The following is a 144,179-nucleotide window of genomic DNA, read 5'->3' as shown; positions in this document are numbered from 1 at the left end:
TCTTGGGAATTTTCTGATTACACATTCAATTTCTTTACTAGTAATTGGTCTGTTTAGATTTTCTATTTCTTCCTGAGTCAGTCTTGGAAAACTACGTTTCTAGGAATTTAGCTATTTCTTCTAGGTTGTCCAATTTGTTGGTGTATAATTGTTCATACTAGTCTCTTGTGGTAGTGTCTGTGGTATTGGTTGTAACTTCTCTTTTATTTGAGTCCTTTCTCTTTTTTTCTTAATGAGTCCGGCTAACGGTTTATCAATTTTGTTTATCTCTTCAAAGAATTAGCACTTAGTTTCATTGATCTTTTTTATTGTTTTTAAGTATTTATTTCTACTCTGATCTTTATTATTTCCTTCCTTCCTGGGAATTGGTATTTTCTCAAAAATAAACAAAGTGAGCCAGTCACTTTAAGGAAAACAACTAACAGCATTTGTACCGATGATAAAATTTGAGATTTCAAGCAAAACTTTTAATTTTGGTGAGCTTGACAGCTTCCCAATGCTTAAAGATTTGCTGATGGGATTGGTTGTGATTCTTAATAAATGTGTTTTAAAATTTATTCCTTACTTTCCCTCTCTGTCTCTTTCTTTCTTTCTTTTTTTTAAAGATTTTATTTATTTATTTGACAGAGAGAGAAAGATCACAAGTAGGCAGAGAAGCAGGGGGAAGCAGGCCGCCTCCTGAGCAGAGAGCCCATTGCAGGGGGTCAATCCCAGGACCCTGGGATCATGACCTGAGCTGAAGGCAGAGGCTTAACCCACTGAGCCACCCAGGCTCCCCCCTCTTTCTCTCTTTCTTTCACCCAGCATGGGGCTTGAACTCACCACCTTGAGATAAAGAGGTGTGTGCTCCTCGGAGGGAGCCAGCCTAGTGCCCCTTAATCAATTTTTTTAAATTGGGTAATGAAATGTGTCAACATTTGGAATATCCACATAATTGAATGAACCAGTATTTTCCAAATGACCTAATACATGATGTTTTAAAGTCATGCTTGGATAAAAGATTCATTCAAATTGCAAGATACGGGGTGCCTGGGTGGCTCGTGGGTTAAGCCTCTAGTTCAGGTCATGATCTCAGGGTCCTGGGATCGAGCCCTGCATTGGGCTCCCTGCTCAGTGGGGAGACTGCTTCTCCCTCTTCCTCTGTCCCTCTACCCCACTCATTCCCTCTCTCTCTTTCTCTTGAATAAATAAATAAAGTCTTTTTTAAAAATTGCAAGATACACCAATGGGTTTTAATTAATAGAATACAGAAAGTTCACTGATATGGTTTCAAATACCACATTACAATTCACCTTGAAGTAACTACTATTTGTCATGTTTTGGTGTACAATCAAAGAAGAATACCCAAAATTATCTGAAAAGATATTAAAATTTCTGTTGCTTTTTCCAATTACTTATCTATATGAGGACAGATTTTCTCTAAATACTTCAGTCAAAACATATCAAAACTAGAAACAGATAAGAAAACCAAACTTTTAAAAAAATATTTATTTATTTATTTATCAGAGAGAGAGAGAGAGAGAGAGCATGATAGTGCACAAGTAGGCAGAGAGGCAGGCAGAGGAGGAGAGAGAAGCAGGCTCCCTGCTGGGCAAGGAGCCCGATTCGGGACTCTATCCCAGGACCCCGGGATCATGAGCTGAGCCGAAGGCAGTGGCCTAACCAACTGAGCCACTAAGGCGTCCCGAAAACCAAACTTTTAAAAAAAGATTTTATTTATTTATTTGACAGAGAGAGAGAGATCAAGAGAGGGAACATAAGCAGGGGGAGTGGGAGAGGGAGAAACAGGCTTCCTGCTGAGCAGGGAGCCCTGATGTGGGGCCCCATCCCAGGACCCTGGGATCATGACCTGAGCAGAAGGCAGAGGCTTAACGACTGAACCTCCCAGGTGTCCCTAAATCATAGCTGTTAATATGCAGTGGGAAGGAGCACAGGGAAGTGGCAGGTGCCAGATTGACCGCGAAATGCCATTGATAGCTTTCCAAGCAGGGAATGACAGGACTGAATAATCTGAGAGCCATAGGCAAGACCTGGGAGAGGTTAGTTCCTGGAAATCTAGCTAGGAGGTTATCATTATTGTCTGGGATAGATTTGACAAGGATTTGAATGAATGTATCTAGAACAGGAAAAGAGGAAGAGACCTAGGTTTGAGAAACATTTCTCAAGGTAGAAGTAGCAGGATCTGATCTGCGATTGGATGTGACGTGAGAGAAAGGAAAGAACTGGGATAACTGTTAAGATTTTTATAATGGGAGACTGGGTAACTAGTAAGCTTTTAACAAGATAAAGGTATATATTTGGAAAACAAGATTTCTTGGGGAAGACGACATGTATTGAACCTGAAGTGCCAGTGAGAATCGTAGGTTGGGCATCTAAGAGGCTGGCAGAATGTAGAGTTGAGGCTCCAGAAATTGTCAAGGCTACAGATATTGTTTCAGGAGTTATTAAGAGATAGATGACAGTGTAAAAGGGAGAAAAATAACATTTATTGTCTGCTGGATGCTGTAACTCTAGTAGATGTGCGTGGGTAGGGCACTTGTAATTGATGGCCCCAGTTTTCTCTGAAAGGGAAACCATATGTGAGCGCATGAAGGCGTGGGCAGCCACTGGACTTCATGAGAAGATGTTGGGACTGTACTTTGGGACTTTAACCACTTAAAAATTCACACAGACAGGGACGCCTGGGTGGCTCAGTTGGTTGGACGACTGCCTTCGGCTCAGGTCATGATCCTGGAGTCCTGGGATCGAGTCCCGCATCGGGCTCCCAGCTCCATGGGGAGTCTGCTTCTCTCTCTGACCTTCTCCTCGCTCGTGCTCTCTCTCACTGTCTCTCTCTCTCAAGTAAATAAATAAAAATCTTAAAAAAAAAAAAAAAAAAAATTCACACAGACAACATGCCTGTCTTGGCTGAGGTTCTTTCCTTCTGATGAAATGGAAAATTCATTGGAAAGGATAGAAATTCCTTTCTACTTTACCTTAAAATTTAGCTATCTTCACAGAGCATAGGCTTTGATACCAGAGAGACTGAATTTAATTTGCTTCTGTCCCTTAGTAGTTGAGTGATTCTGGTCAAGTAATTTAACCTTCTGGTCTGTTTCTGTTATCTATAAGATGAGTAAAATAGCTACCTTGCTGGGTTATTATGAAGATTAAGTGAATAAAGAAGGTAAAACAATTATTATCCCAGTCCTTTACACATAATAAGTACTGAACAAATGGTACCGTCATCAGCATCATCTTCCTCCCAACAACTCTGTGAGATAAATATTAATTATCCCCATTTTTACAGAAGAAGAAAATTAAACATAGATTCAGAAACTTATCTACAGTCAACTTTTATTATTATTTTTATTTTTTTAAGATTTTATTTAGGGGCGCCTGGGTGGCTCAGTGGGTTGAGCCGCTGCCTTCGGCTCAGGTCATGATCTCAGGGTCCTGGGATGGAGTCCCGCATCGGGCTCTCTGCTCAGCAGGGAGCCTGCTTCCTCCTCTCTCTCTGCCTGCCTCTCTGCCTACTTGTGATCTCTCTCTGTCAAATAAATAAAATCTTAAAAAAAAAAAAAGATTTTATTTAATTAATTTATTTTGTAAGATTTTATTTATTTGACAGAGAGAGAGCGAGAGAGGGAACACAAGCAGGGGTAGTGGTAGGGGAAGATGCAGGCCTCCTGCTGAGCAGGGAGCCTGATGCGGGGCTCCATCCCAGGACCCCAGGACCCCAGGACCATGGCATAAGCGGAAGTCAGACACCTAACAACTGAGCCACCTAGGTGCCCCAAGATTTTTTTTTTTTTTAAGTAATCTCTACAACCAGTGTGGGGCTTGAACTCACAACCCTGAGATCAAGTATGACATGCTCCTCTGACTGAGCCAGCCCGGCGCTCCTAGAGTCACCTTTTTTTTTTTTTTTTTTTTAAGATTTCTTTATTTATTTGAGAGAGCTCTTGCAAGCAAGTGTGCACAAGTGGGGCAGGGGGCAAGGGAGGAGAGAGAGAATCCTCACCCAGACTCCCTGCTGAGCACAAAGCCCTTCTTGGAGTTCAACCCCAGGATTCTTAGATCATGATCCAAGTGGTAACCAAGAGTCAGACACTCCCCTGAGCGTGCCACTCAGGTGTCCCTCTACAGTCAACTTTTAAGTGGTGGTTAGCATCTGAATGCAGAACTGATTTTAGGGCACCTGTGTGTGTCAGATCCTGATTCCAGGGTCCTGGGGGTAAGCCCCATGTCAGGATCTCTGCTGGGTGGGAAGCCTGCTTCTCCCTCTCCCCCTATTTGTGTTCCCTTTCTCACTCTGTTTCTCTGTGTCAAATAAATAAATAAAATCTTAAAAAAAAAAGAAAAGAACGAATTTTAGAGCCCTTTCCCCTGCATAGAAACTATATAGAGAGAGAGGAGAACCGCACAGAACTCTGAGGAATACCAAAACTTAAGAGGTGGACAGGAAAAGAGATCACATCAAAGAAGAATCAGAGATAATAGTTTTTTAGGGCTGCCATAATATAAAGTGCTCTGGGCTTAATCAACCGAAGTTCATCTTCTCATAGTTCTGGACGTTAGGAGTCTGAGATCAAGGTATCGTCAGCGCTGTTATTTCTGAGGTGTCAGTCCTTGTCACATGTAGCTGTTTTCTGTCTTCACATGCTCTTTACTCTGTGCACACCTGTGTCCCGACTCCCTTGGTAAGGACACCAGTTACATTGGATGAAAGCCCCCCCCCACCTCATTTAACCTTAATTACCTCTGTAAAGAGCCTATTTCCAAATGTAGTCAAATTCTGAGCTACTGGGGATTAGGACTTCAATACATGCATTTGGGGAAAACAATTTACTTTATTATATATTATAGCATTCTTAATTTTTCCTTCACAGCATCTAGAATAATTTTGTTTTAATAATTCTAAATTATTTTAATTATTATGTTAAATTTCTAGATTTTTAAAAAAGATTTTATTTATTTGTTTGACAGAGGGAGAGAGATCACAAGTAGACAGAGAGGCAGGCGGGGGTGTGGGGAAGCAGGCTCCCCACTGAGCAGAGAGCCCGATGCAGGGCTCGATCCCAGGACCCTGAGATCATGACCTGAGCTGAAGGCAGAGACTTAACCCACTGAGCCACCCAGGCGTCCAAAATCTCTAGATCTTAATTATACCTTTTAAAATCTCTTCTCATTTTTATAGTCTTTTATCCTTCAGTCATACTTACATTTCCTTTAAATTTATTAAACATACTTATTTATATGATGTATTATGATTCCGGTAACCAAAGTCTCTGTGGGCTTAGTTCTGCTATTTATAACTTCTGCTCATTCTCATCCTCGGTGCCTTATTTCCTGTTGCCTTGTGTTTTGGGATTTGTATTTGTGAACTCATATTTGAAGAAGTTTTAGGGAATTTTTGAGGTCTGGATTGAAGGTGCCTTTCTTCAGAGAGGATTTGTGTTTCTTTTCTTTTCTTTCCTTCTTTTAAGTAGGCTCCACACCCAGCATGGACCCCATAGGGCCCAGTGTAGAGCTTGTCCTCATGACCCTGAGATCAAAACCTGAGCTGAGGGACGCCTGGGTGACTCATTTGGTTAAGGGTCTGCTTGGGCTCAGGTCATGATCTCAGGGTCCTGGGATCAAGCCCCACATCAGGCTTTCTGTTTGGTGGGAAGCCTGCTTCTCCCTCTCCCATTTCCCCTACTTGTGTTCCCTTTCTCACTGTGTCTCTGTCAAATAAATAAATAAAATCTTAAAAGAAAAAAGACCTGAGCGGAGATCAAGAGTTGGACACTTAACTGACTAAGCCATCCAGGCATCCCTCTTTATTTCTTTCAGGAGCCTAGAGATACTACCAACTTGTGAATGAGTTTAAAATAAAATCTGCGTTTAATTATTTTTGCTTATTCAGGTAATATGAATCTAGGTTATAAACCCATGAGAGGACCAACTTGTGAATTCTAAGGGGAGATCTTTTTCTTCTCATTTTGAGCCAAGACTGAGATAAGGACATTTATTTTCCATCTCTTATCTCAGGGTGGATACTTTCTAGTTTGCCCGTCCACTGAGAGTGGAGTCTGCAGGAGGCCTAGCCTTGTTTGGGGGCATTCCAATCCAGTTGCTCTTTTTGCACAAGCCCTAGACTTTGTCTGCTATCCCTTGAGAAACCATTAAGATGGAAGTTCTGTCTCTGGGGGTTAGCAGATGTCTCTAGAATATTCACCAATTTCAGCCTTATGTTTTCGGACTCATGCTTTTGCTTTTTATATTTGAGCTGGTGTTTTGAGGTGTTTTGTTGTGGAATAGTTGTCAGGTTAACTGGTGTGTTATACTGCTAGATTCTTCGTTGAATGTTGATGCCTTCACACCCTCCTGCCTCCCTCACTACAAAGTTCCATGAGGGCAGAGGGCAGATCCATCTTACCACTGCTATTTTCTGGCACACAGAAAGTGATCGATAAATATTTATTGACTGTATGAAAGTAGAAAGAAAGGAGTTCCCTGAAAAGAGAGGAAAAAATTCAGGTAAGGACTGAAAATAGTCCACTGTACTTAGCAATTAAGTAATTTTGAGAATAGATTTTGTACATTAATGAGGGCAAGAGCTGAATTTCACTGGATTAAAGAGTAAATAGTAATTGAAAATTTCTTTATCAAGAAATTTTAGAGTGATGAGAAAGCAGAGGGTGTTTGGGTTGAAGAAAGAATGGGGGTTTCAAACCTTTGTAGGTTAGAGAGAAGGATCTTCTGGCATGAAAGAAATTAGAAAGAATAAAGAAGGGGGGCACCTGGGTGGCTTAGTCAGTTAAGTGTCTGACTCTTGATGTTGGCTCAGGTCATGATCTCAGGGTTATAAAATCGAACCCTGTGCTGAGCCCCGAGTGGGGCTCTGTGCTCAGAGGGGAGTCTGCTTGAGATTCTCTCCCTTGTCCTCTGCCCCTCCCCCCACTCACACACACTGTCTCTCAAATAAATAAATCTTTAAAAAAATTATTTATTTGAGAATGAAAGAGAGAGAGAGAGAGACAGAGCACAGGCAGAGAGAGGGGAAGAGGGAGAAGCTGATACTCTGCTGAGCAGGGAGCCCAATATAGTACCTGATCCTGGGACTCCCAGGAGCCAAAGGCAGACACTTAACTGAGCCACCCAGGTGTCCCCATAAATAAATCATAAAAAAAAAAAGGGCGGGGGGAGAGAAGGGGCAATTGATAGAGCATGGTATTCCAGAAGAGACAGATGGGAGGGCAGAATTAAAGCCTCTATAAGGAGATTCTGTTATTTAACTAAGTAAGATGGGGTGCCCACTCCTTTTCAGGTGGAATGCAAGGTGGTCTGCAAAAGCCAGAGGCTTGAACTATAGTGAGGTGCTTGAGGAGAACAGCTCTGGGAAATTCACAAGAAATCTAGCTTCCATGCAGACTGCCACATTAAGGCTGGATATCACACGAGTACTAGTTCTGACTCCCATCAGTGGTATCCATAAAGCAGCAGCCTAGAACTGGTAGTAGAGAAAACACACCTCTATCCCCAATACCTAGAACAACTCTTGGCACTTCAGTAGGCAGTTGATAAGTATTTCTTAATAAACAAACAAAGATTAGCATTAGAAGTGGGGAATAGTGAGGCAGTTGGGACCAAAGAACAAAAGACAAAGGTAATTGAGGGTGTGGCAAGTGTCTTGAGGTAGATCATTGTCCATGGAGCCTCAGGTGGACCAGGTAAAAAGTGAGGCCACAAAGGATCTGTTAGGCTGGAACTGTGGTTGGCCATAAGTGAACAAAACTGAAGAATGACTGAAATTTTGTTTTTAAGATTTTGTTTATTTGACAGAGAGATCACAAGTAGGCAGAGAGGCAGGCATAGAGAGAGGGAGGAGGAAGCAGGCTCCCCACTGAGCAGAGAGCCCAATGAGGGGCTCGATCCCAGGACTCTAAGATCATAACCTGAGTGGAAGGCAGAGGCTTAACCCACTGAGCCACCCAGGCGCCCCTCAGTGTTTTTCCTTTTGGCCTGTGACATGGAACTCAGATTGACTTCTCTTCTATAAAGTCTGACAATGGGACCTGCAGCTGCAGGTTCCAACTGAACCAGGCTCCTGATTGTTATAAGCTGAAAAGGCAATGTGAGCACTATCCAGAATCCCATTAACTAATAATAGATTAATACCAAATTAGAGGTCTCTAGTACATTCTACCAGGCTTTGACCTGGGAGCTGTCATGTTCAACGTTTGTACAGATGGTTTTGTTTAGAACTGATGGCAGTCGCACCTGGCTGTGTGTGGTGGTCTACAGTTGGTAGAACATTGATGCTTGATCTTGAGGTCATGAGTTTGAGTCCCATGTTGGGTGTAGAGATTACTTTAAAAATCAGTTAATTAATTTTAGAATAAAGAACATTGATGACAGATGGTTACATTTGTTGATAGGAAGAATATGGGAGGGGTAATGAATATATTGTTGGAGAACAGAATCAGAATGCAAAGAGAATGCAGGCTAGACCAAAGCTAACAAGATTTAGTTTAAATGGGCTAAATGTAAAGTGTAGCACAAAGAAGGTTATGTGTGTGTGTATGTGTGTATGATATGGGAGATATGGCATAATATGATTTGAAAATTACTTAGGAAACTGAATAGTAATATGGGCAAAGTAGAGGGGCCTAGGTGGCCCAGTTGGTTAAGCCTCCAACTCTTGGTTTTGGCTCAGATGGTGATCTCAGGGTGGTGGGATCAAGCTCCATGTTGGGCTGTGTTTAGTGCAAAGTCTGCTTAAGACTCTCTCTCCTGGGGCACCTGGGTGGCTCATTGGTTAAAGCCTCTGCCTTCAGCTCAGGTCATGATCCCAGGGTCCTGGGATTGAGCCCCACATTGGGCTCTCTCTCAGTGGAGAGCTTGCTTCCCCCCCTCCTCTCTCTCTCTCTGCCTCTCCGCCTACTTGTGACCTCTGTCAAGTAAATAAATAAAATCTTAAAAAAAAAACCCTCTCTCTCCCTCTTCCTCTGCTCCCCCCATCCCCCGCATGCTCACACACACTCACTCTCTCAAATAAAATCTTTTTTTTTTTTTAACATTTTATTTATATATTTGAGATAGAGTGTGCACGAGAGAGAGAAGGAACAGGGGCAGAGGCAGAGGGAAAGGGAGAAGTAGACTCCCCACTGAGGAGGGAGCCCAACGCTGGGATCATGACCTGAGCTGAAGGCATACGCTTAACTGACTGAGTCACCCACATGCCCCTCAAATAAAATCTTAAATAAATAAATAAATAAACACGGGCAAAATAGGCAAATAAACTAGAGGACATACAAATGGCATATACATACATACACACTCATATATATACATACGTATACATGTATGTGTGTGTTCTTATAGGAGATAACTTTTATTCATCTTTCTTATTGGCAAAAATTTAAGACTGCTAATACCAAGTGTTAGCAAAAGTATGGAGAATTGTCCAAGGTATTCACACAAGTTGGTGGGAATATAAATCATTTTAGTGCAATTTTAAGTATATATTAAAATTTTAAAAGTACATATCCTAAAACCTAGCAATTCACTCTTTGAATGTTTATTGAAGAGTCTCAGTTGGTTAAGCATCTGACTCTTGATCTTAGCATCTCAGCTCAGGTCTCAATCTCTTGAGTGATGCCTACTTAAATTTTTTTTTTTTTTTTTTTACCCCAAAGAGATACTCCTGTGTAGCACTAAGAGTCATAAAGAATCTTCAATGAAACATTGTAATAACAACAACAACAACAAAATGGAAACACTGTGTATGCAACAAGAGACTGGTTAAACCATTACCTCCATACTATAGGCTACTGTTTGGCAGTTATAAAAGGGAGATGGCTTTATTCGTACTGATGTGAGAAGTTCTCTGTAATGTGTTAATGTGAAAAAAGATGTAGAATAGTACAAATCATTTGATACATTTATGTTTTAAAAATCTCTTACAACTACATATTTCCACATGAAATATATATCCATGTAAAATACACGGGAAAAAAGTCTGGAAGAATATATAACCAAAGTGAAACAGTATGTATCCCTGGAAGGAAAGGACTGGGATTTGGGATATTGGTCAAAGGAAACTTTGGATTTGTCTGTTGTTTTTTTAAATGAAGATTTTGATCTCTATTATTTACATGTTTTATAAAGTAAATGCATTCATGTTATTTATGAAGTCAAAACAAATGAAAACAACCCCACCTCACCCCGTAATTACACTTGTAGGTTTTATGTAGTATCGGTTTTATTTCATTTTTTTAAAAAGCTTTTTATTTTTTTTAAAGCTTTTTATTTTTATTTAAAAAGCTTTATTATTTTTATTTTATTTATTTTTATTTTTTAAAAAGATTTTATTTATTTATTTGATAGAGAGCACAAGCAGTGGGGGAGCAGTAGGCAGAGGGAGAGGGAGAAGCAGGCTTCCTGCTGAGTGGGGAGCCCAATGTGGGGCAGAGCCCAGGATCCTGAGATTATGATCTGAGCAGAGGCTTAATCCACTGAGCCATGCAGGCGTCCCTGTAGTGTCAGTTTTAATGAGTCAACAGTGTGCAGCACTTGGGTGGCTCAGTTGGTTAGGTGTCTGCCTTCAGCTCGAATGGTGGTCTCAGGGTCCTGGGATCACAGTCTTCCTGCTCAGAGGCAAGTCTGATTGTCCCTCTGCCCCTCTCCCTTCTGTGCTTTCTTTCCCTCTCTCTTTCTCTCTCTTTCAAATAAATAAAATCTTTAAAAAATGAGTCAGAGGTGTGATAGGGTAGGCAGTGAATCTAAGGATGCCTAAGGCTCTCCTACAGTCCAAGTCTACAACCAACCAAGTGGTGGTTTAGTTCTCCTTGGCTCAGTCAGGCCACATCTGGACAAAACTTAGGCACACTGACATATTTGAGCTCTTCTAGAGAGCAGCCAGAGTCATGCCAGGAATGCATATCATGTCAAGGAGAAATAACTGAAGGAAGGGAGATTGTTTAGGCTAATGAAAAGAGATGTAGAGATATGTAGAGCATTTGATACATGAATGGTTCTAAAGATTTATTTGAGAGAGAGGGAGGGAGAGAGTGCCAGTACACATGCACATGAGCTGGTAGAGGGGCAGAGGGAGAGAATCTTCTAGCAGAGTCCTGGCTGATTGTGGAGCCCCACATGGGGCTTGATGTCACAACCCATAAGATCATGGCCTGAGATATTACCTTTCCAATGGCAATGTCAGCTTTCCTGACATTGAGATGATGCATTGAGATGATGACATTGAGATATTTCTATGGCCACCACATCCCCTCTCATTCTTTTGTTTTCCAGAGGTCCATTCTATGCAGAACCCTTTGCAAAGAATCCCACTATGCTTCCACAAAGTTATTTTGAGGATTTAAACTGGCTCCATACTTCCAGGATTAATATATATTTGACATTTTGTCAGAAAGGAGTGCACTTTGGTGATCCCAGGCTTTGTTGCTAGCCAAACTTTGCCTTGAATTCTCTCTGCCATGAGTTATACTCAGTCTAATGAACATCCTCTACCCAGAGACAAATATTAAATGCTTCAGTGGTCCCTCAAGGCCTCTCTTTCTAGGCTTGAGGAGAAGAGAGAGGTGCCTCTGACTGCTTCTCCTTGGGGTTTGGTGCAGCTCACAACAGGGCAGTAGCTGTCTCCAAAGAAATCTATTATATCTTGGTACCCCGCCTAAAACATCCAATTTAATTTTTTTTTTTTTAAAGATTGATTTGAGAGAGGGGTGCCTGGGTGGCTCAGTCAGTTAAGCATCTGCTTTTGGCTCAGGTCATGATCCCAGGGTCCTGGGATGGAGTCCTGTGCAGGGCTCCCTGCTCAGTGGGGAGCCTGCTTCTCCCTCTGCCTCTGCAGCTCCCCACCCTCTACTCGTGCTTGCACTCTTTCTCTCAAATAAATAAAATCTTTATTTTTTTAAAAAAGACTTTATTTATCTGACAGAGAAAGAGAGAGAGAGATCACAGGTAGGTAGAGAGGCAGACAGAGAGAGAGGGGGAAGCAGGCTTCCCACCGAGCAGAGAGCCTGATATGGGGCTCGATCGCAGGATCCTGAGATCATGACCTGAGCCGAAGGTAGAGACTTAACCCATGGAGCCACCCAGGTGCCCCTAAAATCTTTATTTTAAAAAGATTTTAGTTGTTTATTTGAGAGAGAGAGATAGAGAATCTGAGCAGGGGGAGTAGCAGGCAGAGGGAGAGGGAGAAGCAGACTCCCCACAGAACTGAGAGCTGGACTCGGGGCTCAATCCTAGGACTCCAGGATCACAACTGGAGCTGAAGGCAGATTCTTAACCAACTGAGCCACCCCAATGCCCCTAAATAAATCTTAAAAAAAAAAAAAAAAAATTGAGAGCCAAAGTGTGCAAGCAGGAGTGGGGGGAAAGTGAGAGAACTTTAAGCAGACTCCCCCCTGAGAGTGCAGCCCAATGTGGGATTCGATATCATGACCCATGAGATTATGACCTGAGCCAAAACCATGAGTCAGGTTCCTAACCAACGAAGTCACCCAGGCATCCCTCAATTTAAAATCTTACCAAGGGGCACCTGGATGGCTCAGTCTGTAGAGCATGTGACACAATTTTTTTTTTTTAAAGAGTTATTTATTTATATGGGGTAGAGGGGCAGAGGGAGAGGGAGAGAGAGGCTCCAGCAGAGACTCCCAGGTGAGTGAGGAGCCCGAAGCTGGGCTGGATCCCATGACCCTGAGATTGTGACCTGAGCCAAAATCAAGAGTTGCATGCTTAACTGACTGAGCAACCAGGCACCCTGAGCACATGACTCTTGATCTTAGGGGCATGAGTTCAAGTACTATACTGGGTGTGGAAAAGATAAGAAAAAAAGAAAAGGAAAGGAAGAAAAGAAAAGAGAAGAAAGAAAAGAAAAGAGGCACCTGGGTAGCTCAATCTGTTAAGTGGTTGCCTTTGGCTCAGGTCATGTTCTCAGGGTCCTGGGGTCAAGCCCCACATTGGGCTTCCTGCTCAGTGGGAATCAGCTTCTACCTCTCCCTCTGCCTCTCCCCTCAGCTTGTTTGCACCCTCTCTCTCAAATAAATAAAACCTTTTAAAAAATTAAAAAAAGAAAAAAGGCACTCTAAGTGCTTTGTCAATAAATAAATAAAATCTTATTAAATATAGGGCCCCCTGGCTGGCTCAGTTGGTGGTGTGTGTGACTCTTGATCTCGTGGTTTGATCTCGTGGTTGTGAGTTTGAGAGCCACACTGGGTGTGGAGATTACATAAAAATAAAATCTTTTAAAAAAAATATTTTATTTATTAATTTGACAGATCACAAGTAGGGGGTGGGGTGGGGGTGGGGAGGGAGCATTTTCCCTGCTGAGCAAAGAGCTCGAGCGGGACGCGATCCCAGGACCCTGAGATCATGACCTGAGCCCAAGGCAGAGGCTTAACCCACTGAGCCACCCAGGTGCCCCCCAAATAAAATCTTATTAAATATAAAACACAACTTGGTTTGTCAATTCTGCTTTACAGCCTTCCCTGTTTCCTCCCTGGGGTCCATGTGATTCAGTCATACTTCACAGGCCGACTCATATGGTAGTCAGCAAGTTGTTCTGACATGGTCTGGGCATGTTCCCCTTTAGCAATTTAAAAAAAAAAAAAAAAAAAAAAGTCTACCCAAGGCCTAGGGCTATACAGCAATTCCACTGGCCATGAGATGGAAAGTTCAGGACTCTCTCCTGGCTCTAAACCTAGTTCTCCATGAAGGTTGAACACAGGGCACTGTGGTTTGGTAGAATAGCCATGGACTTTGGAGTCTGTCAATTACCAAGTGACCTTAGATAAATTACCTTTTCTGAGCTTCATTAAAGTTTTGTAAAATATAAAATAGTCTTTTAATTCAAAATTTAATTTTTAATTACACAATTAATAAATAAATATTCTCCTTGGAAAAAACAAAACATGACAGATGAGACTAAATTTCCTGGGATCACCACCTTCAAGCCCACTCCTTAACCCTCTCTCCCCAGTGGCCTCCCCCAAGGTCACCACAATTCTCAGTTTACTATTTATCTTTCCAGGCTTTCTTCTTCTTCTTCTTCTTTTTTTAAGATTTTACTCATTTATTTGACAGACAGAGAGAGAGATCACAAGTAGGCAGAGAGGCAGGCAGAGAGAGAGGAGGAATCAGGCTCCCTGCCAAGCAGAGAGCCTAATGCGGGGCCCAATCCCAGGACCCTGGGACCATGACCTGAGCTGAAGGTAGAGGCCCCAACCCTCTGAGCCACCCAGGCGCCCCCAGGCTTTCTTCAGTTAAACTTTTTTCTTTCTCTTTCCGGGGGTGTGTAGTGGGAGGGCCAGAGAAGTGGGGAGAGAGAATCTTAAGCAGGCTCCACAACCAGTGTGAGCCTGACATGGGGCAGGGCTGGATCTCACAGTCCTGAGATCATGACCTGAGCAAAAACCAAGAGTCAAAGCTTAACCAACTGAGACACCCAGGTGCCCCTCAATCAAATCAGTTTTACCTATAAGAATAGGATAGTAATATCTATTCTATGAGCTAGAACAGTGGATAAAATGCAAGTCCGTGTTTTCTTCTTTTTCCTCAGTGTGTTGGATGAAGCTAAAACCTCCTGCAGGAAGAGAAATTTTACCTATTTCTTGGGGGGGAACTGCCTGCCCTCTATGTGGTATTAGAAAATACCAATTTTTGTCTGTCTCCCCTCCCCCCCAAAATTCAACAGACATCATGCACAGAATCTACAGTAGGAACAAGCCTTGGCCTGTTACACTGACAGAGTCAGCCTCCTCTTGGATAGAGGTCTGCTGGAGGAGTGTAGCCAGAGCCAAAGGTCAGAGAGCATTTTGCCTCTTTTTTATTCTTCCATTTTAGCCAGGCAAGGATAAGTTATTATCTTGTGTCTTCTCTTCCCTGTGGCTTTCATTTTAAATTGCAGAAAGGAAGAGATCATACGCCCAGAGTTTTTCTTCCAGAATAGCTTTCTGAGTACAGCAAAGACAAAAAACAAAGCAACCCCTGCCCCACACCCCCATTCTGCTCTTCTATCACTCCACAGGACAACGGGTACTCCCACAATCGCTTTTTCCTACTATCAGGAAGCACAAGCCAAGATTTCCAAAGGCATGAGTGGTTTGTTCCCAGGTGCCCCAGAGCAGGATTTTATTTTAGTGTAAGAACAAATTCCATTTATTGAGCATCTTTTTTTTGCCAGCCATGATACAAGTTTCTTTACATATATCTAATTAATTCTAACAAAAGCCATATAAGTTTTGTATTATAGTTATCTTATTACAGATGAAGGGATTGATGCTCAGAAAGGTTAAGTACTCTTTTTTGGGGGAGGAGGGACAAAGGAGAAGGAGAGGGATAGAGAATCTTTTTTGTTTTTCTTTTTTTTAATTTATGACAGAGATGTGAGAGAGGGAACACAAGCAGGGGGACCTGGAGAGGGAGAAGCACGATGTGGGGCTTGATCCCAGGATACTGGGATTGTTAACCTGAGCCGAAGGCAGATGCTTAATGACTGAGCCACCCAGGTGCCCCGCCCCAGGGATAGAGAATCTTAAGTAGGCTCTGTGCTCAGTGTGGAGCCCAATGCGGGGCTCGATCTCATAACCCTGACATCATGGCCTGAGCCAAAATCAAGAGCCGGACGCTTAACCCATGGAGTCAGCCAGGTGCCTCCCCCCCCCCCAAGTTATTCTGTTCTGAAACTGTGACTTCCTGAAGCAAAGGAGATATTTAAGAACAGTACTCGTCAGTAAGAAGTGGCATCTGGAAGCAGGAATGAGAAGCATGGAAATCTTCTCAGAGAAGAGGTAGGGTAATAACAAATTAAGAAAAATGCATGCCCCGGCAAGAACTGCCACTCACCCCTACCACTAAGCCTTGGCCATGCTTTCGGGGTGTGTGTAAACAAATCTCTATAGTAACCATCTGGTTTCTGTCTTTCTACGATAACACAGGCTTGCATGTGTCTAAATATGGGCACTGGTGAGGATGAGTGTGGCTGGGGAGGGGAAGTCGACGGCTGAGTCAAGAGAAAATTGTGCAAAAAAGGCAGATTCCTTTGGTATGCCCTCATCTACCTCTCCCAGCCCAGCCCCAAGGTAGGAAAAGGGCTTAATGCCCTGATCTCTCCTTGATTCACAGTAGTCACAGTTAAGAGCTAAGGTCTGCATAAATTTTGTCTTATTTTAACCAAGTATGTAAATTCTCCTGCAGTCAGGGGGATCCCCTTGGTGAAAGAAGAGGAGCATAGAAACTCTTGCTTCCCATTTCACCCCAGGTGCCACTTTCGGGGCCACTGAGGGTAGAAGTTGGAGGATCTCATCTGTTGAAGGGATGGTAGCCCTAGAGGGAAAGGTGAAGGAGAAAAGCCAGGCACAGGGCTACGGGAGTACGGATAGGCACTGGTGAGAGGATTAAATGGGACCAGGACTGAGTTACAAGAGCCCCTCAAGTCAGCACAGTGGATCTCAACCATAGGACCCTAGGGGACATTTGGTAATTTGGGGGGACTTTTTTGTTGTTCTGAATGAGCATCTAGTGGGCACAGGACAGAGCTGTTAGCATCTTAAAATACACAGGACATCCCCCATAGCAAAGATGCGTCTGGTCCAAAACGGGAAACTCTGGGTTAGAAGAGCCCTCTCGCTGGTCCACAGCAGGACCCCAGCATGCATCACTAGGATGGGATACATGCACGGCAGCTTGTCCGCCTGGACCCTGAGTTCCTCTCAGACTTCCAACCCAAGTATTTAGTTTGTTTACTTCTAATTAAAGTAAATGAAAACCAGAGTCCCAAATTTGCTGTGAAACCATCTTCTATTTTTTCTAATATTTATTAGAGAGAGAGAGAGAGAACGTGCACAAGCAAGGGGAGCAGCAGGCAGAGGGAGAGGGAGAAGCAGGCTCCCAGCTGAGCAGGGAGCCCAATGCCAGGACCCCAGGATCATGACTTGAGCCAAAGGCAGCCGCTTAACCAACTGAGCCACCCAGATCCCCCTGAAATCAGCTTCTAGAGAAGAGAGCTTTGGGTATAGGAAAAGCTGCCTGACAGAGGCTGTGCAACTGGGCAAAAGGTACCAGCTCTTGCCCTCAGTTTTACCTTTGGTGAAATGAGCACCCTGAACACAACTTGTTCCAGAACTTGTCCTTCTATTTCCCATAGTTGTACCAGTTCAGGTCATTGGAAAAGGAAATGACTCAGAAATTTGAGGAGGGAAGTCTGAGGGTGACTCGGACTTTCCTACACATAAAAGGCGGTCCAGACTGGACCTTAATGCTGAGCCAGGACTCCCGATCACTCAATGATGCCAGGACTTCCCTTTCTATATTTGAGTAGGTAGTCTCATTTTAGGTAATTTTAACAACAGTAAGTTGCTTCTGCCAACCGACCCCCCACCTCTGCCCTCTGCCAACAGGTCTGCTAATGCATGAGCACTTTCTCTCTAGTTGAAAATATAAATATTCTAGCGTAAGAAAATATAAATATTCTAGTTTAAGTATCAGTTTGGTGTTACTAACTGGGTTTGAGGCTGTAAGGGAGATAGCTGGCAGTAGGTCAAGAATGGTGCTTGTTCGTTGGCATGGAGCCCTAGCAGTTAATTTGAATACTTTGAGAAAAGTTCATATACTGTGTCAATTCTATTTAGTTCGAGCTTTACAACTAAATATTATAATAAAGATTTAATAGCCAAGAGTTCATATTTTGTATTAATCTCTTATATCTACCTATGATAAATATGTCAAAACAAGGTTCAAAAAAAGCCCATCTAAATACACTAAGTGCCTCTGTCACTAAACTTCCATTTATATCAAAACCTTTTTTTTTTTTTTTTAACCTGAAGGGGCCACTTTACCACAGTGTGGTTATCAGTATTGAGCGTTCTCTTCCTGTCATGAGGAGACGATTTTAATGTCAAGAAAAGCTATCCTTGGTTGGTAAGAGTATTTGGCTCTTATTTGTTCTTAGTCGTGTGGTTCATCTAAAAGTTTTCCAAAAGAGAGGCCCAGTTCTGTCTGGGGAGTAACCTTCCCATGTTATTCTCTCAGTGGTTTCCTCTCTCTGCTTATCCATTATTGCTGAAAGAGGTCAACTCTTCGTAATTTTTTCTGAGTATTGATTCTCTCACAATGAGCAATTCCTTCAACAGATACTTACTGAGCACATATTATGTGCCATTCTTGAAGGTGGGGATATGCCAATAAATAAGACAAAGTCCTGGTAGTTCAATATGTACTTGTGAAATGAGTGAAGGACCCTCTTCCAGTTGTCTGCTTTAGTCTAGCCTACTTGGTCCTCTTTGTCTCCCATGCAAGTACTAACCAGGCCCGACCCTGCTTAGCTTCCGAGATCTGACGAGATCTGGCGTGTTCAGGGTGGTATGGCTGTAGACTACTTGTTCCTCTTTGTAATCAGTTTAAAACTACTGCTCCATTCTCTTTTTTCCCCTAGAATGCCTTCTCAGAGCTGGCACGTTTAATTTACCACTCAGCACCTGTCACTCAGGCAGGCCTGAGACTGGGCTTTATAACCCACTGGGGCCTTCAGTCAACACGGATACCAAACAACTTTTAAAGCAAAGCTGGGAACCTTAAGGTTAATTCATTGCAAAAGGGGTTTGGATTCTGCCCCAGATGTAGAACTCTCCCACTCACTTATAACGTTCACCTCTGGTCTACGCATTTCTCTGATGCCTCACACAGAAACTCTTTAGAAAATTTCCCTCAACCCACTCATTCAAATTACATTTCGGTTTCCCCTACGACACTGCTTTGTTTGCAGCCCTAGAGGTTTTTTATCCCTCTTCCAATATCAGGAAGTGGGGAAACTGAAGTACTTCTAGCTCCCTAAGGTCATTTTCAGGTCATTATTCTTCCAAGGTATTTACATGCCATTCCTCTTGCTTTGGAGTTCATTCCATCAGGCTCAACTCTCCTTTATGATCTTTGCTGATCCTGGTCACTTCTATACCAGGATGGTACTAGGCCTGATCTTCTCCCTAATCCTGCATAATTCTGGATTCATTCCAACAACCTGATTTACTGATCCAACATTCCACACCCATAATTCTTCTTTGTTATTATTTTCTAAGCTAAATGCTTTAATCTTTTATAAAAAAAAAATACAGTTGGGTTTAACAAAAGGTAACAACAAAACCACAAATACATGAGCCACCTACCTTTGCAACTGGATGTGGGAACTCCCTTGTTCTTTAAACATTCTAATGACCTTTATTTTTACTCCACTTCAGACCCCCGTTCCTATTACCCATGTCATTACATAGAAGAGTTCCAACTCTAAAATCTTCAATTCTTAACGTCATACCAGGTCCCAAGCTTCCAGCTTAATCACTTCTTTGACTTCTAAATCATCAGCTCTTTGACCTTATCACGACTCTTCTTGACCAGAGTTGATCATACTTCTTTAGCCTGCCTTCTTAGCCGGTCTGAATCAGGTAGATTTCTTGAATTCTCCTCCAGCACCTTTCATCCCCTTTTTCCCTTGTGAGTCCACTCCCTGTGTCTACAAATCATGATCCAGGAGCTAAACGATAATGTATCTTCTCTGATTTTGTACCCAGGCAGCTGGGTGTTGCTAGAGAAAGTAGCAGAAATATATAGAATGGTGACCATTCCAGTAGATTACACATTCCAAGTGTTATACAGTCATGGTTTCCAATCTGTTAGGCCCTCAACACTGTTCCCTAAACCTTTTACTTAGTAGTATTGTCAGCTGTCTTCCATTCCTTTCCCTTTCATCCTCTCTTCTAAACTATGGATACTCTTCTTAAACCCCCTAACTCCCACCTCCCTGTCAACTAGGAACTTTACATCTCCACCAAGAACAGTGAAGCTGTCAGACAAGGACTCCCATCGATCAGCGACCCCCAGTCAGAAACGCTGTGAGTTTACCCATTGTTATATTTTCACCTTGAGTCTCAAGCAGGCTGCAGTATACATCTTCCTACTTGAGACCAATTTCCTACTTAGCTGGCTTTCCGCTAGACTAACCCCAGCACCTCCCCTTGCATAGTGGTTGGTGCATAATAACTGCTTAATAAGTGTTTAATTGACCACATCCACCTGAACTCATTTTCATCCATTCCTTTCTCTTCAGAACCAAAGTTATCATCTTCTTCTGAGCTTTGCCTTTTATTTGTTCCTTTCACTCAGTCAGTAAATGTGCTTAAATCATGCCCATCCTAAAACAACATCAGTCTTCCCACACTACTCAGTTCGATAGACAAGATTCTATCTCTACTGATCCATTGACACTGGTGGGTCAAAATGGTTACTAACTGCCAAATTAAATGGACATCCTTTAGTCCATTTCTTAAAAAATTTTTTGAGATTTTTATTATTTTTAGAGTTAAAGTGACCTCTATCAAATATATGCTCATTGCCAAAATCTTGGAAAGTACAGGAAGTAGACCTACATGTGGCACATTTCTTTGACATTTTGGGGCATTTTTTATTACATAGGTGAGATAGTCTAATTTTTTGCTTCATCAACCTCCAGTAGCATTTTACATTATTGACTGACTGACCCAGTTCTTCCAATAAACTCTGCCACTGCGCATATCTTCCTGCTTCTTCTATTTTGTTGGGCCCTTTTCTTTATTCCCTTCACATGTTAGCTTTCATCAGGGTCAGGCCTCCAGTCTTTCTGCTCTTATATGCTTTCACTTCCATGGTTTTACTAAATATATCTTGAAATCCAAAGAATCTACATTTCCTATTTTGACTTCTCCAACCTTTAGTCTCATAAATCCAGTAACTTTCCTGTCATCTACTCTTGGATGTCCTAGAGGCACCTCGTATCATCCCTTCTGCAACACTGAACTCATTATCTTCCTTGATAAACTTGCCCTTCCAGTAGTGGTGTCTCTAAAGGTTATGGTAGCATCCTTTACCCAGTAACCCAGGAATTTGTTATTAGAGTCCTGTCTCTTCTCAAGTCACATGCCCCCATCAAGTTCTGTTGATTGTACTTTCCATGTATTATCTGTTGAATTTGTCCACTTTTCTTCATCCCCACTGTCTTTACCTTTTGTAATTCCTAATCATACCTAACCTATAACACTGTAGCAACACAATAGTCTGTCTTACTCATAACTAGCCCATGGAAACAGATAACTAAGTGGAGTGTCTGCACTTGAGTTTCATTGCTGCTTCGAATTTATTCTGACACCAATTGAATCAGTGTCTTTCTCTTCACAACCATATCCCTTAACTTTAACCTCTTAACAGCACCTCTAAATACATCAATTTTACCCTCTCCAGTCTCTTGCCCACACTGTCGTCAGATTTTCCTCAAGAGCCAATCTGATTATGCCATTCCCTTGCTCAAAATCTCAGCAGTTTCTCATCACCTCCAGGATCAAGCCCAAAGGGCCCTTTGTGATTGGACTCTTGCTTCCCTCCACCCATTTCTCTGCACCCCTTCTGCTGTTTGGTATGCTACAGCTACTCCCAATTATTATTCTTTTTTAAAGATTTATTTATTTTAGGGAAAGAGAGTACACAAGCGGGGGAGGGACAGAGGGGGGGGGGAGAGAGAGAGAGAGAGAGAGAGAGAGAGAGAAAATATCCAGCAGATTCCCTGCTGAGTGGGCCCAGACTCTTGACCCTGAGAACATAACCCAAGGTGAAACCAGGAGTCTGGACACTCAACTGAGTCACCCACATGCCCCTCAGTTATTTTGAGGTCCCAGAATGCAATACCTCTAAATCTTTTCACATGCTGTCCTTCCATTTGGAAGACCCCTCCCTTTCCCAGTCTAACCCCTTTACATGACTATGTCCTACTACTCCATCAGATTTCAGCTTATAAACTACTCTCTGTGAAACGATTTTCCTGACTATTCTTCCACCTCCAAATTAGGTGTGTGCTTTCAGAGCATTTTGTGCTTATCCCCTCTTTCCCATTTGTATTCTAATTATCTGGCTACCAGGCTTACAGTCTGTGAGCTCCATGAGCACAGAAACCACATCTCATGTGCTTTTACAATCCCTGAAGGGTTTTACATGCCTTATTTTGTTTAATCAGCACAAACACCCTTTATGTAGGTACCATATCATTCCTATTTTACAAATGAACTGAAGCAAAGAGTTTAGAAAACTTGTCCTGAGTTACCAAAATAGATCAAAATGAGAATTTAAAAACCAGACAACTTGGGGTGCCTGGGTGGCTCAGTGGGTTAAAGCTTCTGCCTTCAGCTCAGGTCATGATCCCAGGGTCCTGGGATCGAGCCCCGCATCGGGCTCTCTGCTCAGGAGGGAGCCTGCTTCCTCCTCTCTCTCTGCCTGCCTCTCAGCCTACTTGTAATCTCTGCCTGTCAAATAAATAAATAAAATCTTTAAAAAAATAAAATAAAAACCAGACAACTTAACACTAGAACCAGTGATTGCTAAATCCTTCACCTTTAATTTAAATCCCTTCTCCACACAATTTGGCAGTAACCTCCCTAAAACACAGATCTGACCAGGTGTTTTCTCTGCCATCCCCTCAGTGGTCCCGAGGCCTGCTTGCCTGCCTGCCATATCCTCTGTCATCTGGCTCCTGTCTACCTTCTTGGCTGTGGACCAGCCCCTCCCTAGGACTCAATCCTGTTGCTGAAGCACCACCCATTCCACACTGTCTCATTCTTCTCTGACTGTTGGTCTATCAAAATGCCCCTTATCGGGGCGCCTGGGTGGCTCAGTGGATTAAGCCTCTGCCTTTAGCTCAGGTCATGATCTCAGGGTCCTGGGATGGAGCCCCACATCAGGCTCTCTGCTCAGCGGGGAGCCTGCTTCCTCCTCTCTCTCTGCCTACTTGTGATCTCACTCTCTGTCAAATAAATAAAATCTTAAAAAAAAAAAATGGCCCTTATCTCCTTATCTTTCTGGAGAAGCCCTGTTCCTCTCTCAGAACTTACTTCATGAAAGTCTTCCTGATCACTCTTTCCCTAGCCCTTTGCAGCTATTGGAGTGACTCGTGCCTCCACTCTCAGAAGCTATGGGACTTGGGCAAGTTATTGTTTTAGTTTCCTCATTTGTGTAATGGCAGCAGGATGACCGCCTACTCAGAGAACTGCTGTGAGGAATAAATGAGAGGATGTAAATTAAGCACGTAGCATGGGGCTTGACACATCCTAAGTACTCAAAACATTTAGCAATTACTTACTCATCCCTGTATCTCTATGTAGCTAGGCCTCTACAACCCAAGTGTAACACTATAGTGTGGATTCTTCAGGTGGAAAAAGAAAGCACTCACATATCACTTTTATTTTAGCACAGTGTCTGGCATATTTTGGACTTTTATTACGTAATTGAACTGGACTATTTATTATTTTTTAAAGATTTATTTTTAGAGAGTGGGGGCAGAGGGATAGGGAGCACAGAGCCTGACCTAGGGTTAGATCTCCCGACCTGAGCCAAAACCAGGAGTCAGAGGCTTAACCACCCAGGTGCCCCTTGAACTGGACTATTTAAGTACCATCCGTCTTTCAAGGCCCAGTTCAATTTCCATTTCCACCAGTAATATTTACCTAATGATACCTAATGAAAATCTTTGGATTTTCCCTTCTGAGAATCTGTTTTTATTTTTTAAGATTTTATTTACTTATTTGACAGAGAGAGAAAGAGTGAGAGGGCCCAAGCATGGGGAGAAAAAGGCAGGAGAGGGAGAAGCACACTCCCTGCTAAGCAGAGAGCCCATCCCAGGACCCTGGGATCGCGACCTGAGCCGAAGTCAGACACTGAACCAACTGAACCACCCAGGTGCCCCTGCAATTAAAAAAAAAAAAAAAATTTATTTGAGAGAGAGAGAACCCAAGCGGACTCTGCCCTGAGCGTGGAGCCTGATGCAGGGCTCAACCTCATGACCCTAACTAAGATCACCACCTGAGCGGAAACCAAGAGAATTCTTTTACCACAGCTTGACTGCATCCTGCTATGCAGTCTTGCATCATATGTTGAAGTGCTGTCTCAATGAAGCTCCAAGTTCCTCCAGGGCAAACACCATCTCTTATATTGTCTATCTGCCCAACAATAGCTGATGTTTCTAATTGCAAAGTGAGTGTTCAACAGTTAGATGTGAATGAGCAGACTGGCCCAAGCATGGGATGCCTCTACCTTATCATTAGTGAGCCCCCAATCTCTAAGAAATTTCAGCTAACAACTTACCTCCAGATTCTCCTTCCCTTGGCTCTTGGCATCCTGCTTAGAATGACATGAATTTGCATTTATTTTTATGCTTCCTTCCTGGCTTAACTTCCCTTTCCTTGGTAACCTCCCTCAAGGCCCAGTAGAGGGCACTACGCACCCCAGGGCTGCTTGTGTGGGTGCTGCTTGCTCACTGCAGATCTTCTGAAAGGCAGCTCTCCCAAGTTATTTGTCTTTTACCCAAGGTTTTCCATGCCCAGGCCACATCAGCTTAAAATAAATGCTGCTGGACAATAATCATGGTGACTTCAGCCCTGCCACCCTGTGTACCAGATGGCTGAGAGGCTTGTCAGCAGAATCATCTCTCAGCCATGTTGGAGTTTCTTCATTTGTGTAATGGCAGCAGAATGAAGAATGAAGAATGAAGAACTCTTGACTCCATTCTTTGGAATATGGGCAGGAATTGCGCTTTGAAGCAGTGCAGAGCAGTCCTAGTTGCGTGGCGGTACAGTGTGAGAGTGAGGGAGAAGGGATGGCAAGGTTTTATACTGTAACAGAGACTGCCACAATCCTTTCTTGGCACCCCAGGATTCCTAAGACTACAGCTTAAAACCAAGGACCAGGGAAGCCACGAATAATGGAAAAGTCATATAAAAGCCTAGATATAAGGCGCCTGGATGGCTCACTTGGTTGAGCATCTCAGCTCAGGTCTTGATCTCAGAGTCCTGAGTTCAAGCCCAGCATTGGGATCCATGCCCAGCATGGAGCCTATTTAAAAAAAAAAAAAAAAAAAGCCTAGATACTATCTTAAGCTCTTCAGTGAACTAACTTTGCCACCTTATAAGTAATTTATCTTTATACTTCCACTTCTTTATCTGTATTAAAAATGAAACTGCACTGAATGATCCCACATTCAGCCTCACTGATCTCACTCCCCAGCTATATCCATCTGGCAAACATACACTAGAGAAGGCATGCTCAAAAAGAAGTCATGGGACTGGTTTAAGGGGAATAGGGATGAGAAGACTCACTAAGCCCACCACAGTAAACATTCTACAGTGTGTGTGTGTGTGTGTGTGTGTGTGTGTGTGTAGCTCCTAGCTTTGAGTTTATAACTTCTGTAGTATGTGAACTTCCGCATAACTTTTTCTTCCACAAAGACAATAAACCCCACAAAGGCAGGGAATGTTTTTAATGCATCTCCATACCACTAGCTTACTCAGAAAGGCCAATGGTTGGGAGGCATCACAATCCCCTGGGTAAATTAGGAGAGAACAAGTCAGTAACATCCTGAGTAGCTGAACATATTTGGAAACCTTCTGATTAAGGAGAAAGAATGAGGGGCGCCTGGGTGGCTCAGTGGGTTAAGCCGCTGCCTTCGGCTCAGGTCATGATCTCAGGGTCCTGGGATCGAGTCCCACATCGGGCTCTCTGCTCAGCGGGGAGCCTGCTTCCTCCTCTCTCTCTGCCTGCCTCTCTGCCTACTTGTGATCTCTGTCTGTCAAATAAAATAAATAAAATCTTTAAAAAAAAAAAAAAAAAAGGAGAAAGAATGAGTTAGATGCTGAGAACAACATTCCTAGTCCGGTTTGGAAGTATCCTTCCCCCTCAGTGAGCTCGAGAGTTGTCTGGAATATCTAGGCCGACTGGACCTTGTTTTATCTTCCTTGGTGCATACTCATTTGAGAAGCCAATCACATTTGGGAAAATATAATATACTCTCCTACTCAAAGCTGGATAAAAATGGGCAAGTAGACTACCACATGTGAATGTTGTGTGTGTCAGGGAGACAGAGGTGAGTTTTTGGTATCTTTCTTTTCTACAATACATTCATAAGCAGTTTTAAAATTCTTAAGTAGCAGGATTCTGGCCATGCTTCGGAAGTGGTGAGGAAAGGAGTCACTCTGCCCCCTGCTGGCCACAACCAGAACTTATGAAAGAATGGAAGACTGAAAAGGGAAGAGGGAGAGTGGGCTTTTCTTTTTTGCTTAGCCTGAACTAAGCTGTAGGTGTTATAAACTATTTAGGTCAAATTCTTCATTTTGTGAGCCAAAACCTGAGGCTGACACGTCTTCTACATTAGCTACAGAAACAAAAGGACAGATAGGAGTCAGGAGAAGTCCAGATCTATATGCTAACATCCCTAATTCCCTCTCCCGGAGTGATGGAAGCAGGGAGCCCAATTCATATCCCATATTAAGGGCCCCTATTCCTTAGAACTCAAGGCCCCACCCCAGCTTCTCCCCTGAATGGTGTCTTTAGTTTCATTTTCTTCCCTTTCCCCAAACCCCAATAAAACACACCAAGTGCTTCAGAATATTTCTGGGTTGTGTTTTTCTGTGGGTCGTCGTCTTTTTTTTTCTTTTTTCTTTTTTTTTTTTTTATTTCAAATACTGAAAAAATCTCCTGGGCTCTGTGGGTCTCCCCACGCTCATGGCCCCCTTTCCCCACACTCACTGCCCTTCTCCCCACAGCAAATCTATTTCAAGGACAGCACTTTTTTTCAGTGAACAATTAACATTAACTGTGTTCTCAGCTTGCTCTGCAGAACCAGAGGAGCGGTTTCCATCTGTCATATATAGATGGACAGTTTTTTTTTTTTTAAACCTGACACCAGATCCCCAGCCACATCCAAGCAAACAAGGCATTTTTCTACAGAGCTGAATTAGAACTCCTCATCTGGAGTCTATGCCATTCCTCCCCCTCACACCCATCCCACACCAGCCACATGGTTAGGAAGGATAGTCAGGAATGTTTTTATCAACTCCAAGCCCTATTTCATATCCCCCACAAATTTCCCACCCCACCCTCTTAAACACCACACCCATAACCCCCCCCCCATTCCCTCCAGGATTTCACTGAGATTTCTCCCAACAGTTATTTGGAAAAAGGTAAAACAAAAAAGGTTCAGGGTCTTGGTGCTCAGCCCAAGGGGCTCCATGCGCTGGGACACCGACGGGCAGGGGCTTCTGCCTCTCCAGCCCGCACCCGAGCCACCTCCTGACCCCTGGCTGCAAAAGCAGGGAGGGGCAGGAGCCAGCACAGGACCCAGGAGGGCAGCGTCTCAGGATCTGGCGGAGCCCCGAGCAACATCATTCAACTTGGCCACTGCGGACGAACACAGAAGAAGAAAAAGAAAACACTGTCAAGTAATAGGGGAAAAAACCCGATGTTCCATCCCCGTCCCTACCCCCAGGACTCTTCCATACTTAACAGTCATTAGGCTACCTGGCACAAGCCTGAATCCAATCCACTGAGAGTTGAAGAGAAGAGAGAGACAGAGGAGAAGGGAGAGGGAGAAAGAGGGCGGAAGAGAGGGAGAGAGACAGAGAGGAGGGAGGAAGAAAAGGGGAGGGGAGAGAGAATTTCAGTTTTTTTCTATCCACAAAACAAAGTGTTCTCCATCTTTCTGGAAATACCCATGAAAGCAATACAGAAAATTCTTTAGACAAGATCAAAATAACTCAAGGTGTGCAGGAGATTAAGCTGTCTGGCTTAGGGCAGGCTTGGTTTCACAGGCATGGCACAGCCAGCTGCAGCAGCATAGGCTAATGGGGACACACACACAGTGATGAGGAGGGGACAGCATGGAAGCTGGGGCCTGGCAATACACATGTTGTTCTGAGTGGATTTAATAATCTAGGTTTAATCGAGGTGATTTGGATTTGGATTTGGGAATGACCCTTCTTTGCCACGAAGTGATGTATTTCATACTGTGCAAACAGGTGGCAAATACACAATGTGGCTCGTTTCTTTGTTTTCTTAGCCTTGAAGACGACCAGGTACAGAGAGCAAGCAAGACCAACAGTTTCTGATTTCCCTATTTCCTCTGTTCCTTCCTAAAAAAACAGATTCAAGACCTCAGCCTTGAGGATTCAAATGACCAATAGAGAAGGCAGAAAAGAAAAAAGTACAAAATTCGAGAGGATCGGAGATGAAGAAAACGTACAAAATTATATATATATTTATATATATAATAACATGACATATCTATATGTACAACATGGCTGCGACAGTTGAGGAAACTATACAAGGATGTTCGGCAATTTCCCCGTCCCACACAGACTTTAGACTAAGGAAGACAGCATGAGGAATGGAGCAAGAAACACAAAAATTATATACAATTACAAGTGACAGTCAAAGGAGTCTGGGGGCCAGGGAATCCAGGGATCCTGCTCTCTCCATTCCTTCCTCACCAACTCCCTCCTATCCAATCTGAGCGACAGCCTGAAAAGTGAATGGCCAGTCAGGAAAGAAGTATACACACCTGCCATCACCCCACATGTGCATCATCAGGCCAAATATTTGGCATATCAGAATTTATGAGGTAAGAGGGCAAGAGAGGATTACAGAATCTTGCTCTCTTGAACAGTTGGCTCTTTCCCTGGCCGTGTCTGTGTAGGATTCAGGTCAAGTTAAGTAGGCTGAAGGTGCTGGCCACCAGCACCACTCTCCCCCACCTGCTCATGAGTCCGATTGCTGCTACTCATCCCACAGGGGCTGAGTTACCTGCATCTAGGATGGCAGAGCTTTCTCTCCCTTATCACCTTCCCCCACCAGCTTCCTCCCAGGTAAATCATCTTCCTAAGAACCTGCTGCTCTAGCCTTGCCACAGTTCCAAGGCCTGGAGGCTGGCTTCAGCTTGTCCCTTTTCTTCTGTTCTCCCTAAGAACACACCTGGCATCTGACTACATCTGAAACGTGGGAATCCACCAAATATGTGTGACTGAGCATGTGTCCTCAGGCCCACAGCTGGGCTGCCACAGCAGGTTTTTGTAGCAAAGGTTCAGACTGGAGGCCAGGAGAGTGGGTGGGGCCAGAGACAAGAAGCTTCCATAGAAGCTAGCTTCTTAGAACTTTTTCTTTGACCCTTAAGACCATGATACTTCTGAGGCCTCCTTGACTGAACCTGTACCTCCCAAATCTCAATGTCCTCTCTCCTCATGCCGTCCTCAAATGGTTCCCCTCTGTGGGCTCAGCCACAGGTCTTCCTCATTTAGTTTTACAAAAATAGCAAAGACTTTTTTTTCAGCTGGCAGTTAAATGAATTTTAAATTTGAATCAATCCTATCTATATTCACTTCTGTTACAGATGAGGAAATAGAAATCCATAGAGGTTAAATGACTTGACCAAGTTTACACACCAGTTCTGCTCAGAGGGCAACTAGAACCCACATATCTTAACTCCAAACCCAGTGCTCTTTCCACTACCCCATACTTGCAAAAGCAACATGCTGGAAGAGAGAGAGAAGGTACCCACTTCATGTAAATGATGTGCTCCAATCTTTACATTATGTAAGAGCCAGGGCCAACTGTCAGAGACGCTCTGAGTAAGGGAGGTTAAGTGGGCACTGCAGTTTTAGGCAAGCAAACCACTTTTTCTTTTTGAGGATTCTCTAAACCTGCCATAATGGAAACACGAAGCCATAGCAGCCTAAGGGAAAAGAACACTTAGAAGCACAGAAAACAGATCTCATTCACTCTACCTTTCCCAGCTATGTCAGGTTAGCCTCTGGATGTAAACCTACCAAATTATTCCCAAGACTTAGCCCAGCCAGTTTTGGGATAGTCTCTTCAAAAAGGAAAAATCGCATCTCCACAGTTTCTCATACAAAAGAAAAAAGAGCATTTGCAGCAAGATCTAATCCTAGTCTCTCACTCTTGGGACCCTACCTGGGCTACAATGAGGGTGTGGAAATCTCAATTTAATCAAAGAAATGAACTCAGAACCCCTTTCCAACCCACATCACCTTCTTAGCAGCCCCCAGCAGAATCACAGTCATTTCTGGCTAGCAAGCTGAGAAGAGCTAACTAGCGCTCATTCCATCCCTGCTTATTATATACAAAAGTCCAGTGGGTGAGGAAGGGGACAGAGGGGGGGCCCAGGTTACCCCGCAAGCTTGCTGGTGACGAGTGAGGACTTTCTCTGGGGAAGATCCTGTGGGGTGGGGATGTGGTCACCAGTCACGAGGTTCTTGTCTGGTCCTGCACTTGGCAGCTGCTTATTCTTCATCTTGGCTTTGGCCATGTTGTAGTCTCCTGAGTCAAAGTACTTTTGCTAAGAGACAAGAGGGATATTTTAACTGAGTGAGGAACTCTGGCCTACCTCAAAAGCAAGGAGACTCACATCCATTATAAACCCTCATCATCTTAGATCTTTCCAGTCTTCCTTGATTAACCTCATGCACACAGAGTTTAGCATTAAGTACCTGTACTATGTCTTCTCCCCTTTGTGTTCTGACCTTTTCAGGTATGTAAGTAGTTTCCTTGCTACAATATAGATTTTAGGAGTTAAGAGATAGCCCCCACATCCTTTATACACCCATCTGTACTGTACGGTTCAACCAAATTACTGACTATTCATAAAGGCTTACTGAGGACCGGTCAGTGTCCCAGTGATCTGGTGCCAAGGAAATAAATAATAAGATATAAAGAAGCATCAATCTGGCAACCTCAAGTCAACAATCTCAAAATTAGAAATGATTCCCTCAGACCATGAATAGAAACTGGGTTTGTTCATGAGGATAATGTTCTTTTCCTCTGACTCCCACTGCTCCCACACATGTTCCATGGCTGTGACGGCCTGCCCACGCCTGCCTTGCCTACGGCAAGGTAAACTGCAAATCAGCATCACATCATCATCTGTGACTAAGACTCAATAACTAGGGTTCTCCACAGGGAATCTGTTTTACTGTCCATTTCATCCATACCTAGGAACACACTCCAGTCTAATGACATAATCCCTCAGTTAGTTTTAGGTACTTCTGGGGACAGAGAAACCTGATCAGGAGCTACACAGCTATGAAGGCGCACCCTCCCTTGGTGAGGAGGGCTACCCTGGATGAAAAAATATCTCTTGAGGGAGTACAGTTACTGACTGGTACTAATTTCAAGGGTCTGAAGAAATCTATTCATTTCAAGTTAAAGAAGTCTAGAGGACAGATGGTTTGATCTTTTTTTGAAATCATGCACCCCAAAATGTAGCTCTCACCTTAAAAAGTATAGTCCTAAAACTCCCATCATCTAAACACACATATGCCTGGGGAAGTCAGCATTTCAGTTTCTAATGTCCTTCTTTCCCTCAATCCCCTAATGCCCCATACCCAAATGTTTCAACATTAAGCCTTAATATCCTGTATGGTACCATTATCAGGGATTTATAATCATTTGCCTTGCTCTTTACAAGTTTCTAATTGCTCTCTACTACTGCCCAACAACAAAACCTCCAGATAAGCATTTAGGAGAAGCTCTACAGTTCTCATCCCAAAAGCCCCCTTTGGCTCCAAAGTAAGAGAATAAGAGATTGTGTCCCATACCCCTTTCTGGAGTCTCTTCATGAGGAAGTCTGAGCCTCCAGGCTTTTGTCCTAGGCTTGGATATTTGGCCTTTAGCTTTGCCTCCTCGGCTCTCTCAGGGAGAATACCTTCTTTCTCCTGTGTGTCCTGGAGGAAACAAATGGGCCAATTATACCGAGAAGCAACTGCTTCTATTATCTAATAACTTTTATACTATTAATTTTTCCTAGTGATCCACCTCTTGTAAACATTGTTTCTATTCTGCTCCCAAATAAAGCTAGAACTTTGTTCAATCGATGAAGTTCAAGATGACTGTATTGTGAAGAAACCCAGCGCCCCCCCCAAACCAGCTGCTTCTCACACTACACCTAAGGAACCACTCCGACCTGGGAATATTGGATTAAAGATAACAGCTAAAACAAAATACTTTGATCAAGAGCACACTATAGCTCATTCAGCATAGAAGCTAGGGAAGACAAAGAGAGAAAAAAGCTAACCAGGGCTTCTGGTAACCCAAGATGAATAGGAAAGTTCCCTGGCTGTCCCTAACATGCAGTACAGGTCAAACATAAAATTAAATGGGATAATTCTACTGAGATGTTCTCTTTTCCAGAGTCTAAGGTAATCATCTGATGAGTCTCTCTATGGAGGAGACTAGCGCTATGTGGCCTCCAAAAATCTCCATCTTAGTAATGGAACAACATTGCTTCAGCATTTCCATAAACAGGAAGGTGACAGGTAAACAGAGATGAAAATGACACTATTTTTAAGCTCAGGAAAATTAAGATATAGGAAGTTCACTAGTATTTACTCACAGTTGTTGCCAAAAAGTCAACACCTTCCCAAGTGGGCCAAGTGATGGAAGTTTGAGGAACATGTCAAGAGCATTCAATTGGTTTGCAGGAGGGTCACACTGTTGTTATTACTCTTTTGCTTTTTGTGAGCCCCGATGCTCTTTTCTTTCGTGGCTTTTTTAAAAAAAGGACCTAAAGCCAAATTTGTGGCTCTTTTAATGCAATTATATTCCCTTCCCTTGACAATCCGGCAGTTATAACCAGCTGCCTTTCACGAACCTCTGAGCCCCGTACTAAATGTTGTAAGTCAGATACAAGCCCCAATAAGAGATTTACTTGGGGTATTTTCATCAGAGAATTGTGGGTGAACTAAGTTCCACCACCCTGGAAGTCGGGGTGGTGGTGGAAAGAGGGTGGCGTTTTTCTTGTCACGACTCTTTTGCTGTCTTTTCTAGGTTTAACCTCCATTATTCTTTATGGAACTCGAGTCCTCTTCAAGCCTATTCGTTCCTGACTTGAGGGTGGGGAACCGACCATCCCTAACCGTCAAAATAGGTCTCTCGAGAAAGTTGCCGCATTAAACTAGCCATAGTAATTACTACTTCTCTCTTTTCGGTGCCGATCTTTTAAACGTCTTTACCTCCACCTCTAGCTTTCTGAAGCGAGGCCCTGGCCTGGGTTGTTGGGTCATTTACCCCCATCGACCAATAACACACCCCGCTTCCCAGTACCACCGGCCCCCTTTCATTCACCCAGTGTTTCCAAACACCCGCCCCGTGCCCAAGCTTGGCCAATGACAGCACAGCTTCAATAAGTAGAGCGGTAGGCCTATTGGCTAATCAGGAAGAGCAAGGCACTGACTGATAATGGGCCCAACCAATCAGCGCCAGAGCTGCAAGCTGTGTTGAAGCTCACCCGGCGTGATGCAAGTAGTGGCCAACCCCTGTAGAGCTTGAGACCATGGCGACCAATCCGCACTAGTGGGAGACCGTCTCCCGCCCCTCACAGTCGCCCCCGACTCGCCCGCCCGCACCCCCTCCATTTCACCTGCTTCTCCTCGCCGGTCTCCTCCGCAGGGTTCTCCTCTTCTTGTTTCTGGGACATGGCGGGACCAGGACTGTGGAGTGTAGGGGGCCCGGGAAGTCAACCGGAGAAGGGAAGGGGGAGGGGAAACGGGGACAACCTGCGCTGCTGCTTCAGCTCCTGTCACTAGGGTTGCTCAGTCAAAATGGCGGCCCCTGCCTGTGACGTTGTGTCCGCCCCTTCCAATGGGAGCCAATGAGAGTGGGGTAGCTGGGACAATGACGTAACGATCTACCAATAGTTACTGGCTAAAGGTGGATTCTTTGGAGGCGACAGGCAAGCTGGAACACCAATCTGGAATGAGAGTGAGCCCCAAGGACCAATTGGAAGCCCGTGGGGGATCCTAGGGGCGGTGCTGCTAGCCTTGTCATTTTTGCTCCTTTGGTGGGACCAGATTTCCATCGGCTCTAGCACTCGGTTTCCGGAAGGCTTTGCTGGGCTTCGAACTGGAGAGCGGAAAGGATGGCGACCTTTTACTTTCAGATGGAGAGGATTAAGCTTTGCGCAGTGTTAGCAGAAAATTATCAATCTCCAGAAAATAATTTGGAGGTCAGAGTGCACCCTAAGTTGGTACTGATCACTATTGCAGATGTACTTGGCGTGTGGAACGGAGAGACTGGGACCCCCAAACCAAGTTGTCTTGCACAGATGACTTTACGTTCCATGATTTAACTCATCTGTACAGTTTTATACTTGTTCAAGGTCAGCCCATGGAGAATAAGTTCTTGAAACGGAAAGCACAGTTCTAGGTACATGGTAAACATTTAGTAAATACAGTTAACATTAGTTAACGTATCCTGAGTCACAGTTCAACAGTATTTGAGTGTTTGTGTGTAGATGGTAATGTATTAGTTTTACAGCGGTACATACAGAGTAAGACAGTCTCTGCCCTTAGAAAGCTTAGTTTAGTGGGCACGAGGGGAGGGTTTTCACAGTGTGCCAGGTGTAGCCTAAATCCCTAAGACGAGATTTTAGACATATCTTACTGGAGCCTTAGTCCACAGTTTTATATTAAAAACAAACATTAGTTTAAGGGACGCCTGGGTGGCTCAGTTGGTTAAGCAGCTGCCTTCGGCTCAGGTCATGATCCCAGCATCCTGGGATCGAGTCCCACATGGGGCTCCTTGCTTGGCAGGGAGCCTGCTTCTCCTTCTCCCTCTGCCTCTGCCTGCCACTCTGTCTGCCTGTGCTTGCTCTCGCTTCTCTCTCTATGACAAATAAATAAATAAAATCTTAAAAAAAAAAACACATTAGTTTAAGACTGATAACACTGCAAAAATTCATACTAAAATTTAATTTTCCAGGCAGCTTCTTGTGACAGTCTTGGGGCTATCTCCTCAATTTTCTGTATAATTAGGTGTACTTCTGGAAAAGTCTGGAAGCACTGTAAATCACAGATTATTATAGAAGGCAAAATCTGGTAAGCATTGAAATAAAAGTGTTAAAGTGCTTATAGGGGTTCAAAGGAAGACTAATTCAGTTTAGATTCCACACCCCCAGCCCCCAAAAAGACTTCATGAAAGAGGTGGTATTTGAAATAAGTTTTTTTTGTTTTGTTTTGTATTCAAAGAAAGAATGTACTGCATGGGGGAAGAGGCAGAGATAGAATCTTAAGCCGGCTCCATATCAGTGCAGAGCCTGAAGTGTGTTGGGTGGGGAGGCTCCATCCCATAACTCCAAGATCATGATTGGAGCCAAAATCAAAAGCTGGACCCTTAGCCAACTGAGCCACCCATGCACCCCAGAAATAAGTTTTGAAGAACTTAACAGTTTGCTGGGTAAAGATGAAGGCAAGAAGGGTATTCTAGGTACAGGGCTCAAAATGAAGGCCAGAAAAACAGAATTGAATGCAGATATGTAGGGCTTTAAATGCCAGGATAAGGAACTTGTGAATAATTTAGTAAGCCATCTGAGACATTTAATATTTTTAGGCCAGAGAGTGGCAGATCAGAACTGCCCTTTAGGAAGATTAATGTGGAGGTAATGAATAAAAATAATTCAGAATTCCAGACAGAAAGACACCAGAGACCTGGCCCTCTAGCCAGGAGTGTACTGCAATATTCTAGGTGGGAGATAATTGGGATTTAAACTAGAGAGTGCAGTGCTTGCTTCGGCAGCACATATACTAAACTAGAGAGTGTAGAAAACTGAATCTAACTGAGAAAGTCTTTGGCAATGGAGTATTTGGGATTAACAGCTGAATGCATATAGGGAATTTGGACCCCAGGTGCTTCAGGATTACTACAGAAACAATAAATTCAAGAAGAAGGGTGCCCGGGTGGTTCAGTCACTAAGCATCATCTGCCTTTGGCTCAGGTCATGATCCCAGGGTCCTGGGATCGAGCCCCGCATCAGGCTTCTTGCTTGGTGGGAAGCCTGCTTCTTCCTCTCCCACTCCCCCTAATTGTGTTGCCTCTCTCGCAGTGTCTCTCTTGTCAAATAAATAAAATCTTAAAAAAAAAAATTCAAGAAGAGGAGTCAATGTGGGAATGGAATTGGAAATAGACATAAAATAAGGTATTTCATTTTGACTTTTTAAAACCAGTGGGCCATTTTGTGGAGATATCCAGGCAATGAAGCCTTAGATAAAGACCTCTGAGATCTCCTCCAGAGCTAAATATTTAGAGGTCTAGGAAATGTAGACCTAGAGTTTGGGAGAAAAGTAGAAGGTAATTATGAATAAAACTTCTTAATATAAATGTAAATAAAGTTGTGGAAGCAGATGATATCACCAAAGGAGAAAGAGATAAAGAGCCCCAAAATGGAAACCTGGGCAAAATGTGGCGAGGGACACAGACACACAAGATCAAAGGGGTAAGGAGAAGAACGAGGAAAAAAGTGACAGAGAAATTAAAGATGGAGAGGACAGGGGCACCTGGGTGGCTCAGCTGGTTAAGCATCCAAGTCTTGATTTCACTTGGGTTAGATCTCGGGGTCCTGGGATCAGGCCCTGTGTCACCCCCAACTTCCGTTGAGCTCTGTGCTTGGCAGGAGCTCTGCTTGAGGATTCTTTCTCTACCTCTCCCTCTGCCCCTCTCCACAACTTGTGTGTGTGTGTGTGTGTGTGTGTGTGTGAGCGTGTGGGTGTACATGCTCTCCCTTTCTCTCTAGAGTGAATAAATAAATCTTAAAAAAAAAAAAAGATGGTGGGGACAAAACTACTTGCATATGGTTAAAGAGTGAGGAAGTGGTAACAGTATTGAACAGTAAGGCAAAGAAGGGAATCATAGCAATGAATTGAAGAGGGAGCAGTAGAGGATTTTCTTTTTTGGAAAACAGTAAAGATTCAAGCATGTTTTCAGAAAAGGCAAGGGTCTAATTGAGAGAAACTAAAAATGTAATTATCCATTTTAAAGAGGAGATAGTGAAAGAATCAAAGTCTCAGAGGAGACCATTAGATCAAGAGGGAAAGAGGCAGACAGGCTGGAAGGGAAATGTACAGAGAGATCTTGAAGTAGCTAAACATTTAGGGAGGTTACATTGAATGGCCTTGCTCTCTGAGATCAATCTTTGGAGAATAAAAGGGATAGAAGGGTGGGATAGAGAATCTAGGGAAAATGGGGGTAGAAACAGCACTAGAGAAAATAGCAATGGTTCAAAACGGCAAGAAAGATCTGAGATTGGATGGGTATGCTTTTGTAATAGTCCTAATCACCGGGGCTTTGGTCAGTAACTCCTGACTGCTTTGGAATGGAGAAAACAGACATCCTGTTAACAAGGGCAAAGGACTGCAAAAGAAGGAGCAGTGGAGGAAGGACAATGAGGAAGTTTAGATTGCTATGCTGGTTTGTTGGTCATCTAGGCTTCTCAGGAAAGACAGAATAGAAAGGAGATGAAGAACTGGCCATGACACAGATGAAGCTCAGATTTGGTGGGAATGACAGGAGGCGGCAGAAGAGTAGGAGGTTGCAGTGAGAGGGAAATTTCACTGTGTATCTAAGAAGGTGGAGAAATTATAGGTTATGATGAGCTCTAGTCTATAATTATAATTGATGGCAGATATGGCATGGCTATAAAGTCATGACTTTGAAGTGATCAGGTAAATGTGAGGTCACAAATGTGGAAGTCTCAGAGCATAATCATAGGGAAGGAGGTTAGGATGGGGTAACTGTGACCTCTATGTTGAGAATGAGCTATAGGTCTCCAACACATATGTTATTTAAATACATAAGGCACCACACTGTAATACCTACAATATTAGGTAAATATCTATGACACTTACCAAATAAGTTGTATTTGTGTTTATTTTTTATTTTATTTTTAAATGTTTTATTTATTTATTTGACACAGAGAGAGAGATCATAAGTAGGCAGAGAGGCAGGCAGAGAGAGAGGGGGAAGCAGGCTCCCCGCGGAGCAGAGAGCCTGATGTAGGGCTCGATCCCAGGACCCCGAGATCATGACCTGAGCCGAAGGCAGAGGCTTTAACCCACTGAGCCACCCAGGAACCCTGGTATTTTTAAGTGTTTAAAAGAACATCTCTGGCTGAGCTGGTTAAGGAATGTTTCAGACAAGGTAGAACCTAAACTGAGACCATAAGGATGAACAGGAAGGTCGGAGATTGGTAGGCAGCAGAAGGGAGGAAAGGAAGACAATTTGGAGGGCCTCCTTATCTTATAAAAGATTAGAGGGTAAATGAGGACAATGGGAAAGGGAGAAAGAAACTATAGCAAGAGTAACAACTTCCTCGGGGAAGAGAGATCCTACTAGCCCAATCTGTATTTTTGAAAAACTCCCCAAAGAGAGTCTACAGATAAGGCTGATCTGGGAACCTGTGTAGAAACAGCAAAACATGAAGCTGTTTAGGTCGCTGGGGTCCTGAGGAGATTAGTAAGTCATGCCAAAGTTTTGGTGTTTCATGAAGACAAAGGGGAACCCAATTTCAAGCAGGAAAATGGAACTGTTATTATTATTTTTTTTGGAACTGTTATGTTTTTTAAAGGTGGTATTATGAACTTAATATTTTATTTATTTATTAAGATTTTATTTATTTAAATGTTTAAAAAGATTTTATTTTATTTATGAGAGGCACAAGAGAGTGAGAGGCAGAGGCAGAGGGAGAAGGCTTCCCCAGGAGCAGGGAGCCCGATGTGGGACTTGATCCCAGGACCCTGGGATCATGACCTGAGCTGAAGGCAGATGCTTAACCATCTGAGCTCAGGCACCCTATTTATTTAACGGACAGAGAGAGAGAGAGAGAGGGAATACAAGCAGGGGGAGTGGGAGAGGGAGAAGCAAGCTTCCCGGTGAGTAGGGAGCCTGATGTGGGGCTTGATCCGAGGACCCCGGGGTCATACCTGAGCCAAAGGCAGAAGCCTAACAACTGAGCTACCCTGGTACCCCAAGAAAATGGTATTGTTAGACTTGGGATTTGGAAAGATTTAACTGTGGTAGCTGCGTGGAGAGTGGTCTGGAGGGAGGCGGGAGACCAGCTTGACCTCTGACTATGGTAGTCCAGACAAGACTTGAGAGGCCTGATCAAAGACAGAGGCCATGTGAACAGAGAGGAGCTAAAGAGACAAAGGATATTGGATGTGGGGAATAAAGATGAGGAGAGAACCAAGGATGAATCCCAGGTTCCTAAGTGAAGTGCCATTTACAGAAAAGCAAGAAGAGCAAATTGGAGGAAAGGAGTAGGGAGAGAAGGGAACTTGAACTTATCTTACAGGTTTTTTTTTTTTTTTTTTCTTGTCTATGTCTGAATTTTTTCAAGTCAGGACCTAAATCTGTTCACAGAGTATGAGATGGGATATCTGGGAATAACACTAAAATTTGTCAGTGCTTTAGCTACATGCTACAGAAGAATGGCCAATAAAAAGAAGTGAGACTGCGGACCGATCTTAGTTTGAGACCTATGCTGTTTGCGCCCTCTGATGGGCCAAACTGGGAATAACAGGAAATTAACCAAGCTATATCCTCTTCTTGCCTCCTTTACAAACTTAAATACTGAGAATGGGCCTGAAGTGTAGCCTAAGGAAAAGTAGTGATCAGAATAGTAGAGAGTTAAAGAAAAAAAAATTTTTTTTAAAGATTTTATTATCTGACAGAGAGAATGAGAGAGCACAAGCAGGGGGAGCAGCAGGCAGAGGGAGAGGGAGAAGCAGGCTCCCACTGAGCAGGAAGCCCAATGTGGGGCTCAATCCCAGGATCATGACCTGAGTTGAAGGCAGACGCTTAAGGGACTGAGCCACCCAGGCATTCCCTTTGCTCATTTCAAAGTCTTTTATAATTTTTTCCCTGAAAACAAACAAGCCCCTCTTTTCATAAATACCTCATCTTGGCCTTCCATTCCATTGAAGTTCCATTGAAGTTGCATTAAAGTGCCAACATGTTACCCAGAAGATACCAAATCAGTTATCAGTTGCCATTTTAAATTTGGATTATCACATAAACTTTAACTAACAGCTACAATGTGAAATATTGGCCCAGGGAAGGCCCTAGAGAAAATCACAGAAAAGGAAGAAAATGTACCTGGTGTCATCTACTGGTAGTAGCTTTCTCTTTGTTGTAGTTTTTGTATTTAAAAGAGTCTTCAGCTGAAAGGGGACAATTATAACCCCAAAGAATGGATCACAAATAAAACTTAAGGTGCAGGACGCCTGGGTGGCTCAGTTGGTTGGACGACTGCCTTCGGCCCAGGTCATGGTCCCGGAGTTGCGGGATCGAGTCCCACATCGGGCTCCCAGCTCCACGGGCAGTCTGCTTCTCCCTCTGACCTTCTCCTCACTCATGCACACTCTCACTGTCTCTCTCTCAAAAAAAAAAAAACAACAAAAACAAAAACAAAAAACTTAAGGTGCTACCTAAGACTTGTGAGGGAGTGGAGCAAAGGGCTTTCAACCTTAAAAGGCTGTCAGCGGAGGTGGGTGGCTAAAGAGGTAGGAGGCTGGAGCAGGAGAAAGAAGGTTTATTTTTATTTTTATCTGGGGGAGAGCGAGAGAAAGCAAGGGAAGAGCAGAGGAAGGAGTAGACTCTCCCCTGAGCAGGGAGTCCCACACAGGGATGGATCCCAGGACCCTGGGATCATGAGCCTGAGCTGAAGGCAGACACTTAACTGTACCCAGGCACATGAAAGAGAAAAGCTTAAAAGTATCACTGTTGGGTTTCTTGGGCAGCCAAGCAGGTAGATTCTCTTTCTTCAAACCTCTCTTTTCCCTCCCTCCTCATCCTCATTCCCTCCTCTTCTTTCCCTCTTCCCTTCTCCTCTTCTTTTTTGAGATTGTCTGGACCTCTCCTTTCCAACTTCTTTTCCTCCATTAGGCTTTTTCCATTTTTCTGAGAAACACCGTTAAGGTAAAACTGGTCAGTGCTGTTAGAAGTTACCCTCAGAGGGTAGTAACTGGGAGGGAGCACAAGGCTAATTTCTGAAGTGCTTGTAATGTTCTGTTTCATAATCTTGGTGCTGGTTACATGGGTGTGTTCAGTTTGTGAAAACGGAGCTGTACACTTATTACACGCGTACTTTTCTGTAAGTATGTTTCAATAGAAGTCTTAAGCTAAAGCAAAACAAACACCGGCCCCCACCACTGCCCGGCCCCTGCCACTTGTTTCACTTGCTTCAGGTAAGTGACTGGATAATAAAAGGGGGTATAGAGAAGTGTACAAAGTGATCTGCACATTTTTGCCCACAGTCACCAGCCACTGTTTCCAAGGTCTCATGACTCCAGTTTTGGCTTACTGACAAGGGGCAGGGGCAGTACTAATGGAAAATCATGGAAGAGCCATCCTCGTTACCTTAAACAGACAGACAAAAAGAATCAAATACACAGAAGAAACTGGGAGAGGTTTGGGGAATAAAGAAGTCATGGGGATGAAAAGTACAGCGTAAGGGGGCGCCTGGGTGGCTCGGTCAATTAAGCTTCTGCCTTCGGCTCAGGTCATGATCCTGGAGTCCCAGGATCGAGTGTCCCATCGGGCTCCCTGCTCAGCGGGGAGTCTGCTTCTCCCTCTCCTGCCTTCTTCTCCCCCTGCTTGTGCTCTCTCTCAAATAAATAAAATCTTTTAAAAAAAAAGAAAAAAGTACAGCATAGGGAATATAGTCAATATCTTGTAATAACATTGTATGGTGACACATGGTGACCACACTTATGGGAAGGAGCACCGTGTAATGCATAGAATTGTTGAATCACTATTTTCACCTGAAACTATATACATTTATGTCAACTACACTTCAATCAAAAAAGTCATCTTTTTTTTAAAGATTTTTTTTTTTTTTTAAATTTTAGAGAGGGAGGGAGGGAGAGAGAGAGTGAGTGAGTACCAGGGGACAGAGAGAGGGAGAGAAGGAGAACTCTGTGTTGAGCCTGGAGCCAGACTTGGGGCTCAACCCCAGGACTCTGAGACCATGACCAGAGCTGCAACCGAGTCAGATGCCCAAGCAGACTGACCCACCCAGGCACCCCCCAAAATCATCTATTTTTAAACATGTCTTGTATTACCAAAAGCATTTTAAAATAAGTATTTGCTCAGTTTTTTTAAATGTTCATGATGTTCTTAGGAATCTGGGGTGCCAGGGTGGCTCAGTAGGTTAAGCAAGCACTGGCTCTTGATTTTGGCACAGGTCATGATCTCAGGGTCCTGGGATCATGCCTGGTGTTAGGCTCTGTACTCAGCAGGCAGTCGTCTCTGGATTCTCCCTCTCCTTCTCCCTCTGCCCCTCCCTACTGCTCTCTCTCTCAAATAAATAAGTAAACCTTAAAAAAAAAATCCATTCAGCTATTCTGCTACCTTCTGTACTTTTCCCTCTTTGATCATAACCATCTCTCCTACACCCAAACAAAGTTTAATTTAGTTGTTGTTTTTTAAGATTTATTTATTTGAGAGAGTGAGAGAGAGTGAGAATGGGGGTCAGGAGGAGCACAGGGAGAGGGAGAAACCCAAGCAGATGCACTGACTTCAGAGCCTGACACAGGGCTTGATCTCACAACCCATGAGGTCATGACTGGTGCTGAAACCAGTCTGATGCTTAACCTACAGGCACCCCTAATTTAGTTTAATTATAAACCAGTTTAACCTAAGTTATCTAAGAACTTCTTGGCCTCCATCTGGAGTTTAAGAAAAGCTGAGGTGACAGAGCTGGGGAGAAATTTTTGTTTTTAATTTTAGACTAACTCAGAAATATTTTGAGGTATTATGACTAAATATCCGGAAATCTTTGAAGAAGTACTCAACATGTGAGTGGGAGGAATTTCAACATCTTTGAAATGCAAGAAAAATTTTGGCTTTGAATTTTTTCCCTCAAATCAGGAAAATGACGCACATCTACTGGGCCTACTTATGTGGCAAAAACATGTAGATTTGGTCAAGAAGTCCTTCTGAAGGGTAAAAAGCCCCTAGATTCCTGATTTCTAAAGTAAGTTCAGATAAAATATAGTATTTTATATATTTTATCTGAACTTACCTCTCTGACAGAGAGGTTCAAGTAGGTTGAAAAAACCCAAAGTAGTGGACAGATTATTGATATTCAGGGAAAAAAATCTACACAAAACATGTCTATTTGAAGAGCTCTTAGGGAATAGTTGATACCCCCCTTCCCAGTTGAATCTACTTTTTTTTTTTTTTTTAAGATTTTATTTATTTATTTGACAGAGAGAGACATGGAGAGAGAGGAAACAAGCAGGGGGAGTGGGAGAGGGAGAAGCAGGTTTCCTGCAGAGCAGGAAGCCCAATGTGGGGCTCGATCCCAGGACCCTTAGATCATGACTTGAGCCAAAGGCAGAGGTACACCTGAGTCACCCAGGTGCCCCTACTTTTTAATAATTTGGAATGTAAAGGGAACTAATGACAGTAAGTTGGACTGCTAGAAATGGGAGATTTCTGCCAGGAGGTGATCTTGCTTTGTCTGACTTACATTCTGAGATAATTAATCTGCTTGCTGGGAGAGATGGCTCCCTTTCTCACTTAATACACAGTTATGTCCGTCTGTCTCTTTTTACTGGAACTCAATGAAGAGAAAAGGAAGACAAACCAAAGCCTGGGGAAAACTGGGGACAAAGGAACAGAGATTCATGTATACATGTAATAGATAACAGGAAAAAAAGTTCTACCTAATTTATTTCAGCATTAAAACAATTATTTTTATTATTGAGGGAGTAAAACATTTTTAGAAATCATATGAATATGTGTCTACAGGCATTTTAGTTATGTGGAAAAGTGGAAGAACAAATTTTTAATCCTTTTTTTTTTTTTTTAAGATTTTATTTATTTACTTGACAGAGAGATCACAAGTAGGTGGAGAGGCAGGCAGAAAGAGAGAGAGGAGGAAGCAGGCTCCCTGCCAAGCAGAGAGCCCGATGTGGGGCTGGATCCCAGGACCCTGAGATTATGACCTGAGCTGAAGGTAGTGCCTTTAACCCACTGAGCCACCCAGGCGCCCCAAATTTTTAATCTTTTAATTAGCATCCTCTTCATAGTTTTTTTTTAAAATTTGATGTCAGGAAAAAGGAGAAAGTAAAATATTTACTGTTATAAAAAACAACCCTTTAACCTAGAATTCTATATCCAGTGAAATTATCCTTCAAAACGGAAGGATAAATACCTTCTCAGACAAAAACTGAGAGAATTCATGTGCAGCAGATATGCCTTGTAGGAAATATATATACATTTTTAAAGATTTTATTTATTTGACAGAGATCACAAGTAGGCAGAGAAGCAGGCGGAGAGAGAGGAGGAAGCAGGGTCCCTGCCAAGCAGAGAGCCCAATGCAGGGTTTGATCCCAGGACCCTGGGATCATGACCCAAGCCGAAGGCAGAAGCTTTAACCCACTGAGCCACCCAGGTGCCCCGCCTTGTAGGAAATATTAAAAGCAGTTAGAAGCAAAATGATAGGTCAGAAACTCGGTTTTATAGAAAGAAAAGCACCAGGGAAGGAATAAATGAAGATAAACAAAAATATGTAATTTTCTAGTTTCAAAAAACTTTTAGTTTACAACTTAAATATATTCCCTTAGAATGGTATCTTTTAGAAATTTAAAGACATGTGAAAAGCACACATATCCACACATAAATTCCAGCACATGACAAATTATTTTGGACATACTGTTGTCCTGCCTCAAATAGTTCAGCTCTTCCTCCTCAACCTGAAAAGATTCAAGACCGAGTTTAAATGGAGGCAGGAGAGAGTAATGGTTAAAAGCATGTATTTGAATTTACACTCTGCATTGTGTCCTTAGGCAAGACTTATTACCTGAGTTTTCTTTAAAACAACCTTACAGGATTTTAGTGTTGTGAGGAATAAATAACACATAAAGTAGCACAGTACCTCACAAATGTGCAGTACATGAAAACTACTATAAATTAATACAACTCCTCTAAGTCTATCCTAATGGTCCCAGGAAGAAGGTCACTTCTTTCTTTGTGCATCCAAATACTAAGATTTGGGGTGCCTGGGTGGCTCAGTTGGTTGGGTGTTTGCCTTTGGCTCCAGTTGTGATACCAGCGTCCTGGGATCAAGCCCCACACCGAACTTCTTCTCCCTCTACCTCTGCCTTCCTCTCCCCTTTCTTGTGCTCTCTGTCAAATAAAAAAGTCTTAAAAAACACAACAAGTATTAAGTTTCTATTTCTATTAGAGCGCTAATCAAAAAGTATCCTATTTGTCCACTTTAATGTGAGTTCTTGGAGGTGAAATTGTGTCCTATACAACTTTTTATTGTCAACACCTAGCAAGTGCCAGTTATTGGCAATTTTAAAATCCAAATTTTAAGTACTCAGTATTTTGGGGATGAATGAATTACAGCAATAAAATATCAAGCAGTGGTCTCAGAATTTAACATGCAGCTTTTGGAGACTGTGTTTAAAATGCAGCTTCCTAAGCCCATAACCTACCAGAGATGGATTTACTACAAACCTGCTAAATTTTAGCAAGGTAACCCTCACCCCAAGGTGATTTTGGTACAGTACTCTTTGCACCACATTTTGAAAAACATTACATAAAGGTAACAATGCTTTGCTTGAAATAAAATAAACAAGTATAAACAATTCTAGTAAATATATTTCTTATTGTCCCCTGTGCTGTAGATATTATATAGAAGGGAAGAACAATAAGCCAATTACAAGCACAATTATTATTATTATTATTATTATTATTATTTTAGGATTTTATTTATTTGACAGAGAGAGATCACAAGTAGGCAGAGAGGCAGGCAGAGAGAGAGAGAGAGGAGGAAGCAGGCTCCCTGCCGAGCAGAGAGCCTGATGCAGGACTTGATTCCAGGACCCTGAGATCATGACCTGAGCTGAAGGTAGAAGCTTTAACCCACTGAGCCACCCAGGCACCCCACAAGCACAATTAGCTTTTTGTAGATGCCACTTTTAGGCAACAGGCTTGAGCAATGGAAATTTGAGCAAGGCAGAATGGCCCACCATAACCCCCTGAATACAGACAGGTCCATCTCAGGTGAGCCACCTCAAAATATCTAAAGGCCCTAGCTAACCAATGGGCTACTTACAACCAGGCACAATTACCTAAAAAGGGAAAATTCCCTATATTCCCATATCCCCTCACCACCTCCCTTTAAATAGAGTACCCACAGTCTCTGCTTTGCTGTCCTGCCCACCACTCCCTTGCAGTGTATTCAATAAGCTTCTATCTCCTTTGTTCTGCTTCAGGTGAAATCTTTTCACCACATGCACCCCCAGATTCCACCCTATCAGGCTGCCTCACATTCGGGGTCTCCATCTAATTGGGAGAGACACCATACTCTTAACTCTGTCACAGTGAGGTATGTTAGCTGTGTTGCCAATTTAAGACTTCCAGCTCTTAGGTTAGCTTAGGTGTCACTTGCAAGTAAAACATAATTCTTTTCTTCATGATAATAATGTTATAATTGGGTAAATTATTTTGATTGAGAAAAAGACACTATTCAGACTACAACATTAGCTGCTCTTCAGATTAGTCTTGATGTGCCCTGCCCCCCAGCTTATATGTTACAACTCTATTTGTGTATTCCTAATTTTCTACACAGGATGAAACAGGATGGTCTCCTGGTGTAAAGGGATAGTGTTATTGGCCTTGTGTAGAATGTTCTTATTTCCAATTAAAATGACTGAAGTTAAAAAAAAAAATGAAGTAGTAAAACCAGAGAACCAATAATTGATATTTATTATACAGAAATGTGAAGGCCATATGCATTAAAGGAGAAGGTGTTTTGCAGTGAATACAGATTCAAACTGAAGACATCCTCATTGAGATACAATATAAAAATAAACACTGACCAAGAGTTGCAAGAAAGAACTCAATTCAATGTCTACTCCCCATCCCCCCAATCAAGCTGATACTTTCCACAGGAAAACCTGGTTTCAATTCGTGCTGAATTGTTCAAATGGAAAGGAAAACTAAGTCAGGTAGATACAATACATGGACTGCTTTTTGTACTTTCAGAGAACCACATGGAAACTCTACTCAGGCTCACATTTAGAATTCATTTCACACTAAAATTTGTATCTCTACTCACATAAGCACTACCTGAAGTGACAAACTTAATTGAGTTAATTGAGTTGGGGAATTCTGTGGGGCTAAACAAGTTTAGGGGAGATGAAAGTTACAATCATTCATTTAATAACTGAAGATCTGATATCAGGTCTGGGTTGGCTGTATTAGCCCTCTGACAATGTTTCTATGTAATGGTCAAGAGGCATGATCCATTAAAAAATTTAGCTTAATAAATGCTTTCCAAACACACTAGGACTTTGCATCCGCAAGCTTTTGACACCAAATTACACTTCCAATAGGATCTGTCTTCATCTTCTCTTTGCACTCACCACGGAATTGAAAAAATTGAAACTTTTTAGAGATTTGGGTAGATAGATGGCTGTGTTGAAACAAGACTAACAACTAGGAGGATAACTGTGGATTATATATGGACAAAAATACTCCTAAAATGCTTAAATATAGACAGAATCTATCAATTTACAAAGTAAGTTGAAAATAGGGAACAAGAACAATCTTGAATTTAGATGGAGTTTCTGGACTCAGGATGCTGCTATTCAGCAACTGAAATTAATAACTTCCTCAATTCAATCAGAGACTTGTAATCTGGAGGAATCAGGACAGTCATGTGCTAATGGGTGGAAATTCTCATGCTGCCTCCCTCCCTTGTAAATCATACTGCTGACTGAAGGACATGAGATACATGGACATGAGAGATACTTTTTTTTTTTAATTATTCAGACTTTGTCCTAATGAATGAGGTGGTAGGGTAATGCTAAGAGAGAATATAGAATATATTTCTGATTCTAGGCTGTGAGAACAGGCAATCAAATTTGCAATATTCTCATTAGGTTAGAAAAGGAAAAATGAAAAAATCATTAGTGGGACATACAATCCCAGAGACCAGCTGCCCCAAATATTAGCATTATTTCCACTGCCCCTTATTCAAAGAGACAGCTATTACAATAACTACATTACTTAATAGAGCCTGAGAGACAAAGGCTGTGAAAACATGTATTTAACAGGGGAGTCTGGCTCAGTTGGTAGAGTATGTGACTCTTAATCTCAGGGTCATGAGTAAGCCCCTCATTGGGCATGGAGTCTACTTTAAAAGAAAAAAAAAAAAAGGACAGAAAACAAAAATTTTTTTTTTTTTAACAAACTTTAAAAGATTTAATAAATGGTTTGCTTTAGATCTCATTCACATTTTCTGACTGGAGAACTCCAAATCCCACTTAGATATTCCTGCTTATCCAAAAGCATACTGATGAAAGTAAAACAAGAAATGAGAGAAAATGATTATTGGATATATGTGGATTGACCTAGTTTATTCACCTCTGTAGTGGAAAAATAAGGAGAAATAAAGTATGTTTACAATAGCTAAAGTTTATGGAGAAGCACTGAAGCTGCTATCCCCAAATCACAAGTCTGATCCAAGAGAAGGAAAAAAGAAATGATGAAAAACATCTCATCACACAAAACTCAGTGTGGTGTCTCTGACAGTCACCAGCCAGCAGGGGAAAAAGAAGAAACCCATCCACTGGCTTTAGGATTTATTAAAGGCTGCCAGCACAGCCCATATCATCTCTGTGGCACTGTGCTTTGTCCCCTCCACTTCAGGGTCCAGTTCTACTAGGTCCTTGGCTCGATTCATTGCCACATCATACTTGTCATCTGTCAGAGAGGAGAAGACATTCTCTAGCACATCAGAGGAGTGGGCTAGCACCAGGAGTGCTAGTGTTCGCTTGTCCATACGCTGAGGGTCATTTACCCACCGCTCTAGGACACTATCTTGAAGTTTTTTCACTAGTCGCTGTTTCTCTGTTGTATTGGTCACTGGATGAGTAGTCATGTCAAATAGGAGGAAATTCTGCTTCTCAGTGGTTAGAATACCCTTTTCTACTAGGTTCTTTGCAATTCGCTCTCTTACATTTCTCAGCTGGTACTGTAATTTGAAGGGGTTCCATGTCTCACCTTTGGGGAAAAAAAACAGAAGACTTGAACAACCCTATAAGCCAACTAGACCTATCAAGACATCTACAGAACATTCCATCCTAACAGCAGAATACATACCCTTCTCAAGTGCACATGGAACATCCTCCAAGATAGACCATATGTCAGGCCATAAAATCAGCCTCAATAAACTTAAAAGAACTGAAAGCATCCAAAGAATACTATCCAACCAAAACAGATTAAATTAGAAATTAATAGACAAAAATTTGGGAAATTCAAAAATATGGTAATTAAACAACATATTCCTAAATAACCAATTGGTCAAAAAAGAAATCACAGGGAAATTTAAAAAATACTTTGAGTTGCATGAAAATGAAAACACAACAGATCAAAATTATGGGCTGCAACTTAAAGCAGTGCCAATAGAGAAATTTATGACCCCAAATGATAAATTAGGGAGATGTCAGGGCACCTGGGTGGCTCAGTCGTTAAGCTTCTACTTTCGACGAGGGTCCTGAGATCAAGCCCTACATCGGGCTCCCTGCTCAGAGGGAAGCCTGCTTCTCTCTCCCCACTCCCCCTGCTGTGTTCCCTCTCTCACTGTGTTTCGTGTTTCTCTCTGTCAAATGAATAAGTAAAATCTAAAAAAAAAAAAAAAGAAAGAAAGAAGAGGAGATGTCAAATCAATAACCTAACTTTCTACCTTAAAAAAGTAGAAAAAGAAGAGCATATTAAACATGAAAGAAGCAAAAGAAAGGAAATAATAAAGATTAGATAGGAGATAGACAGAAACAATGAAAACAACAGAGGAAACCAATAAAATCAAAGTTGTTCATTGAAAAGATCAACAAATTGACAAACCTAGATGGACCAAGAAAAAAAGAGAGAAGACTCAAATTACTAAAATCAGGAATGAAAGAGGAAGCACCACCACTGACCTTAAAGAAATAAAAAAGGCAGTAAGAGGATACTATAAACAATAGTATGCCACAAATTAGATAACCTAGAAGAAATGGACAAATTCCTTGAAACACACAAATTACCTAAACTGACTCAAGAAGAGAAAATCTGAATATATCTGTAACAGTAAATAGATTGAATAAGTAATTTTAAACTCCCCCCAAAAAGTGTAGTTAAGATGGGTTATTGGTAATTTTATCAAATGTTTAAAGAATACTTATAAATAATTCTTCACAAACTCTTTCAAAAAAAAAAAAAAAAACAGAAGAGAAGGGAACACTTCCTTAAGTGTTACTCTGATATCAAAACTAGACAAAGACATCACAAGAAAACTATAGACCAATATCCCTTATGAATATAGGTACAAAAATATTCCACAAAATACTAAAAAAAAAAAAAAAAATCCAGCAACATGTAATAAACACCATATAACAAAATTAGGCATGACCTACCCAGAAATGCAAGGTTGTTTTAATATCCAAAAATTCAATTATGTAACACATCATATCAATAGAATGAAAAGCAAAAACCAAATGACCATCTCAATCAAGACACAAAAAGTATCTGACAAAATCTAACATGCATACATGATAAAAACACTCAACAAACTAGGAATAGGTAGACACTTCCTCAACCTGACAGAAGGCATTTACAAAGAACCCGCAACTAGTTTCATACTTAATGATGAAAAAGGCACTTAGCAATGCCTGCTAAGATCAGGCACAAGACAAAAAATGCTATTTTCATCACTTCTATTTAGCACTGGAGATTCTAGCCAGGGCAATTAGGCAAGAAAAAGAAATAAAAGCATTCAGATCAGACAGGAAGAAGTTAAGCTATTTTTATTTTCAGATGACATGACCTCATATACAAATCTTGTATACAGAAAAATCTAAGGAATCCACTTAAACTACTGCAACAAATACATTCAGAAAGGTCGCAGGATACAAGATTAATACACAAAAGTCAATAGAATTTCTATTCATTAGCAACAAATAATCTGAAAATAAAATTAAGAAAACAATTATATTTATAATAGCATCAAAAAGAACAGATATAGGAATATATTTAACAAAAGTAGTGTAAGACTTATACAATAAAAAATTACAAAATATCATTGAAAGAAATAAAGATTATCTAAATAAATGGAAAGACATCCCATGTTCATGGATTGGAAAACAATATTATTAAGGTACCAATACTTCCTCAAATTGATCTACAGATTCAATACAATTCCTATTAAAATCCTTCCTTGCTTTATTACAGAAATTGACAAGCTAATTCTATAATTCATATGGAAATGTAAAAGATCCAGCATAGCCAAAAAATCTTGAAAAAGAAGAATAAAGTTGGAGGACTTGCACTTCCTGATTTCAAAACTACTATAAAACCAATATTTAAAAAAACCACAACAAAAAAACAAAACCTGCAATAATCAAGAGTGTGTGTTACTACATAAGAATAGACATATAGATCAAAGATAGAATTTGAAAATAAACCCATACATTTATGGTCAAATAATTTTTGACAATGGTACCAAGATAAATCATAGGGAACAGAACAGTGTTAGGACAAACAGTGCCAGGACAACTGTATTTATATCTTCATGCAAAAGACTGAAGTTGGAGCTCTACCCCATAACATATACAATTAACTCAAAATAGACAATAGACCTAAATGAAATACACAAAGCTATAATTTCTTAGAAGAAAATGTGGGAATAAATTTTTAAAAAAGATTCTATTTATTTGAGAGAGAGAGAAAGAGCACGTGTGTGCAAGAGAGAATACATGAGTGGGAGGGGGAGGGGCAGAGGGAAAGGGAGAAGCACACTCCCTACTGAGCCGAAAGCCCAATGCAGGGCTCAATTCCCCATTCCCCAACCCCAGGATCATGACCTGAGCCAAAGGCAAATGCTTAAACGACTGAGCCACCCAGGCACCTCAGGAATAAATCTTCATGATGCTGGGTTAAGCAATCATTTCTTAGATATTACACAAGTAATAAAAGAAAAAAAGATTAATTGTAAAGTATTAAAATTGAAAATTTTATGCTTTGAAAGACACTCTCAAGAAGTAAAAAGACACAGAATGGAAGAAAAGTTTTGCAAATCCTGTATATGATGAGATTTGTGTCTAGAATATATTTGAAAAGTACAACTCAATAGTAGAAATGGTAAACCTAATTAAAAAGTAGGTGGGGGTGCCTGGGTGGGTTAAGGCCCCTGCCTTTGGCTTGGGTCACGATCCCAGGGTCTTGGGATCGAGCCCCGCATCGGGCCCTCTGCTCCGAGGAGGGCATGCTTCCTCCTCTCTCTCTGCCTGCCTCCCTGCCTACTTGTGATCTCTCTCTCTGTCAAGTGAATAAATAAAATCTTTAAAAAGAAAAAAAAGTAGGTGAAGTATCTGAATAGACAATTCTCCAAAGAAGATATACATCATTAGTGTTAGGAAAATCCAAAAAAAAAATCACAATGATATACTACTACTCTTTAGGATAGAGAAAATAAAAAAGGCAGAGAGTAACAAGTATTGATGAGAATGTGGAAGAATGAAAACTCATACATTGGTGTGGAAATATACAGTGGTGTAGCCACTTTGAAAAACTGGCCCCATCCCTGTCCTTAAGGTGTTTAAAATCTAGCATGGGGTGGGGCGCCTGGGTGGCTCAGTGTGTTAAGCTGCTGCCTTCGGCTCAGGTCGTGATCTCAGGGTCCTGGGATCGAGTCCCGCATCGATCTCTCTGCTCTGCAGGGAGCCTGCTTCCCTTCCTCTCTCTCTGCCTACTTATGATCTCTGTCAAATAAATAAATAAAATCTTTAAAAAAAATCTAGTATGGGGTGATAGTGGGGAAACAAAAATAATATTTGAAATGGGCCCTAATGACAAACTCAACTGGACATAGATGATAAGGTTATTTAAGTTGTTGATAATTGAGGTATGACATCAGAGATGATGAGAGTAGGAAGTGCCGACACTCACCTCTTCACCTAGACAACAATTATACTAGAGCCTAGAATCTTTCTCTCTCTCTCTCTCTTTTTTAAAATTAGGCTCCATGCCCAGGGTGGAGTCCAACACAGGGGTTGCACTCACAATCCTGAGATCAAGACCTGAGCTGAGATCAAGAGGGGACGCCTCACTGACTGAGCCACTCAGGAGCCCCTAGAATATATCCTTTTAATAACTATTTGGAACTCTGGAATCTATTTGAATGCTTATAGGTTCCAGGCCAAGGCTTGAGTGGCAAAATGTGGTTCATATTGGCCAATTTCAGCTATCAGCACAATTGTGGCTACTTAGCCCCTACCTCCCAGCCCCGTGAAAGGAACCCACAGGGGGAGCAATCTGGTTTTGGTGCAGCTTGCTGGAATCAGGGTGAGCAATAAGAACCTTGTCCCTGAAATATCAGGATCTGTGTTCTGATTATGGACTGTAGTTGCTCATGGCTGACATGAAATTAGAAGCTGGCTGCCACTGTTCAAATCCCTACCAGCAAAAGGGGCAGGGATATAAAGGATATAAAAGATAAGCACTGTGGGGCTGTTTCAGTTTTTACATTAAAAAATGTATCCTTGCTCAGGATAAGATGTAACCTCACAAAAACCCCAAGTCTGAAGCTTTCTCCTCAGTCTGATCTACAGCACAAAGACACTGTGCAACAGCAAACACTGGGGAAAGGGGAGAATCTGATTTCCAAAATCACCACATTGTAAGAATCAAATGTTCCATTTTTAAGAAAAAACAAAACAACACACGAAGCATACAAAGAAAGAGGAAAGTATTACACATTCAAAGAAACAGAAGAAATGGATATAATATGTTCCTCAGAAAGTATAAATATCAAATTTACTAGACAAAGACTTGAAAACAACTGTCTTAAGATGTTAAAAGAGCTAAGAGAACACATGGATAAAGACAGGGAAACAACATATGAACAAAATGAGAATATTAATAAAGAGACAGAAATCAAGAAAAGGAACCAAAAAGAAAGTCTGGAGCTTAAATAATAGCTGAAATGGAAAATACATATATAGGGCTCAAAAGCAGAATTAAGTAGGTAGAAAAAGAATTAACAAACTCAAATATAGGAAACTGAAATTATATAGTCTGGGGAACAGAAAGAAAACAAATGAGAAAAAGTAAACAGAACCTAAGGGACTTCCAGTACATCATCAAATGGACAAATATATGCATTGTGAGAATCCCAGGACGAGAATAGAAAGGGGCCAGAAAGACTATCTGAAGAAATAATGGCTCAAAACATTCCAAATTTGGGGCGCCTGGGTGGCTCCGTGGGTTAAAGCCTCTGCCTTCAGCTCAGTTCATGATCTCAGGGTCCTGGGATTGAGCCCCACATTGGGCTCTCTGCTCAGCGGGAAGCCTGCTTCTACCTCTCTCTCTGCCTGCCTCTCTGCCTACTTGTGATCTCTATCTGTCAAATGAATAAATAAAATCTTAAAAAAAAAAAAATTCCAGGGGCGTCTGGGTGGCTCAGTGGGTTAAGCCGCTGCCTTCGGCTCAGGTCATGATCTCAGGGTCCTAGGATCGAGTCCCGCATCGGGCTCTCTGCTCAGCAGGGAGCCTGCTTCCTTCTCTCTCTGCCTGCCTCTCCGTCTACTTCTGATTTCTCTCTGTCAAATAAATAAATAAAATCTTTGAAAAAAAAATTCCAAATTTGACAAAGGACATGAATCTACAAATCAAAGAAGCTTAATGAACTCAATGTTAGATTAAAGCATCCATACTGAGACATATTATAATCAATTATCAAAGGCCAAAGATAAAGAATCTTAAGAGCAGGAAGAGAGAAGTGAGTCATCACATACAAGGGATCCTTAGTAATATCAACAGATTTCTCATCAAAAAATTTGGAGGCCAGAAGGCAGTGGGCTGATATATTTAAAGATATAAAAGAAAAAAAAACCATCAAATGAGAATTCTATATTCAGGAAAACTGTACTTCAAAAATGAGGCAGAAATTAAGACTTTCTTACAGAACAAAAACCCAGGAAGTCTTTTGCCACTAGACTTACCCTGCAAGAAATACTAAAAAGGAGGGGCTCGGTCTTTCTTTAGGCTCAGGTTGTAATCTCAGGATTGTGAGATCAAGCCCTACATCAGGTTCCATGCTCAGCACTGAATCTGCTTCTTTCCCTCTCCCCCTGTCCTTCCTCAGCTCAAGCCCACACTCTAAGACAAATAAATAAATCTTAAAAAAAAAAAAAAAAAAAGAAAGAAAGAAATACTAAAAAGGAGTCCTGCAGGTTGAAATGAAGGGAAGCCAGACAGTAACTAGAAGCAATATGAAGAAATAAAGATCTCCGATAAAGGTAAATACATGTATAAATATAAAATGTGGTATTGGTTTGTACACTCCTTTTAATTTTCCATATGCTTCTTTTTTTTTTTTTTAAGATTTATTTGAGAGAGAGAGTGCAAGTGAGTAAGCATGAGCAGGGGGAGGGGCAGAGGAAGAGGGAGAGAATCGCAAGCAGACTCCTTGCTTAGCATGGAACTGACTTGGGGCTTGGTCCCACAACTCCAAGATCAAGACCCAAGCTGAAATCAAGAGTCGGACACCCAACTAATTGAGCCACCCAGGCATCCCTATAAGCTTTAAAAGATAAATTCAGGGTGCCTGGGTGGCTCAGTGGGTTAAGCCTCTGCCTTCAGTTCAGGTCATGATCTTAGGGTCCTGGGATTAAGCCCCGAATCAGCCTCTCTGCTTGGCAGGGAGCCTGCTTCCTACTCTCTCTCTGCCTGCCTCTGTCTACTTGTGATCTCTCTCTCTGGCAAATAAATAAATAAATAAATTTAAAAAAATAAAAGATAAATACATTAAAAACGCTTAATCTATGTTACTGGGCACACAGTGTATAAAGATATATCTGTGAGATCAAAATATAAAGAGGGTGGGATAGAGCTTTATAGGCGCAGAATTTTTTTTTTAAAAGCTTTTATTTATTTATTTGACAGAGAGAGAGGTCACAAGTAGGCACAGAGGCAGGCAGAGAGCGCAGGGGAATCAGGTTCTTGGCTGAGCAGAGAGCCCGAGGCAGGGCTTGATCTCAGGACACTGAGACCATGACCTGAGCCAAAGGCGGAGGCTTTACCCACTGAGCCACCCAGCGCCCTGGAGCAGAGTTTTTATGTTATTAAAGTTGGTATAAAATCAAATTAGGTTGTTAAAACTTTAGGATATTAAAGTCTACATTAACAATAAAGAAAATATCTACATGAAAAAAAATGAGCAGGAATACAAATGTTTCACTACAAAAAATCGCCTAAACACAAAAGAAGATTGTAATATAGGAAATGAGAGACAAAAGTTATAGGTCATATAGAAAAGAAACAGCAAAATGCCAGAAGTTATCTCTTTAGGAGTAATTATTTTTATTTAATTATTTTTAAAAGATTTTATTTATTATTTATTTGAGAGAGACTGAGCAAGAGAGAATGAGTAGGGGGAAGGGGCCAAGGGAAAGGAAGAAGCAGGCTCCCTGAGCCCAACATGGGGCTTGATCTCAGGACCCTGGGATCGTGATCTGAGCTAAAGGCAGACACTTAACCAATGAGCCACCCAGGCACCCCATGAGTAATTACTTTAAATGTAAACAGATTAAGCAATTCAACTACAAGACAAAGACTGGCAGAATGGGTTAAAAAACATCAACCAACTATATGTATCTATAAGAGACTCATCTTAGTCACATTATAGACCAAAACCCCTTATGAATATAGATGCAAAAATCCTTAATAAAATATTAGCAAATTGAAAACAACAGCATATTAAAAGGATTATTCACCATGAGCAAGTTAAATTCAACCCAGGAATGTAACATAAGAAAATAAAATGGAGAAGGGATTGGAATACTTTTTTCAAAGAAAATATAAAGATGGCCAACAGACACATGAAAAAGTGCTCAATATCACTAATCACCATGGATGTGCAAATCAATTCACAATGAAATATCACCTCACACCTTTTGGAGTGGCTATTACAAAAAAGACAAAAAATAACAAGTGTTAAAGAGGATGTGGAAAACAGACAGCATTTGTGCACTGTTGGTGAGAACGTAAATTGGTGCAGCCACTACAGAAAACAGTATGGAAGTTCCTAAAATGTTAAAAATAGAAATATCATGTGATCCAGCCATTCCACTTCTGGATATTTATTCAAAGAAAATGAAAATGCTAACTGGAAAAGATACATGCACTCTGATGTTAACTAAAGCATTATTTATAATAGCTGAGGCTATTGTATATGTCCATCAATAGATGAATGGATAAAGAAAATGTGTGTGTATGTATGTACATATACATACACATATATGTATATATATATATACACACATACATATACATACATACACCACACACAATGAAATATTCAGTCATTAAAAAAAACTTGACATTTTGCAACAACATGGATGGAACCTGAGGGCATTATGCTAAGTGAAATGAGTGAGACAGAGAAAGACAAATACTGTAATGATCTCAAAATGATCTAAAAAACAAAAACCCAAATGGGGTACCTGGCTAACTCAGTCAGGGGAACATGTGACTCCTGATCTCAGGGCTGTAAGTCTAAGCTCCACAGTGAGTGTAAAGATTACTTAAAAGTAAAATCTTAAAAAAATAAAACAAGCCCAAAACACAAAACCAAAAGCTCACAGATACAGAGAACAGAGTGATGGTTGCCAGAAGCAAGGGATGGAGGGCAAAAATGGGTGAATGTAGTCAAAAGCTAAAAACTTCCAGTTATAAAATAAATAATTCCTAGGGATGTAATACACAGTGCAGTGACTGTGGTTAATAACACTGTATTGTATATTTGAAAGTTGCTAAGAGAGATCTTAAAATTTCTCAACACAAGAAAAAAAATGTGTAACTATATGTGGTGATGGATGTTAAGTAGACATATTGTGATCACGTCACAATATACGCCAATCCTGAATCCAGAATCAATATGTTCTAAACCTTAAATGAATATAATGTTCTATGTCAGTTATACCTCAATAAAAAATAATCAAATAATATAATATATCACATTAATAGAGTGAAAGAAAAAAGCCATATAGTCATCTCATTTGACTCAGAAAAGACATTTGGGAAAAATGAAGACACTTTCAAAGAAAAAAAAAAGAACATACTTTCATGATTATAAACTCCCAGAAAACTAGGGATGAAAGGAAAATTTCTCAACATCATAAAGGATATATATATATATATATTTTAAGATTTTATTTATTTATTTGACAGAGAGAGATCACAAGTAGATGGAGAGAGAGGCAGGCAGAGAGAGAGAGAGGGAAGCAGGCTCCCTGCTGAGCAGAAAGCCCGATATGGGACTCGATCCCAGGACCCTGAGATCGTGACCCGAGCCGAAGGCAGCGGCTTAACCCACTGAGCCACCCAGGCGCCCAATCATAAAGGATATTTATGAAAAATCCATAGCTACTGTCCCATTCAATAGTGAAACATTTGTCACATTCACATAGTGAAAAACAGTGAAAAGCTTTTCCTCAGAGGTCATGAACAACATAAGGATGACGGCTTTCACCACTGCTAGTCAAACCTGAGCTATTAAGAAGGGAAAAAAGATGAAAAAGTCATCCAGATTGGGAAGGAAAATAAAACTATATTTGCATATGACATGATCCAAGCTGACCCTTGAACAACCTGGGAGTTAGAGGTGTCAAAACCCTGCACAGTCTAAAATCTATGTGTAACTTTTAATTCCTTAAAAACTTAACTACTGAAGCACCTGGGTGGCTCAGTGGGTTAGGCCTCTGCCTTTGGCTTGGGTCATGATCTCAGGGTCCTGGGATCGAGCCTTGCGTCAGGCTCTATGCTTAGCGCAGAGCCTGCTTCCCCCCCGTCTCTCTCTCTCTGCCTCTCTGTCTGCTTGTGATCTCTGTCTGTTAAATAAATAAATAAAATCTTAAAAAAAATACCAAAGCAACTTAACTACTAATAGCCTAGACTGAAAGCCTTATTGATAACATAGTCAATTAACACATATTTACATATGTATTAAATACTGTATTCTTATAATAAACTAAGTTACAAAAAATGAAATACTAAGAAAATCTTAAGGAAAATACATTTAGAGTAATGTTCTGTATTTATTGCAAAAAAAAAAATCCATGTATACATGGACCTGCATGGTTCAAACCCATGTTGTTCAAGAGTTAACTGTAAAGAAAATCCCAAAGAAAGCACAAAAATGCTACTAGAGCTAATAAACTAATTCAGCTAAGGTACAGGGGACAAGAAAAACACAGAAATATCAGTTGTTTCTACATACTGGTAAAGAACAAAGGAAATTAAGAAAGTAGTTCCAGGGTGCCTGGGTGGCTCAGTGGGTTAAGCTGCTGCCTTCGGCTCAGGTCATGATCTCAGGGTCCTGGGATCGAGTCCCGCATCGGGCTCTCTGCTCGGCAGGGAGCCTGCTTCCCTCTCTCTCTCTGCCTGCCTCTCCTCTACTTGTGATTTCTCTCTGTCAAATAAATAAATAAAATCTTTAAAAAAAAAAAAGAAAGAAAGTAGTTCCATTTATAATAGTGTCTAAAAGAATTAAATACTTAGGAATAAGGCTCACCAAGGAGGTGAAAGATTTATATGCTGAAAACTATAAAATATTGCTGAAAAACATTAAAGATGGAAAGACATCCCATTCTGATTGACAGGCAGACTTGACATTGTTAAGATATCAATATCACTCAAGGAGATCTACAGGTTCAACACAGTCCCTAATAAAATTCTAATAGCCTTTCCCACCAAAATGGAAAAGCCAATTCTCAAATTCACACAGTGAGTGAATTACGTGAGACCCAGGATAGCCAAAATAATCTTACTTTAATTTAATTTCTTAAAAATAATTTATTTATTTATTTGACAGAGAGATCACAAGTAGGCAGAGAGGCAGGCAGAGAGAGTGGGGAGGCAGGCTCCCTGCTGCGCAGAAAGCCCGATGTGGGGCTTGGGGTTCATTCTTAGAACCCTGAGATCATGACCTGAGCCAAAGGCAGAGGCTTAAGCCACTGAGCCACCCAGGCTCCCCCAAAATAAACTTGAAAAAGAATAAAGTTGTGGGACTCATACTTCCCAACTTCAAACTTACTATAAAGCTATAGTAAGTAAAACAGTATGGTATTGGCATAGGACAAACATAGATCAATGCAACAGAACAGACAGCCCAGAAATAAATCCTCACATCTATGACCAACTGATTTTCAACAAGGTTGCTAAGACTATTCAATGGGGAAAGGGCAGTCTTTTCATGGATATGAGGCCAAAAGAGCAGGCAACAAAAGAAAAAAATAGATAAACTGGATTTCATAAAAATTAAGAATTTTTATGCATCTAGGACTACTATCAAAGAAGTTGAAAAGACAACCTACAGAATAGGAGAAAATATTGGTAAATGACAGATCCGGTAAGGGATTAATATCCAGAAAATATAAGAACTTCTAAAACTCAACAATAATGACAATAACAGGGAGCCATCAGGGTGGCTCAGTTGGTTAAGTTGTCCGTCTTTGGCTTAGGACATGATTTTGGGGTCCTGAGGTTGAGTCCTGCATTGGGCTCCCTACTCAGTGGGGAGTCTGTTTTTCCCTCTCTGTGTGTTCGCTAATGTGCACACACTCTCTCTCTCTCAAATAAATAAATAAAATCGTTAAACAAAAACAGTAACAATAGAACCCAATTAAAAAAAATGGGCAGGGCGCCTGGGTGGCTCAGTGGGCTAAAGCCGCTGCCTTAGGCTCAGGTCTTGATCTCGGGCCTGGGACCGAGCTCCTCATTGGCTCTCCACTTGGCGGGGAGTCTGCTTCCCCCTCTCTCTCCCTGCCTCTTTGCTTACTTGTGATCTCTGTCTGTCAAATAAATAAATAAAATCTTTAAAAAAAAAAAAAGGGCAAAGGACTTGAATAGACATTCTTCCAAAGAAGATATACAAATGGCCATTAACCTATGAAAAGATGCTTATCATTGGTCATTAGGGAAAAGGCTCATCATTGGTCATTAGGAAATGCAAATCAAACCAACAAAGAGATATCCCTTCATGCCTACTAGGGGAGCTACAATAAAAAACAAACTAAAACAAAAAATAGAGTAAGTGTTGATGACAATGTTGAAAAACTGGAACCCCCATGTAAGGCTGGTAAAAGTATAAAAGGGTATTTTCTCCATAGAAAATAGTTTTGTGGTTTCTCAAAGCATAGAACTATCTTACTACCCAGAAATTCTACTCCTATGGATGTATCTTAAAGAATGGAAAGCAGGGACTTGAATAGATATTTGTATATTAATGTTCATAGCAGCATTATCCACAATAGCTAAAAGGCAGAAACAACCCAAGGGTCCATCAACAGATGAATAAAAAAAAAAAAAAAAAAAAAAAAGGCAGATTCAAACAAAGGATTATTATTTGGCCATAAAAAGGAATGAGATTTTGATGTATATTACCACATGACCAGGTCGTGAAAACATTATTCTTTTTTTTTTTGGACCTTCAAACTTTTTATTGGCCTCCTGCTCCCCAAAGTGTACCCTGCTTCTGCTCCCTCAACGCCTCAGAACTTTGGTGTCATTGGTCTCAGACACGACCTTGCCGTCCACAATCTTGCAGGTAGTGGTTTTCTGGATGGTTTGCATGGAGCTGCTGCTGTCCAGGGCGTCACTGAGATTGAAGTCCTCCCCATCTTCCAGCAGGCGATGGTAGGTAGCTATCTCAGCCTCCAGCTTGACCTTGACATTCAACAGGGCTTTGTACTCCAGGGCCTGGCGCTGCCCCTCTGCCCGGGTCTGGGACAGTTCAGACTCCAGGTGCAGCAGGACCCCGTTGAGCTGCTCCATCTGCATGGCGTAGCGGGTTTCGACCTCCCTGAGGCTGTTCTCTAAGCTGGCCTTCAGGTTTCTCATCGAATCCAGGTTGATCTCCAAGGACTGGGAGGTACGTCTCAGCTCCGTGAGGGTCATCTCAGCCTCTCCTATCTCTGAGGTCTGTGTGGTGATCACTGTGGTGCTTTCCTCAATCTGCTGGGACCAGTATTTGTCCAGCTCCTCTCGGTTCTTCCGAGCCAGCTCATCATACTGGGCCCGGATGTCTGCCATGATCTTGCTGAGGTCCTGAGACTTGGGGGCATCCAACTCCACGGTCAACCCAGAGTTGGCAATTTGGTTCTTCTTCATAAAGAGCAACTCCTCCTTGAGAGCCTCAATCTCTGTCTCCAGCTGCAGCCTAGTGACATTGGTGTCATCGATGACCTTGCGGAGCCCGTGGATGTCACTCTCCACGGACTGGCGCATGGCCAGTTCCGTCTCATACTTGACTCTGAAGTCATCAGCAGCAAGATGGGCATTGTCAATCTGCAGAACGATGCGGGCATTGTCCACAGAACTTGCAAAAATCTGAGACCTTAGCTCCTCGATGGTCTTGAAGTAATGCCCCCAGTCTCTGACCTGGGGTCCCTTCTTCTCCAGGTGTTCCCGGATTCTCACCTCCAGTCTCTGATTATCTGCCTCCAGGCTCCTCACCCTCTCCAGGTAGGAGGCCAGGCGGTCATTCAGGTCTTGCATGGTCTCCTTCTCGCCCTGCATGCCCCCTATGCCGGCCAGACCCCTGGCCATCCCGGCGGCCAACCCCGTGGCCAGGCCCCCGGACCCCCAACCGCCCCGGAAGCTGGTGGAGCAGGATACAGAGATCCGGGAGCCTGAGTCTCCGGCGCCTGCATAGACGCTGGCGGCGCTGCTGACAGGCCGGACCCAGTGGCTGGGCGACTGCATGGAGCCCAGGGACCGATAGTTGGAAGAGAAGGTGGAGTGGGTGGTGAAGCTCATGCTGTTCGGAGAGTAAGATGAGAGGCCAGGACTCGGGCTCGGGCCAGGAACTATTCTTTTTTTTTTTTAATTTATTTTTTATTTTTTATTTTTTTTTAATGATTTTTATTTATTTATTTGACAGAGAGAAATCACAAGTAGATGGAGAGGCAGGCAGAGAGAGAGAGGGAAGCAGGCTCCCTGCTGAGCAGAGAGCCCGATGCGGGACTCGATCCCAGGACCCTGAGATCATGACCTGAGCCGAAGGCAGCAGCTTAACCCACTGAGCCACCCAGGCGCCCCTGAAAACATTATTCTTAATGAAATAAGACACATATAAAAAGACAAATGTTGTATGATTCCACTTACCTGAGTTACCTACTACAGGCAAATTCATAAAGACAACAAGTAAAAAAAAGGATTGCCAGAGAATGGGGGATGGGAAGAAAGAAGGATGTTTGGGATGATGAGAAAGCTTTGGGTATAAAGAGAGGTAATGGTTACATAAAACCTTGATTGTATTTAATGTCACTGAATTATACATATATTAATGTTTAAGACAATAAAGATTATGTTATGTGTACTTTACAATAAAGTTAATTATATACCCCAAAGAAATTAAAACACATCCATAAAAAACATGTCTGTGAATGTTCATAGCAGCATTATTCATAATAGCCTAAAAGCAGAAATAACTGCATGTCTATCAACTGATTAATCAATGAATAAATGTGGTACATCTATACAATGAAATATTATTTAGTGATAAAAAGGAATCAAAGTAAAACTGGGAAAGTTCTAATAAGATTGGTGGAGAGTATCAATGTCAATATCCAATGGGTCATATTATACTACAGTTTCGTAAAAAGTTTTCACTGGGGGCTTTTGGGTAGAGTGTATAAAGGATCTCTCAATATTATTTCCTATAACTGCGTGTAAATCTACAAATACCTCAATAAAAATTTCAATTAAAAAAACTGTCACAGAAGGTGACACTGGCTGTGATCTCAAAGTGTCCTGCTTTCTCCTAAAATTTTATGCCACAGATCTACTTATTTATATTAAAGTTTTTGAACTTGCCCTTAGGAAAAAAAAGAGGATGAAGTACTGGTACATGCTAAAACATGGATCAACCTTAAAACCATTATATCTTAAGCCAATTATAAAAAAAAGTTGATATAAAAAAATTTATATGAAATATCTAGAATAAGCAAATCTAGAGAGACAAAATGTAGATTAGTGGTTGCCTAGAGCAGGACAAGAGGCTTGGGAAAAACTGCTAATAAACATGGGGTTTGTTTTTGGGGTGATAAAAATGTTCTAAATTTAGATTGTGATGATGGTTGCAAAATTGTGTGAATATACTAAAATCCATTTAATTGTGTACTTTCCATGGGTCAACTATATGGTATATGAATTATGTATCAATAAAGATGTTAGAAATTTTTCTTGTGAAGAATACTGTTAGAGAGCTTATGGGGTGGGGTGGCAGAACTAAGATGAAACTTTGGAAAATTCTATGTATTGATTAACCATGCCTTTTCTGTCCCTCTTTAATACAGTTATGCAGTGAACCATATACTTCTTACCCAGCAGCTTGAATTCCTGTACTCCTTTTCTTGAACTAGTAGGATAAAGATTATAAAGTGTGGGATTTTTTAACCATTTTACCTGTGAGTAGCTCTATCCACGTCTGGACGGTTTCTGTGGGTTCAGTTGCTTTGATGTGTTTGAGAGTTTCATCCAGCAAAACATCCCCTGTTGGGCTATCTGACTTTAGAAGTACCTTTAAAGGAAGAGTCAAGGGTCCCTAGTTCATTTACTTAATTCAAATGAAAATATTTCAGTATGCCATATATAGATTATTGGTTAAGTGTTATAGGAAATGCAAAGCATTCAAGAAGTTTAAAATCCAGCATGGCATAATAGTAAGAGGACAAAAATAACATTTGAAGTGGACCCTAGGAACAAACTGGATATAAATGATCATGTAGAAAATATGCAATAATAACTCTCTGGGTCTGGAATACCAACTTTAAAAAAAAATATTTTATTTATTTATTTGAGAGTGAGAAAGAAAATGAGCAGGGGGGAGGGGCAGAGGGACAGGAAGAAGCAGACTCCCTGGTGAGCAGGGAGCCTGATGCGGGGCTCCATCCCAGGTCCCCAGGATCATGACCTGAGTCAAAGGCAGATAACTAACTGAGCCACCCATGTGGCCAGAGCATGTGACTCTTGATCTCAGGGTTGTGAGTTCAAGCCCCACACTGGGGATAGAGCCTCCTGGTGATACCTAAAGAATGTCATTTTGCTAGAGTTCTGAGTATGACAGTGATGTTATGAGTGGAAGAAATAAGTAGTAAAAAATGGAAACAGGAGTAAAACTCCTATGGTGGACTCGACTCGCTTATAAACGGAGGAGAAAAATCTAATGGTTATCTGAGCATGACTAGGGTTAAACAAAGACTCACCTGACCCATATGTTTGCTCTCCTCCTATATAAAACTATTTCATAATGTTATAGTTATAGAGGGAGTAATAACAGCATGCTAAAGTGATTTTTCTACATAAAAAAGATAAAACCATAACCTCCTTCTAATTTTGTAGATGATGGATATTTGAATTTATTCCTCTGCTATAGGTTAACTGAAATTGTTAGATAATGGCACAACTGTCAGTGATACTTATCTTGTCTCACTATTCAGATCTTCCCATTCCCCCCAGGGGTACCTGGGTGGCTCAGCTGGTTAAGCCTCTGACTCTTGGTATTAGCTCAGGTCTTGATCTCAGGGTCATGAATTCAAGGCCCTCAAAAACAAACAAATGAACAAACAAAACTTCCCATTCCTCCAAAATGGACCATTGGTACCTGCCCTTTCGTAAGTTAGGAGGATGTCCACAAAGGTGCTATACCTTTCTATCCAGTAGTCGCTTCTTACGCATTGTGGGGGGTTCCAGATAGATTCGACCCCGCATTGCCAGCTCTATCAGGATACCCCCTCGCAGGCCAGATGATATGCAGTCATTCCAGAAAGATGTGTAACCCTAGAAAAGGCAAAAGAGAAGAGAATGTTCTGAAAGGGTATGGACTTGCAGCAAGCACCTTAAAGATGGTTCACCTTTTTTTTTTGTTCAAAAGATTTTATTTGTTATTTGACAGAGAGAGTGTGAGATAGGGAACACAAGCAGGGGGAGAGGGAGAGGGAGAAGCAGGCTTCCCGCTGAGCAGAGAGCCCGATATGGGACTCAACCCCTAGTACCCTGGGATCATGACCTGAGCCAAAGGCAGATGCTTAACAACTGAGCAACCCAGGCACCCAATGGTTCACCTTTTTGTGACTCATTTCATGTCACGTGACATGAACTCAAAGCATAGAATAAGATTGGAATCTCTCTTTAATCCCCTTAATCTAAACCCCCAAATAAGGTTTTCTGTCTGACTTTTAGCTCTTTGTGAATTCCTGTGGTTCAGTTGTTAGTTGATAACTGGCAAGTCAAATTTTAATTTTTGAGAAGAATTTTGGCTTCTTGGAAAGCTATTTTATTAGGTAGTGTGGTAGAAATCCAGCTCTGCCACTGACTGGTTAAGTGCCTTGGGTATGTTATTTAGCCATTTTCAAGTGCAATGTCCTCATCTGTAAAACAGGGACACTGATATCTTTCTTTCTAAGTTTGCTGTGAGGAATAAATTGGATGTTACATATAAGAAGGCATTTAGTAGAGTGCCTGGCATATAGTAGCCACTTAAATTACTAGTTTCCCTTCCTTGGAAGCTATACAAAGACATAGAAGAAATAACCACTGTCTTAAGGAACCAAAAAATCTAACTGGAAATACCATGCAAGTGTGAGGAAAATTCTGTGATAATATAAATTTTAAATAAAAGCTCAATTGAAAAAGCAGCAGCAGAAGGCAAAAATTTGGTTTAGAGGATAGTTTTTCAAATTATAAATCACTTTTAGGCTAGTCAGAAGCTTTTATGGGATTTGAACTGGGGTTTAAAGAATAGGCTGAATTTTTCAGAGAAGGGAAGGTTTTCTGGATGAAGATAAAGGAAATCATCCAAATTCTACTATTTTTCAAAAGGGCATTCTAAGTAAAAGTTTAAAGGAAAAAGACATCAAATATGTTTAGAGATCTACTCAAGGACATAAGATCAAGTTGATTGGGGCCAAGCTGTGGAAAGCCTCCATGCTCTGAACTTTTACTAAAGGCAATATTGAATCCTGAAGGTTCTGAGCAAGGAGTTACAATTAACACAAGAAGAACTGTTAAAGAGTTATTAGACTAACTGTTCAACATTCCAGCCATTTTTAGGTGTAGCACTCCCTCTAATGGAAGAGAAACTGGATGAGATGTTGGCAGGGAAGTTCTAGCATAGCTTTAAAGTATCACCTTTAATGGTTACTACATAAATCACTATTTTAAAAAGATTTTATTTACTTAATTTTTAATTTTTTAAAAAACAAGCTCCACGCTGAATGTGGACCTGGAACTCATGACCCCAAGATCAAGGGCCTCATGCTCCACCAACTATGCCAGTCAGGTGCTCCATAAATCACTATTAATCGTAGTAATATATAATATTTATTGGATACTTATTATACAGATTTGCGTTCAGCTTTTTTGTATGCACGATCTGATCACATCTTCACAACAACCATATAAGGGAAGTACTACTATCCACATTTTAAAGATGAGGAAACTAATGGAGGTTCTGTGACACGCCAGGGGTTACAAAGCTAAACAGTGGCAAAGAATTAAAAACATTTTTTTAATACCATTTTCCTCTTCATTGGTTTAGAAGTTATGCACTCTCTTCTCTTTAGCAAAGTTATCCTTGAAATTTTAACATGCATGACAACTTAAAATTAATACAACATCTAATTAGTTTTAAATGAATCAATATTTAACCAGTCTTCCATTTGACCAATATATATTTTTTAAAGATTTTATTTATTTATTTGTCAGAGAGCGAGCGAGCGAGAGCGAGCACAGGCAGACAGAGTGGAAGGCAGAGTCAGAGGGAGAAGCAGGCTCCCTGCGGAGCAAGGAGCCCGATGTGGGACTCGATCCCAGGACGCTGGGATCATGACCTGAGCCGAAGGCAGCTGCTTAACCAACTGAGCCACCCAGGCGTCCCCCATTTGACCAATATTTTATCTTTTACCTAACGTTAGACATTATTATTATCATTATCATTATATTATACAGGTAGCACTTGTTTAGATTTACGCAGATGCTTGTCAATATCTTTGCTCACCATTACTACCTGCATCTTAGACCTCCTCTCTGGTACCATTTTCCTTCTTCCTAAAGCAGAATTTCCTTAAGTGAAAGTCTGTTGGAGACAAATTATTTTATCCGAAAGGTCTTTACCTAACATTGTTTTTGTTTTTTAAGATTTTTTAATATTTTATTTATTTGAGAGAGAGAGAGAATGAGAGAGAGAGACTGAGCATGAGGAGGGGGTAGAGAGAAGCAGACTCGCACTGATCAGGGAGCCAGATACAGGACTTGATCCCGGGACTCTGGGTGGCCTGAGCCACCCAGCCACCCACTTCAACATTGTTTTCTAAAGCTAAGTTCCTTGGGGCGCCTGGGTGGCTCAGCCATTAAGTGTCTGCCTTCGGCTGGGATCAAGCCCTGCATCAAGCCCCACATCGATCCACGCATGGAGCCCTGCATTATGCTCCCTGCTCAGTGGGAAGCCTGCTTGTCCCCATCCCACTCCCCCTGCATGTGTTCCCTCTCCCACTGTCTCTCTTTCTGTCAAATAAATAAATAAATAAATACCTTTAAAAAAAGATAGTTTCTCATGTCAAAATGGATTAAAGATCTGAATAGAAAATAAAAAATAATAAATATGGTTTTTCTGGACATAACAATCCTGGCTGATAGTTTTCTTGTAGCACACTGAAGATATTAAGCCCTCCACTTCCAGCTTCCATTGTTGCAGGGAGAAATATATCATTCTTTTGATTGTGGTTGCTTGTAGATGATTTGTCTTTTTTCCATAGGTCCCTCACAATCTTCTCTCTTGGTGTTTTGTAATTTGACGATGGCATGACTGTGTGTGAATTTACTTATCCTGCTTGGCATATGCTTCCTGCATTTGTAGGTCCATTTCTTACTCTTCAAAAATTCTCATTCTTAACTCTTAAAAATTTTAGTTCTCCTCCATTTCCTATATTTTTCCCTTCTGGGACATCAGTCTTTCTGTCTTTTAATCTTTTATATTTTCCATTTCTTTTGTCTCTAAATTGCTTTCTGAAGAGTTCATATCTGGCTTCCAATTTACTCTCTCCATCTGTAACTAATATGCTAAACTAACCACAAGATTTTGATTTCAACTTTGATTTTTTTCATTTCTAAAAGTTCTATGTAATTATTTTTCATATTTGCTTGGTCATTTGTGATCATTTCTTTTTGTTGTTCATTTTGTGATTCTTTTATTTCTTTAAAAGGTCATAGATATTGGGGTACCTGGGTGGCTCAGCGGGTTAAGCCTCTGCCTTTGGCTCAGGTCATGATCCCAGAGTCCTGATGGAGCCACGCATTGGGCTCTCTGCTCAGCAGGGAGCCTGCTTCCCCCTCTTTCTGTCTCTGCCTGCCTCTGCCTACTTGTGATCTCAGTCTGTCAAATAAATAAATAAAATCTTAAAAAAAAATAAAAGGTCATAGATATTTTATGTTTTCTGATCATTTTAATATGTGAGGTCCATGAATGACCTATTATTTGTGATTTCTGCTGATGATTTCTTTGTCATGGGTATTTAATTCTTTGTATGTTTGATATTTGATTAAGTGGCCCATATTTGGGCACCTGGGTGGTTCAGTGGGTTAAAGCCTCTGCCTTCAGCTCAGGTCATGATCCCAGAGTCCTGGGATGGAGCCACGCATTGGGCTCTCTGCTCAGCAGGGAGCCTGCTTCCTCCCCTCTCTCTGCCTGCCTCTCTGCCTAATTGTGATCTCTGTCTGTCAAATAAATAAAATCTTAAAAAAAAAAAAGAAGTGGCTCATATTAAATTTTTTTGTGAATCTCTGAGATCCTGAAGGCCTAAATTAAAGATGCCTTCTTTCAGAGAGGAAGATCTGTATTTGCTTCTGCTGAGAGTCAGGCATGAGGGGATTGGGGGACTGCCACACAACTGGGGCCAGAATTTTATTTTTTTACAAGATTTTAAGTAATCTCTATATCCAACCTGGGGCTTGAACTCACAAGATCAAGAGTCTCATGTTTCAGTGAGCCACCTGGGTGCCCTCTACTGGGACCACATTTAAATCTAGCTTCCCCATTTTATCTCAACTCTGAGGTTTATTCCTGACTATCCAATTCCCAGATATCAGGACTGATTTGATAATTTGTCCTGGGGCAATCTGAATTTCATGTTTGTTTACTGCTCATCTCTACGATTTTAAGTTTGGTGTTTGTTTGGTGACCCTGAAGATTTATTACTTTCCAAAGGCCCAACAGTACTTAGAAATTATGTTTATTCAAGACTCAATATCTGATCACTGTACTGCCAGAGACAGTGATCTTCTAATTCCAGTTTTCCCATTATAACCAGGATGATCTTTATGCTCAAATCTAATGATATAACTCCCTTCTACTCTACTTAAAAATCTTTCAAAACTCCTTCCAGTCAAGTCCAAATTCCTTAGTATAATGCTCAAGCCAAGAGGCTACTCACTGGTTTCTCCCAGGCCTCGTTCCCATAGAACACTATGCTCAGCTTTCCAGAACTATTTTTAAGTTTATTTTATTAGTAATCTCTAAACCCAATGTGAGGCTCAGACTCAAGACCCTGAGATCAAGAGCTGCATCCTCTCAGATTGAACCAGCCAGGGACCCCCAGAACTATCTTAAATACTCTTTTTTTTTAAAGATTTTATTTATTTATTTGACAGAGAGAGATCACAAGTAGACAGAGAGGCAGGCAGAGAGAGAGAGGGAAGCAAGCTTTCTGCTGAGCAGAGAGCCCGATGCGGGACTTGATCCCAGGACCCTGAGATCATGACCTGAGCCAAAGGCAGCGGCCCAACCCACTGAGCCACCCAGGCGCCCCTTAAGTACTCTTAATGTATCATTTTTGCCTACTGGCCTTTGTTCACATTGTTCTCTCTGTCCAAAAGAATCAGTACCCTTATGTCCCCAATTCTTCCCTGTTCTTAAGGATTGTGTACAGGGATCATATCTTCTATGTACCTTCTCTAACAACACCTTTCCTTCTAGTCCACCCTCCAGGTTAGGTTCCTCACCTGGGTGTGCCTATATATACTTCTCCCTTATTTCCTTTATCACACTGTAATCAATTGTCCTCAGTAGAGTATAAATTTCTTAAGGAAAGAGTATCTGACTAATACATAGTAATTCTCAAATTTTTTTTTAAAGAAAGATTTTATTTTATTTATTTGACAGAGAGAGAGAGCATGAGAGGGGAGAGAACAGACTCCCCACCGAGCAGGGAGCCCGATGTGGGACTCGATCAAGGGACTCCAGGATCATGACCTAAGCCTAAGGCAGTCGCCTGACCAACTGAGACACTCAGGCACCCTCTCAATGTTTCTTGACAACATAAATTTATGATCGGAAATAAACATGTTGGGGTGCCTGGGGGTGACTCAGTTGTTAAGCATCTGCCTTCAGCTCACGTCAAGATTCCAGGGTCCTGGAATCAACCCTTGCATAGGGCTCCCTGCTCAGTGGGAAGCCTGCTTCTCCCTCTCCCACTCCCTCTGCTTGTGTTCCCTCTCTCGCTGTGTCTCTTTGTGTCAAATAAATAAAATAAAATAAAATAAAAAAAAGAAATTGCAAACCTGGCAAAAGCTCAGTTGGAACCATAAACATTCCTTAAACCTATCCACATTTCCTGTGGGCCTAATTTTAGATACAAACCTGGGATTAGTTCCATCTACTATCTGCCTCATGCTACTTTGGAAGAGTCACGTTTATAACCCCTCTTTAAGGAGGGAGTAGGTTTTTTTTTAAAGATTAATATTTGGTTTTATGCAACTTAGCTGCCTAATTAAGGTTAAACTATAACTTTTTTCAGGACATGTAAATTATTTAGGCTTAACTTTTATATAATCTTGGTAATTTTATAATTCTCAACAGGTGTGCAAACACCCATCAGCCAGTACTAAAGCAAATAGAGGAAACTAATTTGTTTGTTTTTTCATTTCTTCCTGACCATGTAGCTTCTGTTACAGTAACAGTGATGTCAGACTGTCAACAGAACTGTAAATGAGAAGCACTGTAAATAAAGAAACAATGGGTAGCAGCATGTAGAAACTATGTTTTTTAATATCATTCCCATCTTATGTAAAACTCCCCAGGAGTTTTTTTAAACTTTCTTTTTATTGAGTCATGCATCGTAATAGAAAAAAGCTTGAAAATATACATGTGGAGTTTTAAAAAATAATTGTAATTCTAAGGTCCATATCCCTCTAAATAAATATATCCAGATATACTGGTGAATTCTCAAATCATCTATAGTAAAGATTCTGTGTTAAAGGGCCAATGGTTCAATATGCAGGATGATCTAACACATGCATATTTTTTTTTAAAAATATTTTATTTATTTATTTATTTGACAGAGAGAGAGATCACAAGTAGGCAGAGAGGCAGGCAGAGAGAGAAGGAGGTGGGCTCCCTGCTGAGCAGAGAGCCTGATGCGGCACTCCATCCCAGGACCCTGAGTTCATGATCTGAGTCGAAGGCAGTGGCTTAACCCACTGAGCCACCCAGGCGCCCTAACACATGCATATTAAAGTTCACCATTAAGTCATTAAATTTAGTTATCAAAGGCTATACACATTAGGGAAAAGAGAAAGAGAAAAATTTTAGGATCTACTAAGACAGATGGAATTGCACATTGCTTCATGACCAACAGAGAATCCTGAAGGCCTGCAGAATGAGATCTTTGAGTAGCGGACCTTGTTTTGTTTTAATTAGAAGTGTAATAAATGACTGTAAAAAAAAAAGGAAAAAAATCACATTATAGAAATGTGTAAAATTACAGGGGCGCCTGGGTGGCTCAGTGGGTTAAAGCCTCTGCCTTCAGTTCAAGTCATGATCCCAGGGTCCTGGGATCGAGCCCTGCATCGGGCTCTCTGCTTGGCGGGGAGCCTGCTTCCCCCCTCTCTCTCTGCCTGCCTCTGTCTACTTGTGATCTCTATCAAATAAACAAACAAACAAATAAATAAATAAATAAAATCTTTAAAAATAGTGTACTGTTTTTCTTTGAAGTGCTCTACTGAAATATTAGCTTCCAAGGTTTGAATTAAATTCCTCTTTTATTTTATTTTATTTTTAAAAAGATTTTATTTATTTATTTATTTGACAGAGAGAGAGATCACAAGTAGGCAGAGAGGCAGGGAGAGAGAGAGAGAGAGGAAGCAGGCTCCCTGCTGAGCAGAGAGCCTGATGCGGGACTCGATCCCAGGACCCTGAGATCATGACCTGAGCCGAAGGCAGCGGCTTAACCCACTGAGCCACCCAGGCGCTCTAAATTCCTCTTTTATAATGTGATTCCATCTAACTCCAATTAATATTTCTATGTCCACACAGCCAATAGAGACATTTCATAAAAGAGATTAAGCATTAAAAAGTCACTCTGCTTGACCATAATGGGTAATGAGGAACTGTGACCTGGATGTTATTCCAGTTTAACGCATAATTTCGGCATGACTAAGGATGGGCTATTAACCTAAACAAATGAACAGAATTTCTCAATCAACTTCATGAAGGTTATATCCTTTCAGGCTTATTCATAAGGAGGTTGGATGAAATACACAAAGCTAGTCATAATGATCAGTTTATTAATTTTTTCAACTCCAGTTGAGTTTTTTCTTAAAGTAAAGCCACTATCAAAACTTCAGGGGGAAAAAAAAAAAACATGATAATGCCTTATCAGTGAAAAATAAATTCAAAATAAAGGAAAGCAACTGGTAATCTTTGGATATTCCTACATTAGCTTTAAGTCTCATACTTGGCAACAAAAATATGCTTAGTTTTTTACTTTAAGAAATTTAAAAGTGATTATAGCATTAAAACCAGTAACTTACATGTCTGTCTTTCACCACAGTTTGCTACTTATGGGAAAAAGGACAGTGCTACACACTATCCAAAGAGAAAATACTTGAGAAAAGGGAGTAAAAATCTGAAAACACATATGTAGCTCTAAATCTATTTCCCCACAACTCTCAAATAACTTAAAATAGATTTAGAAACACTTTAAGGTAATTATGGCCTCAAACCTCAGAAGAGCAAAACTTAAGTAAACGCAGATTCACCTTGTTTTCAAATAGCTTTTTCTCCCTGATTAAAAAGTAGTATAGAGGTACTTTAGAAAATTTGGAAAGAAAGAAAATAATAAAAAATTAAAATGACTCACAAATTTCATCATCCTATTATCTTTTGGGTATATGTAAAACCAGAACTTTTCTTTATATATACAATACACATTTCTTCTCTCCTAACCACTCATTTTCCCATATGTTTCTTCTCCAACTTCAATTTTGGGGCTTTCCTTCAGAAAACAGCATTGTGTGAGTAATGAAACGACAGAATGTATACATTACAAGTTTTCATAAAACACTGGGGAATAGAAGTAGAACAAATTGAGAGTGGTGATTTCATCATCTTTCATAACAGGGAATCAATAAGATATTGTGTAAAATGGAATCATGTGGTTAAGAAAACGTCGTTTTTTAACATTTTTGGCTTAACATCCCCAACACACACGAAGTAGAGAGATTATGAACCTCTATATATCCATTATCTAGCTTCAACAGCTACCAATACAATCATCTTTCTTTTATAACTCTCTCTGCTCACCAGATTATTTCAGTACAAATCCAAGTTATTTGAACATATCATCTATAAAATATTATCATACTCTCCCCAAGGCAGGAAGACTTAAAAAAAAACCTGTAATACTAATATCACACCTAAAAATTAATAAGAATTTTTAAAAAATTAACAAGAATTCCTTAATTTTATCAAATATTCAGTAAGCCTTCAAATTCTACCAATTGTTTCATATATATATATAGATAGATATATATTATTTATTTATTTATTTTGAGAGAGATAGATAGCATCTTCTGGGGGACAGAGGGGAAGGAAGAGAGAAACTCAAGCAGACTCTGCACTGAGCATGGAACCTGAAGCAGGGCTGGATCTCACAAACCTGAAATTATGATCTGAGCCAGAACCAAGGGTCAGCGACCTAACTGTGCCTGTATATATGTACATACATATAAATACATATTTACATATATACACACATACATATACATATATACATATATGTATATCTTTTTAAAGAGGATGGGGAAGGGTAGAGGGAATGAGAGAATCTTAAGCAGACTCCATGCCCAGCATGGAGCACAACTTGGGGCTTGATCTTACAACTCTGAGATTATGACCTGAGCCAAAATTAAGAGTTGGATGCTTGCTGACTGAGCTACCCAGGTGTCCTGTTTTACCCTTATTTTGCAGAGATAATATTTTATAGAGATAATAGTAATTAAAAAAAAAAGATTTTATTTATTTGAGAAGGAGAAAGAGAGAAAGCGCAAGGAGGAGGAGCAGCAGAGAGAGGGAGAGGCAGGCTCTCTGCTGATGTAGGGCTCTCTCCCAGGTCCCTGGGATCATGACCTGAGCGGAAGGCAGACACTTAACACTGAGTCACCAAGGTGCCCCTAAGTGGTAGACTTTGAATCTGAATGTAGATATATCTGATTCTAAGTCCTGTGTTTTTAAACAATGCCTATCAGAAAATCAGAAAATATGGGACGCCTGACGCCTGGGTGGCTCAGTGGGTTAAGCCGCTGCCTTCAGCTCAGGTCATGATCCCAGGGTCCTGGGATTGAGTCCCGCATTTGGGCTCCTTGCTCAGCAGGGAACCTGCTTCTCTCGCTGCCTCTGCCTGCCTCTCTGCCTGCTTGTGTGTACTTGCTTGCTCTCTCTCTCTCTCTGGCAATTAAATAAAAAAATTAAAAAAAAAAATCAGAAAATACAGTAACTAAGCATATTGGGAGAAAAATGCAAGAGAACTTAAAGAATGGGAAGGTTGTTGTTTTGTGATGTTTCTTTTTATCACTGGATTTGTGATGGACTTTAAAAGGAAATGCTGAATTTATTTAAGATTTTTTAAAAATTTTTTAAAATATTTTTTTTATTTGAGAGAGAGAGACAGAGATAGCAAGAGAGAGCACAACCAGGGAGGAGAGGGAGAAGCAGGCTCCCCACTGAGCGGGGAGCCCAACGTGGGACTCAATCCCAGGACCCCAGGATCACGCCCCAAGGTGAAGGCAGTGATGAGCCTTCCCCAAATGAGCACCCCAAGATTTATTTATTTTAGAGAGACAGAGATGGAGAAAGAGTGTGAATGGGGTAAGGGACAGAGGGAGAAGAAGAATCTCAAGCAGACTCCCCGCTGAGCATGGGGCTGGATCCCAGGACCCAAGACCTGAGCCAAAATCAAAAGTCAGATGCTTAACCAACTGAGCCACCCAGGAGCCTGAGGAAATGCAGAATTTAAGTTAAAACAAACTATAGGGACAGTAACAAAAGACAAATGTGGGGATTCTGGGAAGATGAGAGAGCAGAAAGAAATCTTTGTCTCATGTTGTAATTATGCATCTCTGTGTGTGTATATATACATAGAAAGCAGTCTATAAGCATATATTAAAAAACTTCAATAGCAGTTATCTTTCAGTGGTGACATTATGGGTGAAAGATTTTTATTTTCTTTAAACATTTAATAAAAACTTGAGGTATACGGTGCCTGGGTGGCACCTGGGAGTCTGTTTTTCCCTCTGCCTGCCACTCCCCCTGCTTGTGCTCTCCTCTCTCTTTCTCTGTCAAATACATAAATAAAATTCTAAAAAATAAAATAAAATTAAAAATTGAGGTATAATTTTTATATAGAGTGAAATGCACAGATGTTAAGTTCAGTTTGTTTTGACAAATGCATATAGCCACATATCTCATTCCCCATCACTAAGTTCTCTCATGTAGACTTCTGAATTTCTTTTTTTTTTTTTAAAGATTTTATTTATTTATTTGACAGACAGAGATCACAAGTAGGCAGAGAGGCAGGCAGAGAGAAGGAAGCAGGCTCCCCGCAGAGCAGAGAGCCCGATGTGGGGCTCGATCCCAGGACCCTGAGATCATGACCTGAGCTGAAGGCAGCGGCTTAACCCATTGAGCCACCCAGGCGCCCCCGACTTCTGAATTTCTTAGTATAAACATATTTTGCTTTTTTGTTTCTAAAAAAATTTTTTTAAAGATTTTATTTATTTGACAGCAAGAGAGGGAACACAAGCTGGGGAAGTGAGGGAACACAAGCAGGGGGAATGGGAGAGGAAGAAGCAGGCCTCCTGTTGAGCAGGGAGCCTGATGTGGGGCTCGATCCTAGGACCCTGGGATCACGACCTGAGCCCCTCAGGTGCCCCTAAAAATAGTTTTGAGATTTTTAATTTTTTATTTGAGGGAGAGAGAGTGGGGGAAGGGGAAGGAGAAGGAGCAAAGGGAGAAGCAGACTCTCTGCTGAGCAGCGAGATCAGTGCAGGACTTGATCCCAGGACCCTGAGATCGTGACCCAAGTCAAAGGCAGATACTTAACAAACTGATTCACCCAGGCAGCCCTATTTTGCTTTTAAAATAATAAAAATAAAGCTTAAAAAAAATCTTAGACATATGTATTTTTTAAAAAGTCAATAATAGCAACAAAGGGTGAGCACAATCTACCAATGAACACATGGAAGCCTAAAAACCATTGATTCAGGTTTTCTTCTTCTTTTTTTTTTTGGCCATTCCCACTTTAAACCTGGACAACTGCGAATAGGTGGGGACAAACATAGAAAGTAAAGAGTAACCTCCAAAAAATTTCCTCTTCCATGTTTTTTTTTTCTCTTCCATGTTCTTATAGTACTTTTTGTACCTTTCTTGAGGAAATAAAAACATATCATCTTAATTACTTCTCTTTTTCCTTATTTTATTCAGTGTCTTGGACAAAGCAGGTGCTCAATAAATGTTGGCTGACTTGAACTGAAGGAAAAATCACATCATTATTTAGTTGAATGACACTTCCTGAGGATGAAATGAACTCCAGGTGCATATAAGTAAATAATTACAAAATAATCTCCAAAATCTTTCTATTTCCTCTAAAACCTTTCTAAATCATTATTATGGGGTGAACTGTATCTTCCCAGACTCCATATGCTGAAAGCCTAACCCCTAATATCTCACAAGGTGACTGTATTTGGAGACAATGCCTTGAAACAGGTGATTAAGTCAAATAAAACTGTTAAAGTAGGCCATAAACCAATCCAACTTGTGTCCTTATAGGAGGAAGAAATATAGACACAAGGACACTAGTGATACACGCACAGAAGAAAAACCACATAGGGACACAGTGAGAAGATACGTAGAAAGGCCTTAGGAGAAACCGAATCTTGGACTTCAAGCACCCAGAACTGTGGGGGTAAAAGAATTCTGTTGTTTCAGCCACTCAGTCTGTGGTATTTTGTTACAGCAGCCCTAGCAAACTTAATACAACATAATACTCCTGCTGAAAAACCTAGAAGAAATTTGTTTTTAAGTTTTAAAATTAAAGAAAAAAATATACTACCTACTCATTTATATCTTTTTAGTATAACAGTCTCCTCTTTCTGTAATGAAGATATACGACATGGGTTGTAATCTATGGCTGGCATTGTGAACTGAGGAGAAAAATATAAAATGCCTATTTAATTATACATTAAACTTTCTGAAGATATGGTTATAATAAATCAAATCAAATATTATTTATGACTTAAAAAAATTTTTTTAAAGGTTTATTTGTCAGAGAGAGCGAGGAGGAGGCAGATGGAAAAGTAGACTCCCTGCTGAGCAAAGAGCCCGATGCCAATCTCGATCCCAGGACCCTGGGACCATGACCTAAGTCAAAGGCAGACGCTTAACTGGCCATCCAGGTGTCCCATATTTACTGCTTCTTTTAACATTTTTCATTTTGCAAATTGGGTTCTATAAATTTCCTACTTGACTTATTGTTCCTTATGACCGGAATATCTTGTTTGATGGAAGAAAGAAAAGAGAAAAAAGTCTGTAAGACTTTCATATTTCCTCCTTAAATTGTGATGAGATGAAATATAAAGCAAAACCATATCATTCAGGGGCACCTGGGTGGCTCAGTGGATTAAAGCCTCTGCCTTCAGCTCAGGTCATGATCTCATGGTCCTGAAATCAAGCCCCGCATTGGACTCTTTGCTGGGCAGGGAACCCGCTTATCCCCTTCTCTCTCTCTGCCTGCCTCTCTGCCTACTTGTGATCTCTGTCTGTCAAATGAATAAAACTCTTAAAAAATGAATAAAATCTTTTAAAAAACCCATATCATTCAAATTTGCTAATCAGTACTTTCCCTTATTTTGCCATTATTGATGTCAACTTAATACTTTTTATGGGATCCCAAAATCTTTAAGAGTGAGCTTTGCTAAAGAAACAAAACAAACAAACAAAAAAACACAAAACTGAGTAAGCTTTGCTGGAATATTAAACATTGAAATAAGAAAGCTGTGGATAAGACTTGTAAAAATAACTGTGCCAAATATTACTGCAGAATGTAATAATCTTTTATCTTACTAGGAGATATAAATTAAGCTCTATATGAAACTATCCCAGGAGATTAAATTCTTGGGTTTCCACTAAGCAATAGCAATCCTGAACAATTAATTCTCTTTTTTCAGCAAGAAATTAAAAAAAATATATGTCATACATGCTTTGGAAGCATGCCATTTTTAAAACTGTCCGAGTCAGTTTGAACATAAATTCCTCCACTTAATGACCAATTAACCATCTAACTTTGCTTTCATAAAGAGAAGACGATATCTGCCTTGTAGAATCAGCAAGAGAAAGTAAAAAAGTACAGTATATTTTGAAAACTCTAAGTTACACAAACACAAAAAAAACAAAGAAGGACATGAAAGACATGCAATGGCTTGCATCAAATATTTATAGGTTCAATGGCTACAGCCGAAGGTCCAAATATAAGTGGTTTTTATTTTAATATCTATGCCAGGAATTTTGGAAGAGAACAGTGTGCAACTAGGGGTTGGGGGAAGGGAGAGGCAAGCTCTCAATGAAATAGCTTAAACTATTATTTCCTACTGTTAAAATAGGACTTTGGTCTCCCAGTTTATTTCCTTTTGTACCCACAGTAAATTTGGGGGTTGTATGAATGGATATAATAAAACAGAAGTTCTTTTCTTTTTTTTTTTTTTAACAGCCTATGTTAATAAAAACCAGAAAACCTGACAAACAAGTCCTTCTGATACACTTGCCCTATTCACTATGGCAATAACCACTGACAAGGGATTTATTGTTCATTTTGTGCAATCAAGAAACTAAAAGACCAGGCAGTGACCTAAATGAGACTTTTAATCTTTTGATTTTAATAAAATGGTTTAGGACTGAGCAACTTTTTAAGAGAAGTAGTTCTCTCCATTGATAGCCAGTCATTGACAAGTTGTATATGGACTTCTTGTTTTTTTTTAAGTGTATTGATTAGTTCACCAGAATTTTACCAGCTTTAAAAAAGCTTGTCCTTCTAATCTCCCATTGCTAATAAATTGTGAGTGAATTAAAACTGATGGATGATCATTAGTAGCTTGAAAAAGCTGAGTATTAACATATTTTATATTTATAATGTGTAAGTTTCATCCAGTCTGATTTATCATTTTTTTTTTTTAAGATTTTATTTATTTCACAGAGAGAGAGCACAAGTAGGTGGAGCAGCAGGCAGAGGGAGAGGGAGAAGCAGACTCTCCACTGAGCTAGGAGCCTGACAAGGGGTTCAATCCCAGGACCCCAGGATCATGACCTGAGCAGAAGGCAGACACTTAGCTGACTGAGCTACCCAGGTGCCCAATATCATTTTTCTGTATGTATGAACAGTGGCATTGTTTGAAAGAACAAGAATAGTCTTAGCAGCACCATTTATAATGGACTCCTAAATGTCTGTTAACCAGCAGATTGAATGAATAGTGGAATAGTGATATAACTGAAATTCTATATAGCATAATATAGAATTTTATTTTAAAATATAATTTTTAAATTATATGCAGCAACACAGGTGAATCTCAAACATCATATTGAACCAAAAAATACATAACAGTATCAACCCAATAACATACGGTTTAAAAAAAGGCAAAACTAAATATACTGTTTAGGAATATACATACATGTTAGAGGTGCAGGGAGGCGAGGCAGGATGTGGTTAGACATCCTGCACAAGACATTAGGGCACAAGAGGATGACCCCACAATGCTTGTAATGTTCTTTTGGTGGTGGTTACGTGTTTGCTTTAAAATTACTTATAAAATTGTACATATGTGTTTTATAAATTTTTCTATATATGCTATATTTCACAATTTTTGAAAAGTTAAACAATAAAATACATGACTGAATACTGAACGTCCAGCTAAGTTATGGTAGTTGAGTTTCAAAACATCTGAGTTAATTTAAAGAAGATGAGATGTTTTCAAATATCTGTGGTTATTCCAGGTACAAATCATTGAAATTATCATAAACATTCAGCTGATTTTTTCCCCCTAGACTGTGTTTCTTTTCACAAACTGACTTTTGCTTATATTCAGAATTCAGCTTAAGAGTTATCACTTCCCAGTATCTCTTTCCTCCCCTGTCCCACTAGCACTTTCCACCACTGATCTGGGTTAGGTATCTTTTCTTTGTTCCCTCAGCAGCCAGAACAGTCACACACACATCACATGTACTGCAATGGTCTGCTAACATTCCAGAAGCCCTTTCCAATCTCTCCAGCCACTCTCATCCCACTAGACTATAAATTATTTCAAAAGCAGGGACAATTGTCTTTGTTTTCTTTCAGTATCTATCACTTTATACATACGAGACATTCAGTAACTTTTTGGTGACCAAACAAATTAATGAAAATATATTTCCAAAATTCCAATGAGCAATACTTCTTGCCAATTTTGACTTAAGTGACATGAGAAATATGATTAAAACCTTTTTTTTTTTTTAAAGACTTATTTATTTGACAGAGAGAGGGGCAGCGAGAGAGGGAACACAAGCTGTGGTAGTGGGAAAGGGAGAAGCAGGCTTCCCGCCGAGCAGGGAGCCCGATATGGGGGTTGATGCCAGGACCCCGGGATCATGACCCAAGCCGAAGGCAGACCCTTAACAGGTGAGCTGTCCAGGCACCCCTGCTTAAAACCTTTTATGTCACAGCACATAAGGAGTCAATAAATGGGATTACTAGGAGAAAGCTTGGAAGGGAAGAGGGTTTAAAACACTATCCACAAACTAAAAAGATTACTGCCAAAAGTCAAAAGCATTAATAGGCTCATTCCTCTTACAAGTAACTTAATTTAATAATAAAGATTTCATAAAGGAGACGTTTTAAATATCCTAGCAATTTAATTAAAGTATTAATTGTCCATGAGTCAATAATATCTATATCAAAACTCCTACCAAATGCAATAATGACAAATGGGATCTTGATTTCAACAGAAAATAAATCTGTATTATTTCGGTCAGGCTGGTGCTTAAGTTTAATTTTCTCAGTTGAGAGCAGTGTTACTGAACTGAGATTTTTTTTTTTTTTTTAACTTTTATGTTGTTAAGCAGGCTCAATGTGGGGCTTGAACTCAAAATCTTGAGATCAAGAGTCTCATGCTGTACCAACTGAGCCAATCAGAGGCCCTTGATAACATCTAATTTTAAATGTACTTAAAAGGTTAGACTCTTCAACATACACTTAGATTTCTTAGTTATTTTCACACGACAGTGAAGCTTAACACAGCTGACCCTTAAACAACAGTAGGCTATTTGTAACTAAGTTTTGGGAGAGCAAAAAGTTATAGATGGATTTTCAACTGTATGGGTATTAGGCACCCTTACCCCCCATGTTTTTAAGGGTCAACTTTTTTTTTTTAAGATTTATTTATTTGAGAGAGAGAGAGTGTGGAACACATGGTGGGGAGGGGCAGAGGAAGAGAGCCTTATGCAGATCCTTTGCTGAGCCTGGCACCCCAGGCAGGGCTTAATCTCATGACCCTGAGACCATAGCCTTGAGATCACAACTGGAGCCCAAACCAAGAGTCAGACACTTAACTGAGCCACCCAGGCACCCCTGCCACAGAATGGTTTTAAAACACAGTTGACCCTTGGGGCACCTGGGTGGTGTAGTGGGGTAAGTGTCTAACTCTTGATTTTGTCTCAGGGTTGTGATATTAAGCCGTACTTCAGGCTTCAGGGTCTGGGCTCAGTGCAGAGTTTGCTAGTCCCTCTCCCTCTGCTTCTCCCCCAGGCTCTTACACTCTGTCTTTCTTGCTCTCTCAAATAAATAATCTTTTTTTTTCAGATTTTATTTATTTTTCAGACACAGAGAGAGAGAGAGAGAGAGAGAGAGAACAAGCTGTGGGAGCGGCAGGCAGAGGGAGACGGAGAAGCAGGTTCCCTGCTGAGCAAGAAGCCCATGTAGGACTCAATCCCAGGACCCTGGGATCATGACCTGAAGGCAGATGCTTAACCCACTGAGCCACCCGGGCCACCCCATGTTTTCAAAAATAGATATAATTTTAAGAACTGTAGTATTGGGTTCTAAACAAAGAATCTTATGGAAATCTTAACTTTGGGACTTTGGGATGCAAAGTTTAACACTTAGGATTTTTTTGACATGTCATAAACCTTAAGTCATGTGAAAACAAGAAATTATATTACATATTAGAACATATATTCACAAAGAACATAGAGCAAAAATATCATTAAGTCCTTATTTTGGACATAAAAATGAAATGGGCTTTTCTATTTTCATTAGGCTGATCCCTTTACTTAAAGGAAGAATCTATAACTATAGAGAACAAATTGATCATTATGAAGGGAGGTAGATGGGAAGATGGATGAAATAGGTCAAAAGGACTAAAAGTACACTTACAGTCACGAGCACTGAGTAATGTGTAGAATTGTTCAATCACTACATTGTACACCTGAAACTAATATAATACTATATGTTAACTACACTGGAATTAAAATAAAAATAAATAAAGGAAAGAGTCTGAAAGTCTCTGCCTGACACTCAAAATCTGCCACACTCTAGTCTGAATCTAGTTTGCCAATTTTGATTCTCATTTTTCTCCAAGAAAACACCTACTTCAATCACAGTGGTTAATGATCTCCCAAACTCATCAAGCTCATAATAATTTCAGGTTCCCTCATCCAGAATGTGTTTTCTTTACTCCGTTTATGTTAATCTTACCTGTACTTAAAGGCCCAGCTTGGGGGAGCCTGGGTGGCTTAGTAGTTAAACATCTGCCTTCAGCTCAGGTCATGATGCCAGGGTCCTGGGATAGAGCCCCTTCATTGAGCCCCTTCATCAGGCTTCCCTGTTCAGCGGGAAGCCTGCTTCTCCCTCTCCCACTCCTCCTCTGCTTGTAGCTTGTATTCCCTCTCTCACTGTCTCTCTCTGTATCAAATAAATAAACAGAATCTTAAAAAAACAAAAAAATACGAGGGGTGCCTGGGTGGCTCAGCGGGTTAAAGCCTCTGCTTTCGGCTCAGGCCATGGTCTCAGGGTCCTGGGATCAAGCCCCATATCCGGCTCTCTGCTCAGCAGGGAGCCTGCTTCCCTTCCTCTCTCTCCGGGCCTGCCTGTCTGCCTACTTGTGATCTCTGTCTGTCAAATAAATAAATAAATAAATAAAATCTTTAAAAAAAGGAAAAAGAAAAAATGGCCCAGCTTGTTTTACTGCCTTCTATTCTTCCCCAGATTATTTCAACCCATTATGTTCTCTCTTCCTTCCAACTCTCTTGGCTGTTACTGTTCTAACATGGAAAAACTTGCTGGATTTTTACTGTTGTTTACCTATTCAGAAGTCTTTTGAACTGTGAAATATAATGCATACAAAGAAGAGTGCATGAAACAAAAGTGAAAAAAGTTCAATGATTAATGTCTCGGTAAATACACATGAAACTTTGCCCAAGTAGAGAAACAGAAAACTGTTAGTACCCAGAGAGCCCCCTCATGTTCTTTTCTAGTTACTAATATCCTCCTCCTATCTTACCCCCTACAAAAAGGTAACCACTATGCTAACAATTATAGTAATCCCTTTCTTGCTTTTCTTTGTAGTTTCAATCATCTAAATATGTAACCCCTAACACTACAGTTTTCTTGAATTTTATATACATGGAATCATATAGTATGTCTTTTTTGTCTGGCTTCTGTTACTGAATATTACATGAGAATCATACATGTTTTATAACAATGTTCATTTTCATTCTGTATAGAAAAAATGTTTATATTCATTTAGATAAATGGACAACTCATTTTTATCCATTCCACAGATGATGGACCTTTGGGTTACTTAACTTTTAGAAAGTATGTATGTTTTGTCTCCCCAGCAGGAATGCAAGTTTCATGAGGGCTGGGGCCATACATAGTATCTCATAGTATTTTATATTTACTTTAGTATTTGCATAATGCTAAGCACATCACATTAATCACCCCAATCACACTAAATAATGATTAAATAAATCTATGAGTAGTTTAGGAGGTGGGAAGAAAATAATTAGTGCTGGAAATCAATTAGTGTTTTTTAAAAAGACTTTACTTATTTATTTGAAAGTGAGTGAGAAAGAGAGAGAGAGGAGAGAATGAGTGGGGGGAGGGGTAGAGGGCGAAGCAGACTTCCTGCTGAGCAGGGGGCCCAACACAAGGTATGATCCTAAGACCTGGGATCATGACTTGAGCCAAAGGCAGAGGCTTAACTGACTGAGCCACCCAATAGAGCCCCATCAGTTAATATTTTTAGAGAGAGTTATATAACTGGCATTTTGGAATAGCATACTGTTTTAATAAATCAGAAGGTTTGACCTCTCCTATTTATTTATACCTAAGAATTTATAATTTGTTGTTCTTCCTGAGACAACTGAAAGCTAAAAATGTAATTTATCAACTATTTTAAAAAATAAAATAAAAAATAAAATTAGAGGGATGCCTGGGTGGCTCAGTTGGTTGGGCAGCTGCCTTTGGCTCGGGTCATGATCCCAGCGTCCTGGGATCGAGTCCCGCATTGGGCTCCTTGCTCAGCGGGGAGTCTGCTTCTCCCTCTGCCTCTGCCTGCCATTCTCTCTGCCTGTGTTCACGCTCTCTCTCTCTCTCTGACAAATAAATAAAAAAATCTTTAAAAAAATAAATAAATAAAATAAAATTAGAACTCAAAATGTAATTATTCAAAAGGCTAATTCTCTATTCATCTTTGTACAGTACCTCACCAGAGTTTGTTTATTTCTTGTTCTATTTCCTTATATTTATATTAACTATTATAAATTTAAAAGCACACAAAGAGAAGTCCAAAGTTAGAATCTCCACAAAACAGAAGCAAAAATTCTAGTATCTAAGGTTAGCAGGAAATTAATCATTCCTATTCAAAAGTAAAACAAACCAAATAGCTTTTTAGTTCTAATATGCTCTTCTACAGTCAGCAAACGCATCCTAGGTACTGTGTCAACATCTCAAAACAGTATTTATGCCACCTAATCTTCAGACCTACTCTGATAGTATTTTGGAGAGTCAGTTTTGCATTTTCATTTGCTTACTTTTCATAAAACTAGAGTTTCATCAACTTTCTCAGCAAACAGGAAAGTACACTTGCGGGCAAGATTTTCTGATATATGTGTCTTGGCCAAGTGCATATGTGTATGTCTCTAATATTAGTTTTAACAATACACAGGCTATAAGAAGTCTTGTAAGTTTTGTTCCAGTCTGTAATTTGATGTGATAAAAAAACAGAGAAGGGAAACATGGTATAGAGAATGTAAAGTCTAAGAAACAAGGATAATCCCAAATTGAGGAATCAATGCAGAAAAGAATAGATGGTACTAGATGTTTGTAGCCAATTCATTACTAGCTAAAGATAGTTATCAAAGCCAAATTTAGTCTTTTTTAATGTAAAGTAACATTTTAATTTGTTAAGTTTTCAAAACGAAGGCCAATAAATGTGCCTTTATTATCATTATCATTATATTACTAAAAGCTTTCTTGGAAAAGAAATAGTTGTTTAAAATACTAAGTTAAATTTCTTCATAATCTCTTCATGAGGGAAGAAAGTGAAATACAATAAAAAGTTAAATTACAAATAAAGGATAATATATTACAGTAGAAGAACTAGCAAATATGTGGTTATACTCTAAGATCAGCTTTCTCAAGACTAATTCTATTATGAAGTGTTCTATTAACAAGGGACAACTTAGAAAGAGAAAACTGCAATTAATTTAAAAACATTTTCTGAAATTAAAATATTTATCAGTTGTTGATATTTAATTTCTAAAGAGCCACAGAATAGAATTTTTAAAAAGTTATTTCTACTGCATTACAAGTTAAACCTATTCCTGTTTATTTTTATAAAACAGCTAATCATACACATTTCTTGTCTTGTCATTTAAAAGATTTTCCTCCTCACAGCTCAAGACAATTTCAATGTGTGGGCCCTCTTGGTTTAATAGGAGGCCATTTCACCATCAATGTCATTTGGGAAACTACAAGTACAAAAATTTTGCATGTGTTCTACTCTCTCCTATCTTCTAAAATTTTGGAGGAATTTTGTAATTAAATTACCCTTTAAGTAATTATACTTCCGGATTTTCCCTCCAAATATCAGCTACCCTCCCAAACTCCCCCACCCACCTGATGGCTAGAGCACAATTCTAAGCATTAGAACTTAGCATTAATGAAAATATTCTGACATACTACTTCTTTTTTTTTTTTTTTAAAGATTTTATTTATTTGTCAGAGAGAGAGAGGGAGAGAGCGCGAGCACGGGAAGACAGAATGACAGGCAGAGGCAGAGGGAGAAACAGGCTCCCCGCTGAGCAAGGAGCCCGATGTGGGACTCGATCCCAGGACACTAGGATCATGACCTGAGCCGAAGGCAGCTGCTTAACCAACTGAGCCACCCAGGCGTCCCCTGACATACTACTTCTTAAAAACATTCCAATATTCAAGAGTCTTTGGGAAAGACTAGTAAACCCAACTGTGTTACCTCTTTATCTTTTAGTCCCAGGAGCAATACTTCTTCCATAAGTGTGAGGCGAATATCCTTAGAGTCACCAGAATCTTCATTGTCTGGACTCCTGTCTTGATTAGTGTCTTCCTCACTTTCCACCTTCTTTTCAGAGTTCTTGCCTACTTCAGTGCGACGGGCCCGGTGAGTTAAAGTGGTCATTCTCACCTGTTTCTGGAAAGGGTGATGAAAAAATATCTGTAAGAAAGCTTATGTAAACAGAACATATTGATATTCATACAGACCTACTACAAATGTATACAAATAAGAAATATATATAAACTTAAATAGAGAAAGGAGTAAAGACCAGAAAAATTAGGTGGGTAACACAATATGTTTTCCAAAGTACAATAGCTTGAAGGTAAAGAAGGCACTGACAGAAAATCAAATCAGTAATATTAAAGATTGGTACAAATGATTGATCGCTTTCTTTGCTTCTAGAAATGATCATCTTTTAACCCTGCTGATTTTATGTGCATAATCTATAATCCAGGAGTATATACACATCATTGTAACTGTATTAACTTGGATTCTCCCCAAGTTAAATAATATGGGACAGCAAAAAATTGTGAGAATCCAGGCCCCAAAATCCATGTAATAATCTACATGTAACTTCTATAAACATTCAATGGCACATTATAAAAACAGAGAAATTAAAAAAATAAGAAAAACTAAATATATATATTCTCATATTTTCTTCCCATAACTCATCTTATGCACTCCTTTTGGAAACTGCATCTACAGAATAACACTCAAAAGATCATGTGTAGTAATTCCATATACACAGAAAACTTTCATCTCTGTCCCTAGCTAGCCATCTTGCAAATACTCAAATAGCTGCTGACAAAAAGTATCAGAAAGAGAATGTTAAAAGATTAATGATCTCTTTCTTAATTGCAGAAAAAAAAAAATCAAAGCACATGCCCTCTTATACCATGTACTACAGATGTTTTTAAAAAAATCTAGTCAAGAGAAATGGCACTAAATCATGTATGATATAAAGTTAGCATACTTTATTTTAAAATAAATCTAAATGTCAGTTTTTGAAACGACAAACAAATATTTTTAATCAGTAATTATTTAAAAGAATATCTTATTGTTCAAAAGAATGCATTCAAAAGCGTCTGTGACTGGATCCTGTTCTAGCGATATTTCCTGTTACATTACTCTCAGTTACATATTGTTAACACCCACTTTTCAAACAGGTCCTATGCTGCCATTTCTGCTCCTTTGTCCATGCTGGTGTTCTCTCCCCTTTCCTTTCCTCTTTATATTCTACCCATTCTTCAAAGGCCTATTGAAGATCCAGGTAAAACCTTAAGTGAATACCCTTCTCCATTACCCTTATGTCCCATGGCCAGAATTGGTCTCTCTCTCAGCTATACTTCCACAGAGCTTTATTTATACTTACATCCTTTAAAGTATTTATTATAGTCTTTCTTTTGGTATGGCTGTCTCTCAACTGTAAACTTCTTGAGGGCAGGGATATTGTCTTCTTGGGTTTTTATAGTCTCCATAGCAACTAGCACAATGTCTTTAACGTTGTAACTGCTCAATAAATATATACTGATTAAAATGAATACTCAGAAATGCATGTGAACATTTAAAAATAGAAATACAAGTAAAGTGACTTACAAATGATTCTTTGTACAAGGCCATATTTCAAATACAATTCTTGGTGGGAGGTGGGAAGAAGGGTGAAGGAGGAAAAAACCCCTGTGATATAAATGCTTAAGGGCATTAACCCTATCTGGCACTGTGAACAGAGTTTATTTGCTAACCCAATCCAAGAAACTTTAAGTCTTCAGAGAAAAAAAGGGCAGGAGGGGACTTTGAGGAACTAATACCCGCCGGACATTTATTAGTTAAAAATCTTATTTGGGGGGAAAAAATGTCCAAAAACTAACTGAATAAAATCCTCCCTCTCCCCATAAAATAAATCTGTAGGCTTTTTTTGTACATTAGGAAATGTATATTCTCCGTTGCTTACCTGACGTTACTCCTGGGTTACAGCCGGAAACAAACAGCAGCCTGCGCTGTTTTAGGGGGACACCTGTTCCCCCACGTCCTAGTAGGTAAAAAAAAACTTCTCAGCCACGCAGAGATTACAAACTTCCTGATCCTTCGATGCAGAGAAGGAATAACACATCAGCTTCCTCAGGATCCCTAGGCAACCTACCTTGGTGTTTCTTCATTGGACCAATCAGAAACCGCCAAGGTTGAGTCCAGCCAATCGGAGCTTACAAGGGGAGGCTCTCCTCGGGCTATTGTGTTGCGATCCCGACAAACACCACCAAAAGGAGGCAGGTTTGGGTCAACCTGACAGCTGGTCAATCCAATGAAGTAACCTTCGTAGAAGAGAGGAAAGGGAGCTGCGCTCCCCACGCCCATTAAACCGGCCAATCAAAGCGTTCAGTGAGCTAGCGCAAGCTACAGATCTACAAAGGTTTTTGTTGGTCAAATCTCTGTAGCAGGTGTGTTAACTGTACCAGCGTATACTAGGACTATTAGGTGAGATGTGCTAGGATCCAAAAAAGCTCAGGACAAATAAACACTTTAAAATTGATTGTTTTCGAAAATTAGCTTGTCCTCAACTTTCCTGTTCCAGAAAAACCTGATCTGGGTCAGTTTGTGGACGTTTATTTGGTTTACATTAAACAGGTTAGGTGCATTTCTACCATTACATACACACCAACTTTCTCTATTAGCGCTTCTCAATGGCAAACCTATGGGTAATCTATGTTTTATAATGCGGCTGCTAAAACTGCAAGAAGCAAACAGACCAAGTTTTAAGTCTTTCTTTTTTAAGGCAAAGGAAATGATCAAAGCTGAAACCAGGTCTCAGATTTCTCCCTAAACGCACCGTATCTTTCACACTACCACTCAAAGGTTCTGGGACGTGTGCTCAACTCTTGTAAAGCAGTATTTACCAAAATGATCTCAAAAATAGTACCCAAACATTTTCTACTAATTAAATAAAAATTAGAAGCCATGAAAGAGTCTAGATGCTGAAGAATATTTTATTTATGCTGCCCAAAATGTCAGACCTTAAAAATCAGTCCTCATTTTGCCTTGAAGTAAAAAAAAAAAAAAAAAAAAGTTAAAAAAGATAACCAATTTTTGATGGTATGTTATATATTACCGTGTTAGTACACTCTATCAAAGCACCAAAGAACATTGTTTTAATGACACAGGGACAAATAACCAGTTAAGTGTTACAGTTTTAACATAAGTAAAAAGTAAATTCCTACCAAAATTTAATAACAAAATGAACATTATTCGTTTTTAAAATTGGCTCTAGAGTGCATTAAAGGTTAATATATGTTTAAAGGAAGTATCTACCAAAATGGAAGATAGATCAATATTGAGTAGATAATGAGCAAAATCAATTATGACACTGGTACTTTTGGTTTTATCCAAAAGTTCTCTTGCATTGTCTCAGATAAGATTAAGGATCACAATATGACAGCTAAAAATTTATTTTTGTACTAACTGCTTAACACAATCTTTAAATTTTCACATGGCAAACACACGTTAAAATAGTAATACATTGTCCAGTAGTTGAAATGTTGAGAACTTCACAAACATGCAGAAGAAAAAATTAATTTTTATATATGCTCCTTTGGTTCACTAAACTTTCTTCTTTTTGGTACTGACTCTTGACTGGAAGAATCAAAGTGATGAAGGACCTGTCAAAAGAAAACAACTACTAAGGATACTTTTCAGCTTACATGTCTTTACTTTCAGATTTTTTTCATGTCTCTGAGATTTGTTTGTTCCATCCTTCCCTTTCTTTTTAAAATTATACATAGTATGACTATTTCCTACTAAGATAGAATACCTGTGTTCTTTAAAAAGTAGGGTAGGGGCACCTGGATGGCTCAGTGGGTTAAGCCTCTGCCTTCGGCTCAGGTCATGATATCAGGGTTCTGGGATCGAGTCCCGCATCGGGCTCTCTGCTCATGGAGAGCCTGCTTCCTCCTCTCTCTCTCTCTCTCTCTGCCTGCCTCTCTGCCTACTTGTGATCTCCCTCTGTCAAATAAATAAATAAAATCTTTTAAAAAAAAAAGTAGGGTAAATTTTATTACTGATGTATCTTCTGATGGCTGCTGTAGTATATACTTATAAAGTGTAAGGTCTTTATTCGGGTTGTTGGAGAAGTCAAAAACACAGATCTAACATTATGTCCTCAAAATATTAAAATATTATGGGGGGATAAGAAGGAAAAAAGATTTAAAAATGAGCTACAGATAATGAAACATGGCACCATGTAAGATTTAAATCATGTATTATTCTTTTTGTAACCCTGGTACTTAGCAGTGTCTGACTTAAACTTCCTTAAAGTATTCCTTTTTTTTTTTTTTTAAGACTATTTATTTGACAGAGATCACAAGTAGGCAGAGAGGCAGGCAGAGAGAGAGAGAGGAGGAAGCTGGCTCCCTGCTGAGCAGAGAGCCCAATGCGGGACTCGATCCCAGAACCCTGAGATCATGACCTAAGCCGAAGGCAGAGGCTTTAACCCACTGAGCCACCAAGGCGCCCCATTTTTTTTTTCTTTTTTAAGATTTTATTAATTTATTAGACAGAGAGGTACAGTGACAGAGGGAACACAGGCAGGGGGAGTGGGAGAAGGAGAAACAGATTCCCCTGCCCAGCAGGGAGCCTGATGTGGGACTCGATCACAGAACCCTGGGATCATGACCTGAGCTGAAGGCAGATGCTTAACAACCGAGCCACCCAGGTGTGCCCCTAAGAGTATTCCTGAGTAACTCAACTTTGATTTTTCTAAAAAAACCTCTCTAATGATACAAATTGGATGATTTTGCTAAAAAAAAAAAAATCAAAGCTTAATACACTGGGAAGACTTAATATATTAATTAATGAAGTCAGGTTATTTCATTCCCTTCTTGAGTTATGTAAATTGAAAAAAAATATTAACTATATTTTTGAGAATACCCCTTTAACGTTTGATTTTTTTAAAGCAGTCTTATTCAGTTGCCTAAATGTTAACCTACTAATAATACTAAAAATTCTAGTTGAAAAATATAAATATTTGGGGCACCAGGTGGCTCAGTCATTAGGCATCTGCCTTAAGCTCCAGTCATGATCCCAGGGTCCTAGGATCGAGTCCCGCATTGGGCTCTCTGCTCTTCCTCCTTCTCTCTGCCTGCTTGTGATCTCTGTCTGTCAAATAAACAAAAAATCTTAAAGAAGAAAAAAAGATTTTAAAAAATTAAAAAAAAAAAGAAAAATTTTCTTTCTCTTCCTAAGGTACTAGGAGATGCTATTTTTTTTTTTAAGATTTTTTATTTATTTATCAGAGAGAAGAGGGAGAGAGAGCGAGCACAGGCAGACAGAATGGCAGGCAGAGGCAGAGGGAGAAGCAGGCTCCCCGCCGAGCAAGGAGCCCGATTTGGGACTCGATCCCAGGACGACGGGACCATGACCCGAGCCGAAGGCAGCTGCTTAACCAACTGAGCCACCCAGGCGTCCCAGGAGATGCTATTTTTTATGGAACAAGTTGATTTGGTAACTTATTTGTACTTCACTTTTGTTCTCTCAGAAGTTGAGTTCAAATTTGTGGTCCAATTTTAGCTCTACGTAAATAAAATGGCCCTGGACATACTGATTTTAATTTTTTTAATAAATTCTTCCAACTTCTTCAAATCATTCATAAATCAGTAAATATTTACATAGAAAAAAACTAATAAACCTCACACATCTTATTTTAAAATCACCTCATTTTTTAGAAACAATTACATAAGAAAAAAAAGAAACAATTACATATAAACAAGATTTGGGTATCAGTACTTTGAGGTAATATCCAGGGATATTATCACATTTATCATTTAAAATTTAATCAAGGGGTTCTTGGGTGGCTCAGTCCATTAAGCATTCCATCTCTTGACTTTGGCTCACGTCAGAGCTCAAGGTTGTGAAACTGAGTCAGGCTCTGTGCTGGGAATGGAGCCTGCTTTAGATTTTTTTCTCTCTCCCTCTTCTGATCCCTCTCCCTCTCTAAAAAAATACATTAAATATATATAAATAAATAAAAATAAAATATAATCTATAGTAATGATGGTCTGATACTTGCCATTTTATTCAACCTGTATATTATCGTAAGACTTACTGTTCTCCCAGGTTCAAGTTGACTTCTCTTCCGATTTTCTTTAGAAGATTTTACTGGTTGATTTCCATTAGCCTCCACAAAGACGGAATAATTACTAATTGGTTATTTCTCAAAGAACAACCAACACTTGATTTTTTTAAACTATAGGCAACTATATGCAGTTTTTAAAAAAGGGTTTCCTGAGATATAATTCAGATGCTATACAATTCATTTATTTAAAAGTTTACAGTTCAATAATTTTAAGTATCAGAGTTGTGCACCCATCATTGTAGTCCATTTTAGAACACTTTCATCACTCCAAAAAGAAACCTGAGGCTGGTTGATTTGTTTCTTCCTTCATTCTCTTCTTTCTTTTAAAAATTATACCTAGTGTAATTATGTCCTACTAAGATAAGATACTTGGGTTCTTTGAATTTATTACTTCCTGATTCCCTCCTTCTCCCACTAGCTCTAAGACTTTCTCTCTCTCTATAGAAATCCCTATTCTGGACTTTCAGATAAGTAGGATCATATAATATGTAGACTTTTGTGACTGATTTCTTTCATTTAGCATGTTTTCAAGGTTTATCCATGTTGAAGCATACATTAGTACTTCATTCCTTCTGTGGCTGAATAATATTCCATGGTATAAATATACTACATTTGTTTATCCATTTGTTTATTGATGGATATTTAGGTTTCTTCCACATTTTGGCTATTGTTAATAATGCTATCTATGCAATTTTTAAAGTGAATATTGGATAATGACACATTATTAGCTGTCTATTACTATTCTCTAAAAGGAAATGCTTATTTTTTTATGTCAAAAATGTACTTTTCAATAACTTTCTTAGTGTACATACTATTAATTATTTTCACTTCTTGCCATTTCCTAACAATTCTTCAGCCATGATTCTCAAAATCAGGAGTACTGTGGCAGAGAGTTCATATCCAAAAACATAGGCAATTTCAGAAATTAATTTACGTCCCCAAAGTATCTTAATGTCTTATTACAAGAAAATCCTTCCTAATAATTTTTTTTTTAATTCTTGCTTTTCTCCCCATATCCTAGTAAAGGATACTCATCCTAAATAGAAGCTGCCTACAAGGCCATTTTGCTGCTAGCTGTACTAATTTTTGAAATTCTTTTATCTCTTGGTCTCATCGGCATCCTAGTTTGAATACTGCCTTCTACCAGTTCAAACTTCCTGTTGAGAATGTAAAAAAAGGGGACCTCCCGGCTCAGTTGGATGACCACAGTTCAAGCCCCAATTTCAAGCTACCAACATGATGTCACTGAATGAGGAGTTGGAAAGAAATGTCACTATACCACTGTTAGAGTGTGCTGTTTGTTTCCTAAATTTAGATATAATATTTTACGGAATGCTTTTTCTTCATCTTGGAAAGTTTGAGTAACTTAAAAGTCTAAAATAAAATGCAAATTTCCATTTAGCAAAAATAGAAAACTAACATAAACCAGTGGGTTTTTTGCTTAAAAGCATGAGATTCATTTTATGCAAAATATGTACAAAACATTAATTTTTAATGTCTTTTTAACAAGACAATTTATTTACAAGACAAAACATGAGAATATTTTGGCATTCTAGGCAATCTCCTTGGAATCTGGATGATGGTGTCATTTCTCAAAGCCTTTCCTGAATTCTCCTCTTTTATGTACTTTGAGTAAAATTCACCATTCTTTCCTTTGTTCCATGTAGCCTATTCAAACTGCTATCATGGCCCCCTATCATTGACCTCCAATTACTAAACTTTGAGCTAAGAGCAGGAACTATGTGTTATTCCTGTTATATCTCCAGCACCTAGTAAAGTACCTGACACGTAACAGGTACTTACCAAATATTCGTCCAATAAAGGAAGGGTTAAGAAGCAAAATAAATTCACATGTGGGAAAAAGTTATAAGGTTAGAGTGGAAAAAAAAATCTAAAGGTACACTTACCATTTTATTCTGAAAGATTTTTCCACTTCTTGTTTTGCTTTCAGACACATCAAGTTCAGATGTTTTACAGACTAACTGTTCAACCTAGAAAATAATAACACAAAATCACATAATAAAAACTTTCTATAACATAATAATGGGGCTCCAAAACTCAGGAACTTAAAATCTAGGGTCTTATAATGTTAATGAAAACCATTAATTTTAAGTAGTTCTTACTGTCACAAAAAGTGCAAAGGCAAAGATAGTGAAACTGATACTGTATATAATTGATCATTCACTGAACTGAAAAAAATCCCAAATGATCATCAGGCACTGAACTACTCTTCCAAGAGATAAGAACTTAAGCTCACTCCCACTGGAGAAAGGGGAAGTGCAGAGGAACATAGACAATAATCAGTCCCATTATTTTCAAGTTCTTTTTATCTAAATGTTATATCAAGATTTTATTGTCTATGGAAAACAAAATTAATCATGTCTGCTCCAGGCAACAAAAAGTATTATATACTCCATTTGTAAATACAAAAGGTGGTGGAATAATTACTTAAGATTCTCTGAAATTCTGAAATTTTATGAACAGTATTTAGGTTTAGTACTAAATAAATTGACTTTAATAATATACTTAAAACTTTTCAACATATACTTTTTTTAAAAAAAGATTTTACTTATTTATTTGACAGAGATAGCAAGAGAGGGAATACAGCAGGGGAACAGGAGAGGGAGAAACAGGCACCCCGCCGAGCAGGGAGCCCTACTAGGGCTCTATCCCAGGACCCTGGGACAATGACCTGAGTATTAGGCAGACGACTAATGACTGAGCCATCCAGATGGCTCAGCATATACTTTTCAAATTTTGTTAAAAAGCATTCTTAAGACCTAATTTTCTTCTAAAAGACCTTGAATATAATAAGGAAACCTGAAAATTAACTGAATAAACATATAATATTCTTCTGAAAAAAAAAAAAAAGCTAAAAGTGAGTGGAATTACCAAATTTGTACCTGAGAATGAGAAATTGAAAGATCTAGACTTTCTTTAGACCTCATAATTTCATCTTCCTCACAAACTAAATTTGGTTCTGTTAAAAAAAAAAAAAAGAGTTAAAATGGCATAAAATTGAATTGGAAGTGAATCAATCTACATTTTCATTAATTTCTTACCTCCAAGATCAGAAGATCCAGGGGGTTTCTTCTGCTCTTCCATTTTAGTTTCAAGGTCAAAATCATCCTACATAATTACATGAAGAAAAAAATGGACTCATTCAAAAAAGCAATTAAAACAACTGGGTAGAAATATTTATGAACAAATGTGTTTTACATGAAGGTTAAATATAACACACCACTGCAACTGTCTTACACTTGGTAGAAATAAAATCCTAGAATTACCATAACAAGGTACCATATTTATCCAGACAAAGTATAAACTACTACTTTACGTTGCAGGGTCATTTTAGGGACAAATATACAATTTTCTCAAAAAATACATAATGGTTCTAAGAACCCTTAGTTTTTACTATTGTTTGAGGGCAATGAATTAGACAAGTTCATACAACTACTACTTCTATATCTCCAGAATTTTTTTACAGATGTTATCACACACTTGAATAAAAAATGCCCCAACCCTCTTCAGGGAGTTAGTAAAGAATAAAATTTATCAGTCATAGTATGGTAGAAATAGTAACAAGTTTAATGTCTACTTTATAATTATTTTTCTCTTTGTGACATACATCAACAAGCTTTAAATATTTTAAGAATGCTACATAAATCCCAGCAATACTTGTTTATAAACCATCACTGGGATTTAGGTTTTGAGAAGACTTCTTTGACTAAACTGGTTGAAAACTGAATTTTCTATTTGTTAGGATGTGGCAGAGCCTGAATTAAAAAAGAAAACTCTATACATAAGTACTGAGATTATAATTTAGAATAAAATGAGGTAACAGAACAACAACAAAGATTAGATTAAGAAACAACCATGTTAATGTGAAAGATTTCCTGGGATTGAGTAATTACAACAACAACAAAAAAGACTTTTTAAATATTTTTATTCATCCATTCATTTAGCCAATATTGAGAATGCACACTGTACACACTTAATGTGGTAGGCACAGGAGGATTACAAAGAAGAAACACAGTTTTCCTGCCTTCTGGGAACTTCCTGTCTGCTTCAGGACAGTGACTTTGCAGGCCCCAAGAAAGTTCAAGCACAGGTCTAAAATGAGCATCTAGTGGGGGTATTGGTAGAAAGGATTTCAACATTAGTTAGGCAATTGGAGTAGTTCAGTGGTTCAAATTATGCTCCAGACCAAAGAGTTTCCTCAGAGTTCACTACAAGGGTAGTTGAGGTGATGAGAGTCTGGGCCTTCAAGACCTTTCCCTGCTTCATTCAGAATAGTTGTGCTTTTAAACTTCTGAGAATAGTGTTTGCACCAAGGGAAAAATTTTTTAAATGAAAAGCTGGTACCTTCTTTAAGGTCCCTACCAACCTTGAATTTATGATTATAATACAGTATTTATACAAATATCACTGAGAACTATTAGTCTTCAGAATTGAGTCAAACATTTGTTACTATTATACTTTATAACTTTAAAATGTACTGACACTTATATAATGCTCCTGTTCATCTTCTATATCATCTTTGTCCATGAGAATTTTTTGAAGTGGTGTTTTTAATTGTTTTGGTGATAATATAGCTGAATCAATATTTTCCATTCGTTCTTTTTCAGTAGTTACTTTTACTTTGAAGGTGTGAAAAGGTGTTGGGACTTCTCCCACATTTAAGTACATAGGCTCCCCTTCAAATATCACTCCTTCACAATCACCATCCTTAAAACCAGGAGGCTGGTAGTCTGGGGGTGTAACTGCGAAAAGTAAGTATAAGCTGTGATGTTCATGAAATTGAAGAGAACATAATAATAATAATAATATAATAAATACAGATTGAAAACATTTCAAATACTATAAAAGGCAACCTTTTTTTTCTTCACTTGACTGACTGTTGACCTTGAATAAGTTATCTATCATCCTTGATTTGGTTTTCTCATCTGTGAAATGGGGATAATAATAGTACTTACCCCATTGGGTAGGGTATTAAATGAGTTAAAGTGTGTTAAATCCTCAGACCAGAATTGGCACAATGTAAGTTGTCAATAAATGTTAGTTGTCATTATTGTTGTTGCTTTATGTTCTTCTAGAAGATACTACACATGTAAAATACATATTTCAGATATATGTATATCCTTAACAAAACACAAATAAGATCATACTGTTTGATACCTAGCTGGTTTTTTAAAAGATTTTATTTATTTGAGAGAGAGAGAGAGCGAGCGAGCATGTGTGTGGGTGTGCATGTGTGCCAGGGAGAGAGTTTGAGGATGGGGAGAAGCAGAGGAAGAGGGACAAGCTGACTGGTGCTGAGTGTGAAGCCCAAGTGGGGCTCTATCTCACAACTCTTGAGATCATGACTTGAGCCAAAATCAAGAGTCTGAGTTTTAACTGACTTACCCACCTAGGTGCCCTATACTTAACCTAGCTGTTTTTAACCTTTCTTTTTAATCCATTTTTAATATTCCTTGGATAAATTAGGAGTGCATTCTTTTTAATAAGAAGCAGACTTCTCTCTCAGCAGAAAGCCCAATGTGGGGCTTTCTGCTGAGCCAAAGGCAGGATTAACTAAGTCGCCCAGGCGCCCCTGAATCTTTCTTTTTCAAATGCTGATATTAAATGAAATTTTTATAATTTCAAAAATTATATTACAGTTTGAGGTGCTTAAAATCATTTAGGATGGGGGTGCTTGCGTGGCTCAGTAGGTCATGATCTCTGGGTCCTGGGATCGAGTCCCACATTGGGCTCTCTGCCCGGCAAGGAGCCTGGTTCCCCTCTCTCTCTGCCTGTTTGTGATCTCTCTCTCTCTCTCTGTCAAATAAATAAATAAAAATCTTTTAAAAAATCATTTAGGATCGGGACGCCTGGGTGGCTCAGTTGGTTAAGCAGCTGCCTTCGGCTCAGGTCATGATCCCAGCGTCCTGGGATCGAGTCCCACATGGGGCTCCTTGCTCAGCAGGGAGCCTGCTTCTCCCTCTGCCTCTGCCTGCCATTCTGTCTGCCTGTGCTCGCTCTCTCCCCCTCTCTCTCTGATAAATAAATAAAATCTTAAAAAAAAATAAAATAAAAAAAATCATTTAGGATCGAAACTAATTGTTTCAATAATAAAACATATATGTAACAACAGAATGTATTATAAGTGGTACCTTCATCGTAGTAGAAAAGTTTCATGGTCAAACAAACATCATTAGGTAAAGGTCCCAGATTTTGCATTAGAATATAAATCTTGCGAATCAGGAGAATACTTGCTTTCTTGGTGTCAGCAGATGACATACTAGATTCACTGTTTTGGTTTTTACTATAAGAGAATCACACATTAATTTCTTTTATGACACCCATGGCTTCTAAAAACAATTTTACATCATACTATTTGAGATTCTTATTCCTATTATATCATTAAGTTGAAAGTCACCATAAAGTGTGTTTTAATGTCACTATTATTAAAATCCAGTATCACTAATATTATTATTAATAATGTTATAAATTAATAATTTTATTTACATTAATATGAATTTTATATCAGATGTTTAAAGGAAATGAGTGAAGGACTTTAATTACATTTCTAATCACTCAAGCATACATAGCTTTCTTACTCTTTGGCTCTGTTTCACAATTAAAATAGTATATAATTAGCCACACAATCTGGGCTTGCAAAAAGCTGCTCAAAAGGAATTTTGTACAGCCACACCTCAATGGTTAATTGAGGATGTTTGAGAAGTTTCAGAATTAATCTTGAAGTTTAGCAATATAGTATTAATATAAGTAAGTGGTAATCTGTATTACAAAAGGGAAATGATAAAATACCTTATGAAGTCCATGACTGGTCCATTACTAGTGTACTTGAATTTAAATTGGTAACATTCTGAAATTGTCTTAAATAGAAAACATTACAGTTATGTATTTGATATACAGTGCTGGTGGCCAAGTAGCTAAATACAGCTGATGTATAACTCTTAACATTGATTTAATAGTTTTTTTATGCAATGTTAATCCTTAATGGTCAACTGAAACTTTCAAGTCCTAATAGTAAATTCCCATGATTTGGGATTTGGGGCTTCAGTCTCAAGAGAGATGTATATTCTCCCACTAATTGCAATGTATATTATATATCCCAGAGGGAAGGAACCCCTTAGGAGGCAGGTAAGAGGGGCAGTATTATCTCTTACTCAAGCAGAATGGCTTTAAGCACAGGACTTAAATCCTTGCTATATGTAACCAGAAGCAAGTTATTTAAGCCTTCTAGGTTTTAGTTTCCCCAGCTAATAATAGGGCCTGAAAATAGTACCTATGTCATTGGTGGTTGACAATTTTTAGCAAATAGGATAATTTATATAAAGCCCTTAATAAAAGTGCCTGGCATACCAAACAATCATAAATATTAGTGAATCAGCAAGCTACTCTTGTAAGAAAAAATGTTGAACTATATAAAACATCTGAAACTAAAAGAATATTTTCTGAACAATTAGTTAGCTTCTGAACAATCAACTAATTCACAGCTCATGAGATTTTCTTTGTCACCATGGACACACATGCTTTCTTTACATATCAGTACTCTCACAGGAAGGGGAATCAGCTCTCTCTCTCTAAAACCAATCTGCTTCTCCATGACTGAATGAATATATTGTAATAACGATAGTGCAATGTTTAAAGCACCAAGATCATGGGCTGGCCTTCATAGGTTCCAAATTCTTGTTCTGCCACTGTGACCTTGGCAAGAAACCTTGTATCTAGGTTTCCTTACCTATAAAGTGAAGATGATAATGGTAGCAATCCCTTCTTTAATTGTCAGATGAACAAGTGGATGTGACAGGATTGGATGAATATTCAAAGTTCAAGGATAAGTATCACATTTTTGCCAAACTCAACCCCTTTCATAATTTTATAAAAAGAATGTTACATAAAAGCACAAGTTAGGAGACTTAGGTTATTTCTAAGGGGTTTTGGATTTGTGGCCCAGGATCTCTCTGGTAGCAAGTGATGAGGGAGCAGGAGGCTGCAAGCATATTAATCTGTTTAAAAATAACAATACAAACCTTGTCTTACCTCAAAAATGCCTTTATGAGGTTCAAATGTGAAAATATATGTAAGAGTGAATATCATTAAAAGCATAAGATAAAAAAATTAAAAGGAAAAAAGCATAAGATATTATTATAATTTATGTTATTTTTAGATGTTAGAGATATTATGTTTCTTTACTAACTTAAGCATACCTACCTGAGGGTCTTCTGGATTGGTGTATACCTATTTAAAAATAATTTACAATTGAGTTATATAAGTCTAAGTATTCAAGGAGAACTAAATTGGATATTTAGACTAAACTATTAAATGGATTCAGCAAAACAAAATATAAAATGACCCCCCAAAATATTAATTTGTTACTTTTTTCCAATAAATAGATCATGTGTTTGAATAAAGTGACACATCAATTGCTGGTTTTAGTGTTATTTAAATAAGCAAGGACAGTCTTTAAGAAAGAACATACAATTTAAAAATACTTACAGCTAGAACAACCATCCTTAGCTGAAATAAAAGAACAAAAATCTTACTTTTACTCTATGAAATATTTTTTCTTGATGGATCACAAGAATTGTCTTATTTCAACATTTATTCCTAATAAGAAATAATCTTATTTCTTATATTATAAGAAATAACCTTATAATAATTTATTCCTAATAAGAAATAATCTTGCAGAAAATATGATGTATATAAAGCAAAACCTTGGATGTCCTTCCTTATTCCCCCAAATATCTATTTCTAGTTGACTTACTGAAGGTTGACATTCATGTCATTGACATAAGAAAATACATGCATTTCTGCCAGTTACAAGGAAAATATATATTGTGAAATAACATCGAACCCTTACAATGTAAGAACTGATCTTGAAAAGAGAAAAGCAGAGTTCAGGATTCTGCCTTTTTTTTTTTTTAAGATTTTATTTATTTATTTGACAGAGAGAGATCACAAGTAGGCAGAGAAGCAGGCAGAAAGAGAGGAGGAAGCAGGCTCCCTGCTGAGCAGAGAGCCCAAAGTGGGGCTCGATTCCAGGACCCTGGGATCATGACCTGAGCCAAAGGCAAAGGCTTTAGCCCACTGAGCCACCCAGGCACCCCTGACGTTACATTTCTATTTGAAACTTTCAAATGTTTTTTATTTGCACTTAAAATAAAATCCAAACTCCTTACCTATACACACTTCTGAATGCTCTGGCCCTGCCTATCTCCTCAGGCTCCTCTAAAACTATTCTCCCTCCCTTACTACTCATTGCATTCTATTCCCATTCACACTGTTCCTCTTTGTTCCTTGAACTCTCTCAACTCCCCCTTCAACTCTTTGTATTTGTGTTCTGTCAGGAATATTCTCTCCCAAAGTCAAAGCCTGGCTGGTTTCTTCTCAATCAAGTTTCAGCTTAAATGTCATCTGATGAAGTTCTAGAACCTAGGTGAGTTTCGGTGGGCTGACAGCCTCGTGCTCCCTTATCATCACCTACTCAGGACCACCCTATTTAAAGTTACCCCACCTCTCCACCTGCGACACACTTTCCTTCAATATTTTATTGGCTTTTAACACAATTGGAAATTACCTGAATTACTTGTTTTATTGACTGTTTTCCCACTAGAGAAGGGATCCTCTTTGTCTCGTTGACCACCTGGAATATGTGTCTAGCACACAGCAGTCACTCAGTATTTAATTAGTATTAAATATTTAATACTTTAATAAGGGAGGTTAGTGACCAGAAATAAAATTTTCTTTTTTACAATTTTGTTTAGAGCTTGACTTTTTTTATATGTGCTGATATAAACATGCTAATACTCTACAGTAAACACTTTTTAATTGGAATTTCCTTATTTAGAATTTGTGACAATTTAACCTAGATTACACAGAAATTTATTTTTGAACTCTCACGAAGAAATAATTTATTAAATTATTAGTATAAACAAAATTGTAGGAGGCATGTGAAACTAATAAATGAATTATTTTAATTCATTAAGTTTTTATAAGTTAATATGCATTACTAAAACAAATACATGTCAACAATTAAAACAGGCTTGGCAAATTTGTTAAGTATTAACTCTATTAGTTTAAACTGAGTTAAATATTAGTCTTTAAAATGTTCAAATGTTCAAACTTTTGAGTAATTTGGACTGTCCTATGCACAAGTTAGTTTAAATTAAAGTTTTACTTTGCGGTAATTGCTGTTACATTTGTGGAGTATAAACTGTAGGAGAGAAAAGATAAGGAGATACTGACTTACGTATTTTTTTTGCAAAGCATCGTAGCATCCTAGCATCCTAAAAAATAACAAAGGATTCATAACAAAGCACTGAATGCACTTCCAGAAAAAAACTCTTTTAATTCTTTTAATAAGTTTTCCATGTTATCTCATTACTAACATAAATTTTCTTGTTATTCTTTTTTTTAATAAGATTTTTTTTCTTTTAAGCAATCTCTATACCCAGTGTGGGGCTCAAACTTACAACCCTGAGATCAAGAGCCACATGTCCTAATGACTGAGCCAGCTGGTCTCCCTAAAGTTCCCTTCTTATTAACCATCTTAAAATAATAAAACAAAACAAATAGTGGCAGAAATATAAAATGTTGATAGAGGATGGTTTGGGATAGAAGGTAAAATATCTGACAGCTACTTGTGGGGAACACTAATAGGAAAATGAATTCTGTTCACATGGAGCACAGAATAAAGGAAAATTTTAAGGCAAAAATCCAAAAATGGTATCTAGTATTGAAAAGGGAATTACTAAAATTAGGTTAAACACTGAAAGGTATCCAAGGTATAAAAAAAGAATGTGATTTAAGAAAAAAAATAATTTAATATCATTAGGTATTCTTTTACTTACCACTTCACTAACTGTGTAGATCCTGGACAGTTTTTATCTTCTCTCAGAATTTTGACACAAAGATCTAAACACCAAAATTATATAAATATAGAGTTGCTTAAGATTAGTAAATGACTAGAAATTTAACTGAAGATTATTTTCTTTAGCTGTGTATTAGAGGTATATTATATTATTAAATAGCAATGAACTTCCAGATGATTGATATTAATATAATTTAAAAGAAGAAATGTTTTATGGAAACAAAGAATATTTTTTTCCTTATTATAAAATGACACCATAATGACTAGGATCATGTTAATGGGTAGAAAAAAATTATTAAAAGTTATAAAATATTTAAAGTCAGATATAATGCTTTCACACCATCATTATCCAAGAGTCTTAGTATTTGCAGGTCCTTATCCCAATTAAATACTTGCAAAAGACCAAGAATTTAACTGGCAGAAGACCAAGAATTTAGTTACCAGAGATAGAGAACTTTCCTGCAGGAAAGCAACAGGTAATACAATGGAAAGTACTGAGATTTCTATCTCGGGTTCCTTATCTGAAAAATAGGGATAATGTCTAACTCATAGGCCTATAATATGAATTAACAAGATATAATACATAACATAGCACTTCACATATTGCCCAGCACATAGTTAGCACTCAGAATTAGGTATATACTATGACCTGGGTAATGAATGATTACTGTAGTATAAATAGACTATATTATTTTTACTTCCTTAAAATAACACAACACATACTAACTACCACTGTACAAAGCTATTAATAATAGTATACTTTTATCTACATATTTGTCATTATAAGAGTAATGTCAGATAAAATTAAACTTGAGAAATTGAGGAAAAAATATTATGATTAAGTGCATCCAAAGGTATTAAATATACTTTTAAAAGATTTATTTCAGTGAGAGAGAGAGAGCGAGTGTACAAGGGGGAGGGGCAGAGGGAGAGAAATTCAAGCTGACTGCTGATTGCTAAGCCCCTAGTGGGAACAATCTCACGACCCTGATACCAGACCTGAACTGAAACTTAAGAGTTGGATGCTGAACCGACTGCACCACCCAGGCACCCCTTGAATATACTTTTTAAAAACCACTTAGTCCACACAAAAACTTGTACACGAATGTAACATTATTTATAATAGCCAAAAAAATTGGGTGCCTGGGTGGCTCAGTTGGTTCAGCGTCTGACTCTGATTTTCGCTCAGGTCATGATCTCAAGATTGTGAAATCGAGCTCCATGTCTGGCTCCAAGCTCAGTGTGGAGTCTGCTTGAGATTCTTTCCCTATGCCCCTCCCCGCTCCTGCTCATGGGTGCTCTCTCTCAAATTAAAAAAAAAAAAGAAAGAAAGAAAAGAAAAGAAAAAGAAAAAATATAAATAGCCAAAAAGTGGAAACAACTGAAACAAAGGTTCTTCAACTGATGAATGAATAATTGAAATGTGGTATATCCATATAATGGAATATTATTCAGCAATAAGAGAATAAAGTACTAATTCACGTTGCCATATCAATAACCTTAAAAACATTAGGTGAGAGAAGCTGATCACAAAGGACTAGATATTGTATGATTCCTTTTACATGAAATATTCAAAATAGGCAAATCCACAGAGATAGAGAGCAGATTGGTGGATGTCTAAGACTGGGGAGGTAGGGGAACTGGAGAGCCATTTAGTTGGTTATGGAGTTACCTTATGGATTAATGAAATGTTCTAAAATTGACTGTGGTAATGATTGCACACCAATTTGAAAACACTAAAAATCATGCAACTGTGCACTTTAAATGCATGAATTGTCAGGTATGTGAATCATATCTTAATAAAGCTATTATTAGAAAATCTCTAAGTAAAAATTAGTTTTATCTATTATTTTTTCTTATTTTATTTAAATTTGATTAACATAAATATTATTAGTTTCAGAGGTAGAGTTCAGTGATTAATCAGTCTCACATAATACCCAGTGCTCATTACAACACAGTGTGCTCTCCTCAATGTCCATCACCCAGTTACCCCACTCACCAACAACCTCAGCAATAAACATTACATCTAAAAAAATTGAAACAAACAAAATATATACATGACATTACCATCTAGGTATCTTGTTCCATAAGCACATTCAGGAAATATTCCTCTCAAATATGTGATACAGGATACTGAAACTGCTAGGAGCCTCTTCACTAACACTAAAGACTGTTGCTCTGTTGATATCTTATTGGGAAACACCAGTGCACTCTAAATTCAAGGAAAATTTAAACATATCATTTAGATTTATTAAAAATAACATCTTCCAGAACTTTGAGTAGATCTAATTTTGCATAAGCATGATACTTTCCCAAAGAATTCTAACAATTAAAAAAAAAAATCCTAGCCATAGTAGTTAGTAAACCCCAGAAAGTCAGAGTGGCTTTTAAGATGTGAGGGTAATTCCAGGGTTGCCGCTTAAAGGTAAAATGCAAAAAGTAGTTAAAAATCATGTCAAAAATCCTCCTGCAGCTGACTGCAAGCACATGATAGATAACACTTCTTTTCTCTTTAGTTGCCAACTAGGTTTGACACAGGTAACTATAACACAAGAACTGTGCAACGATGAGAATTTTATCTTTGTGAAGCATGTACATTCATTTCCTAGGAATGGACTGCTAAATCGCTTCTTGGCCTTTTGGCTAAGATCAAGTGTAGGAATGGACTGCTAAGAATGATAATTTCATCAAAGCAAGAGAATAGCATTTATTCACACCTTATCTAAATTGAATATGAACCAATTATTTAATTCACTGCATCAAATATCTACTATAATTCTCCACTGACTCTATAAAGAGTTGATTCTAACTTTAGAATATAAAAATAATTGAGACTTCAATAAACAATAAAATTAGCTAAATTAGCATATATTAAAGTATATGAAATCATACCATGGAAGTTCTTTGCAATTGTGCAGTGGCCATCTTCGGATAAAGTTTTTTCTTTAATTCAACCTTATGATACAAATAAAAGCTTTAACTTCAGATCCTATTTTTATCCCTAACATTCTAGTTTATTACATGTAAAGTCAGACTTTTTTATGTGAATAATTTCATGTAAATAAATTTTACATAAACAAATCGATGTATTCAAGCATTGACTACATGGTTATGGTTAGGTAGGTATTAAGTAATGAAAACTGCCCTTGCCAAACTCTTTAAAGTAATCTTAAGTTTTTTGTTCTGGGTGTGTCTGTGAGGGTGTTGTGGATGAGATCAACATTGGAGTTGCAGGACTGAGCAAAGCAGATTGCCCTCCCTAGGGTTAACAGGCCTCACCCTGTCAACTGAAGATCTGAATGAAACACAAAACCTGAGTAAGAAGGAACTCCTCCTGCCTGTCTGCTATGCTGGGACATCTGTCTTTTCCTGCCTTTGGACTTAAATTGAAACTTTAACTCTTTCTTGGGTCTCCAGCTTGATAACTGCAGATCTTGGGCCTTTTAATTGTGTGACTAATTCATTATAATAAAGATCTTTCATATATGTATACCTAAAAACACCCCAAAAAACAAAAACAAAACAAACAACGGTGGGGACGCCTGGGGGGCTCAGTCCGTTAACTGTCTGTCTTCAACTCAGGCTCCGGTCAGGATCCTGAGGAGCCCCTCTCTCCTCTAGCTCCCTCAGGATCCTGAGGAGCCCCTCTCTCCTCTAGCTCCCTGCTCCCTTCTCCTTCCCCCTCCCCCTTCTCTGCTCCTGCTCCCCGCTCTCCCGCTCTCCTGTGTGCTCTCTCCCGCGCTATTTCTCTCAAATGAATAATAATATAAAAAAAAAAGTCTTAAAAAAAAAAAAAACAAGAAAGAAAGAAAATGGGAAAAAAAATCCTGAATTTTTTGTTTTAAATTTGTAGTTTCCAAAGGACCGAATCTGGTAAAGATCCTTTACTGAACTTCAGCATGGCTCTCAGTATAACAACATAGTGTCCTACTCTGTGGAACAACCGCAAAAGAGGAACAGAAAATATTCCAGATTTTGGCTGATTCTGATTTCTCAATTACGACTGATGTTTTCACTAAGTTTCAGTTTTTTTGGTCCCCAGTTTCACTTTTCTTAAGCAGAAAATCCAACTGGAAGAGGTCCCAGAAGAGACAATTTACTGTTTTACCTGATCCTGACGAAACCTGGACGAGACGCCAGAGTTAACCTCGTCTCAAGAACCTCTGGTGAGGAGTAAGTAGGTCTACATTCCACCCCCCACCCCCATGTTTCACCATTAAGTCTTTAAGGAACTTAAAAGTAGTTGGGAGGTTTCAGAAAAAGAGATTAAAAAGCAAAAAACAAACACGAAAGAAAACAAACAAACAAGCAAACAAACATATATATTACGGAACGTCTGAGGACTGGCACCAGCGACCACGAAACCTGCACCACGCAGCACGCACTCTGTGGGAGGCGCAGGCGTCTTCCCTCAACCGTTGCCCTCACAGGCGCGGCAGCAGCTTTGTGACCTCCAGGCAGTTTCCCGCCAAGAGCCGCGCAAGGCGCTCTGGGAATCCCGAGAGGCTGAAGAGCCAGTCTCTGTCAGAGAAATGCCAGATTGCCAGTAGGCAAAGCTTAAGTAACGGCATGTGCCAAGCCTTTCCAAAATACTTAGCTTTCCTAAGGTGACTAAAGTGTTCTCAACCGCCGTTTAATTAACCCTGTTAATTTCTGATTGTTTTCTATGATTTTCTTACTGGATCTGCCACAAATGCATTCCATTCCCACCTTAGTCTCCTGTGTCTTCAGGAAACCAGGTACTCTGGCAGTCTCTACTTAGATATTTCTACTTTGCTGTCTGTGGGGACAGTGGAGAGCTTCAAGGGTAGTTAATATCTCATTTAGAAACAATAATAAAATCAGAGCTGGTCTGTAGTTGGAGATTGCTGAAGAGTACAAGCTGTTTACAAATTGTTTTATGTCCGAATAAGTTGTATTAGCAGTGTAAACATAATTATTCATTAACTTCGATATGTCTGCATAACCAGTTAGAAAACAGCCGCCCCAGTAAGAGAAGATTTGCCCAGTGTCAATCAGGAGAACCTTTTTTTCAGTCAAAAATTGTGAAAATCCCCTGGTCTAATAATCATTTTGCTTTATAGTTCTCTCATGCCTGAAGTTCACAAGCTGCTTTCAAAATTCACTTATTCTTCTATCTTATTCCTACTTTCGTTCTTCTAAGACCTTTATCTTAGGAGGAAAACACAAGTATTTCTCCGATTTTTAGAGATGAGGAAACCGTTTCAGGTAAATTTGGTTTCCAAAACCAATTTCAGCCTTGCCAGAGGGCGAGCCATGACACCACAATAATGACACGTTAGGTTTATGATTTGGTACTTTGTATTAAATTTACTTTTGAGTTATTAACAACTATAGAAAAAATGAAAAAGTAAATAGCTTATCTAGAATCACAGAATCAGAATAATGCTCTAGGGAATGAATAATTTATATTTTCTTAGAGTCTCTGACTGGACCTATGAATTTAACTAACAACAACAACAACAAAAAAAACAGATTGATAGGAGAAAACATACAAATTTTAATTATATCTTCTTTAATTGTATCTTTGCACCTGGGAGTCTTCAGAAGATAAGTTAAGACCCAAGGAAGCAGAGCTGAATGCTTATATACTGAGTTGGACAAAAAATAGTAAATTGTGAAAATATGACTAGGCTAAGGGCTCGGGCTGGAGCAGTTACATGAGTGAAGTAACTAGAAAGATGGGGTTAGATTAACAAGGTTGGTTTGTATAGATTTATCTTGGCCTTGGCCTCCTGCCCTTGGTGATGAGAATTACTCTTTCTTTCTGATATAGGGAGGGTATTTTTCACATGGGAATTTTATCTCCTGCTTTTAAGAAAAGGAAGGCGAATCAGAATGTCCTCTTCACAGCTGCTATTTTTCAAGTGCTTTTAACTCAAAATAGTCAGTATGCTAAACCAGCATTCTTTGGGTGCTGTGTTCTGAACTCCTTCAGTACAATCAGTAACTACTGATTTAACTAACTGTATCACTGACTATATTTTGAGGATGAGAGTGGAGAAATGGGTGGTGTTGATACAAGACGTCCAAAACATCGATTACCATAATAGTAAGTAGATACCATTAAAAAGAGCAATACTAGAAACCTGAAGGTAAATACTAAAAGAAACAGCTAAAAGTATTTAAAAGTATTACTGGTTTTAAAAATAATTGGTAAAGGGATGCCTGGGTGGCTTAGTCACTTAAGCATCTGTCTTTGGCTTAGGTCATGATCCCAGAGTCCTGGGATCTAGTCCTGTATCAGCCTCCTTGCTCAGCTTTTTCCTCTGCCTGCCTCTCCCTCTGCTTGTGTGTGAGTTCTCCCTCGCTCTCTCTCTCTCTTTCTCTCTCTGTGACATCAACTCTTTAAAAAAAATGTTGATTAAGAGAATGGAAAGTTAAGCTTTTACAGATACTCACTATAAAACAAACAGTTCAGTTATGCATAGTGTTAATCACAGTACCATTCTGAATGGGCCTCTGAATTGTTGATAACAGCTATGAGGTACTTATTGTAGAGAATATAACATTTTTGCTGTCTAGATATTGACAAATTCTTGGTAATATAACACTGCCCAAATACACACATATATATATATACTGTGGATCAGTGTTTATACAATTTATCATTTGCTCTTTGAAATTGTTGAGGAGGAAAATCTTTTCCTGTATCTTTTTTAGATTTTGTACTTGGGGGCCTGCAATTTAAATGAAAGACTAATTAGCAAGAGGGAAAAACAAATTTATGTATGTTTATATGCACAGGAGTTCACAAAGAAATGACTCAAGGATGTGGTTAGATTTTGGAGTTTATATGCCATCTTAATAGGGAATGGCAGAGGAGCAGAGGGAAAGTTATGAGAGAACATATGACTTATAGGAAAAATGAATGGGCCATTAGGAGAATAGGTGGGATATGTGATTTTTTTTTTTTTAAGATTTTGTTTATTTATTTGACAGACAGAGATCACAAGTAGGTAGAGAGAGGAAGGGAAGCAGGCTCCCTGCTGAGCAGAGAGCCCGATGCGGGCTCGATTCCAGGACCTTAGGATCATGACCTGAGCTGAAGGCAGAGGCTTTAACCCACTGAGCCACCCAGGTGTCCCAGGATATGTGATAGTTTATGATAATGTTTCTTTAGGTGATTTTTTATCCAGGTGCTGACTTGTGCTAACTTCTTGTCTTTGTAAAACTCTTTGGGAGGGGATTCAGGACAATTGAATTCTTTTGGGAGGCTTTGCTTTCAAGAAAAAGGAATGGAAAAAAGCCTCTTCCTATAGTCATTGATTTATAAATTTCTTCAGTTCAAAATAATCCTTATGATACTGGGGCATAGTCTGGACCCCTTCAAATTAATGATAAAAAAAGTAATATACATGCATATTTAAGTTACCTGTATATGCATAATAAATTCTAGAAAGATACTCATAACTCATCATAGTGGTTACTTCTGAGGAGGAAAGATCTAAGCCTTTAGGGGAAAGGAGACGGATAGAAATTTTTCAGTGTTTTATATAGTCAATCATCATTATTTACAGCTTTCATAGAAGTGAATCTGTTCAGTAACTAAAATTAATTTGTAAACTCCAAATTAAAAAGCAATTCAAGGAAACCACAACAAAGTAAATCCATGGAATGGAGCTCTTCTACTGGACTACATGGAATCCCCCAATATCATGAGGACACACTAGAATTCTGGGCTAATAAGTCAACACATATCTGAGCAGAAAGAAAATGCCAGTAAGTAACTATTAGAGCAGTCATTTACGTGAGCCAGCTTGTTCTGACAGCCCAGTTATAAAAAGTGACATATTTACAAGTTGCCAATCTGTCAAATAAATGGAGACAAAAAAAAAAAAAAAGCAATGCAATATAGCACTTTTAAATTCATTTGCAAACATGTGCAGAGTGGCAAAAAAATTTGCATCTCTCTACATACATATTCCCAGCCACCAAAATTGAACAAGATGATGTTCAGCCTTCTTGTTTCAGCTCTCATATTGTAAACAAGTGTCCTTTTCGTGGTCTGTTTAGTACCATGTTTTTGCATTTTTTTTTTTTATGTTTTTGCGTGACTGTGCCTTTATTTTCCACTATAAAAAATAGGTTTCTTTTTTTTTTTCTTCAAGATTTTATTTATTTATTTGACAGACAGAGCATAAGCAGGGGGAGCAACAGAGGGAGAGGGAGAAGTACACTCTCTACTGCAGGGACCCCAACGTGGAGCTCGATCCCAGGATCCTGTGATCATGACATGAGCCCAAAGATCGTGACCCGAGCCAAAAGAAGACGCTGAACCAACTGAGTTACCCAGGCACCCCACCTCTTTTTTTTTTTTTTTTTAATTTTACTGTCTAAAATGGATAGTGCTTAAGTGCTATCTTTGACTTCCTTCTTTTCCTATGAAGCATGTCATAAGGCCCTCATGTGAGAGGTGCTCTCCTTGTACCTAAAGGAAAGAAACAATCCTTATCTCCATAGACAAAGTGGTGCCAAGAGAAATCCAAATAAACAGGCCTTAGTAAGATTCCTATAGCTTGGTACCTTTAGCTTATACCCTTCTGTCCTGTCACATTTTTCCAGAACTTTTTTTTTTTTTTAAGATTTTATTCATTTATTTGCCAGAGAGAGAGAGAAAAAATAAGCAGGGGGAGCAGCCGGCAGAGGGCTAAGCAGGCTCCCTGCCGAACAAGCAGTCTGATGTGGGACTTGATCCCAGGACCCTTCAATGATGACCTGAGCCAAAGGCAGATGCTTAACTGACTGAGCCACCCAGGCATCCCCAGGACTTTCCATTCTTCATCAAATGTAGTATAAAAACAGTTAAGTTTATTCCCTCTGGTCTTCATTTCCTTATGAAGGCTCCTGTGTCATGTAAAACTTACATTAAATATGTATGCTTTTCTATTGTTAATCTACCCTTTGTCAGTCCAATTTACATGGCTCCAGTGACAGAATCTAGGAGGGTAGTAGGAAAAAGATTTTTTTTTATATGTTTATATGTTTATAAACATATATTTTTATCCCCAGGGGTACAGGTCTGTAAATCGCCAGGTTTACACACTTCACAGTACTCACCATAGCACATACCCTCCCCAATGTCCATAACCCCACTCCCCTTCTCCCAACCCCCATCCCCCCAGCAACCCTCCATTTGTTTTGTGAGATTAAGAGTCCCTTATGGTTTGTCTCCCTCTCAATACCATCTTGTTTCATTTATTCTTCTCCTATCCCCTTAACCCCCCATGTTGCATCTCCACTTCTTCATATCAGGGAGATCATATGATAGTTGTCTTTCTCTGATTGACATTTCGCTAAGCATGATACCCTTTAGTTCCATCCACGTCGTCGCAAATGGCAAGATTTCATTTCTTGTGATGGCTGCATAGTATTCCATTGTGTATATATACCACATCTTCTTTATCCATTCATCTGTTGATGGACATCTAGGTTCTTTCCATAGTTTGGCTATTGTAGACATTGCTGCTATAAATATTCGGGTGCACGTGCCCCTTCGGATCACTACATTTGTATCTTTAGGGTAAATACCCATTAGTGCAGTTGCTGGGTCATAGGGTAGTTCCATTTTCAACATTTTGAGGAACCTCCATGCTGTTTTCCAGAGTGGTTGCACCAGCTTGCATTCCCACCAACAATGTAGGAGGGTTCCCCTTTCTCCGCATCCTTGCCAGCATCTGTCATTTCCTGACTTGTTAATTTTAGCCATTTTGACTGGTGTGAGGTGATATCTCATTGTGGTTTTGATTTGTATTTCCCTGATGCCGAGTGATATGCAGCACTTTTTCATGTGTCTGTTGGCCGTCTGGATTTCTTCTTTGCAGAAATGTCTGTTCATGTCTTCTGCCCATTTCTTGATTGGATTATTTGTTCTTTGGGTGTTGAGTTTGCTAAATTCTTTATAGATTTTGGACACTAGCCCTTTATCTGATATGTCATTTGCAAATATCTTCTCCCATTCTGTCAGTTGTCTTTTGGTTTTGTTAACTGTTTCCTTTGCTGTGCAAAAGCTTTTGATCTTGATAAAAATCCCAATAGGTCATTTTTGCCCTTGCTTCCCTTGCTTTTGGTGATGTTCCTAGGAAGATGTTGCTGCGGCTGAGGTCTAAGAGTTGCTGCTTGTGTTCTCCTCAAGGGTTTTGATGGATTCCTTTCTCACATTGAGGTCCTTCATCCATTTTGAGTCTATTTTCATGTGTGGTGTAAGGAAATGGTCCAATTTCATTTTTCTGCATGTGGTTGTCCAATTTTCCCAACACCATTTATTGAAGAGTCTGTCTTTTTTCCATTGGACATTCTTTCCTGCTTTGTCGAAGATTAGTTGACCATAGAGTTGAGGGTCTATTTCTGGGCTCTCTATTCTGTTCCATTGATCTATTTGTCTGTTTTTGTGCCAGTACCATGCTGTCTTGATGATGACAGCTTTGTAATAGAGCTTGAAGTCCGGAATTGTGATGCCACTAACGTTGGCTTTCTTTTTCAATATTCCTTTGGATATTTGAGGTCTTTTCTGGTTCTATTTAAATTTTAGGATTATTTGTTTCATTTCTTTGAAAAAAAATGGATGGTATTTTGATAGGAATTGAATTAAATGTGTAGGTTGCTTTAGGTAGCATACACATTTTCACAATATTTATTCTTCCAATCCAGGAGCATGGAATATTTTTCCATTTCTTTGTGTCTTCCTCAATTTCTTTCATGAGTACTTTATAGTTTTCTGAGTATAGATTCTTAGCCTCTTTGATTAGGTTTATTCCTAGGTATCTTATAGTTTTGGGTGCAATTGTAAATGGGATTGACTCCTTAATTTCTCTTTCTTCTGTCTTGTTGTTGGTGTAGAGAAATGCAACTGACTTCTGTGCATTGATTTTATATCCTGACACTTTACTGAATTCCTGTACAAGTTCTAGCAGTTTTGGAGTGGAGTCTTTTGGGTTTTCCACATATAGTATCATATCATCTGCAAAGAGTGATAGTTTGACTTCTTTGCCGATTTGGATGCCTTTAATTTCCTTTTGTTGTCTGATTGCTGAGGCTAGGACTTTTAGTACTATGTTGAATAGTAGTGGTGATAATGGACATCCTTGCCGTGATCCTGACCTTAGCGGAAAAGCTTTCAGTTTTTCTCCATTGAGAATGATATTTGCAGTGGGTTTTTCATAGATGGCTTTGATAATATTGAGGTATGTGCCCTCTATCCCTACACTTTGAAGAGTTTTGATCAGGAAGGGATGCTGTACTTTGTCAAATGCTTTTTCAGCATCTTGAGAGTATCATATGGTTCTTGTTCTTTCTTTTATTAATGTGTTGTATCACATTGATAGATTTGCGGATGTTGAACCAACCTTGTAGCCCTGGAAGAAATCCCACTTGGTCGTGGTAAATAATCCTTTTAATGTACTGTTGAATCCTATTGGCTAGTATTTTGTTGAGTATTTTCGCATCTGTGTTCATCAAGGATATTGGTCTATAGCTCTCTTTTTTGGTGGGATCCTTGTCTGGTTTGGGGATCAAGGTGATGCTGGCTTCATAAAATGAGTTTGGAAGTTTTCCTTCCATTTCTATTTTTTGGAACAGTTTCAGGAGAATAGGAATTAGTTCTTCTTTAAATGTTTGGTAGAATTCCCCCAGGAAGCCATCTGGCCCTGGGCTTTTGTTTGTTTGGAGATTTTTGATGACTGTTTCAATCTCCTTACTGGTTATGGGTCTGTTCAGGTTTTCTATTTCTTCCTGGTTCAGTTGTGGTAGTTTTTATGTCTCTAGGAATGCATCCATTTCTTCCAGATTGTCAAATTTGTTGGCGTAGAGTTGCTCATAGTATGTTCTTATAATTGTCTGTATTTCTTTGGTGTTAGTTGTGATCTCTCCTCTTTCATTCATGATTTTATTTATTTAGGTCCTTTCTCTTTTCTTTTTGATAAGTCTGGCTAGGGGTTTATCAATCTTATTCTTTCAAAGAACCAGCTCCTAGTTTCGTTGATTTGTTCTATTGTTTTTTTGGTTTCTATTTCATTGATTTCTGATCTGATCTTTATGATTTCTCTTCTCCTGCTGGGTTTAGGGTTTCTTTCTTGTTCTTTATCCAGCTCTTTTAGGTGTAGGGTTAGCTTGTGTACCTGAGACCTTTCTTGTTTCTTGAGAAAGGCTTGTACCACTATATATTTTCCTCTCAGGACTGCCTTTGTTGTGTCCCACAGATTTTGAACCATTGTGTTTTCATTATCATTTGTTTCCATGCATTTTTAAAATTCTTCTTTAATTTCCTGGTTGACCCATTCATTCTTTAGAAGGATACAGTTTAGTCTCCATGTGTTTGGGTTCTTCCCAAATTTCCTCTTGTGATTGAGTTCTAGCTTCAGAGCATTGTGGTCTGAAAATATGCAGGGAATGATCCCAATCTTTTGATACTGGTTGAGACCTGATTTAGGACCGAGGATGTGATCTATTCTGGAGAATGTTCCATGTGCATTAGAGAAGAATGTGTATTCTGTCGCTTTGGGATGAAATGTTCTGAATACATCTGTGATGTCCATCTGGTCCAGTGTGTCATTTAAGGCCTTTATTTCCTTGTTGATCTTTTGCTTGGATGATCTGTCCATTTGAGTGAGGGGAGTGTTAAAGTCCCCTACTATTATTATATTATTGTTGATGTGTTTCTTTGGTTTTGTTATTAATTGGTTTATATAGTTGGCTGCTCCCACATTAGGGGCATAGATATTTAAAATTGCTAGATCTTCTTGATGGACAGATCCTTTGAGTGTCCTTCCTATAGTGTCCTTCCTCATCTCTTATTATAGTCTTTGGCTTAAAATCTAATTGATCTGATATAAGGATTGCCACCCTTGCATTCTTCTGATGTCCATTAGCATGGTAAATTGTTTTCCACCCCCTCACTTTAAATCTGGAGGTGTCTTTGGGTTTAAAATGAGTTTCTTGTAAGCAACATATAGGTGGGTTTGTTTTTTTTTTATCCATTCTGATACCCTGTGTCTTTTGATTGGGGCATTTAGCCCATTAACATTCAGGGTAACTATTGAGAGATATGAATTTAGTGCCATTGTATTGCTTGTAAGGTGACTGTTACTGTATATTTTTTCTGTTCCTTTCTGATCTACTACTTTTAGGCTCTCCCTTTGCTTAGAGGACCCCTTTCAATATTTCCTGTAGAGCTGGTTTGGTGTTTGCAAATTCTTTCAGTTTTTGTTTGTTCTGGAAGCTTTTAATCTCTCCCTCTATTTTCAATGATAGCCTACTTGGATATAGTATTCTTGGCTGCATGTTTTTCTCGTTTAGTGTTCTGAATATATCATGCCAGCTCTTTCTGGCCTGCCAGGTCTCTATGGATAAGTCTGCTGCCAATCTAAAATTTTTATCATTGTATGTTACAGACTTCTTTTCCTGGGCTGCTTTCAGGATTTTCTCTTTGTCACTAAGACTTGTAAATTTTACTATTAGGTGATGGGTGTGGACCTATTCTCAAATCCAGGTGCAGAGAACCCCCTGGATTTTGATGCTTGTTCCCTTTGCCCTATTAGGGAAATTCTCTCCAATAATTCTCTCCAATATACCTTCTGCTCCCCTCTCTCTTTCTTCTTCTTCTGGAATCCCAATTATTCTAATATTGTTTCATCTTATGGTGTCACTTATCTCTTGAATTCTCTCCTCGTGGTCCAGTAGCTGTTTGTCCCTCTTTTGCTCAGCTTCTTTATTCTCTATCATTTGTTCTTCTATATCGCTAATTCTTTCTTCTGCCTCATATATCCTAGCAGTGAGAGCCTCCATTTTTTATTGCACCTCATTAATAGCTCTTTTTATTTTGACTTGGTTAGATTTTAGTTCTTTTATTTCTCCAGAAAGGGCTTTTATATCTCCCGAGAGAGTTTCTCTAATATCTTCTAATATCTTTTGAGCCCAGCTAGAACCTTGAGAATCGCCATTCTGAACTCTAGATCTGACATATTACCAATGTCTGTATTGATTAGGTCTCTAGCCTTCAGTACTGCCTCTTGTTCTTTTTTTTGTGGTGAAATTTTCTGCCTTGTCATTTTGTCCAGATAAGAGTATATGAAGGAGCAAGTAAAATACTAAAAGGGTGGCAAAGACCCCAGGAAAATATGCTTTAACCAAATCAGAAGAGATCCCAAATTGTGAGGGGGAATAAAGGGGATAAAAAGAGGTTCAGAAAGAAAGAAAAAAAAAAAGAAACAATTAAAAAAAGAAAACGAATAAAGAAAAAAATATAAAAAAGAAAAAAATATATATATATTGGATAAACTAGTTAAAAAACGTTAAAAAAGAAAAGGGTAAATGTTAAAAAATTTAGCAGAAGAAGGAAAAAAAATTGAAAAAGAAAAAAATATGTAATTAACTGCAAGACTAAAGAATCATGGGGAGAAAGTCATGAGTTCCGTGCTTTGCTTTCTGAGAGCTCACTTCTCGGCTCTGTCTCTGTAGCCAGCTTCCATGGTCTAATACCTGTGAGATCTGTGACACTCAGACACCCTCGATCCTTCTGTGACCGTGTGGGACCTGAGGCCATGCTGACCCCGCGTGGGGTTCACCCCGGTTTAGCCTCTGGAGTGATGTTTCTCAGTGGAACAGACTTTTATAAGTCCTGGTTTTGTGCTCTGTTGCTCCACTGCTTGCTGGGAGCCGGCCCCTCCCCCAGCAGTCTATCTTCCCATTGCTTTGGATTCACTTCACCGCCAGTCCTACCTTTCAGAAAGTGGTCGATTTTTTGTTTCTCTTTGATCTCCTGTTGGATTTGTAGGTGTTTGCAATCTTTAGATAAGCTATCTAGCTGATCTCCTCCTACCTGAAGTAGTCTCATCCTGCTACTTCCTCCTTTTTGATTTTTGAGCCATGTGAATATATTAGCTGTACTAAAAAAAAAAAAAATTAAACAAGCAAATAAAAAAATTAAAGTAAATAATCTCAAGAGCTGAGATTAAATATTATAAAATTTTAGCTTACTCTTTTATTAAGGCAATCGCATTCATTAATTATCTTTATCTCAATGAAGTAGAAATGAAGTGGAGCAAAATCCAGATCAAAGTATAGACCTAGGAGGGGTGGGAGAGGGAAGCAGGAAAAGAAACTTTTGAATAATAGTTTTACTTAAATTTTAATAGACATTTTAAAACAGTTTCTACAAGTGTTAGATTTCTATTACTATGAAAGTACTATTAGGACATAGTTTTACTTCTAACTCTTACAATGTGCTGGTCATTCATTCGCATTTATCCATCACTCATGTATTTTCTCCTTTCAATAAATAGTGACACACTACTTTCTGGCAGGCACTGTTTTATGTTCTAAGTACAAATTGGTAAGTCATGATTTCTGCTCTAGTTCAGCCGATGATCTAATGAAGAAGAGAGATGTTATACAAATAAGTATATAAATAACATATATAGTTATAATTTGATATAAGGTTTGAAAGAAAAGCACTGGATTCGATGATAGTCAAAGGAAAAGAAACAATTTACATGAGAAGGTGGTACATGGAAGGCCTTTGTAAGGAAATGATATTTGAGTTACAACCACAAGGATGAGTGGAAATTATTGGAAGAGTGTGGCTGGAAAACTAGGTCCTCATATAAGAAGTGCTTCAAAAACTGGAGGAAGGCCAGTATGGATTAGCACATAGCAAATGAGGAAAACTGACTCCAGATAAGATAGGAGAGCCAGAATATGCAGAATTTAATAGTCAATGTTAAGGAATTTTTGTTTTACTTTAGGTGTAATGGGAGCTACTGAATGCTTGAAATTGGGAAAGATATTATCAAATTTATATTTGTGAATGAACACTTAAGGTCTTGGTTGGAGAACAAATTAAAGGTTGGGTAGGGGGGCAGGCATCAACAAAGAAACACTGATTTATCTTGAGTCATTTTCTTTTTTTCCTTAAATATTTATTTATTTGAGAGAGAGTGTGAGGGTAGGGGAGGGATGGAGGGAGAGACTCTTAAGCAGACTCTGTGCTGAGTGCCTGAGGCAGACAATCTCATGACCCTGAGATAACAACCTAGAGAGGACTACCTGAGTCAAAATGAAGTAGGACACCTAACCAGCTGTGCCATCCAAGTGCCCCAGAGTAGTTATGTCCTTTAAGGTTTGCTTTCATTTTTAAAGATGGATGTGTCTCTCTGGTAACTTAGAGTTAATCATCATCAAGATTCTCATCTAAGAACAGTAAGAAAAGAATAATTTTTTTTCAAGGAAATAGTTTCTGCCTTCATATTTTTCTTATATGTACATCGTGGCATTGTCCAGTGGACTCCTAGTTCTGCAATGTTTAAATCCTTGTTTACCTTTATTATGCAGTTAAAAGATTTGTCAACTTTTACTCTATAATGACTCCCAAATTTGCTTGTTTCTTTTTCTTTTTTCACAGCTGCTTAAATTGTCCAAGGTTTTATATCACCTCACATATGTACTTTCTATAGTACTTTCTAGCTAGTATCCTTTTTATTTTCTTCAAACCATTCCTGTTTAGAGGTTCCAGAATAAGTTTGTTCTTTTCTTTTTTGCTTTAAACTTTTAATTTTTTTTAAAAGATATTATTTATTTATTTGTCAAAGACAGAGGGACAGAGAGCGAGTGAGCACAGGCAGACAGAGAGGCAGGCAGAGGCAGAGGGAGAAGCAGGCTCCCTGCCGAGCAAGGAGCCCCATGTGGGACTCAATCCCAGAACCCTGGGATCACGACCTGAGCCGAAGGCAGCTGCTTAACCAACTGAGCCACCCAGGCGTCCCTAAACTTTTAATTTTTTTATAAACATATAATATATTTTTATCCCCAGGGGTACAGGTCTGTGAATCGCCAGGTTTACACACTTCACAGCACTCACCATAGCACATACCCTCCCCAATGTCCATAACCCCACCCCCCTTCTCCCAACCCCCCTCCCCCCAGCAACCCTCAGTTTGTTTTGTGAGATTAAGAGTCCCTTATGGTTTGTCTCCCTCCCAATACCATCTTGTTTCACTTATTCTTCTCCTACCCCCTGAACCCCCCATTAAACTTTTAATTTTTTAAAAAGCTGTTTATTTCTATAAGTTTGAAATTATTTATTGCTAAAAATTTCCCTTTGTGTTGGAAATAGAATAAAGATCTTTGTTAAATATTTCCCTACTCTGTTTATTTATTTCAAGGGTTCTTCCCCTAGGATCCAGAGTCCATGGATAGAATTCAGATAATTTGTATGGGAAAAAAATTATAGCTTTATTTTCATTAACCTCTAACGGAAAGTTATCATTTCCTTAAATTCAGAATATAGTCCATAAAACAATATTAGCAATACTTGTAATTTTATCACCAAAAGTCAGATATTTACATATATATATATATCATTATAGTTTTCCCAGATATCTGTCAAGTATCATTTATACTCATCACTATTTCAAATTTAAGATGGTTATTAATTCTCATTATAAAGAAGTATATGTATTGCTATGGCACAGATATATATTTTAACATTTTTAAAAAATATTTTGTTTATTTGACAGAGAGGGAGAGAGGGAGCACAAGTAGGGGAGTGGCAAGCAGAGGGAGAGGGAGAAGCAGGCTCCCCGCGGAGCAGGAACCCAGACTCCACACTTGATCCCAGGAGCCCAGGATCATAACCTGAGCTGAAGGCAGACACCTAACCAACTAAGCCACCCAAGCGCCCCTATATTTTAACATTTTAATAACTGTATTTCAATAAAGTTGGTTTTCTTTGCATTCCTATATATTTTATTTTATGTATTTAAAAACATTATTTTGAGAATTTATAGACTTCATCAGACTTACAAAAGTTAAAACTTACCTATGTTTTTGTTCCATTTATAGTGCTTAAAAAATTGTGGGCAAAATAAAGAATAATTAATTAAATATATATTTTTAATAAATACTTTCATTTTTTTTTTAAAGTAAGCTCTATGCCCAACATGGGACTTGAGCTCACAATCCCGAGATCAAAATCCCATGCTCTATGAACTGAGCCAGCCAGTTACCCCTTGACTAAATACTTTTTGATTACAATGTCTCTCTACACTTTTGATGGTAGTCATATATTATGATCATGTTTTTATAGTTAGCAATTCTTGTTCTTTAAAATATTCTTTATGGGGTCACCTGGGTGGCTCAGTTGGTTGAGCATCTGACTCAGTTTCAGCTCAGGTCATAGGGTCGTGAGATTGAGCCCCTCCATACTCAGTGCAGAGTCTGCTTGGGATCCCTTCCTGATTCCTCTCCCCTCCCTTTTACTCCTCCCCCATCTCATGCACTTACCCTCTCTTGCAAATAGATAAATACATATTTTTTAAAAAATAAAATGTTCTTTATAGTGAAATTAAGTTCATTTTAAGATCAACTAATTACATCATCCCTCACATTTTCATGTAGTAGGCACGAACTGATTAAAATTTATGCATTTACTTTTTTAGAGGGGGAGGGGTGGAGGGAGAGGGAAAGAGAGAGGAGAGAGAATCTTCAGCAGGCTCCATACCCAGCAGAGAGCCTGTTGTAGGTCTCCAACTCACAATCCCAAGATCACGACCTGAGTTGAAATCAGGAATGGGTCGTTTAACCAACTGAACCACCTAGATACCCCAGTAATGGAATATTTTAAAAGAGACGCAGTTTGGTTATTTTATTCAGGTTGACTTAATTATTTGCCCCCGAAATGTTCTGGCTAAATTGCTAAATGACTAGGTAAAAATAATTTGTATTAGTATATTAATTGTTGATCATTAAAATGATTCTTCCGAAGTGCTTGAAAACAGATTACGTCTTAAGTATTTGCCTACCTTAAAAAAATTATCTAATACTTTAATGTGCATAGATACCATATCAGCCCTCAGGACATTAGTAACCCAGTAGTTTCCTCCATTATATTTGCCAAAGCCCTTCACCAGCATACTACAATTTACATCTTCATGATAGATTATAATAGTTACCTAAGGATAAGAAAGGAATGGTATGTGGTGCGAATACAAAGTTGAAAAGAGATATTTATTAAGCATTTATATGCTATCATATTACAAAAACGATACCAGGGAACTAAAAAGACAAAGCATGTAAAATAAGACAGTGGCAAAACAAACATGATAGATTTCTTAGGTTGACCTATTTACGTACAGATAGTACATTATTTTTTTTTAAGATTTTATTTATTTATTTGACAGAGATCACAAGTAGGCAGAGGCAGGCAGAGAGAGGAGGGGAAGCAGGCTCCCTGCTGAGCAGAGAGCCCTTATGTGGGGCTTGATCCCAGGACCCTGGCTGGGATCATGACCTGAGCTGAAGGCAGAGGCTTTAACCCACTGAGCCACCCAGGCGCCCCCAGACAGTACATTATTAATTTGTGTAGCAAAAATTTTCCAGTATCTGCAAAGCAAAAAAATAAAGAGTCAAACTACATATTCTATTCGTACAGTAAATGTAAGTTGGTCATGACACACTTATTTCTACAGGTTACAGCAGGTAAAATTAAGTTAAGAGAAAGTGTTATATTTTACGGACTTGTTATAAAATGAAGAGATCCTCTAGATTTCTGGGTAAGAGGGATAACTAGCAATCCCACAGTGATTTCCACTGTTTCTTGCCATCCGAATATATCCTTGCTCACCAAAGTTGAGGCCCCAGCTTTAGAAAAAGAAATAACACAAAATTACAAATGAATATAATCAAATCACAATATCAACTTTTTATCTCCTAGATTGTTTTTTTCCTAAAGTGATTATATATGAAAAGCTATAAAACAAAATCAGAGCAAAATAATATAAAAATTTCCCCAGGGGTTTCAGGCAATTTTCAAAGGATAGTTTGGAAGGCTTTAGTGCTATATTGATGAATAGACTTAATACCTAAGGAAAACAATATAAACTCCACCCCAAAGCTTTAATCCTCCTACTTTGTAAATACACCTCCTGCAGGGAAAGGGTATTATGGTCCTTTCCAAGGCCCCATCGTTAAATGTTTTTGCAAAACAGGATCATAAATTATTATTTTCTTTCAAACTTAGATTCCTTTAGAGAATGTCAACTAAGAAGTATTTTTGAATGACTACTATGGAAAAGGCATAAGGTAGGAAATTCCAAAGTAAGAAATAAAAAGGGCCCCCCTCAAACAGCTTTTTGACCTTGAGGTGGAGCTGAGGTAAGACTTTCTCATAGGTAAAGCTGTGAAAAAATGGAATATGCTATCTTAGGAGAAGGTGAGCTCACTGGCTCTGGAAGTGTTCAATCAGAGGTTTGCATAACTTGTTAGAGATGTTGCAGAGGGAATTTGTAGGTCAAAAAGCGGTCTCTCGCTTTTTGATTTCATGAACTTTGAGAATTAAAAAAATTTCACAAATTTATATACAGTTACCAATATTTTATAGGTATTTTATTTTTTAAAAGATTTTATTTCTTTATTTGACAGAGAGAGAGAGAGAAAGGGAAACAGAGAGTAGCAGAGGGAGAGGGAGAAGTAGGCTCCTCAGTGAGCAGGGAGCCTGACGTGGGTCTCGAGTCCATGACCCTTAGATCATAACCTGAGCCAAAGAAAAACACTCAACTGACTGAGCCACCCAGGTGCCTTATTTTATAGTTATTTTAAAGATTTCATTTATTGATTGATTTTTAGAGAGAGACAGAGGGAGAGAGCAAGTGAGCAGGGAGAAAGGGAGAGGAAGAGAGAATCTCACACAGAACACGGAACCCAATGCGGGATTCAATCCCATACCCTGATATTATGACCTGACCCCAAATCAAGAGTTAGAAGCTTAACTGACTAAGCCACCCAGGTGCTCCAAAGTTACCAATTTTTAAATTAGCAAGTACAGACATAAAAAAAAATGCTCTTTATATCACCATTGTATTGTAAAAGAAAGAATGGGGTGTTTTTTTTTTTAAGATGTTATTTATTTATTTATTTGACAGAGAGAGAGAACGCAAGCAGGGGGAGTGGGAGAGGGAAAAGCAGGCTTCCTACTGAGCACAGAGCCCGATGTGGTCTTGATCCCAGGGTCCTGGGATCATAACCTGGGCCAAAGGCAGACGCTTAACGACTGAGCCACCCAGAGACCCAGAAATGATGTTTCAACACCAAAACAAAACTTAAGAGGACATAGTCTCTACTTTAAGGATAGTCCTTTGATCCAAGTAAATTTGTATATTTATGAAGGATACATCAAAATATTCATATTTTCTCATTTTGTCACAGACTAGTGATAAAACTCACAAGATTTTTGTAAGGTAAATATTTTCTTAAGTTTTTTTATGATTCTGAGATTTTTGTAATTGTAGATATACAAATAGTTATACTCTGAAGCAAATTCATTAAGTTCTATAACTAGGATACAAATAAAAGCATGAGTTTGAGAAAGTGCCTACTGTGTTTATATTTGGAGAGCAGCAAAACATGTAGTTGAAAGGAAAATTACGCATCTTTGGGGTAGAAGGGGACAAAGAGGACAGAAAGTTGGGTTGGGGCTATGTTGTGAAGAGCTTAGAACAATAGGCTATGGAACCCGTAATTTAATTCCATAGGCAAAGGGAAACAGCTGAAAATTTTTGCTCAGGACTCAAAGGAGAGGTAGATTGTGCCTTTGCATGCAGTGGAGAAACTAAGAAATGTGGCTTTATTGCAAGCAGACAGATGGCATTATTTTAAAATGGCTGTGCTCTGATAGGCCTTAACTGTTCCCTGTATCAGCCATTCAGTGGACACTTTGCAGGTCTTATTTTTCCCTCTTGTATCATTTAACGAGGTGGTCCCCACTTCTCTCCTGGCCTTAAGTTAATACAAGCCCTGATATTTCCCTTCTCTCTCTGCTCACTCCTTCTTAAAGTCTTTTGTGGGCTTCTTTATTGTTTCTTTCATTTATTACCACTTTGCTGATTAAAATACTTTAATTCCTCCCCAATATCTTTAAAATAAAATCCAAAATCCAGGGGCGCCTGGGTGGCTCAGTGGGTTAAGCCGCTGCCTTCGGCTCAGGTCATGATCTCAGGGTCCTGGGATCGAGTCCCGCATCGGGCTCTCTGCTCAGCAGGGAGCCTGCTTCCCTCTCTCTCTCTCTGCCTGCCTCTCCATCTACTTGTGATTTCTCTCTGTCAAATAAATAAATAAAATCTTAAAAAAAAAAAAATCCAAAATCCACTGTCACCTCTTATCAATAGATGGAGTATTCTTTTAGTATCCCAAAACAATTATGATAAATTCAGGTGAAACTATTATTAATATTAATAGCCACTTTTCATTGAGTACCTAGCTCTGTGCTAAGCACCCTAACCTATACTATCTGACTTAATTATCACCCTGTGAGGAGGAAAATGGTCAAAGTGGTAAAATGGTTTGCTAAGATGGTTAATTATGAGGTCAGGGCACAAATCTAGGATTGTTTTACTTCAAAGCCTACTCTAATATTTATACTAGCCCTAACCCTACATTATTCCTGTGAGTGAGGTAGCATGAGAGATGAAATTCAGACCAGAACATCCAGGACTTTACATAATCGATATCTTCCTATATTTTGTTTTGTAGTTATTTAACTGCCTTAAAAAAGTAGGTAAAAAATTAAAAAGAAACTGAGTTTGGACTTAAGTTCTGGCAATGAAATTTGAACTGAGTTGTAATTACTAGCAGTATGAACTCAGTCAGTGAGGTCCTATTCAGAATCTGGATAGCTCACTTTCCCCAGCTTCATAGAACAAGATCAACTATCCCAAACTTTGGAAAAATCCTAGACCTGGGCGCCTGGGTGGCTCAGTGGGCTAAAACCTCTGCCTCTGGCTCAGGTCATGATCCCAGGGTGCTGGGATCGAGCCCCGCATTGGGCTCTCTGCTCAGCCGGGAGCCTGCTTCTCCCTCTCTCTGACTGCCTCTCTGCTTACTTGTGATCTCTGTCAAATAAATAAATTTTAAAAATCTAAAAAAAAAAAAAAAAGGAAATCCCAGGCCTCTTTTGACTAAGTCCTGCTAACCTTCCCTTAAAGAATAACACTGATTTAAAAATGTCAAGCTCAATAAATACGAGGACAAATTCTTTCCTTCGGAACTGTGCAAAGTCAGCTCCAAATGTTGATTCTGGTCCTTACCAAGTTGTTTATTTTTACTGGTTCTATAGCTCTTTCATTCAAACTGTTTACCTGCAGGCAAGTTTCTTAACTCTGTCAGTACCAGGAGTCCTATTCTGTATTATGGAGATAAAATGCGTATCCTTTAAAAATTCTGGTGAAGCTAGAATTTTCTTACTTACCAGAAGAACTTGCACAGTGTCTGTATGTAGTAAATAGTGAGTAGAGGTGGCTATGTTTGTTATTATCCAAGTATGAGTCCATTTGATTGGACTCAAGTAGAGTTCATCCCCTTTAAACAAAATGCAGACTTTTTCTAGAGTAACCAACAGTCCAGCTTGCCTGGAACTATTCTGGTTTCAAAAAAAAAGTCCTGTGGCCTGGGAAACCCATTAGTCTTTGACATGATGAGATGGTTGGCCACGCTACCTTCTCCCTGCATATTATAGACTACTAACTTGTAAGACATTCCTTCTAGAATGTATACCAGTTTCCTTTGTAATAAACTGTAGTTCTGAGCTTCCTAGGCTATCCCAGATACTACTGTATGCATTAGGATTATGGAGGTAAATGAGATAGACAAAGTCTTTTCAAAGCCTACATAAAAAACATACAGTAAACAAGTAAATAATATGATAAAATATAAGTACTATGAAGAAAATTAAAGCAGAGTAAGGGGATATGGAATGTTGGGAATCAGGGCTACATTTTAGGAGTAGTCAGGGAATGTCTCTCTGAGGAAACATTAGTGCAAAGACAGTAAGTGAAGGTGCAAATGATGCAAAGATCTGGAAAAAGAGCTGGAATAAACTTGATATGTAAGAAATTACAAGTGTCTCTTGAGAAAAGGTACTGAAAAAAAGCTAGTGTTCTTGGAGCTGAGGGAGATGGGCAGATGTAGTGGGAAATGCCGTTGGAGAGACAGGCTGAGGCCAAAAATTGTCATGGTTTTATAGGTCATGGATTTTATTCAGAGTGTGAAGGAAAGCCATTAGGGCATTTGGGGCAGGAGAGTAACATAACCTCCTTTCTGCTTTAGAAAGATCATCCTGGCTACTATATAGAGGACTGATCGTAAGCAAACAAGAAGGGAAGTGACTACCAGTTAGGAGATTATTGCTATAGACCAAGAGATGGATGGTGACTTGAGCTAGAGCAGTAACAGCAGAGATACTGAGAAGTGTTAAGGTTTGGGAAAATTTAATGATGATAGAAATGACAGAATTTGCTGATGGTTTAGGTGTGAGATAGCAAATGAAGAAAGGATGGTTCCAGTATTTTGACCTGGGGTAAATGCTGTTGGCATATACCAAGATGGGAAAAATTGGAGCAGTGGCAGGAAGTCAAAAGTTCTGTTTTGGATGTGTTAAGTTAAAGAGGCCTATGAATACTCCAGTGGAGAGGTCAAACAATGGGCTTTTGATCACGGAGTCTGGAGCTCAGAGAGGAGGTTAGAGTTGAAGGTACAAAGCTGAGAGCCACCACCTGTTTGTTGTTTAAAACCGACACTAAACGAGATCTTCAGAAGAGTATAGAGAGAGAAATTGAGGCCTGGGGATTCTAATATTTAAAAGGAAGAAAGAATAAGAGGAACTACAGAACTCAGGAGACTGAGAGGTAAAGTAGGAAGAAAACCAGGGTGGGGTATGATCCCCTGAAAGTCAAATAAAGTGTTTCGGAAAGCAGAGAGTAACCATACATCAAATGTTAAGAATGCAGGAAGATGAGACCTGAAAACTATTTAATGAGGCAAGATGGAGGTGATTGCTGATCTTGAAAAGATCGATTTCAGTGGAGTAGTGGGAATAAGTTATAAATTGAGTTATAAACCAAATGCACATTCTTAATCTCTCTGTAGAGAAATCGCTAAATATATGAAAGAAAAATCATTAGATTTTAACTTTTTCCTTTTTTCCTTTCCAGCCTTTGATTCCATGGAAAGAAGGCAGTACATATGAGTTTAATGTAGACCCCTATCATGTTTAATGATTAAAGAATATTAACTGTAAGAGTCAGGATCTCTTGAAAGATCAGACAGTAGCTTTCACTGAGGGAAAATAGAGTATGTTCTTTTTTCCAACTTATATTTTCCCAACTTAATCCCATTTATGAATGAAAAGGAGGCATTTCAGTCTCCCATTCATCAGCTCCATTGACTTACTTCATTATCTAGAGGCCCATCTATTTTGCAACTACTTATATTAGAGAGTTCACCAGATATGGCTTAAAGGTGTTCTGGGTACTTTCCTAGTTTTGGGGGAGTGTGTGTGTGTGTGTGTGTTTAAGGTTCTCATGATCTAATGGCTAATGCCTTTAATTTTTTCCCCCAGGCTAAAATTATTCTATGCCCAATAACTTTGGGCCTCAATTACTCATTGATCTGTAGATTAGATTAAACTCCTCCCCGACCTTTAAAAAAATAAAAAGCATAATTGACATACAATATCCTGTTAGTTTCAAGTGTGATTTTACAGCGATTTGATATTTTTATACATTACAAATGATCCTCGTAAGTTTAGTTACCACACAAAGTTATTACAATATTATTGACTATATTCTCTATACTGTACATTATATCCCCATGACCTATTTATTTTATAACTGGAAGTTTATATCTCTTAATGCCCTTTACCTATTTTTCCCATCCACTCAAACCCTCAAACCCTTCCTCTTCTGGTAACCAATAGTTTGTTTCATGTATCTAGGAGTCTGTTTCTGTTTTATTTACTTTTTAGATTCTAAATATAAGTGAAATCATATGGTATTTGTTTATTCAACTTATTTTGCTTAGCATTATGCTAGGTTCATACATGTCACAAATAGCAAGATTTCACTGTTTTTCTATGATGGAGTAAAATTCTGTTATATATCCCTTCTTCCTTATCCATTTATATATCGATGTACATTTAATGATTTTATTTATTTATTTGATAGAGGCATAGAATGAGTAGGATTTTTAGTGAGGTTTGTTTTTTTTTTTCATTTTAAAAGTAATAAGGTAATTTTTTTAAAACTTGGTATTTATTTTTTTCTTTTTATTTTTTTAAAGATTACTTATTTATTTATTTGATAGAGAAAGAGACAGCAGGAGAGGGAATATAAGCAGGGGGAGTGGGAGAGGGAAAAGCAGGCTTCCCGCTGAGCAGGGAACCTGATGTGGGGCTCAATGTGGGGGATGATGTGGGGCTCGATCCCAGGGCCCTGGGATCGTGACATGAGCCGAAGGCATACTCTTAACGAGGGAGCCCCCCAGGTGCCCAAAAGTAATAAGGTACTTGTTAAAGACTTTTGCAAATACTTAAAGGTAGACGAAGATAACCATTATTAACATTTGGTATAATTCCTTCTGGTCTTTTAGTATATCATAAATCAGAGAAATTGGTCATACTGCCTTAAACTTAATATTTATTTTATGTTTATATGTATTCTCCATTTAAACATATATTCAAGTATTTTATTAGGTTATTAATAATAGTCTGAGTAAATATAGTTTCTAATACATGTGCTTGGTTTAATATTGTCCCTATTGTTAGACATTTTGGGTTTACTGGTTTTCACTATTAAAGAAGAAGAATGGGGGCACCTGGGTGGCTCAGTGGGTTAAAGCCTCTGCCTTCGGCTCAGGTCATGGTCCCAGGGTCCTGGGATCGAGCCCCACATCAGGCTCCCTGCTCAGCAGGGAGCCTGCTTCCTCCCCCCTCTCTCTCTCTGCCTGCCTCTCCACCTACTTGTGATCTCTGCCTGTTAAATAAATAAATAAAATCTTTAAAAAAAAAAAAAGCTTTAAAAGAAGAAGAATGAATGCTATAATTTACATAAATTGGATATGAAGCTTTCCTCATATTTAAGATTATTTTCTTCATTTATGTTGCAAGACATGAGAAAAAACTGGACAGAGAATGTGAACATTTAAATAGGTTTTGATTCATATTATTGAATTGCTTTCAAGGAGGACTGTAACAATTTATTCTTCCACTGGAATGTATGAGAGTGCCCATTTCACTACAGACAGGTGGGATTTCTGTAGGCAGCAATGGGCTTTAAGGGCATTTCAGAAAGATGAAATAGCACAAGTAAAGAAATAGAAATAGCTATAAACTTAGGGAATGATGAGTAAGTAGTTCACTGTGGCCAGAGTGTAAATATGGGTGCATGAGAACCTAGGGAAAGAAAAGTCTAGAAAGCTATGTTGGAAACTGGATAATGGAGAATCTTGAGTGCCTGGCTAGGAATTTGGACTTCATTATGATGACAATGGTAAACTATTTAGAATTTTTGACTATGAGTTTACATAATCTACATTTTAAGAAGGTACTTCCATAGCTAGGTGAGAATAGGATCTGAATTAGAGCAGGAATAGAAGGAAATATAAAATTTGATTCAGAGGCTAAATGGACAGGGCTATGGATTGAAGGAGAGAAAGGAGAGTCCAAGATGATACCAAAGCTTTGATAACCTGAAGATGGTGATGCATTACTCAAATACAGAATTATTCTCCCTTCGGCTTATTCTAAAATACTTTTCAGGGGCAGACAGTGAAAGGGTCGTTTAGATGGAAGGAGAGAGAGAATATGAATTTAGACTTTTTGAGAGAGACAATGTGTGTGTTGTGAGTAGCAGTGGGATAGGCAGGTGGGAAATTTGAATTTTTAAAAAGATTGTATTTATTTACTTGAGAGAGAGAGTGAGCAAGACAGACAGAACACAAGTGGGGAAAAACAGAGGGAAAGGGAGGAACAGATTTCCTGATGAGCAGGGAGCTTGATGCAGGGCTCCATCCCAGGACCCTGGGATCGTGACTCAAGCCGGTGGCAGAAAATTAACCGACTGAGCCACCCAGGTGTCCAGAAACTTGGATTAAAAAAAAAAAGATTTATTTATTTATGATAGAGAGAAAGCACACGTACATGGCAGGAGGGTCAGAGAGAGAGAATCTTCAAGCAGCCTCCCTGCTGAGCATGGGGGCAGTGAGGGCAGTTGGGGGCCCGAGGCTCCAATCTCATAACCCATGAGACCACAGCCTGAGCTGAAACCAAGAGTCAGTTGTTTAATCAACTGAGCCACCCAGGCTCCCCAGAAATTTGGATTTTTTAGCAAAGCTGTCAAGTTGGAAGTTGGACATGGAAGTCTGTTGGTTAGTAGAGAGATTGTTTTTAGAGACTATGAATTGGGTATCATCCACATAATGGCAACAGTTGAAACTCAAGTTGCAGATGAGTTTGCTTTAATATAGCTGGAGCTAGAGCACGAGGGACAGGTGGAAGAAAATAAGAAATGAGGCTAAAGCTGATATCGCAAAATGAGTCAGGATAGTGTCACGTCGAAGATGCCAAAGAAATAAATGTAGTACAGAGTTTATAAAGCAGAGAAACTGTTCACATTTCTGTGCCATTACATATCCTTTATAGGTGACTGGGCCATTTATTTTCCTCCTCTAGAACATGAGCAATTCCAGTCATCTGAAAACTGAATACAAGGAAGTAGTGCCTTCTCTGTGAAACTTTTAAGCAGTTAGGCATCTCCTCATCTATGGCCTATAGCCATTGAGACATATATCATTATACCATAATGTTTTGTATTTTACTGTTTTAAAAATATATCTAATTCCCCAGTGAACTCTTATGTGAGCTCTTTTGGGACAGGATGATTTCTCGTTTATTTTCGTATTTCTAGGGCCTAGATAACACCCATAGCATTGTAGATCTCTAATAAATTTTCATTGAATGAGTAAGTGTTAAGAAGGGGTTTTGGATTTAAACACTAAACGATATAAATGGTCTTCCAGAAGAGCAGTTTCAATAGAGAAGGGAAGTTAAAAAAAAAAAAAAAAAGAGAGAAGAGAAGTTAGAATACACGTTGTAGGAAGTTAACAAGAAAAAAGATACAAGTGAAAATATTGCTTCATATCCCTGGTCCAGGCCCAAGCTGATCAGTGCTGTGAATAGGTTACAAGTGAACCAAGATGTTGTTTCCCCCAACTACTTCCCAATAAGCCATACAAATACTACCATCTTCTATGTGTGCCATGTATTGTATTAGAGATACAAAGACAATACAGATCTTTACCCCAAAGGTGCATCCCGAATACAATTTAAATATAATGCATAAAGTACTCCAGTATGCATAAGACATTTTTAGAGCATAGAAAAAAGACATTTTACCCAGCTCAAGGATTTAGAGGGAAATTTCTGTTATAGAGAATGCCTTAGCTGGTTTTGAAGGAAAAGGAGAAATAAACCAAGTGAGGAGAAAGAATGTTCCTAGCAGAGGGAACAGCACAACCAAGGTATGAAGATATTAAAGATAAAATGCTATGTATGGGAACTCTGTGCATAGTTAAATGTAACTGGAATAAAAAGTGGGAGACAAGTGCCAGCAATTGAGCCTGGTCAGACAGGCAGATACCACAACCATAGATGACTTGTCTTCCCCACTGGGCAACATTTTTTTCCCAAAGATTTTATTTATTCATTTGACAGAGAGAGAGAGAGAGAGAGAGAGAGAGAGAGCACGCACAAGTAGGCAGAGCAGCAGGCAGAGGGAAAGGGAGAAGCAGGCCACTCGGTGAACAGGGAGCTGGATGCGGGACTCGATCCCACGATCCTGGGATCATGACCAGAGCTGAAGGCAGCGGCTTAACCAACTGAGCCACCCAGATGCCCCCACTGGGGAACATTTATACCAAAGGGTACTCTGTAGAATAGTTATAACCCCAGTTTGTCATATTTGAGACACACCAGTCTGGAAGCAGCACAAAAGATGGATTTGAGAGTAAAGGAGACCACTTTGAAGGCCACAGATGTCTGAAGCAAAGCAATAATGGAAGAAATGGAGAGGGGACAGAGGCAAGGACAAATATGTGGGAAATTAGATTGACTTGCTGCTTGATTAGATCTTGAGGAGCCTACAATAAATCCATAGTATCTTGTTGGGTGACTGTGTTGTGTGTGGTTGCCAGTTAGTGAGTTAGGAAGTTCTGGAGAGGACAATATGGTAGAGAGGGAACTGAATTCCTTGGACATATTGAGTTTGGAGAAGCTAAGATACATGGAAGTGGGTATGTCCAGATAAATAAGTCCGTATTTCAGGGCAGAGGTCAGAGCTAGGGCTTAAGCTTTGGAAACTATCAGCATATAGGTTATAGCTAAAATCATAAGAAAAATGTAGGCTAAGAGGAGTAATGAACAAAGGATGGAGCCCTGGAGGAAAGACCAACATTTGGGGGCTAAGCAGAGGAATAGATATTTATAAAGGAGAAGGAATGATCAGAGAAGTATTGTAGAAGATAAATCATGAAAACTGCTGAAGCCAGAACAGGAAGTGAAGAAATGGGAGCACTGAGTAATTAATTTTGAATGTCACTTTATAGGAAGCTATAAATGTTTATCATTATTGATATTATTATCATCATAATCACAGGAAAGCATTGGTTGAAGCTCCATCAAATTCCTTATTTTAATTAAATATACACTTAAGAGCAAATATATTACCTGTTTTTCACAAGCCAGTAGTCTCTTCCATTAAGGTTACCATAGCCAACCACTAATACACCATGATTCACATTCTGAGTACAGGATGGGTCATAGTAGACACCTGAGAATAAAATGTGGGTGGAGAAAAAGAGTGAACCATATGTGGCAGTGAAGGACATTTGAAAATGCTATTGCTTTTAGTAGACTGATGTGCATATATAGGAAGCAAGTTGAATTATAATTTTAGGAACATATACTCTCATCAAACTAATTAGAGTTAATAATTCTTTGCCATCAATGCTGTATTTGTCAGTTTTCTTGCCAACTTTGGCATCAATCCAATCACAGTTCCCTTGGAAATCTTTGATAAGCAGCTACCTTTTTCTAATTATTTTTTAAAAGATTTTAGTTACTTATTTGAGAAAGAGAGACCACAAGTGAGTATGAGCAGGGGGAGGGACAGAGAGAGAGAGAGAGAATCCCATGCAGACTCTGCACTGAGTGTAAAACCTGACATGGTTCTCGATTCCACAACCCTGAGATCACGATCTGAGTTGAAATCAACAGTTGGATACTTGACCAACTGAGCCACCCAGGTGCCCCTTTTTCTAAAGATTTTAACTTATATCACGTCAGTTACTGTATTTCTTTTTATATATTCCTAAATTGTTTATTCCATATATTTTTATCCTTTACGATATGAAATGATCTTTGGGCGAGTTTGTTTGCTGGTTTGTTTGTTTTAAATAAAACAGTAGAGGTTTGGTTTAACACAATGCTCTAACATTGGCGGGTGCTCTCCTTGTATCCCACAGTGCTGTACCTACAGTGCACAGTGGCTCCAGGGGTTAGGAGCCCAGGCTCTGGAGTCAAATAGCATTGTTTCTAATCCTCACTGACCACTTCCAGACTGTATGACTTTATGCCAGTTAACGTGTGACTTGTTCATCTGTGAAATAGGGCTATTGTAAGGATTCAATAAGATAATTCATGGGAAGAATTTATCATAGTACTCAGCATGAAGTATTGTAAATTTTGATGAGTATTACTTAACTAATTAGAACTGGATATAAAAAATATATATGAAAAAGGGGCGCCTGGGTGGCTCAGTGGGTTAAGCCGCTGCCTTCGGCTCAGGTCATGGTCTCAGGGTCCTGAGATCAAGCCCCACATCAGGCTCTCTGCACAGCAGGAAGCCTGCTTCCCCTTCTCTCTACCTGCCTCTCTGCCTACTTGTGCTCTCTCTCTCTCTCTGTGTGTCAAATAAATAAATAAAATATTAAAATATATATATATATATGAAATGGAGGATTATGTTTAACCTAAACACTCAGAGATGGGGTGATGGGGAAGGATAATATTCTTTCTTATGGTGCAGGGGCAGCATATAACAAGAAGATAAAATATCTGAGTTTTTACCACTTTTATACAGGAAGAAAGAAGAGTGTTTCGCATCAATAGCAACAGACACAGGTCCTTTATTGGCCACAGCTTCTTTCAAGGCATCTTCACTGCCAAAGGGAAGTTCAGTATACTTTGAACATGTAGCAGCTCGATGTTTTGAGTCATACCTGCAGTTTCCATCCTGCAAAAAAAGATTATAAATCAAATAAATAAGTATCCTTCAGCTTCTTTTATATCACCAACATCCCAAGTCTGGATTTCAAATGTTTTCTTGTCTCCTTTAGTCTTTCAAATGTCTAAGGTTCCTTCCTCATTTAAAAGAAGAAAAAGCAAATCTCCCCAAAACCTTAACCATTCCGTGTTTCACCAGTAACAGCGGACATACATTACTATTGTATTGTTTTAAATTGTGAACATCTTTATGCATGCAGAAGTTGCTGGATAATGTCCCTCAGGTTCTCAGGTGGATTGGGGAGGTATACTATGTAAAGATCATAAAATCTATACTAGAACTTTAAAATCTTTTTGATGATATAATGCCTACAAGATGATCTGCAGTTTAAATGATGGTTTACAAAGACCATATAATCTGAAAAACACCTAGAGTGTATATTTTTATTTTAGTAGGAAAAGAGAAATTACAAATTCACTTTTGTTGTGCATATACATATGGTTTTTTAAATGCTTAAGAGGACAAAGAACTTGAAAGAAATAAACCAAATTAATGGTGGTTAAGGTAGGAGGTTTTGGAGTGGTATTTTCTTTCTCTTTCCTAAATTTTCTGTAATACAGATATATTAATTCATCTAACAAAACATGCAATGAACTTGTGAGGAGGAAGAAGAGAGCATTATTTAGCTTTTTTGTAGGTAGGAGAATGGTGTGACTGATGATCTGAGAATAAGGTTGAGCATGGGAGGCTGTAGGAAAAACACACTGAAATACCAGGCAGATGGACAGAAAGAATTCTAAGGCCTACTGAAAATCCATTTTTTGTGAATTATACTTGCTTAAAACCAGTGTGCCACTGATGAATTAAGAAGACTACTGAAAAAGGAGTGAACTCTTAAAAATTTAAGAATTCCTGACCAGGATTTTCATACACTGCTTCTCAAGTGATTGGCTTGGTTGTGGGTTTAGCTCAGTTAGTCAAGGGATAGCATAAGGTCCCAGGCAGCACAAAAAGTTTGCTTGTGACACACCATGGCTTTGTAGGGATAGGAAACTTCCGAATCGATGCCGTTGTTATCAATGATATACTGGAAAGCCTTTGTCATGAAGCCACCATTGCAGCCTTTATTTCCATATCTTTCAGTTGAGCAATCTACCAGGTTCTGTGCACTCAGAGACACCAGATTTCCTGTTTTCAGCTTCAGCTGTGCTTCCAGGGCCCCCACAGCACTGAACGCCCAACAAGCACCACAAGCACCCTAAAACACAGACAAGGGCACAGAGGTAATTTAGGATTTTTGCTGCTCCCTTTTTTTTTTTAAAGTAGTCTCCATGGCCAGTGTAGAGCCCAACATGAGGCTTGAACTCATGACCCTGAGATCGAGACCTGAGCTGAGCTCGAGGGTCAGATGTTTAACTGACTGAGGCACCCAGGCATCCCTTAAAGTGAACTAAAGGAAATACAAAAACATAGGAACAAATTTATAAAAACCCATACTGTATTTTTTACTGTAACAGTGCCAGCCTAGTCATGAGTGAACTAGACTGGTACAATTTCAGCTCTAGGTTTTTCCTCTCCTTCAACCCTGAAATGGAGGGAGAGATTTCCTGATGGATATTCTCTCTCACACACAATACTGTTTCCCAAGCAATTGGCTTAGTAGAAGATCCAGTGCATGGGCGCTAGAAATCTGTCTTAAAGAAATATATTTGCTCCGTTCACAGTTTTGTCTAATAGAGTTCTAACCATTGGTATTCTAAGTCTAATAATCAACTAATATTTATGTAATATGGGCACCTGGGTGGCTCAGTGGGTTAGGCCTCTGCCTTTGGCTCAAGTCATGGTCTCAGGGTCCTGGGATCAGACCCTGCATCAGGCTCTCTGCTTGGTGGGGAGCCTGCTTCCCCCTCTCCCTCTGCCTGCCTCTCTGCGTACTTGTGATCTCTCTCTGTCAAATAAACAAATAAAATATTTTTTAAAAAGATTTACATAAGTATGCTAACTTACTCTAAAAGATTGTGAGTAATCTTTAGACAATGCTTTCTATAATTGATTTAAAAAACTAAAAGCAATAGTACCCTGCAAGTTTCAAATGTTCCTCTAAAAAATTTGTTGAAGAAAGTGGTTATAGTAGGACTAAACAAGAACTAAACCTTGGAGAATACAAATAAAATATGATATGTGGTCGTTGTCCCCAAGGAGCTTACAATTTAATTGGGAAGATGAGAATAACAAAAATCATTAGAAATAACATTAGGGAGATTCCACTGCCAAATTATGTAGCTAGACTAAGTATTGACAGAGGAGAGAGCTCTTCCTGGGGTACAGAAGCCTGGGATGACAATACTCACCTGGTATTTCACTTCAGTAACACACCCCTTCTCTCTCCAGTCCACAGAATCAGGCAATTTCTGATTAGAATTTGACTTGTAAGTGACATTTGCCTGCCATTGGCTGGGAACTCTCAGGGAACTCATCAAAGATGACACTTCTTCACTGGTCTGCAAGACAAATATATATATCTCCTTTCACTTATGACCTTCTTTTCAATATTCTAATAACCATAACTGTGAATGTTTTTAACAATTGAGAAAAACCAGAGGTAGTTGTGACCAACATAGGTACTGCTATCAGATAGGTGAACTATCTGGGTCTCTTTCACACTTTGTCTTAGCACCCATTTAGGCATTGGGAAGAAGAAGAAAGTGGTAAAAACTAAAAGTCACAGGGAGGCAGATTTTTGTTTTAAAGCAAGGCAGAATTTTATTCAAGGACTGTCTAAAAAGTAGACTGAACTGGGGCACCTGGGTGGCTCAGGGGGTTAAAGCCTCTGCCTTTGGCTCGGGTCATGATCTCAGGGTCCTGGGATCGAGCCCCGCATGAGGCTCTCTGTGCAGCGGGGAGCCTGCTTCCCCCTCTCTCTGCCTGCCTCTCTACCTACTTGTGATCTCTGTCTGTCAAATAAACAAAATCTTAAAAAAAAAAAAAAAGTGGACTGAACTGGTTTTCCTTGTAGAAAGAATCACAAAGGAGATGCCGCATTTAAGTAGAAATTTAACCTACCTAGTGTATTCTCTTCCAAGAGGTACTACGATTCTTAATTTCAGCCTCAACAGTAAAGCTTTGTAGGTAGAAAAAAATTTAAAAAAGAATGGGAGAGTATTTGTGATATTAAATACCCACACTCCCTCATTAAGAAAGCAGGTAGACTATATTGAGTTATCAGTCTAGACGTACAAAAGTATGGTAACTTACTCTAAAAGATTGTGAGTGATCTTTGGGCAGTGTTTTCTAGAATTAATTAAAAAAAAAAAAAGCAATACTAGCCTGTAAGTTTCAAATATACCTCTAAAAATTTTATTAAGGAAAGTGGTCACAGTAGGATGAAACAAGGAATCTGCAAATTCTTACATCCTTAAATTCTACTGTTTTCTAACTTTGCATATGTGTACACACACACACACACACACACACACATTTCTTTGCTGCTTACCTTCGAATTGCCTTTGGGAAGATGGAAATCATACATACACAGAGATGAAAGTAGGATTATTTGTAATTTACTTACCATATCTGCCAGATGGTTCATGCCTAGATCATATGAATGCATTCCCATTGAGTATTCCAGATTGTGAAGCATCACAGATTTTAGATTCTTTTCCCAGATAAGACGCCGTGCTACTTCCTCGTTCTAAAATGTAAGGAAAAAGAACATAGTCCCAGCCATTTCTTAAAAGATACTGTAGGTTCATAAAAAAAAAAAAAAGATATTGTAGGTTAAGTTCCAGACCACTGCAGTAAAGCAAATATCACAGTAAAGTGAGTCAAATGAAGTTTTTGGTTTCTCCATGCATATAAAAGTCACATTTACACTATATATAGTTTATTAAGTGTGCAAAAGGATTATGTTATTTGAGCTTTGAGATAAATTATCAAGGAAGAATACTAATGAAAAGTAATTTTCATTCCTTCCAAGGGACTGGAGTCATTAAAAAAAGAGAGAGTATTCATTTAACCAGATAGTGATGCTAATTGAACATCTTACTCTAGTTTAAACTTAGAGCCTTGTTTCTCAAGGCACTTGGATGAGGGTAAAAATCATCACTACTAAGAAAACAACTCAGTGCACATCCTATTGAAAGTTTCGTTTTTATACAAAATAATGTATCAAATAAATTAATACATAATTCTTGCTTACAGAGTCAAAATATACACACACATCTTCACACATATATCTTAGAGGATTTTTTAAAAAGATTTTATTTATTTGAGAGAGAGTGATAGAGAGCACAAGAGCAGGGTGGGGGCAGAGGGAGAAACAGATCCCTGGCAGAGCAGGGAGACCAATGTGAGGCTCCATCCAGGACCCCAGGATCATGACCTGAGCCAAAGGCAGATGCCCAATGGACTGAGCTACTTAGCCCCCCAGAAATATAGATATATATATATATATATCTTAAAGATTTTATTTTTAAGTAGTCTTCCATACCCAACGTGAGACTCCAACCCACAACCCCGAGATCAAGGGTTACATGCTCCACTGACTGAGCCAGCCAGCTGCCCCTCAAATATCGTTTTAAAGTCTCCACGCCCAACATGGAGCTTGAATTCAGGACCCTGAGATTAAGAGTCTCCTGCCTAAGCCAGCCAGACACACCCAAATTCAGAAATATTATATAGATATAGGACTTGGTTATTTGAGGCCCTAGGGTTAAAGTTTTTAAAGAAAAGAAGATACTATTTATTTGACAGAGAATGAGCAGGGGAGAGGGGTGGCGGGGAGGGAGAAGCAGACTCCCTGTTGAGCAGGGAGTCCAACACGGGGCTCGATCCCAGGACCCCTTCCAGGACCCCAGGATCATGACCTGAGCCAAAGGCAGATGCTTAACTGATGGGGCCATCCAGGTCCTGGTTAAGGTTTAAAAAACCAATAAGTATATGGGGCGCCTGGGTGGCTGTTGGTTAAGTGTCTGCCTTTGGCTCAGGTTAGGATCCCAGGGTCCTGGGATGGAAACCTACATCAGGCTCCCTTCTCAGCAGGGAGCCTGCTTCTCCCTGTCCTCTGCCTGCTGCTCCCCTGCTTATGCTCTCTCTCTCTCTCACTATCTCTCTCTGTGTCAAATAAATAAGCAAAATCTTTTTTAAAAAATCAATAAATATGCATTGAAATAAAAACAAAAGTACATCGTGGGAATTCAAAGTCAAAAAACAACATCTGGTAGTGCTTCTATGTGCTAGGGACTGAAATAGGTCTTTTTGTTCCCAAACATGTACCCTACCTCCCTTGACCTGGAACCTGCATTCTAGTTACAACTTTCCTTCCTGGCTTCTATGAATTCTCGGCTCACATGTCACCTTCGATGAGGCTACTTCCCTGAGCTTTTTGTTACATATCAAGAAAAATCACTCCCAACCCCTCACAGCCGTCTCCCAAAGCCCTCCAGCTCTAGGTCTCACTAGATCCCCCACGCTTTGCTTTGTTTTTTTCTACCGCACTTATCACCACCTACCATACTATATTCTGCTTATTTATTTACTTAATTCCTGTCTCCCCTGCTATGATATGAGCTCCACAAAAACAGGAACTTTGCTCTGTTTCCTGCTATATCTCTGGTACCAAGAATAGAATCTGGCAAGAAATGAGTGCGTAAGCATTTATTGAAATCACTGCTTGTACGAATATCATTTTGAGGGGGAGAAAGTACAGGATACTCGAGCAAAAGCAAATTGCTCAAGTGATAATCCCACCTACCTTTTCCTGGTATTGTCTGCCATAGGTTTTCTTCCAGAGATTCCAGTGATGATCCAGAGTGGGATCATTCTGTACCTGAGCAACTGCATAGGAGCTCGCCAGGAGTCCCCACACCAGCCATTTCCTTTGGTTAAAGGAAAGGTAACATAAGAAGAATAGTTATTAGCTGCATATATTGTGACCAAATTTTTACATTAAAAAAAACACACTGTAAAGTCTGTCGAAAGGACAATACAAATCAGAACTAAACAGGAAACTTCCCGGGATTTATTGTCACAGGGAGATAGTCTGTAGATTTATGACTGGAATACCACTTCTAATACTTAGTAGCATTTTAAAAAGTGATTTTCAGAAATTTCCTGATACCTGGTATATCAAACTTTCATCCAAGGCAGGAGGGATTGGGTAGGGTGGGGAGGCAGGGACTTTACAGGATTTGCCAACAAATCTAACCAAGGGACATCACCGCCTACTATCTTCAAGAGGAGGGCAAAGCTTTGAAAAATCAATTTAACTTCATAATTTTTGAATACTTGGACTTTTCTTAACTGGTCTATTTAAATATCCACAACATTTAGAGGTAGTTGAAAGACAACTCCCATGTATTGTTTTCAAATCCTAGAGTCATTTTGGTTTTTTTTAAACTAGTTTTCCCAATCATCAAAACACCTATTTCAAAGGAAGCACTTATGTACTTTTGAAAACACCACTTCTATGTTTAAAACAAAAAGATTTGAATAGTAATTCAGTGACTACCTCCCTCAAACTGGATTCTACTTCCTTTTCTGTTTCTTTTAAATTCAAAACAGCTTCAAATTATATTCCAAAGAAAGCTATGTTTCAGCCTCAGATTTCGATGTGCAAACAGACATTAACTTTTCAAAAATAGATTATTTTAGTCAAAGAAACAAGAGGCAAATTGAGTGGCATAATATTTTTGTTTACTTCCTGGAACCAATGGTTTAAAGCCTGGTAGGCACAGCACGTTAAAGGCACAAACGGAGGGTTTAAAGACCAAAGAGTAGAAAAAGACCAGAGAGTACGTACATGATAGAACTGGCAGGTGCTCCCATAGTAAGCATGCCTGAAGGCGAGCCCTCTCCAAAGGTTTGAAGGCAGCAAAGAGACCTCTGTTAAATTGACTTTAAAAAGATACTGGGCTTGTCACATGAGGTGCCCGCAATGAGGAAGTGAACTTTCATTTCAGTTTCATTTAAAATCTAACCACATCAGCTATCTCTGGCCCTCACCCCTATAGTTTTAGAGTTAATGTGGGTACAGTAAGCCATCAAAAACCACCCCCAGGGGAGCCAATTAGTAGAACAAACTCAGCAAAATAGGAGAAGTTCCAGTTTACCTTTTAATCCCTCATCATTTGGATAATTCACTTTAAAACACCAACTTTCAGATGGAAAAATTTAGTTATGAAGACAATAGGATTAAGCTCCTGAAATCCGAGTTTCCTCCAGGCTTTCCTACAAATACCTGTAAACTTCTGTGATTACTGTTGTCTCATTCTTACTCAACTATTTCTTGATTCATAATTAAAATATATTTTTAAAAAATTATTTATTGGGCGCCTGGGTGGCTCAGTTGTTTGGGTGACTGCCTTCGGCTCAGGTTGTGATCTTGGGGTCCTGGGATTGAGTCCCGCATCTGGCTCCTTGCTCAGTGGGGAGCCTGCTTCTCCCT

General features: G+C 39.1%; 5 protein-coding genes and 1 non-coding gene across 15 annotated transcripts; 1 reads left to right on the top strand and 5 right to left on the bottom strand.

Annotated features, from left to right (window-relative positions):
- Positions 1-26,652: 26,652 nt before the first annotated feature.
- Positions 26,653-33,475, bottom strand: ENSA (endosulfine alpha). The gene is made up of 4 exons (XM_004776786.3): positions 33,257-33,475; positions 31,437-31,562; positions 30,012-30,178; positions 26,653-27,228 (listed from the first exon to the last, which is right to left on the bottom strand). Exons 1-4 carry the CDS (start codon positions 33,311-33,313, stop codon positions 27,213-27,215), a joined length of 366 nt encoding a protein of 121 aa, XP_004776843.1. The 5' UTR covers positions 33,314-33,475; the 3' UTR covers positions 26,653-27,212.
- Positions 33,476-46,374: 12,899 nt separating this feature from the next.
- On the bottom strand, positions 46,375-89,781 carry GOLPH3L (golgi phosphoprotein 3 like). Of its 2 annotated transcripts, XM_045083121.1 has the most exons (6): positions 89,567-89,760; positions 88,988-89,124; positions 87,556-87,750; positions 65,377-65,508; positions 64,135-64,249; positions 46,375-48,693 (listed from the first exon to the last, which is right to left on the bottom strand). In XM_045083121.1, the coding sequence occupies exons 3-6, from the start codon at positions 87,736-87,738 to the stop codon at positions 48,266-48,268; spliced, it is 858 nt and encodes a 285-aa protein (XP_044939056.1). In that variant the 5' UTR covers positions 87,739-87,750; positions 88,988-89,124; positions 89,567-89,760; the 3' UTR covers positions 46,375-48,265. The 2 variants fall into 2 exon arrangements, with proteins under 2 accessions (XP_044939056.1, XP_004776842.1); XM_004776785.3 differs by lacking the exon at positions 88,988-89,124 and having other exon boundaries at positions 89,567-89,781.
- On the bottom strand, positions 61,140-62,561 carry LOC123392912 (keratin, type I cytoskeletal 18-like). The gene has a single exon (XM_045083120.1). The coding sequence runs from the start codon at positions 62,482-62,484 to the stop codon at positions 61,210-61,212; it is 1,275 nt and encodes a 424-aa protein (XP_044939055.1). The 5' UTR covers positions 62,485-62,561; the 3' UTR covers positions 61,140-61,209.
- Positions 89,782-90,298: 517 nt separating the features above from the next.
- On the bottom strand, positions 90,299-109,430 carry HORMAD1 (HORMA domain containing 1). 8 transcript variants are annotated; one of them, XM_004776782.3, is made up of 17 exons: positions 109,001-109,426; positions 107,508-107,570; positions 106,683-106,827; positions 104,596-104,659; positions 103,995-104,031; positions 103,323-103,401; positions 102,242-102,262; positions 101,957-101,983; positions 101,786-101,796; positions 100,547-100,614; positions 99,889-100,040; positions 98,240-98,499; positions 96,799-96,865; positions 96,640-96,716; positions 95,644-95,727; positions 93,707-93,778; positions 90,307-91,265 (listed from the first exon to the last, which is right to left on the bottom strand). In XM_004776782.3, the coding sequence occupies exons 2-17, from the start codon at positions 107,538-107,540 to the stop codon at positions 91,185-91,187; spliced, it is 1,278 nt and encodes a 425-aa protein (XP_004776839.1). In that variant the 5' UTR covers positions 107,541-107,570; positions 109,001-109,426; the 3' UTR covers positions 90,307-91,184. The 8 variants fall into 8 exon arrangements, with proteins under 8 accessions (XP_004776840.1, XP_012903392.1, XP_004776839.1 ...); XM_004776780.3 differs by lacking the exon at positions 109,001-109,426 and adding an exon at positions 108,724-108,918; XM_004776779.3 differs by having other exon boundaries at positions 90,308-91,265; positions 108,945-109,425.
- On the top strand, positions 107,239-107,424 carry LOC123392956. The gene has a single exon (XR_006607680.1). It is a non-coding gene; the product is annotated as a U2 spliceosomal RNA (small nuclear RNA).
- A 14,186-nt stretch (positions 109,431-123,616) lies between the features above and the next one.
- On the bottom strand, positions 123,617-143,687 carry CTSS (cathepsin S). Of its 2 annotated transcripts, none has more exons than XM_004776778.3 (8): positions 143,535-143,687; positions 142,488-142,611; positions 140,304-140,426; positions 139,087-139,236; positions 137,766-137,993; positions 136,579-136,744; positions 135,178-135,280; positions 123,617-124,268 (listed from the first exon to the last, which is right to left on the bottom strand). In XM_004776778.3, the coding sequence occupies exons 1-8, from the start codon at positions 143,567-143,569 to the stop codon at positions 124,169-124,171; spliced, it is 1,029 nt and encodes a 342-aa protein (XP_004776835.1). In that variant the 5' UTR covers positions 143,570-143,687; the 3' UTR covers positions 123,617-124,168. The 2 variants fall into 2 exon arrangements, with proteins under 2 accessions (XP_004776835.1, XP_044939053.1); XM_045083118.1 differs by having other exon boundaries at positions 123,617-124,010.
- Between the last annotated feature and the right edge of the window lie 492 nt (positions 143,688-144,179).

Source organism: Mustela putorius, unplaced genomic scaffold (assembly GCF_011764305.1).
Source record: "Mustela putorius furo isolate JIRA1106 unplaced genomic scaffold, ASM1176430v1.1 tig00000695_pilon_pilon_pilon, whole genome shotgun sequence".
NCBI classification, from domain to species: Eukaryota; Metazoa; Chordata; class Mammalia; order Carnivora; family Mustelidae; genus Mustela; species Mustela putorius.
Note: the sequence above shows the minus strand (reverse complement) of the source record. Positions and strands in the feature narration are given on the sequence as shown.

What these genes read in the sequence shown, in the direction of transcription:
- ENSA (XM_004776786.3), bottom strand. Translation starts at nt 33,313, where the DNA reads ATGTCCCAGAAACAAGAAGAGGAGAACCCTGCGGAGGAGACCGGCGAG. An exon ending in AGACCGGCGAGGAGAAGCAG is followed by an intron (nt 31,563 to 33,256) that starts GTGAAATGGAGG and finishes TGTTTCCTCCAG; the next exon opens with GACACACAGGAGAAAGAAGG. An exon ending in TGAAGAGACTCCAGAAAGGG is followed by an intron (nt 30,179 to 31,436) that starts GTATGGGACACA and finishes CTTGTCTCTTAG; the next exon opens with CAAAAGTACTTTGACTCAGG.
- LOC123392912 (XM_045083120.1), bottom strand. Translation starts at nt 62,484, where the DNA reads ATGAGCTTCACCACCCACTCCACCTTCTCTTCCAACTATCGGTCCCTG.
- GOLPH3L (XM_004776785.3), bottom strand. Translation starts at nt 87,738, where the DNA reads ATGACCACTTTAACTCACCGGGCCCGTCGCACTGAAGTAGGCAAGAAC. An exon ending in AGCGACTACTGGATAGAAAG is followed by an intron (nt 64,250 to 65,376) that starts GTATAGCACCTT and finishes CTTCCTTTAAAG; the next exon opens with GTACTTCTAAAGTCAGATAG. An exon ending in GTGGATAGAGCTACTCACAG is followed by an intron (nt 48,694 to 64,134) that starts GTAAAATGGTTA and finishes TTTTCCCCAAAG; the next exon opens with GTGAGACATGGAACCCCTTC.
- HORMAD1 (XM_004776782.3), bottom strand. Translation starts at nt 107,540, where the DNA reads ATGGCCACTGCACAATTGCAAAGAACTTCCATG. An exon ending in TCTACACAGTTAGTGAAGTG is followed by an intron (nt 104,032 to 104,595) that starts GTAAGTAAAAGA and finishes GTTATTTTTTAG; the next exon opens with GATGCTAGGATGCTACGATG. An exon ending in AAATCTTTCAGAATAAAATG is followed by an intron (nt 93,779 to 95,643) that starts GTAAGTGTACCT and finishes GTCTTTGTGGAG; the next exon opens with GCTAATGGAAATCAACCAGT.
- CTSS (XM_045083118.1), bottom strand. Translation starts at nt 143,569, where the DNA reads ATGCTTACTATGGGAGCACCTGCCAGTTCTATCAT. An exon ending in GCACCTGCCAGTTCTATCAT is followed by an intron (nt 142,612 to 143,534) that starts GTACGTACTCTC and finishes CTTTAACCAAAG; the next exon opens with GAAATGGCTGGTGTGGGGAC. An exon ending in TTTCTTCCTGTATAAAAGTG is followed by an intron (nt 135,281 to 136,578) that starts GTAAAAACTCAG and finishes TTTTATTCTCAG; the next exon opens with GTGTCTACTATGACCCATCC.